The sequence below is a fragment of the Ixodes scapularis genome, unplaced genomic scaffold, assembly GCF_016920785.2.
Source record: "Ixodes scapularis isolate PalLabHiFi unplaced genomic scaffold, ASM1692078v2 PGA_scaffold3__209_contigs__length_174095766, whole genome shotgun sequence".
Lineage (NCBI taxonomy): Eukaryota > Metazoa > Arthropoda > Arachnida > Ixodida > Ixodidae > Ixodes > Ixodes scapularis.
The window spans coordinates 9,448,652-9,592,830 of record NW_024609868.1 but is presented as its reverse complement, the minus strand read 5'-3'; the positions used below and the strand labels follow the sequence as shown (position 1 = coordinate 9,592,830).

The 144,179-nt window shown below is 46.4% G+C and overlaps 2 protein-coding genes across 3 annotated transcripts; one reads left to right on the top strand and one right to left on the bottom strand.

Moving 5' to 3' along the window:
- Positions 1–11,106: 11,106 nt before the first annotated feature.
- LOC115309499 (innexin unc-9) lies at positions 11,107–12,516 on the top strand. The gene has a single exon (XM_029967750.2). The coding sequence runs from the start codon at positions 11,107–11,109 to the stop codon at positions 12,514–12,516; it is 1,410 nt and encodes a 469-aa protein (XP_029823610.2).
- Positions 12,517–50,817: 38,301 nt separating this feature from the next.
- LOC8053511 (sulfhydryl oxidase 1) lies at positions 50,818–123,759 on the bottom strand. Of its 2 annotated transcripts, XM_042292240.1 has the most exons (11): positions 123,396–123,759; positions 111,971–112,071; positions 110,981–111,147; positions 109,155–109,251; positions 108,414–108,589; positions 88,143–88,274; positions 82,297–82,420; positions 81,068–81,196; positions 76,735–76,885; positions 75,543–75,938; positions 50,818–51,226 (listed from the first exon to the last, which is right to left on the bottom strand). In XM_042292240.1, the coding sequence occupies exons 1-11, from the start codon at positions 123,667–123,669 to the stop codon at positions 51,123–51,125; spliced, it is 1,851 nt and encodes a 616-aa protein (XP_042148174.1). In that variant the 5' UTR covers positions 123,670–123,759; the 3' UTR covers positions 50,818–51,122. The 2 variants fall into 2 exon arrangements, with proteins under 2 accessions (XP_042148174.1, XP_029823622.2); XM_029967762.4 differs by lacking the exon at positions 50,818–51,226 and having other exon boundaries at positions 74,667–75,938.
- Positions 123,760–144,179: the final 20,420 nt, after the last annotated feature.

Here is a 144,179-nt window from a genome sequence, read left to right as displayed (position 1 = left end):
AGGTTAGGAGGTCCTGGACGAAGTTGTCGGTGACTTGTTTAAGGTAGTCAGGGTTGCTGTGTGCAAAAAGGAGGTTGTCGATATGGGACCACGCCCAAAGTCCCCTGGCCCGGGCTTCCTGAGTTAACGCCGTAGCGAGGTGCTGCATCAAAAACGGGGCGATGCGAATCCCGAAAGGCAAAACCGTATAGCGGTAGTAAACGCCATCGAACCTGAAGCAGGTGATGGGTCTGGTGCGTTCGTGTAGGGTGAAATGGTAGAACGCATCTTTAAGGTCTACCTTGGTAAAGTAGGGCCACTGAGCGCAGTCGTTATTGTTTTGCCATTCGCCGTATTCAGAACACCGACTGAGCTGTTGCGGTGTCAATCACTGTATGTACCCAAACAAAGCAGTATAGGATCACAGGAAAAGCTACTTATAGATAACGTGAATCGAATTAGCGCAGTCGCTACGGCCAAAGCTCGACGCGAGAGATACTGGTGTCAGACCCGTACGACTTAAGACACCCGCTGGGTCATGGTAAATACCGTTATAACGGTGGATGCATCGGCAAAGTATGCGGGATTAGTGCTCACGCTTGTGATTATTTTTTGTAAAACGTCCAATGATCTTCACCCGTGTGTCATTAAATGCCTTTAAAAAAGTTTAGAATGTCGCGTAAATCTCACGCTAAAGCATCAAAGTATTTCTGTTATCACAGTGAAATTTTAATTTGGGAATTGAACAGCGAGGGTGCATAGAAAATTTTCATTTTGCGAGAGTATATATAAAAGTTTTCTCAAAGGCGCGCACTTTACTTTTGTGAAAATAGTACGAAGTCAAAATATTTCTGAATCCAGTTATAGGAACTTAGCAAGTGTACAAAGCTGTTTTGCAGTTTTTAATTTACAGCTCATAAAAACAACAAAAAAAAATGACATCCCGCGCATTTTTCGCCACTTTCTATCGAGTAATACAGATTCCAGTAGACGTCAACTCGAGCCAATCCCGAAATGTGCCCAAACAAAGAATCACGGCATCTTCCATCTCAGCACGAAGGTGTGGTTCAGCTGGCTTTTCCTTTCTTGTCTTCCGCATTTCTTGAGTGCCGTGACTACTTCTTAGGATAATTTTGTTTTATGGCTGCGCCTTCCAGATACTTCACACGAAGCAAAACAACAAAACAACAGCAACAACACAAATGACGTCATTCCCCAAAAAGTCCTTCCCTGTGTTTCGTGGTGTTTTAATGGTAAACATTAGCGTACGCTTTGCTGCATCCCGGTAGATCAGCCAGCCTTCTCCGTGCTTTATAACGTCAACGGGGCCATACAAAGCTTGAATGAAAAAAAAAAAATGTAAAATTTAAGAAAAAAAAGAAGGAAAATGGACCACGTCGTTCAAGTCGAGAGTGCGTTTGCATTTGCTCCTCCGTTCACCACGACGCCTTTGGTGGCTGGCCGCGAAGACAGCGAGCGCAGAGGCCCCCTTCTTTTGGGGGGGGGGGGGGGAGGGGGCGCGTATGCATGTGCTTATACAATCCCCGACGGCCGTAATGGCGCGCCTCAAAGCAAGAGGAAGCAAAGTGCCGCCAGCAAGAAGGGACGTATCGCGCTTCGAAGAAGCGGAAACCGCCCAAAAACGCTTCCCTCGTCAAAGCCGAGCTTTCTCGCCGCTGCCTTTTAGGTTTCTTCCTTCGCGCAGCAACAAAGAACCGTCATTACAGCCGCGCAAATAACTTTCTCGCTTTTCTTTTCTTTTTGAATTTTTTTGTAATATAAACGAGAAAAGTAAAGATATAGAATAGAATAGATGTAAAGAAACACGACGAACGTGTCCGGAAAAGGGAAAAAGAAAAAAGTTCATTCGCTTCGCCATTGTCATCTATAGCCGTGTGGTGCAGGGAGGGGGAAGTTTCGTGGCCGCGCGCAATTTTGGAGCGAGGAACAAAAAAAAAGAGAAGAAAATGGCGATGACGCACAAACAACCAAATTTCTTTTCAACGTAATTAAACGCAATGGAAAGTGATCTTGGCAGGTGATTAGTGTTGTTGCGATTATTATAACGCTATTATTATTAATATTATTATAGTATCTGCCCTCAAATCGGTCGCATCTTTAAAAAAAATTAATCTAGTTTTCCGCTTTTGTTTTGTCTTCTTTTGTTTGTAATAAAGCACAATAAAGTTCGCCGTGAAATACGCTTTCGGGAACAGACAGAACTGCAAAATGTGATCACCAACCTAATACCATGTAAAAGAAAAAAAAATTCTACATTGAGTCTACGAAAACTGATTTTCATTCCATTCGCGTCCAGCTCAGTGTATGTCTTAAATTAGATTGTGCCCTGTTCTGGGCGGTATTATATTATGTAAAAACAAACGCTTGACGCTGCCAAGCTTTAAAGCACGAATTGTTTATTCTCCACGATCACTTCTTTCTCTGGCTCTCTATTTCTCTCTGTCTCTCCCTTAATATTTTATTACAAAACACAAACAAACATCGTCTCGCTCTGTAGTTGCTATAGCTTAGAGAACCACTCAATTTTTCACAAAGCAGCGCATTCTATTTTTTTTTTTTTCTCCAGCTTTGGTTTCGGATCCTCACAGTTCAGTTTCGTATTTGTAAACGCTTAATGGCGTCCGTTTCGCCCAATGGAAATGAGGAAATAAATAATAGTTATACTTTATTTGTCGGTGCAATGAATCTTGGCACCTGATAAACGGCCTGCTGACTACATCTTGGGCGTTTAAAAATAAATTTCTGCTTCTCATATGCAAATGTATACGCAGGGCTTTCACGAGAAAAGCGCACTGTTGTTTTTTGTTACGGTTTAGGTTTTGTTGTTGTATTCTTTCGCACAACGGCACAGACGCCGCCAAAAAGCAACGCTGATGGTTTAGAGAAGATGTTGAGATTTTCGGTACTTGACGTAATCTATAGTTTTGAACCCTAGATGTATCCGTATAACATATTTTTCTACAAGAAAGCGACAATCAGTGAAATATGCAAATATACGGTGTCAAATAGCGTCTTCTACAAAGAAAGGTGTCATTTTCTCAGTAGGATTTCACAAAAATTACGGCAAATGAGGATGTTTTGCTGATCGTCAGACCCTCGAAATGCATTGCAAAGGTAGGCGTCTAGATCTTTAATTAAAAAGCGTGAACTTAGCCGGCAACAGTATCAGACAATACTTGTCTCAATGATGTGGCCAGTTGGGTGAGTGCGACAGGACTGATAATCTGGGGCATATACGTGGACTGCGCGACACTGTTGACGAGAACACGACGGCGGCGCACCGATTTGCATTTTACTTAAACAAGCTATTGGTTCGTATTACACTTTATCACTTACGTTAGATTCCCGAATGAGCATGATGCTACCATGCAGGTAGTTTTGATGATAAACTTTAAATTCTGGAAGAAAATAAAAATAAATCGCGTCTTCGTGTTAACTGTGTTACGCGTTTTACGAACGCAGCGGGGATTACGCAACCAGCACAACTCCGTCCATATCAAAACCGGAGCGATGCACTACAACATCGGCCACCGATCCCCGTTTTACAAAAGTTAAGACTTCTAGAACAAATTGAGCTGATTCAATATTTAAACAGCTGCAATGTTATACTCGATATTCAAAGTTGCAAATTCTCCCTTTTTTTATGGGTTTTGTGATCTTTAAAATGGTCCAGTCCGGGGTACAAGGGCTTTGGTTGGAGCTCAAATATTCCGAACAAGACTCCTCAGCGGTAATCCGTATATTTACAGAATCGGGAAGCCAATTGCCAGCGCTCTTTCTTCCCAAAGCCGGGTCGCAGCCCTCCGAAGGAGCTTTCAGTCCATCGGTTCGCGGACAAATCGAGAACATAATAGCGCGCTCTGCACCGCGAGGCGGTCTCAAGTTCTCAAATCGTCCAGAATGAACCGCTCGAGGAGATTCGAGAGCGCAGCTACGAAACGAGCACATTTCTTGGGTTCACTCGGGCGGCATCGCAAATGAAGGGGCCTTGCACGAATCCGTCGCTGAGATAGCAAGTCCATTGCGGCAGAGCCAAACTCTCTTGCGTCTCTTGTTCGGGGTATGCACGACTCGCCTAAGCGCCCCCTGACCCAGCCGCTCGTCCCTAGATCCCTCGATCGATGAGTACTAGAAAAACAAAACGCGTCTTGTTTTTGTGGTTTGCCGTGGTAGTTGCCAGACCCAAATACAACGCGTGGAAGAGTTGTTTAAGTACTCGTTGAGAATAGCGTTTTGAGGTTATGGAGTCAAAGGTACGGGGGCGCGTGCATGAACTTCGACTAAAGCTGTGCACCCGCACTTTTCTCGCCGAAAAAGGCCCAGAAAGCTGTCCACGGGTATACAGTGACAGTAATTTGAAGGTAATGACAGTCTGGCAAATGGGCCAGGGTAATTGCGTGTTCACCATGTTAGGCAATTATTGCTCAAATATGTCTGTGTCTGTTAGCTTTACTTACGCGTTTTAAATATCTCAACGTGATAAAACTTTTTCGCTTGAGTGATCCGCCATGCAACACATTTTGCGTGTAACTCATTAAAGTTTAGTAATAAGAAATGCGTAGAAGTTTTTTGTTTTTTTATGATTTGCTCTAACAGCTTTCTCTGTGTCATCTGACAGTCCGAACTGACAAAACATTAATCGACATTCTCAGGTGTTTCGAAAACATCTTCTAATATTTTTTTTTTCTAGCGAACAAAAAAATAATTCTTACTTAAAACTAGTTGAACAGTCGGCATCTCTCGTTGAAAGTGTCGTCGTGCGTTAAGCAGAGCTGGCGCATTGAACATGACGATGCTGTAAACACTTTTTTTTTATTTATTCATATCTCTTTTTTTAGTGATCTCCCCTTAGTAAAGCAGTCGATCCACACAATGAATGTCTTCCTGGGGAAATTTTGCGGGTGCGCGCACTGCTCTCTCCTATAAACTGATTACCACACCTTTTTTTTTTTACGTCAACAAGGCCGGATGTTTTTTTGTGTCGCTCACCCTTGTCGAGAGTAATCCCACCACTTCGTGATGATTTTACAAATTCAAAATACGGCCATAACTTGTAAATATGACCCCCTCCCCCCCTTTTTTTTCTTCCAAAATGTCCACAATGTGAGTTGCCCATAATAACGACACAATAATTCAAGCATTGACACAGTTAGTTTCCGAAAATGCTGTTAATATAGCGGAATATTCATATTAACGGGATCCATATTGACGAGGCATAACTGTAATCCTATTGTAGACTGCGGTAGGCTGTTCCGAAAACATAACTCCAGTCACCGAAAGAGCGCCACGCCTTTGTCGCTGAGTGCGGAAAAGCTACATTGAGATCGATACTTTTAGGTGTATTCAAAGCACTTGAATACAATGCCCTCCCTTAAAAAGTTTTTTTTTCTTTTTTTATGTAGACGTTACGGTGTTTTTATCCTAACGTGAGAGCTTTGTGGTTTATAGTCGGTCTTGTCGCCGCTAGTTTCAAGAAAGTGGCGTCCCATTGAAACGCGGAAAGGCCAGCAATAAAAATTATAATCTGAATCTTACTGAAACGCGTTTATAACACAAAGCGAAATCTGCTGCCTGCGAGATTCGGCCATCGTGCGAGACCGAGAACGGAACTATGTGCTGCTTTAGCTTAGTGCAAAGCCCTGCAGAAGCTAGACGCGCGAAGTCATACCTTTAAAACCTTTCGATGATGCGAGGGGATTCACGCTGTAGAAGCTCTTCCCAACGATAGTGGCTTGAGGTCCTCGACTTCTGTGTGTTGTACTTGAACAGTCTGAAACGCTTGGCTTCCCTCTTCGTCAGAAGCAAAAAAGAATCGCTCCATGCTTCATAGGTAGACTTCCGCAAGTGTCCAGAATAGGGTGCCGTCATGAGCGCTTTGCTTAGGGTGATGACTTAAGCCTGGTTCGGACAGTTGCGTTTGACTGCGTTCAACTGCGTTTGACTGCGTTGCGGCTGTGTTGCGGGTGCGACAAATCAGGACATCCGTTCTGCTTCTATCGCGTGCCAAGATAATTCCTTGAATTGGATTCTACGCTTCATACGAAGCACAGATGTGCCGGTGACTCGCTTTTGGTTCTCGACGCAACGCAGTCAAACGCAAGTGTCTGAACCGGCCTTCAGTATTTGTAGTACCCAATGACGACAGCACGGGCTCATGAGAAAAATACAAAAAAATAGTCGGTAATAAAATGCCGTCGTAGCACTGTCTATGCACCTTTTTCGCAAGGGTGCAGCCATCTTGAATATCGTCACTTCTGGCGTGCGGCAAAACATCGTTTTAATAGACCGATCTCGCTAAGCGTTCCACGCATGCGTGACGCTGCCATAACTCTAGTTTATAGGATGCACACGCTAGTTCACGAGACAGCTCATGCCGCCTCGTGCTCTGCTCGTGCAGACCTCCAGCGGGGTTGGCGCACGTGCAGAAAGACCACAGCTCCCACGATGCATGGCGGCAGCGGTGGCGTACTCAAACTAGGTGCTGAGATCGGTCTATTTCTCCACGCCGCTGGAACGTGTTCACGAAAAATCTGAGATTGTCACACATCCTTGTTTTGCCTCACCTCGCATATTCCAGGTTCGAATGTTTTTTTGTGGTTTTTTTTTTAATTTTTTTGTCCTGCATACCAGATACACGTGAGTGAGAACGACAGCACACAGCGATGTTTAGAGCACATGCTCAGAACGAGCTCACATTACTAGGCTCCTGAGACCGGTAATCTTGATGGTGCGGAATGCAAAATAACTGGGGAACCTCGCCATCTGCACGCGCTCAGCAGTCGCACACACAGCTATGGCCGCCACTGAATACTCCCTATTACACAAAGCCACAGTCAGCGCACAATACTTGCGGACAACATTCAAATCAAATGTGTTTATTTCCAGCTTGTAAAAATACAGATGGAGGGGCTGTGGAAAAAAAAGCTGCGCTTAGCAGCTTGGCGAGCCCACAGTTCCTGTATTAATGGCAACTAAGCAGCACTACGGTGGGAAGAACGAACATGCATAAAAAGGATAATGACAACGAAAATGCAAAGGTATGTAGGCATATAAAACAAAAATCATACTCCCATGGTTACAGACATTGCACGGAGTTCACTGTACTTACAGGCGAATAAATCAAAATGCATAAGCTGATAAGCGTTTATTAATGACGGAAGTGTATAACACAGGCATTCTTTTTTGTAGTTTAAACGAGGTGTAGGTACTACCCAATTCTCTCCATGTCTTGTAGTATAGTTCAATTCTCTTATTTCTAGTTCTTCCAGATTACGTATACTATTTATATTCCTCTGTGTTTCCAACTTACACCGTACACTCAATCGATATTTATATAGGATGTATGCTGGGATCACGTGGGAACGATAAAAAAAAAGTTTGCACATGATGCTCTGTAGGGCGCGTTGTAAATATGTCGAAGACATTTTTTTTTTTTTTTTACGAAATGAACACGTTCCAAGTTTGAAAATGTGGTTGCCCCCCCCCCCCCCCCCCACACACACACACACACTAGTTGACAGTAATTCAAATGGGAATAAAAGAGTGAATTATACACAAGTAACTTGATTCTTGTGTGAAGAAGGTATCTAACACGACCTATTATTCCCGTTATCTGCGCTATTTTGCCTACTAAATAGTGTTTGCGGAAAACACGACACCGAGACATTTAAAGTGCTCCACAATTTCTATTAGACGGGAATTAAGGAAAATATTTCTACGCACTGGAATTGACTTATTTTTTGGTCTGAATATTACTGCTTTTGTTTTTAATTCATTTATTTGCATGGAATTAGATTTTGACCAGTTCTCCAGTGCTTTCATTGTGTGATTACATGTATCTACCAGTTCATGGATATCAGTGCCGGCAAAGAAAATACTAGTGTCATCAGCGTAGGTAGTGAATTTGTCACTAGGGTTAACTTTTACAATATCAGTAAGATAAATATTAAATAGCAGTTTCCCTAATGCACTACCTTGTGGTGCACCACGAGTCACGGATAGAGCCTTAGAACACATGTTGTTTATCTGAACAACCTGTTTTCGGTTTGATAAATAGGATTTCGAAAGTAATAAAACCTGTCCACAAATACCATAGTAACTAAGTTTCCCCAACAGGATATCATGACTCACTAAATCAAAGGCCTTGGAAAAATCCACAAATACACCAGCTACAATCGCTTTGTTTTAAATTGTGTAAGAATATATTCTTTTTGTTCGAGTAACGGCAATTCCGTTGATTGACGTTACTCGTTAGTTAGTTAGCCTGCTATGCAATCAAAGCTATCTGCGAACGTGTGCTTCAGCATCTTCAGCACCCATCAAAGCAGTGCACGCGCTCTCCAGCTCTTCTGAAATAGCTGTCCGAGAGTAAAGTGCAGTAACTGTGGTGCCGCGTGACAGCAGTTAAAGCTGAGTGAACCGCGGTTAAGAGCGCCCGTGTAACAAGAGTTCAGACTTTTAGCAAATCGTTGCCGTGTTCCGCGTAACGCTCTAGCGGAGCCTTTGAAGCATGCTTTTATACGCGCGCCTCGTTGTCACAGTTTCAACCTAGCGCGCGCTTAAAGGCATGCTTCATAATAGTGCGGTACGCGGAACACGGTAACGGTTTGCTAAAAGTCCCTAATGCCAAGAGCTCGTGCCGGGAGACGACCTTGCTCGCTTTCAGGAACAAAGCCGAAACAAAATCGTCGGACACAGAATGGTCAAATGTCATCATCCTAAGCAAAGCGCACATAAAAATACCCTAGTTCACAATATTGACTCTAAAACTTGACATTTAAAAAGGATTTCCTGTACGATTCCCGTTCAAATTGGAGCATACAACAAAGGCCTTTCACGCAAATACTTTGCTACGATCGAGTTAAAACAATGGAGTTTGTAGAAGACTCAGCTGTTTGCAAAATTCACAGTTCTAAAGTTTGAAAGAGTTGAAAGTTCGAAAGCGGAAGGGTGATAAAAAATGTGCGTGAAAAATGCACGAACAGTGCAATTAGCATAGATAAAGAAGCTCGGGAAACATTCGTACACGGTTCCGTTAAAGGACGTCGGGCAGCCATAGCCACAAGCGGGAGCTATAGCCCGCACGGTACAGATTCATCTGGCGTCGCACTATAGCTCGGGTGCGACACCAGATGAATCTGTGCCACCCGCACTCCTAGCTTTGAGACGTGCATTTCTAGCGCTGGCGCTCGTTCTGTGGAGGAACGTTTCAAAACAGCGATTCGTGCTCTCGTGCTTGTAGCATTGGCTGCAGCATAACCTCCTCTATACTCGAAAAGCCTGGCAGTTCAACGACGGAGCCATAGAGTGCCCGGTCGCCGTTTCGGAGCGCGAGTATCTGGTAGCACAAAGAATCAAAGAGCCAAAGAGCCTGGACGTCAGCGCACAGATTCTGCAGCGGCGAGGACCACAACACACACGTGTTCGCTCAAAGAAGTGTTTCGGCGTCTCGCCGCAGCAGGGCGCCAGTCACGTGACTCTCCTCTCATCCCTTGTCTGCCGCTCTACCTTTTCCATTTCGGCGGACGCTTCTCGTGGCGATGCGCCAGACTGTGTCAGTATATAGGAGGCTATGGCTGCAGTCTCAGCTTAACGGGGAACGAAGTATAGATGGCGGGTTCGGCGCATGCATCCTGAATCATTTTATAGTTATTATTTCGCTATTAAGGCAAGCACGCGCCAGCGGATGAACATTTTGCAAACGCTTGAACCACTTCGAACAATCATGCACGATTTAGAGGCCTTGGAATTCGCGCATGTGCTCATCCAGCGAAAGCGTCAGCTGCGTGATTGCGTGGCCTTACCTGCTTTTGTCACGCACAAAGATTCCAGCAAGGAATGCGTTTAGTAAGCCACGGATGCATATTATTCTTGATTCTTCCTTTCCGCTCGGTATTGTCAAGTTCTCGAGGCATGCTCTTCTGCAACCCTTTTGCACTTTTGCACTTCAGAATCCAGGTCAAATATACGAAGCATTGGTAAAGTTATGCCATACTGGGAGACAAATGTATGTGGCAGTTCAGACGCAAAGATTGCGCATGCACAATTTTAGTCATCGTTTAGGAATAGCGCCAGTGCAGGAGCGCCCTTGTGGTTATAACTACGTTTCTGCAGAAAACTGTCATCGTAGGTCGTAGTACTATATTAGAGTCAGCATAAAACACCGCATCTGCAATCATCACTACAAGATGTTGCTACTCACACCTAATTGGGGCTGTGCGGATATTTATACAGCGTGCAGTCGGTCAGCCATTTCAAAGTTGCGACGAGTCAGTCGCTGTAGGTGAGCAATTTAGCCAGTGCAGTGCAACCACTAGTCTGGGGTCTTTAACGTGCACCACGCAGTAGTGATACACGACCGTACGCGGGTACTATATTACAGTCAGCATAAAAGACCGCATCTGTACTAATCACTACAAGATGTTGCTCCTCACACTTGTTAGGTCTAACCTGGCGTTCTTCAGCACGCTTCTCCTTTGAGCGAACGCATTTGCGTGACTAGTAATAGTGGTACGCTATTTATAACTAGCTCCTCGCGGGACCTTTTCGAAAGTGCAGCCGATACACATTACACAGTGAGGAATTCATGTGTTAGATCGCTCATAGTCATGTGTCAACCACAAGTTCTCAAAGTCCTAAAGGAATGACCAGGGGCCCGCACTAGTGATGTACTTAGACCGCGATCCAGCCTTTGAACTCAGTGCCCCTTGGGCGAAGATGCGTGCATGGGACTAATGGCGTGTCCCCCCCTTCCCCCTCCACCCCCAATCGCGAACCCGCAGGTGAGTGGAGAGTTGCCGGCGCCCTTGCGGCAGTGAGCGTCGCCGGAGCTGCCATGTGGGGCCCGTGGCGCCCCGTGGCTCGCAGGTGGCATGCTAGCCCGGGCTGCCATGCGCCAGCGGCCCGGCGGCAGCAGCAGCGTGAGAGCAGCGGCAGCGGCAGCGGGGCGGGCGGCGGCTGGGCGGCAGGCATCGGCAGCTGAGTGCCAGCGGACGAAGCAGAGCAGAGCACCGCGGCGTTCGTGCAGCGCCCCGAAGCGTCACCAACACGGATCACGCTCAGCAGGCGCCGCACGACAACCACCACCATCCGCAAGACGGCAAGAGCATGTCCTTCCTGTTTCGCTTCCACGACCTGATCGGAGGCATCCACGTGCCCATCGACGACGGCGTGGACAAGCTCAACCGCAAATACACGCTGGTGGTGTTCCTGTTCCTGGCGCTGCCCATCTTCACGCGCCAGTACATCGGGGACCCCATCGAGTGCTTCACGCCCACCTACTTCACGGACGCCCAAGCGCGCTTCGTCAACAGCTACTGCTGGACGGCGTCCACCTACTACCTGGTGAGCGAGGTGGAGGCCGGCGCCGAGGAGGGGGGCGCCGACCAAGCGCCGGCAAGGGAGCCTCCGGACCCGCGTGTCCAGCCTGAAGAGCTCGACTACGCTGGCTTCGAGACGCCGCCCGCGGGAGGCGCGGAGCGTCTGCGTCGCGTCCACGTGTCCTACTATCAATGGGCCCCACTGATCCTGCTGGTGCAGGGCTGCTGCTTCCATCTGCCCTTTGTGCTGTGGGGCGCGTGCGCGCACAGCGCTGGCGTCAAGCTGCGACGGCTGCTCAAGCGAGCCTCGGACATCGCGAGTCTGCCTCCGGGTTGCCAGCAACGAGAGGCCCTGCTTTCGGAGTTCGTGGACCAGTTCCACACGCTGGTGGCCGGCAGCGCGGGCTGCTGCACGGACCCTGCCTGCGGCCTGCCACTGGCGTGCCGCTGCGTGGGAGGGCCCACGCGCTACCTCTGCCTCCTCTACCTGCTTGTCAAGTCCATGTACGTGCTCAACGTGGGCCTCCAGTTCCTGCTGCTCACGGCCTTCCTGGGCCGCGGCTTCCTGCGCCACGGGCTCGAGCTGGCGCGCCGGATCATGGCCGACGGAGACTGGTGGAACTCGCCGCGGTTCCCGCTGCAGACCCTCTGCCAGGTGCGCGCCGCACTCCAGGGCGGACTGCGCACCTACCTGTGCCGCTGCGTGCTGCCCATCAACGTGTTCAACGAGAAGATCTTCTCGGTGGTCTGGTTCTACCTGGCGCTGCTGCTGCCGCTGAACCTGGCCTCCCTGCTGCTCTGGCTGTGGCGCTGCTTCCGCTGCAACCGGTTCGCCTTCGTACGGCTCTGTCTCTGGAGGACCCGCATGGTGAGCCTGGGCGAACTGTCGCGCGTCTCGCGCAAGATCGCCGTCAACTACCTGGGCTGGGACGGCGTGTTCGTGCTGCGCCTGATCGAGAACAACCACGGCAGCGCCATGGCCACCATCATCCTGGGACGCATGTACGACTTCTACGCCAACCAGATGAAGGCGCAGGACGACGGCTCCGACGTGGAGCTCGGCCCGATGCCGCCCTCGGTAGCCGCCCAACAGCAGGCCGCCATGCACCCGTGCCACCCGGGAGCGTGCCACGGGGCTCCGCCGCCCTGCGCCCACCAGTTCGGTACCAGGCGGCCAGGCGGCTACTGGGGCAAGTGAGCCGCCGCGCAAGCAGCAGGGCCCCGTAGCCGTAGCACGGCCTAGCCCGAGCCCTAGGCTCTCGTAGAGCGCATGTAACCCCAGCCGCAGCATGTAGCGGCCTCGCTATGCAAGCCCCGGAAGGCTTCCGCCGGGGGGGCACAATAAATACCTACTTCCCTGCTGCTGTACCACTGCGCGTGCCGCTGCTGGCTCCAATGGCTGCCGGACCCCTTGGTACCGTCTGGGGGCGCCACAGGCCCATGGGCGCCTCCCCGGACTTCACCCGCCCGGCTCGCGGTCGAACGAAGCCGTCCAAGGAAGCGCTTCCTTTGTCGCGAGGGCAAAGGCCTCTATGCACACGTGCCAAGGGACAAACCGGCGGGAAGAGGAGCTCCGCCGTCGCCGCTTTGTTCGTCGGGCCGAGTGGGTGACTCGCGGCGGCCAACACTCGCGCGCGCCCCGAATGTGCGCAGGACCCACCTCATCCACGCCCCCCTGCACTCTCGGGACGCCGTGCGCCGCCCGCGGGACGAGAGAAGGGCCTCAGCTGTTTGTCGTTGCGAGAGGAGGCTAGTGTTGTTTTTGCGTAGGCCTGTTGAGAGTCTTTTTTCTTTGCCGAGTAGCTGCGAGCGGCAGGCCTTGAGCACGAGGCCGGCCGAGCGAGCGGGACACCCCAGCGGACGTGTCCCAGACCACTGCCGCACCAGATCACTCCCGGGGGCCCCCAGGTGCTTGATCCACCGTCGTCGCCCAAGATAGCAAAGGTGAGTGCCGCTCGAAGGCCCCCAGGGGGTCGCAGCCTCGCTCAGGGGGGCGGCCGGCTGGCGGACAACTGCCCCTCGCAGGTTCCGCCAGGATGGAGCGGAGGGACCGGCGGTTCGTTCAGGGTCGGCGGTCCCTGGTCCCAAAGGCGTGCCCGATAGGTGAGACTCCCCGCTGACTAAAGGTCTTCGGGCATCCATTCACAAGGCGCCCTTGCGCCGACTTTTCCGCGCAGCACTCGGGAGGTGAAATTGAACATTGCGAATGCATACACACAGGGAAATATTGGTTTTTGGTTTACCCTTGAACTTCTGCGATGCATGGTTCCACTTGGCGCACGAGCGATTCAGCAAGGACTGTACGCCTGCTGCTTTTATAATGGACCGCAGAGTACTGCACGCCAGTGTGATGTTCATCATACCGAAACTGGCAGGGGCGATGATTGAGCCCAGTACTCCGATATGCAGCGCAAACTTTCGCTTCGCGTGCCTGGAGCTATTGTAAGCCAACGCATTGCACACTAATAAAAGGGACTCGGAAAATCATGATGCAGAAAACCCCACACTGTGGCTTTTACTCGAAAAATGGCAAAATAAATATCTTCTTTTATACTTCGTTTGAGCTTAAGTCCAGATGCAGTCGATGCTACAAGCGCGAGATCCGGCCTTTCAGCGTCCCTGCCAAGCGCGCGCGCGCTCGTGCAGCACAAGCACTGTTCAGAGCCACATGCTCGCGCTTGTAGCATCGGTTGCGTCTGGACTTAAGTTGAAACGACGTATACCTAAGTATGAAGTGTGCAGTTAGACACTAACAGTGATGCGAGTCTGTGACCTGATCCTCAGGCCGAGTTTCCTCCACAGACAATTTTCATTGGCCCTCCGAGTATTCTGCGGAAATAGGCGCACGGTCTAGAGTTTCAAATCAACGACGCCGTGCTACTCGAAAGAATAGCACTGAAGTCTATGAAAACAAATTGCTTACTTTGGATTGCCGTGCGGATTCGAAAACATCACCTAATTCGTTGAACTCGTGCTTACAGCCTCCGCAACGCTCACATAATATGGAAATTACAGCCGCATTAGGCTACTCACTCTCTGGAATCTCACCGAGATTCCAAGCCACCCAAACGTGATTACATGCCCGCACAACAACTGAGCCGATGCAAAAAAAAGTGGTGTCTAGGCAATAGCTTGTAAAGAGACTACGGTGAAGGATAAAAAAAACGAATAAACAGAAACATGAAGCCGTTGTTTGATTCTTCATCTGCCACGCTTACGACATGCACAAATAGAAAGGAAATGCGACAACTGTCCATAGCCGTTGCTAGCTGTGGTACTACGACAGCTGAACTCAGACTAATTTAGATGGGGTGAGCACTCAGAAGAATGTTTACACCCGTGGAAACCTTTCTGTGACCTTTCGACAAAAAGAAAAGAGCGCGTGCACGGTTTCATGCACGCGCCCCCATACCCTTGACTGCATAGCCACAAAAAGTTGTCCATGGTATAGATTCAAGACCTCGAGCCAGATGCAATCAGGAGAGAAAATATTAGCGCTGTTCAAGTGACTACATAAGAGCCAAGAACTCCACACCCATGTCCCTTGTTGAGGCAACTGACCTGTGGTTATTATTTCTTCCAGTGATCTTAGGGCCCATACTTAAGGCCGGTTCACACAGCACTGTTTTCTTACGTTGTTTTTTTTTTTTTTTTTTTTTTTTGCGTTTGGCATAAGTCACCGCAACATTCGTGTCTCGAATGTGGCGTGCTATCTGCTTGAACCGGTAGCCACGTTTAACATAAATCACAGATGTCCCAGTAACTTGTGGCGTAAACATATGTACGCTTTCGTAAGATAAGGTAGCGTTAGAAATCATGGCTGTGTGAACCGTCCATTAGCTTCATGTCTAACAAATATAGAAACGTAGGTTCAGGGTAGGCAGAAAGAATAAACAACGACATCGTCGACACGAGCATATCCTTCACCTTTTGAAAATATTATTCGTGTCGTCCTTTTCATTGTTCGTTTAATAAGGCCCTGTCACATTGAGGAAACTCGTCGGCGACATCAGCACAACATGTTGATCAACAGTCAGAAAACATGTTGTTCGTTGGATCTGTTGCCCAAAAGACCTGTCACATTGCGGAAACGTCAGCACAATATGGACGACAGCGACCATATTGTATCGGTGAGACAGTTTCGGTAACATAAACAGCAGCAACTTGTGTCGGACAACGCGTGTTGCCCGGTTCGGTGGATGAGCAAATATTGTTTTGACAACACAACAAAGCTTTGAGGGTAAAGCGCTCGATTAGTGGCATGTTTCTTTCGAAGAATTTACTCAGATAAATACCTGGAAATTCCTTTTAACAATATTCAACTCAAGCCTCATGTGCAGCTGCAACAATTCGATAAATGAATATACAATTACTAAAAGCAAATGTTGAAAGTGTCACAGCGACTGTCTTGAATATTCAAACAGTCAGTTGAAATTATAATTACCGAAAATGGTCAGGATTTTATACATGTTGAATAACCAAAATAACTTTAATATATATATAAAAAAATCATCTACGGAAGCGAGTTATACAAAAGCCGAAGCGTGAAAACGACAACTGATGATCATGATTGCTGATGCTTGAAAATTGAAAACGGCTGCTGGAGGTACGTAAAATTGTTTTAACAACTTTGGACGCTTTGCCGAATGATGCGATCAGAAAACAAACAGAAAAGGCGAAAAGACACATTGAAAGAAATGTATTGTAGTGAGTGTTGCGACGGCCGAACCGCCGGTCGAACTTCCGAAAGGGTAGCAGCTGAGTGCCACGCTACAGAAAACGCTTTTTGAGATACAGTCGGCCACAAAAGTTTACGGACCACGCGAGCCTTGGCCGAGTTGCATTATTGCGCTACCTTCCTGCGTGGCGCATGTGGTCGAGACGCGTAGATCGCGCATCCGCGTCGTTTGGTACTTGCAGGCCTGTCAACTCTCCCGCTTCCGGCCGACACCTTCCTAATCTCACGAATATGACGCCGGGCGCCGTTTTGATAGTCACCGTTGGCAGCCGTGCCGCAGCTGTATTTTGGTGGCGCAACGAGTGGCAGAAGCCCAGATCTTAACTTCACCTTCCGCCATCCGGCATTGGTATTGTTTTTCCCAGCCCAGCGGCCAGAAAAACAGCCATCTTGCCTTTTCCTTTTTTTGTTTTGTTTTAGAAGCATATTATTTTTTTTCCGCCGCTTGCTGCCTGGTCAACCAGTCAGTGACAGCAATTAATCCAGAAATCGTAATTTATTGTATTTTGCACGCGTTATTAAATAAAGTATTTAAAAATCTAAAGGGCGTTAAAAAAGAAAAGAAAGTGGAAACAAAGAAAGAATGGCCGTCTTCCTGGCCGCGGAGCTGGGAAAAAAATCATGAGTCATCCCCATCTGTGAAGGTACGTGACCGGCGAAGCTGTTCAGCACACGACGCAGACGTGACGCAGAATTTTCAACAAAGATACGAACACATTTATGTACGACCTTCATCGGTGGTGTTTGCCACCCGCCGCCGCCGCTTCTCGTTGCCCCATTACGGCGGGAGAAGAGAAGTGAAATTGCAAATGGAGAACGGTAACTTGTCTTTATGGTTTCTCATGTACATGCGCGTGGGCGACTGTCGCCGCCCCGAGGAGCGGAGGAAACTGGACAGGCGGGGCGGGACCGCCACCCGGTGGAAAGTAGACAGGCGCGACGTAACCGCCACCCCCGCGAGATAGCGGAAAGAAACTAGGCACGCAAGCGCTTGAACGACGTCAAATAGAGTGCGCGAGACGTTTTGTTGACGCTCATGAAAATCCATAGAACCCTAGCCATAAACAGCTTCGCTGGAAAACAATTCCATGCCGGACGGCGCAAGATACAGTTAATAGAGAGTTTTCGTAGACCGCGTTTCCCCCCCGCTAAACACTCTGCAACCCGCTACGATAGCCGTAACTCTACAGTCAAGGCCATGGGCGCGTAGGCGCAGTAGCGGCTTCTTCGTTACGGAGGGCTTAGCGGAGGGGGAAACGCGGTCTACGAAAACTCCCTGATATCGCAACTCTGCCAGGCATCGCGCCACCGTGATACAGCTGCTGCACGGCGAACACCAGCGGCAACCGAAGCGCCACCCAGCGTCGTATGCCTGCAAGTACCAAAGGACGCGCATGCGCACATTACGAGTCTCGGCAACAGGCGCCGCGCCGCAAGGTAGCGCAGTGAGGAAGCTCGATCACGGCTCGCATGGTCTGTACACCTTTGTGGCAGACTGTACATTTGACAACAGCGTCTCTTACACTAGAAACGGAAATTTCATAAAAACACAGAACGGTTTCATAGGTAGGCGTAACTCGTGAAATTTGCAGTGGTCTCGTCTTCCTCGGTTAGGGCTATCTGCTTCGTCAACGAAAGAAAAGCATTTCGATCAAATGAAGATAAGAAAATACCTTTCGTGTTAATTTTTACTATCAGTGTCATTGGTGGATGTCGTCTAGTGGTTATCTTTTGATTTTCGAAAGCGCTGGAATTTCGTAGAGGAACATTTCCAGCGATGCCGCACCGCAGACGAAAAAAGGTAAAAAAACAAGATGGCGGAATATCCCATCTGTTAACCGCGCCGTCAGCTCACGCTCTCCGACTATCGGAGAACAAATCGAACAACGTGGTTGTCGTGTGACAAAAGCATTTTTCCAACAATTGATGTTGTCTCAATGTGATAGGTTTGCCGTAAACATATTTTCCTAGTGTTGACGGTCAAAGTTGGCCAACTGCTTCCTCAATGTGGCAGCACCTGTAGGCTTTCATGTACTCAGGCCACTACCAACACACCCCTCAGTGTATTTAATATACCTGTGGTTAGCTACAATCATGGAACTGTGTCTGCTTGTTTACACGAGCACAAACACGGAAATGGCCGAAACAACCTGACTGCAATCGCGCATATAATCCACGTTTTTGTTGATGATCAGAACGTCTCGCATCATGGCAGAACAACCGACACCGTGCAACAAGCAAAAGAAAGTTGCAGAATTTGTCATCCAGACAATTTTTTCTGGGGCTGTCATTTTTCTGGAGTACAGGATACTTCGATAGAGGGCGGACCTACGGAAGTTTAGCTATTGTTGATGTATATTGAACTGCCTAACACACAAAATTGCTGTGGCGAGAATTATTGTAAAATCTCGCCCCACGGTACTCATCACAATCGAAGGCAAGACCTCTCCGAATCACGTGTGTGTTCCTTTGGGAGATTTACCCAGTATCAGAACACCGACCTAGACCCTTCGTCTGAGTCTTCTGTCTTGTCATCAAACATAAGATCGCCGGCTGCCCCAACGAATTCCGGCAGTGTGGGAAGTGCGGTAATAACTACGAAACCATCGAGGACTGCATTCCCCCACCGAGGTGCAACATTTGCCACTAGTAACAAGTGCCCGAAACGGCAATTACCTCCTCGACGCTCGTCTCAGGGACAGCGCAGATTAACACGCTCTTCATTCGTAGAAAATCAACAATCTCATCATCCGAAAAAGCTACCCTCCCCCCCCCCCCCCTCCTATAGATTCGCTTAACAAAAATACAGTCTGTGCACAGGCGAGTTGGTGGAAGTTTTCATGAAAACTCCCCCCCCCCCCCCCCCCAAAGAAAAAAAAAAGGAAGAAAAAAGGCGGAAGAAGGGAAACAAATGCTTTTCTCCATCTGTTCCAGTTTTGGGTTAAAGTCAGCATTGTAATATTTTCGCTGTCCGGCAGCCCGCTGAGCAACAATGCGTGGAACTCTACACGTATTAAGACATTTTACATCCTTACTTATGGGCTTCAGAAAAGCATTTACGGCCGCGAAGTCATTCACGTCTATGTGGCTCTCAAACTGCGATTATGCCTGGCAGGACACCCTGAAAGCCTGGAAAGCCTTCCCAGAGGCTCGAGAAAACTCCATAGAAGCAGTCACAGCTATTAAAGCACATTGCAAGCAAACGCAAGCATCGGTCAACGAAATTAAGCAATTATTAGTTAGCATAAATACCACCTTAAATAAATAGAAGTTTTCTTACCTCTACTTCAAAGCCTTTATCCCATGAGATTTGTGTGCGTGTGTCGGCTTATTTTGAAACTCCACAACAATAAACATTCCCCCCCCCCCCCTTTTCCGAATCTTACAATAGAATTGTAGAGGCTTGCAATCTAAGGCCGCTGAAATAAAACTGACTGGAAAAGGTTAAGAACACTACACCTGTAGTCATGCTACTTTAGGAGACCAAATGCACTAGAGATACCATTACCGGATATAATAAATTTACTTCACCCACAATTCTACGGTAATCCAAGTATCCGGATGACACAAGTAACATTCCAGGCATGGTCAGCATCCTAATCAAGAAGTAGATATACAAACTTATCTGGACACCTCGCATGTGGGAAACGAGGAACTAAAATTTGTGGGGTCAGTCAGTATCAGGCTTGGTGCCTAGAAACTCCAAATGTACAACCTCTACCTTCGCTCCAACAAATGAGATTTTACTGATCGCGCGAGGGTGGACAAAATCACTTAAGGCGCAATTACTCCCACATCCCGGTGGAACACCGAAGATGCCGACTACTGGCCTTGCAAAGCAAGAAACATCAACTCCTCTTGCTCAATGACATTGAATCCCGCACAGTTTGCAGAGCCGTTCAACCAGAGCAAAAACCTCGCTGGACCTAACGTGGGCCTCCAAGAGTCCCAAAACAAGCTGACACACCCACACAGATCTCATGGCCAGTGACCAAGTCGCCATTTACATTATCCTGTATATTTAATGCACACCACGCAAGGAAGGCCGTTTAATTAAATAGGAGAGTTTCCGCGATGCTGTGAACAATCTCATCACTCTCGACCTGACTCAGCACATCCAAAAGGTCACGCATCGGGCCCAAACCCCCTACCAAATCGAAGAGGACGCACCTCCACCTGATTTCCACCTTCAGAACTATGGGCTAGTTGACTGAAAGCTTTACAGAGATACCTAAAGCCAAAAGCAACCGAGAACTCAAAATCAGTCTCAACATGACCAGTGCCACTGCCAAGGCCAAATGCTACACACTTTACCTTAGCCAATCCGAATGGAGGGACTACTGCGATTTTTTTTTTTTAACGAGAAAACCGGATTTCGAAAGGTATGACATACCTACAGGGGCAGAGGAAGAGCTGGTGAAGTTAACGGCTCGAAATTTCTTCCCACGACCATCCGCTCTTGCAACTAATAGAAGTTATCAACTGCAACCTGTGGAGGTAAAGCTCCCGGAAGATTCGCCTTTCGCCATTACGGAGTTCTTATTTGCGCTACAAACAGCTTGGAGCAACAAGACTCCCGGTCCCGTCCGCATCGCCGTCGCTGCGCTGCGTGAACTCCCGGAGGAGGGACTGCACAAACTCCTGGATTCGTAGGAAGTACGGCAAGAGGGTACTGTCCCCAGGGACTAGAAAAACTCCACGGTGACTCCTATACCAAAGCATGGAAAGTCACTCACTAGCATCAGCAATATATGTCTCATCTCACTTGTACCTAACCACTGCTAAATCATGGAGGGCACGATATTTGCGCGCATAACTTGCATTTCTGGGACAAGTTCCTGAAGTCTCGGAACAAGTTCTACTCCATGCAAACAGGCTTTCGACCCAGCATGTCCACCCAAAACAGTAAAGCCCTCATTTACCATGATCTCATAGCACAAACACTCACTACCGACTCCCAGAACATAGTGACGGCGGATATCAAAAAGGCTTTTGACACTATTTTACACCGCACAGCCATTCAATCAGCAGAAGTTATGGGTTTTAGAGGCAGGGTTTTAAACTTTATTGTATCATTCCTCTACGACCGGCAGTTCGAGGTGATGGTGGGTGGCACTGCTGGGGCTCTCACTCCAAATTAGACAGGGGTCCCCCAAAGCGCTCTCTTTTCTCCTCCCCCCAATCGCCGACTTTCCGTTCCAGCTTCAGGAAGTAGATGGGCTCGGGTATATTTTTTGTGCGGACCGTGTGACCTTCTGTGCTGCTGCAGGCCCCCTAGCCGACAAGCAGGCCACGTTGCAAAAGGCCATTGACATTACAACTAATATTATAGATGAGGCGGGTATGCAGCTATCTGTCGACTAAACAACATACATGACAATCGCAAACCGTGCGCAATGACGCCAGCTCATTTTACTACCGGGGTGATTCTCGAGCGACAGAAAAGCATAAAAATTCTATGGGTCACAATTGATCAGGACGGTGGGGTTTACAGCTAGCCAGCCGTTCGCTTACAACTTAATGGAAACACGGCCTGCATAATATCCAACGTATCGTCCCCAAAACTTGGGGGGCACAGAAGAAACTTCTAAGACAACTGGACCAGACCCTCTTCGTATTGAAAGCTCACACCTTCCCAAGAAGGCAAAATTGAAGTCCTTAATCGGTCGGCCGTTAGAAGTATCATCTGCTTCACGGTTATTACCACGATTGAATGGTTTCATCAAGCCACTCAAATTAACACACTACGCGAAATCGCTGAGGAAACCCGTTTAAGTCAGAGGCAGCGACTCTGCGGAAGCATGACCGGACGGATCCTTTTACACCAGATGGAGGAGCATGTTTTCCAAGTCCGCAGTAATGCCTTTCCACCTCCATCGTGAGAGGATACTTCCGTTACAATTTCCAAACGCACCCTTAACGCCAGGGCCATGATCACCCTTGATTTCGACCATACGCAGCAAAGAAACGCCTTCAGGATCTGGCTCCGTTGGAGGAGGGTCAACAAAATCTCATACCGTACACGGGTGCCGCGCGTGAGCTCTCAGGGGTCAGCGCCATTGCATTTTATTAACTTACAGACGACCAAAGGAAGAATCTCGCAGCCACAAGACGGCGGTGCTCTTGGCCATCCGCGGTGCGTTACATTTTAATATATATAATCAAGGCAAACGAGTCCGCGTTCTTACCGACTCCAAGGAGTACGGGAATATGAACGCTTGGCCAGCCGCAATCGCATCGTTCAAGAAATCAAGACCATCACTAAGTCCCTACGAGCTTTTAAAAAACAGGTCAAGCTCACATGAATATCCGGCCATACCGATACCCCGAGAAAGGAGATGCTGACGCGGCCGCGAGAGATTTGCTATGCGCTTCCCAATCCTCACTAGGCCCTCAGCCCCAACTGACAATTCCATCCCGCCGGACCCAGAAGAGCTCAGTCAGGAAGCCAGGAAGGCCCGACAGACTCACCTGGCTGCCCCGCTGCCCTGCGACGGCTCTACTCCCCTCCGGGTACTCCAGATGGGGGCGGGTCTGCCTTCGCAGGTTGCAAACACAATTAGCTGTCACTCCTGTTTGGCTAGCTAAATTCCCCAAAGCCACCTCTCGAGGGGACATGGGCCCTGTTCCACTGTGCACACAATGTCGAGCGCCGACCACATGCACCCACTTGATCTGGAACTGCTGAAAATTCCTTTTGATTAGAAATCTCCACCTTGGTACCAAGCTTCCTGAGTACTGCCCTCGAAGTTACACCAAGTGCACAAGCCTCGACCCCGCTAAACCTCCCGACCACCAAAGCAGACCTTGGACTCTGTTTTCGTACGTGCGAGAGGCCAATGTCACTCAGTACATCTAGTCACCCAAAAATTTCGCCCCCCCCCCCCCTTTCCCCTCCGGCATGGATGACTATAATCGAGATCCCTTTTTATGTAAATAAACGTTTCCATCGTTTCGTTTTCATTTCACCAGGTCGTGACTTCAGCCAAATATTTAGATCCCATATTTCCCTTTATGCCATGATGTGGCCAAGAGCTGGCGGTACTCGGTCCAGTGGTAGGAGCTTGATCATCGTATCCTGAGACCAAGCTCCTACGTAATGTCTGCAAAGAACGCCGAACTTGATGGTGTGGAATGCACGTTGCGGAGGCCGATGACGTGGCGGCATTCAAAAAAAGCTTGACATACCGCCTCGAGGCGCAATCTTGAAATCTGTTCATTTCCTCTTAAAATTAGTTTTCTCGCCTTTTCTGCCGGCAGTCCAGAAACAATAGTCTAGACTGGTGTTTCTGGGCTGCCGCCATAACATAGACCATATCTAAACAAAGAAATAAGAGCAAAATTTTCGTTTCCGTACCCATTCAAAACGGCATCATTGCTCTGAAGGTGACTTACGGCTTGATTGTCTCACCGGCTCATGCTTCCTCGAGGAAGAAAGTGGTGCGCCCCGAATCAATTAAAACTGAAAAGTTGTAAACGGAAAATGTGTCGTTCCTGACACCGCGAGACGCCACAAAAACGGCTGCTGTAAACATGCGCGGTTTGCATGCAGCTTTAACCCAACAAATCTCGTAGTGTTGGTGTGAAAAAATAGATAAATAAATGCGCCGAATATGGTAAGAAATCAAGGAGAACCGTACAGAAAACGTAAAAGTATCGTTTTAATCAGTGTTCGAGGTAAAGCGTTACAAGTAAAGGCGTTAACGGCAACGCGTCCCTTTTTTCTGTAACGTAGTAACATAAATCGTTAAATTTTCTTTAAACAGTAACGAGTAACGTACTTACGTTATTTATTTCAAGTAACGGGTAACGTAGTTACGTTACTCGTTACAAATTCGTCCCAATGCCCGAAAAAAGTACACTTACAATTTGTTGGTGTTTTTCTAATCGTTTTACCTTAGCTATAGAGCTGATGGTACCAATCAGACAGCATCAAAAGGGCACCATCATGCTGTTCGTCATGTTTCTGTACGTGTTCTATCATAGCTGTACCAATCATAAACAGGAAAGGCCCAGTGACTTGCACTTTTGGAGCTGCTTGATGGGTCCTATTAGCTTTTAGCGTCTGGAGTCAAGCTGAAAGGAAGTATAGGTGCCAAGCCATTTATTAGTGCCCTCATTTCACATACTTTCATAAGTTTGCCTGTCTTGTCCCCATAAAAATAGTTACACTTTAGAAAAACCGCAACGCCCACGCCCCTTGTCCCAGTGTCTAAAAACGCTGTCGCAAAACAAACAAACATATATAAAATGTTGCAACCGTTAATTTATAAATAAAAAGCAACGCAAATGTCGGTTACTTTTAATCGGTAACGGTAACGCGTTCCCTTTCTTTCGAGGTAACGTAGGTCGGTATTATTTATATAACAGGTAACGTATTTCGTTACCTTTTTTTTCGGTAACACCTACAATTATGATTATAATGCAATTAAATGCAAAGGTGCAAGCGAGCTGGACAAGAATGACGAAATGAATCCCAGGAAAAGGGGAACAAGAGGAACAAAGGACAAACACAAATCTCCAAACACAGCTAAATGACTGGTGCGCGACCGAAAAAATTCGCCTGGTCCGGTTATCGAACCCGGGACCTCTCCATTACAGGTGGAGCTGTAATGGAGAGCTGTGTTTGGAGATTTGTGTTTGTCTTTTGTTCCTCTTGTTCCCATTCTCCAGGGATCATTTTCGACACCTACAACAATGGTTTTGACATAGGTTCTCTCGTGTTGGCACCATAGCGATTGCATTTTGTCAGTGGTTTCGGGCGCTTGCGGCGGTGCATGAAGATTTGGGGAAGCTTTACGCGGCGTCGCTTCTGATAGCATATATCGGTGCAGTTGTGCAGGTATTGAAAGCAGAGAGCAAAACAGCTTTTTCTTGCGCCACGCACAAGCTAGTGATTTTTAAGACTTCATTAAACAAACACGATGACCGTGTATCTGCTAAGGGCATACGGCCAATTTGCGAAAACAAAGATGGGTGGTGTTAATTTCTGGCGCCTGTTTCGAGCCTTTACGCTTGAAGTCGCAATCGATGTCTGCGGTGACACCAAGTGCCATGAAGCGCTTTGCGCGGCTACTGCTCGCCTTAGTGGAATGAGTTCTTTGGGGAAGCATTCTGCTCTGAAGTGTCTGTACTTGGGTTAGTTGGTGATTTATTGTATGGCATAAAAGCGCTAAAATGTGACGGACAAATTAAAGGACGGCGAACACCACAAAGTGCTATACTTGCAATTGAACTTCTAGATATGTTCTTGAAATGAAGTGTTCGCGTGGAAAGGAATAGATAATTGGATTTAATATGGTAAGAAATCGCGAGAACCGTGTAGCAAATGTAAAAGTACAAATTTTAAAGCAGGTTCCATAGAATAATATGGTCCTACAGTCCGTTCTGTTGGAAATTTTCCTGTCAGTGGTTTTGTGCGAGACAAGATGGAAATTGACGTATTTGGCTTAGGTCGCATGTATTTTTGATATCACGGTGTATATTTTTTTTTCAGTATTAAACCTCAGTTTGAAGTAGCGCTCTAAGGTGTTTGTCACCCTTTAAGTTGTCCGCCATTTTTATCGTTTTTGTCCTATACATTCTGCATACTTTTGAAGTTGTCTCTGCGTTTGATAACGTCAGCTTTATGCTGTGTGCTTTCTGGTACCACAATGTATCTGTCCAGATCCAAGAACGTTTAGTAGAGGAACGGAATGGTAGAGTTCAGCCATTCCAGGAGTGTGAATGGGCCCAGTGTTTCCATTCCTAGGAGTTGAAAGGAATGGAGTTGTCGCAAACTCCCGATTCCCCCGAATGGAGTGTGAATGGAATGGGTATACCCCTTCCGCAACACTGCATAAAACATGGTGCCACCCTGGATTGAAAATACGTGTCAATGTACCAGCCGCCTTTGAAAGGACTCGGCCCCTTTAGGCTGTCTTACACGTTTGCGTTCGTGTCTGACCCAATGCACACTCCTTGCCCGTAACCGCTTGCGACGGGAGATCACACTGTCACAGTGGCGCCATCTAGCAGGCGGCCCTGGAACGCTTCCGACCCACGTATATTAGGCTGAATGTTTGGCAATATTTGCAAGACCAAATATGCGCACTATTTATGAGAAATCGTCACTTATAACTTTATCAAAATTATTTCAAGCCCACAATTAAAAATAACGGATGAGAAAAAAATAGATATGCAGATCGGAAGCGTTTCAGTGCTGGTTGATAGATGGCGTCAGTGAACCAGTGTGTTCGCTCTCTGGCCGTAAGCAGTTAAAGGCGGTCATGACGCGCACGATCACACTCGAATGTAAATGTTTTACCCAACCTTCAGCGGCCAGAAAATGGTGCTTCTTGGCTAAATGTCGGGCGTCGCTCTATAAGGCTTCGAAGAGATTCGTTTCAAGTTATTCTTACCAGTATGGTGTCTAAAGCGACAGGCGTGTTTACCACGCCCCAAAAAGGGGTTCCTCGTTGTTTCGCCTGATGGCAACATACGAGTGTCCCGTTGACGGTCGCCCGCCGCGTTCCTGGCGGCGTCACATCAGCGGTGGTGGATGTGACAGACACCTGTACTACCGCGGCTTTCTCTGCAGTTTCTCTGCGGAAGCTTCGGCAGCAAGGAGTTGGTACGCCGCGACGACAGCGACCATGCACTCCGCCGTTCGCTCATATACTTTTTGCCGAGACTTCTAGCACCGACCGTGAGGGTCGCGACATTCGACAACACGACAGCGTGGCTAACGTGTGACGTCATTAGTTGCCCCTTCGGGAACACTTTTGATGCTTGGCCAGGATAGGACGCTACACCAATACAACATAAAAGACAAGGCCTGACGCATTACGTCATCGCTAGTGGATCCCGGACCAAGAGACAAACACGCTGACGCTATAGAGACGAGAGCACGACGCAAAGCGGCAGGCGCGTGCGTCTTGGCGTCGCCACATGCTATGCGGAGCGCAAGTTCGTCTGCTTCTTTTGCGGTGGTTGTGGTGACGTCAGAACGCCGAGCTCTGATTGGTTCTGATTGAAGGATAGTGGGTAGACCTCAAGGCAGCTTGCTATGAGGTCTACCCATTGTCCTTCAGTTAGAGCCAATCAGAGCTCGGCTGTTTTCTGACGTCACCGCAGCACCCTGCGCAAGTAGCAGACGACTTGCTCTCCGCATGGCGTCCTGCTCGTTGTGAGACGCTGCAAGACGCGCTGGTGACGATGCTGACGCAAGCTAAGCGGCGCTGCGTGGGGGCCACTAGCGATGACGTCTGGGGGGGGGAGTAGAGAGGTGCACAGGCCTTATGTTTAATAAGAGGTATTGTCTAAACGCACTAGTCGAGGATGCGTTCCGGGTGCTTTGATTGTATACCAGAGTATACGAGCGGCGAGTGATTGCCTCATGGAGCTCTGGTGGTCCCTCCAGGTTCCTGGCCCTCGGCACACTGCCAGGCGGGGCAAACCCTCCCGGATGCTGCGACCCGATCCCGGGCGGCCAGCGCGGGAGCGGCCGGGAAGGAGCCCCACCACCACGACGCAACGGCCACGGGAACCGCCACAAGAGGCTCCCGTGCCGCCAGGCCCCGTTCATAGACCATTTAAGAAAGCGCGTTTAGCCGAGCGGACCTGCCCGACACCTAGTTGTATACGCCGGACGCCTCAGACGCGGGGCACGCATGACACACGCGGCCAGCGGACCGCTAGCGGCGCGCCCCGCCCTGACTCGCCGGTCATTGTTACTAACATTATTACGATTATTATTACTATTATTATTACTATTACGCGAGCCCGAAATAGTTGTCTATAGACTCCTCGCGAGGAGGATACCAGAAAGGGGGCAACGGTAGAGAGGTCGTTTCTAAGAGAAGAATATATCTCCTATGCTTACCCACATTGAAGCAGCAGCAAGCAGCTTTCTTCCTAGAGGGTTTCTCGAGCAAGAAGCAATCTTGTTTTTTGTTTGTTTTTTCTTCATTGAAAAAATCCCGTTCTCTGGGAACGGAGAGAATAAAGCCCAGTGCCAAAAGCTGTCGCTGTGTCACTCGTCGCACGATGTCGTCTCCGTTCCACGGTGAGCCGTCGAGTGATTGGCTGCAGGCTCTTCTCTACGCAGTGAGAACGCAGAAACACGCACGGAAACGTCAGCGAAAACGAGCAAAAAATTAAAAAGGTGTTCAAACCTTAAAGAAGATATTAAACGTAGATAATGTTATAGTGTGCCCAGCAAGAAATTGTGAAGGTGTTCAAAATTAAAAGAAGATGTTAAACATAGATAATGTTATAGTGTGTCCAGCAAGAAATTATGAAGGTGTCGAAAACTTAAAGATGTTAAACATAGATAATGTTATATTGTGTCCAGCAAGAAATTATGAAGGTGTTGAAAACTTAAAGATGTTAAACATAGATAATGTTATAGTCTGTCCACAATGGATCTTAGCCCTGAAAGACTAGCCGGAGAAATCGGCGCCGCGAGCAGACGAGCCACTCTTTCGTTTACTCGCTGCGTTTATTGAAAGATGGCCCCACAAGTTACAGCCATCGATAGATCGGTCGTCTGCGAAAGCGTCCACCATTGACCCTAAAAGTTCCTTGGTCTGACTTTGTTTTTCTTCTTTTTTTTTAAGAAGGTATCTACGCCTCGTGACTTGAATAGGCGCACTTCACCACCTAAATGCGCATTTGGTGAAAGTTCGAGCTTTTTATGTGGAGGTGCCTACTTTTCCGGGCCGTTTTACGGCACTAAGATCCAGTGTAGACACCTTATAGAACCAGCGGTTCTTCCGCATCACTTAAAGAGTAGTGGTGTCCAGTGGCCACCTATCAAATGGCTCGGTAACACGAGCTTCTCACTTGCGTAACCATCAGTGTTCGTCCAACGAAAGGGCGGTTGAGAGATACATCGCAGCGCTAAATCGACACTATAGGAACAGCGCTGACGCCGTGCTGACTTGAACGTAACTAAACATTGATGCAGCGGTGTATCAGCGCGTTAGTGTAGCACAAGATCAGTGCTTCATCACCAAGGTCACCATAATTTCCAGCGTTAATTAAGGGCGCTGGAGTAGCGATGTGGTGTATGTACGAATAGGCCTGCGCAAAGAAGCGTACGAACCCTACACCCTCGTACTACGCGAGAAACAGCTTTTATTTAACTCCACGCACTATTTTTCTGTTCATTTGTGAAAAAAAAAATTCTGGGAAAATAAATAAAAACAGGAACCATACAGGGGTTCCATACAATTCCAGGCGTATCGGAAAGTATGTGTATGTATATACAAGTGTCACAAGAAAAAGAAAAAAGGTACAGTATAAAAAAATGGTTGCTCCTTGGTAAAGAAAAGGCAAAAAAATGGCGTTCCCATAAAAAAAAAAAAAAAAAGACGGACGGAAAAAAAATAGGAATGGAGAGTGATGTCTAGTTAGAGACAGTCAATTTGCGAACAAAATTGACTGTCTCATAAAAAAAGAAAAAAACTTCGTAGTTGAAAAAATAACGCACGAATAAATTGACTTCCACTTGAAATCGAGCGTAACTGATGCCTTCTATTCTACGGCATGACCACCGAAAAAAATTGTGGGTCCCGGGATCGATTCTCGGACCACGCGAATTTTTTGTTTCAGCGGCCATTAGTCAGACTGAGAGAACGCGATTTACGCTCCATTTCAGGTGGAAGTCAATTTATTTTTGCGCGTATCTTCTCTACATTTGGGACTTCTCCTAAATCAATATATTCAATCAAAATAAGTAACGAAAACATTTGCATCCAACTCTCAGCTTTTTTGTTTTGTTTTGTTAGTGGCGAGTTGTAAGAAGCCATCAAAGCCCCAGGATTAAAAAAAAAAAACACAGCTCAGAATGGGTTGGGGTGTTTTCCCATGACGTCAATCCGCCATCTGATTGTAACATGTCAGTGCGATGAATCATACAAAATTGTACACTGCCCGTTTTAGAGTGTGACGTTGGTCTTCGAAATGCTCGCTCTTTGCACAGGCCAGACTGCACATAACGACAGAATGGTAGACGATACTACGTCAGTCAAAACGCCACATACTGCTCAAGTTCGTCGAAGGTCAACTACATTATTAGTAAATCAATCTGATACGCAGTAATTAATGCACACGAAAGTTTTCCATATAGCCGCTGGTCTAGCAGGGTTATAATTCCCGTAACAATCAAACAGGAAGATATATTGGATAAACAAAAACATTCGTGAAAAAATCTGGAACGGAATCGGTGAGGTGAATTGTGGCAGCTAATTTCATAAAACAAAAACTGCGTTGCTTTTCGAAATGTCTTTATGCGTACCATGTCATGTAACAACCCCCGCAAAATTTAATTTAAAACACACACACGCACACGCACACACACACACGCACACACACTGGATGGCAAACTAGTATGAATCAACCTTCTTTAATTGCACCACATGAGAGTTGTGAAGACAAGTGATGACATCTGGTACACCACGGCGAAGAACTAAGAAGAAATCCACGCCACTTCGAGATGTTCAACATGTAACCGCAATCTAAGTTACTTGGTACCCCCGCCTCACTAAGTCCACGTAACGTGGCGGGGCACCGCGGCCGGGATTTGAAACTTCACCAAGGTAAGAATAGACCACAATGTCGCCTTTGTATAAGCAAGGCGGCTCTGGACGTCCTACAACACCAATACATAGCTAATTCATGCTTTGATGGTCACCATCCACAAGCGCGATACAGCCAAAATGATGCGTCATCCGTGGTATCGGTGTTAGAACGTTATTTATATACTGTAAAACCCTTAATGTTCGCGAGCCCTCAATTTTCGCGAATTTCCCGAATTGAAGAATCCGCGAAATTTAAGGGCGCGCGAAAATTTTGGTCCTTAAGATTTTCAAAGCAGGCGTCTGGAATTCGCGAAATTTAGTGGTCGCGATTATGTCACCTGTGACCGATTTGCGAAATATACGGGCCGCGAAAATAAAGGGTTTTACAGTATACGTCAGGTATTGCGAAGAACCGAAACCTTGGGTTCGTATCGCAATCAGACCCGGCGGGGTCCGCGACGAGGTACGCCGAAGTGGAGTGACTTCTGCATGGGCAGAGTTTTGAGCACCGAACCACCGTTGATTGGTTAAAAGGTTTCGTAACGCGCGGTACAAGTTTAAATACCAAACGGCAAGTTACCGAACACCGATGATAATCAGAACTTCGTAATTAAAAGATCAAAGTAGTTCATCACCACTCGAAATGACAAGGAAACGCTAGTCGTCACCGCTGAAATGGCGCCCATCCAATGGTAATAAAGATCCTGACGTCATAATAACAAAAGTCCAATCTTTCTCTTGTAATATGTCTGACATAATCTGAGCTCCCAATAAGAAAACGAGAAGCACCTAGCCATATCCCATCCGCGGAACAGCAAGAAAAGCATCCCCTACATGGCCAGGCGAACCGCTGCAGGCGCATTCGCTCAACTGATTACTTTAATTCAAACACAGATTCACGACGTAGCGTCCTAACTAAACAGAGGTATTCAGAGGAAGTAGTTAATGATGCGATTCATCAGGCCAAACATCTAAATCGAGAAGATATCTTCACCCCACAAGATAGAAACAATATTAAACCTCGCGAAACTAACCTGGTCCTTAGCTTTTCAGCGAACCTCCTGAGCCTCAACAAAATACTGCGCAGGCACTAAAATATACCCGAGCAAAGCGATCGCATGATAAAGGCAGTGCCAAAAATACCGCGAGCCGTATACCTAAGAAAGACAAAAAAAAAAACAAAGAAAAAAAAACATTGGCGTTATTGTAGTCTTATCAAAATTAGCAACTCCTAAAAATAACAGCTCCGGACCCTGTAAAAAATGCAGGGGCAAGGTACATTCTCCTATGGTTTTCGCCAGCATGGTGGCAAGCTCGAAATCAAAATTCGCTTAGCCTATAAATAGTAGCTTGGACCGGGACTCGAAAAAAGTTTGGCATACCACTTGTACAATCTTTGCGAGCAATACATCGGCCAGACGGAGACCCCATCCCGGCTGCGCTTCAACAACCACGAGACACATATCACATCCATCCCCAACGTCCCTTTTTCAAAATACATGCAGCTTCCAGAACACGCAGTGGAGCATACAGAATGGCCGTAATCCTGCATTCAGGTTGTCAGTCTACCTATAACGTATAACTAATTTACAAGTTCAAAACTCAATCCGACGAAATAAATCAGAACCGAGGAATATTTTCTGTGACAGGGCTCACCACGTAGTAGTCAGAGAGATCCACTATATGCTTTAATAGACACTCACATTTTTATTTTTATTTTTTTTGCAGCAACCTTTTCCGGTGCCCGGCCTCTACTTTCTGCAAACCGGGTCAATTAGGGCTAATAACTTCTTGTTGCCGGCTCTGCCGTTCGGACAAAGGGGATCAAATTTTAAACATCTTAGTACAAGCTTCAGCAACTCCTTGTCGACACCGCCTACCGATCCCCTTTGTCGTGTCTTCCCCCCCCCCCCCCCTTCCCAACCTTTCCCATTTTAAGGAAAGCGTTAAAAACACACACTTGCATTTATGTTTTGTACATTTTTATTTCTTTTAGCATTACTCGCATGGGGCATTGGAGTAAGTACATTCGTTTTCAGTTTATAACAAAGTTGTTTTTTTTTTTTCCTTTTTTTTGTTTTACTTGTAATACTGTTCGAACCACATCGTTCTTATTGGCTGCCTTTTTGGTGTGTTTATTTGTGTTTTCTTATCAGTGTGTATGTGTGTGTGTGTCCTATGCTATGCCGTTGCCTTCTTTCCTTTTTCTTCCCTGTGCGGCCACTGAATTTTTACTGTATTTCAAACCCCCGAAGAAGCCTGGTCCCCTTCGGCGGAACCGTCAGGTATAAATGTTTAAATGTTGTTTTAAGGCGACCTTTTCATTTACATCAGTTTTCTGCATTCGAGAATTTACTTATCCGTCCTATATATACGTACACACATATAAATACCTTGAGACTAAAGAAAAACGCAATAAAAATAATAGAAGGACGAACAACGGTAATGTTTCGGAGACGGCTACACAATGGAAGTTCGAAAGGCTCTATATACGTTGACAGTAGAATCCACGACGAACGCGGGTTCACAGTTTATTGACTCAAACCTGGGTTGTCCCCAATTAAGGTATGCACCTTGACGTCACTCTCTTTCAAAATGCGAGGGTAGCGTAAAATTAGAGAATGCAACGTGCGCTATACATCGAACCCTTTCTGAGAGGTCACATCTTATTGGAAAAGGCGCGAGACAAAGTGGAAACCGCTCAATGTACAATGAGGAAGGGCGCGCAGCCGAAAGTATAAAAAATCGGTCCGTGTGCGTAATGGACTCCAATGCCTTTTTTCAAAGAATCCATCAAGCAATACTCGCGGCCGCCGTATCTTGGACGTCACTTCCATGTGCAAAGCGAGTGACTGGATCCGACGTGACGCCGAGCGCTGACGCACCACTCGTGACGAATACATTTGGACCCGAGAAGGCACCGAACGCTGACGCGGCATTCGTGTTCAACGCAAGTTAAAAGTACGTTTCCAAAATAAGACCGCTTGAGATAATCGACGCTGCAGCCACTGGAGAGTGCACACCTTTGAAAAAGGTCTGTTGTGTCCCTGTCAGGGACTCAAACCCAGGGTTTCTGGGATACATTTCTTTCCCCCATGGCGGACTGAATAGCGTTATCTATCGAATAGTATACTCTGCTTTTTATGTCCTTGCAACGTCCTTCATCGTGACGCATAAAAGAAAAACTGTAAACTTTTACAATCGTTGGAAGAATGTACGATGGATTAATGGTTGCTGATTTGTAGACAGAAGCAAACTACACGAGCGTTAATGAACACAATGTAACTAACACCATGCTATCGTCGTGTAACTAACCCCGAGATATTTAATGTTCGTCTTGCAAAATATGTTGCAATAGTAAAGACGAAAAAAAAGTAAAAAGACTGCCGCAGGTATTTCTAGGAATGTAGCGGTATTATTCATAAATTCCATAGCGTACTTGCGCTACCCGACTACGAACAAAAACAAAGTTGAGGCCGTAAACACACCGTTGCCGTTGAAAATGAAATCTTGCAGAAAAATGACCAGTCGAAAACGCAGTCAGATGCATTCTTTTCACTCGAGGTATGCAGCGCGACTCTCGCTGTTGGGTGAAATGCTGTTTCGGAACATAAACTCTGTCATATGTAAAAAAAAAAAAAAAAAATACTTCCGTAAAAATATTTATTTTTTTTTTTCAATTTTGCGCGGTGAAGCTTTGCAGCGGTTGTACAAAATTTCGAAGCTTGTAATATCTACAAACAAGCACAAACAATATCCTTCCCAAACATCAAAAAAAAAAAGAATGTGTAGAGTATATCGAGGAGAGGTAGGAAAGCTATTACCATCGCGGAAAGCTGTAAAAATAAAGCTGGGAAGTTGGCATTTTATGCGCGAAAATGTCACTGTTGTATAGTGTTGTATTAATGAGTGTAAAAAAAAAAAAGTAAGATAAGTTAAGATAAGAAGGTGCATAGAGTGGGAGAGTAGCATACCCAACATGGCGTCGGGTGTTCCCACTATACAAAGGCAACGAACAATTAAAAAAAAAAAAAAAGAGTTCTGCGTTTGTGCGCGCTCTCCTCAAACAGCGGTGAAGGCTCGAATTGAGGATATGGTCGTTGCGGACTAAAGCGGAGGTGCCTGACGCGTCGTGGGTAGATCCGCTACCGCTCCTACCGTACCTCAAGTATTGCCGACATTTTTAACTTTCAGTTGAGGGTTTTCTCTAATAGGAAGTTTTTCTCTGACTGGAACGCTCGTCCCGTTCGATCCTACATCACTTTAGGGATATAACCCTGATACTATCAGGTCAGCACCCATATTAATGACAAACGATGTGCCTATACAGCCCATACTTGCTTCCGTCGCTTCGTTCGCAAAAATTACCATTCTGCTTGGAGAGAAAGCGCGAAGAAGTTGTAAATTAGGCTGAAATTATTTGCGAAAATCATTTCACCCTAATTGAAATGATCAGAGAGAATAATTTCACGCTAATGTTTTCTCATGAAAAATTAGGGTGAAATAAGGACGGACTGCCGGCACGTAGTTTGAGATTGTCCCCCACGCATGAGCCAATCGGGGGTGCAAGCAGTCGGCCGGTTTGAAGGGATCAGTCGATCTGATTAATAATATATAATCTATTCATTCATCCGACCCTGTTAAGTGTAGTGTGTGCGCCGGCCGTTTAGCGCCGTCTTTATGTGGAAAAGATACATAAGTCTCTCTTTTTACCAAAGAAGATAATAAACAATAGATGAAACGTCATCTCGCTGTAAATACATCGTCATAAAAAAAATATAACAAACGCAGTTAGAATATGCTCGCAAGAACAAACTAGGACTACATTTTATTTTAGGAGTCACACTGAGCCCACTTTTATGCGCGAAAGCGGTAGGACGAGGCAATCTTCGCTTACCTGACTATGCCATCCGACTGATCGAAACTACGAGACTCGGTAAGAGTGCCACCTGTCACAAATTGGTCTATAGGCTCACTCGAGCATCTCACGCAGCGTATCGCGTCGATGGTGGTGAACGCAGCATTTCCACGCCACCCCAGAGAAACCACCGTGAACGCTCAAAACGCCAAGATTTTGCGACGTATACCTTGTGTCGGGGACGAAGAGCAAACGAAGAGAAGCCATCGGCGCTGAAGAAGCTTCCTCCAATCTTTTGCGGGGGCTAGGCCTACTCGGTCGACCAAGCGGGGACATCGAACACAACAACGGCAACACGACCGTTGAATTCTCGCGTCGTCAAACGGAAACTATCGCGCCCAAAATCGGATACTGTCACGACTTTACGACACAAACCTGGATTGACGAAAAGCAGCAAATTCACTGGCAAGAAGTCGGCACCCATCTGTCCCTCGGTCTCGCAGACTTCGCTCGTTGCCACATTGAAAAAATGTTCGTTCGTAAAGCACTAACGTCAGTGACGTCAAAAAAACGGTTGGAAGTTATTGACTAACGCAGTGATATGAATCTTTTCGAGGGGCATTTTTCGACAAGTTGTTATTCTGACACCACCTAGATAGAAAGCCGTATACAGGGCTAAATATTTTACGCCACTATAGTGGAGGCCAGTGCGGGGCACATACACTCTAAAAAAATGTCTGCAAGTCTACTTTCACGCACAACAACACTCGGAGAGCCAATCAGGGCAACTTACGGAGGCAGCTCAGCGAATGACAATGCCGAAACATATGTTTAGACCAAAAAACGCAGTCTGACTTGTGACATTAAGCAATGCAAGCGTGACATTTTACATTGCTTAATGTCACAACTCAGACTGCGTTTTTTGGTCTAAACATATGTTTCGGCATCGTCATTTGCTGAGCTGCCTCCGTAAGTTGCGGTGATTGGCTCTCCGAGTGGTGTGCGTGAAAGTAGATGCACAGGCTTTTTTTTTAGAGTGTAAAACACGAGTGGTGTGTCAGCATTTGACTCAAACTCGCGCTCAGTCAGTCAGAACCCGAGTCCCAGTCGAACGCCGACAAAGCACTGCAGCCGTGTTCAATATGGCCGCCAGTAGGCGACTTACAAGATTCAGCAGTGCGGCTTTCTATCTAGGTGGCGTTCATGCAGCGCGGTGTGCAGTTGCGGCTCTTCCGCCAGCTTCGAGACGATACTCCTAATGATAGTAGGGGCATTTAGCAAACCGTAACCGTACTATACCGTTACCGTGGGCCCAACCGCGCATGCGCGACCCGTACGGAGTCACGTGCCGGCGTCACGTGCCAGAAACGCTGCCGTGGTCGCCTTACCGTGATACCGCAGCCCTGTGTTCAACATGGCGGCATCCCGCTACGCCACAGCAAGCGTCGACGACACACTTACTGCATCAGAATATGCATTCGAGCTACTTCCTCCTCCATGACAGGGAGCCCAGGACACTTTCGGTTTGGGTTTTGTTCGCATGTTTTAAAGGGCAACGCCATCGCCATGTTTCGTGTGTTCCGCAATTAAATCGTTTTTTTTTTTTTGTTACGTTTTCCGCTTTTACTGGCTTCTAGGAGTGCTGTAATGCTTTGCAACTGACTGGGCAACTTTTATATGGCAGATCTCCGCGGAATAAAAGATGCAGTGAGCCGCGCTGTCAAGCGCGAAGTCTGTCCCGCGAGACGATTTCGCGCTCAACACTAGGATCGCTTACTAATTTTGAAATCAAAGATGCACAGATTCGACTCTTCCAGACAGCGAAGATACTTGATCGAACGAATGTCACTTGAGTTCTTTTACAAATGAAGGTTGATTGAAACATTGATTCATGGTCTCCCAAATGTAACTTTTTATTTTAGCCTAAACGCAGGTTTTCATAACACAGACCAATTTGGTACTGTATAAAATATTTAATACATAAAATAATAGTTATTTTTAGTTTATTTGTAATCTTAGAGCAGAATTACTTGCTCACATTAATTTTCGTGTGCACGCAAGCTTGTGAAAACATACGGTTTATCTGAGAATCCTGAACAAACTCCAGTAAACCCCCCCAAACGAACTAAAAAAAAAAGAACGTAAATTTTAGGAGTTTGTGTAAGCGAAGGACTTCAAAATGGGAGGCATGTTTCTGCATATAACCGAACCTGGGATTCGGTTCCACTTCAATTTCAAGCACGTCGATTTTCGAAGTTTGAGAGACAGATTTTTCTTTTCAGCATGCAATACAGCGTCTGCTCGTGACACGATTAAAGCAAGACGTAAAACAGCATAGGTACCTTTTTTTCGATCCTATTACTCACCCACGTCGTCAAACACAAAAGTGCTTGCGTGTCTGCCCAAACAGAACAGCTCGAACAAATACGATATGTCGTGGCGGGATCGTAACAAGTCGGACGCGAAACTAGTTTTCTTACCTTATTGCCTGGATTCTAAAATCTAAAAAAGCCTTTTAACGTCCGCGTCTGCAACTGTATCCACGTGATTATCGTTCACGGGGTCGCCACGGTACGTCAACGTTGTCAGAATCACGATATCTTCACTCGTCGTCAAAAACACGCCGCTTGATTTTTTTTTTTTTTTTTTTTTTTTGCAGGGAACGAGCGGCGCAATCGTACTACACACTACGACGGCTTTGTCCCAATAACGATATCTCTACTTTTACCCGGCACGATCGAGCACGAGTGGCACAATCCCTCAAACCCTCCTTTAACTGCGCCCGACAGACGTAGCGTAGTTTCGCTTTGGCTAGCTCGAACACTCACGGCGAGGCTACGCATTTGATGAAGCGATGTTCTTCTCACACCCGCTCTCCCGTGCACGAAAACCACGAAACAGTTACATGCCTCCGTTGATTCCTGGGCGTCCAACTGGTCTAGCTTCGTCGAATGTCTCGCGTGTTCACAAGTTTCCACTGGGCCGTGAGATAGGGCCACGTAAACTTTCGCCACGGAGGCCAAATAACGCGAGATGCGGGGCTTTTTTCTTGGCGACGAATGGTCCAGAAACACAGTCCGATCTTTCTTACGCTCGGTTTTTGACACACCTTTTCCGATTTTCTGCTGGGAAAAACTTAAAAGGCGCGCTGCTCATTGTTGCTCATTAAAACATGCATAAGAAACCAGTCAACCGGAAGTTACCTCGGCCAGAGGAAGTTTGGCCATCTCTTGTTTATGTTTCCCTTGGATCGTACCATGTACACTCGAGGAGCCACTTATAAACACTCGTAGCAACAAATATTGCTGTAAAAGTCAGATTTAGTGGTGACAGCTATTTTTACAACGATCCCGGCACGTCGCAAAACGGGCTAGTTTTAATTTTCTTTCCACAAAAACAAACAAACAAAGGAACAGTCTTACAATGCCATTGCGGTTTTCTCGGTCGCCTGACCATTCTTCCGCCTTCAAGACGAGAAAGCTCGCGCTAGAGGCAGAGCTTCGGTGCGCTCTACGCCTGCCACCGAAGCTGTGGTGTTTGTTTTGTGCGCCATAAAGAGACCAAGTCGCGGTATTATAACGGCTATTAAACGCATATAAACTAGATAAAATTCCTTTATGTTTAATCTGCTTCAATACTTAGAGTGATTACATAACACAACACTTGCTTTTATTTTGACAACAAGGATCAAGACACTCGTGTTGGGTAGAGTTGGGTCTAACCGCGATTAGTGGCCGCAAACTATATACGTAAAACAAGTCCAGAAGCCTGTTTGGATAGGCGAGACGTCGCACAGTCGTGCAGAGAGCCTCGGAGCCCGGCACCTTCACTTTCTGCGCGCTGATTACCTCGGCTGGCATCCTCAAACGATGCACACGTTCGTCCAGGTCGTACTTCTCGATATATTTACAACGTTTCGCAAAGACAACACAGGCAGGAAACAGGGATAGGAAAGAACGCGCTACATTATAAATATGCAAAACCAAATCGCCCAACAGCTCATTTTGATAACTTCTCGAGGCGGAAAAGTCTTTTGAACGTTTCAACTTGCGTTTTGGTGATGCTCAATAGACAACTGTCACTGACGGGAGGCACTCACTTTATCGAATGACGTTTCAGCGAACGCCGACGTTTTCAGCGAAGAGTCGGCCGCCGCGAAGCGGCGTTTGCGGTTGGGCCAAGTGGGTTCACATTTTTGTAATGAGCCGCCGCAGACTGTCGCCGCGAAGCGGCGTAAGCGCAGCGCGAGGGGGGGGGGGGGCTTAACACGGCCCACGTTATTCGCTAAAACGTCGATTTGCTCAAATGTCGCTATTCGCTAAAATGTCATTCGCTCATTTGATATGGACCCGTCACTGACCGACCGTCTTGCCTCCACTTATCCGTGTGAGAAATGCAGTTCCTCAAATTCTTGCCGACAGTAAGTCGAGCAGTAGCGGGTCGTATAACACGCTGTAAGCCATCGCCGATTTCCAACACCTGAGGTGGGCAATTCGAAGTCCGAGCGCGAAAAAAGGCAAAACAAAAAGACGCGGCTGTTGTGTTGGCCTTTGTGAGCACGATACCGGTGCTCCCCACACGGATGCAATTTTTCATGACATATCAGAAGAAATAAAGAGGGCCCGCGCACAGTTTTATCATTATTCCAGGTTATTGCGCTACTAATTTTAGAGATTATCTATTGCCGTTAAACCTTTGTTACCAGGGCATGCTCCAGTGGAGCTCCGGTTCCACGGTACGAGTCCCCGGTAGGCTCAAATCTAAATTTTTCTGAACGATAGGCGGTCGCGCATGCGCAGTTGGGCCCACGGTAACGGTAGTACGGTAACGGGGGTACGGTAACGGCTTGCTAAAAGTCCCTAGTGACACTTGGGCATAAAGCGTGGGACCGCTCTCGGCCGATGGGAGAACCGTGAGCGATCGCCCATTAGAGTCTCATTTTGAGGGCCGGGTTAGAGTTTTTTTGTTAGTAAGAGCGTTTTTGCGTCGCACTGAAGTCTTAAGGTGTCTTAAAAGCCGGACTCTATGGAGCAAACAAAAGCGTTGAATTTCGTCCGGCGGTGTTTGCTCCGTGCGTAGCGCCAGAACAGCGGCCTTCGCGGCTCGCGCAAAGCGAACGTGCTGCCGGGCGAAAATAGTCTGTTGCTTGCCGCATGTTCGCTCCATGGAGTTCAGCCTTTACTCGCCCCCCTCTGCTCTTTTAGGCGACTCATTGTCTACATGGTTGACATCTCCATAGAAATCCGAGTTCCCAACGGGCATATGCAACTGAGTTCGAGATATTTCTTCTGTCCTGTGTCACTTTTTACCTGCGCGTCTTTACCCGAACTACCGGCCAAACCACTTTCAAAGCAAACGAGGCATGCGACGATCTATTGATATTTATTTGCCTTATATTTGACACTATTTTTGTCCAAATACCTGCAAAACGTCTAATAGGGACTGGCGGTATTTTGAAATAAATAAATAAAAAAGGCCGCGGAGGTGAACATCTATAGCGCACATAGGTATCCGCGCTAAAGCCCCGATCTCTCCTTCGAGGCAATCCGCATATGAAAACACTTTCCTACCCAGTCTCGAAAAGGTAATGGGAACCGTCTCGATCCCGGAGCCGCCCCACAACCGCCCCCTAGCTCCGGGGTCCGCCTTCGAGAGCTTGTAGAAGCCATTCCAGGATCATCCCGAAGCGAGCAAAGCAGAAACCACCTATACTTAAAAAAAAGGCTGGTTTTAGTGATAAAAAATAAAACAAAGAACAGTAGCTCCTGAAGTCCCCCTGGAACGTCCTCGCAGTAGCTCCCTGGGGAAGAGCGGCAAGCGAGCCCTGTCTTGAGTGCCGGCGCTGACCCCTTTCGGTTTCGGAGACCCACTAATGGTGGTCCCTTAGTGCGCACATTTTGCAAAATTATTTGACTGCTACGCAGGGCCGGCAAACCGCACCCTCCACTCCTTTTTTTCCCCCCATACTTCAAACGAGAAAAAAGAAGCGAAAGGGAGAGCCGAATTTAGCTATCCTGCCTCGGGGGTATACATACGCTCGGACGTCGTGCTTCTCGAGTTGAGGTGGATGGTTTCGATCCCGCGGATCGAAAATAAGGAGCTGCTCCTCGTCTGTTCTTTGATGGATTAAATTTCGGTAAAGGCTATTCGTACCGGAGACTGCCGCAGATTAGCGATGACAATAAGAACGAAATTAATACCCTTTTACAATCGCTGCTACTCGAAAGCTTCGTCTAGGCTCAAAAGTATTTTTAAAATGCTAACTGCCAGACACAGTTCCGTTCAGACGCGGTTTCACTGTTAATGCCTTCTACAAAAGACAGCCTGCCAACATCGTCTGAGCCGCGCCTCTTCCTTGTATGCATCTCCTGTCACATTGGTCATACAAAGACTGTGTGCAGACATGTTCAAAGCACACATGTATAATGCAAACATGCTTGGAACATGCTTGAACGGGTACGGAAACGAAATTGTTTGCTCTTATTTCTTTGCTCAGATGTGGTCTATGTTGCGGCGGCAGTCCAGAGACACTAGTTTAGATTAGTGTTTCCGGGCTGCCGGCAGAAGAGTTAAGAAAACTAATTTTAAAAGGAATGAACAGATTTCAAAATTCCCCCTGGTGGCCGTCTGTGAAGCTCCGTTGGAATGCCGCAACGTCATCGGCCTCTAAGAAGCTGCAGTGCCTGTTTGCTGCAGTATGAATCTCTGGTGGAGTTACTTAGACCTGAATGTGACTGGGCGGAGAACGCTAAAGCGTTTAGCACGTTGTATACGTTAAAGCTTCCACAGTGCTTCCGCAACGTCCATCCCACACCATCAAGACCGGCGGTCTTTGCAAACTTTAGGTAGGAGCTGGATTTGAGATTGAGAGTGCGGGGACCTCTGCCAAGCCAACCATAAACACCCCCCCCCCCCCCCCCCGCCCCCCCTCCCGGAATGCGCAGTGAATATCGGCACTGCTTGAAACTGATGGTTCTTTGAGCAAGCGGCAATACTTTGCCGCGGTGATAGCGTTGTAGATCGGCTCGCTGATTACCGGCTTTTGCCGCCGACACTGCCAGCCAGTGCCCCGTCAAAGTGCACAGTCTTTTTGCATGCCGATATTGGAGCAAGGCCATATTGTATCGAGGATTTCAAGGAACCGTTGAGGCAACTCGGCTTCCCGAAAAAAGTGGCTGGAAGGGCGGGAGGGTTCCAAATGGGACACGTATAGACCGTTCGTGTGAAGACGACTGCGGCTAATGACCAGCTGTAGAAGCCCGCGGGCTTTCACCGGCTCATCATTGTACTTTTTGAAAACGTATGTTTTGGAAATAAAACTATTCTATTCTATTCTACTCTATATTTTAGAGACCACTGCCGGGTGACTTTTGAGCTGGGTGCTAAAAAGAAAGAGCGTCCCCAATTTAACTGAGACATCTGGAAGATTAACACCAAGCTTCTTGAGGACACAAAAGTTTAGTGAGAACGAAAAGTGGTCGTATATTCAATGAATGGGAAGCGTTTAAAGGGGCCCTGCAATCATACTTAAGCGTCTACCTTTTTTTGCGGTCTCCACGTCTCCTAGGGGTTCGGTAAAGCCAGCGGGCACGGAGAGAGTAACTAAATATCAGTGCGTCATATTTTAACCGGACGACGCGGAAACCTCCTACACCTACGAGGGCGACCCGCGTTGCCGAAAGCGCGCGATATGTGACGTCTTTGGTCCTGGGCTTACTACTGGTCACAACCGCTAAAATCCTTTTTTTTTTTTAGTCGAGACACAAAATATAAGTGTCGCGTACCATTTCAACTATGTATGAAAGTAGTTTTTGTTCAGTATTTTAGATCAGAAAAGAAACAAATGCAGTTTATAAAGTACGGAAACAAGAAATGACCCGTCGACATACCCGCCACCAAGCGGCAGAAAACACGGCGCATACTAGAAAGGGCTAGTGGGACGAGGCGCCGACGAACGGCGAGCGTAGAAAGGTCCCGGATGTACGCGGCGGCGCTGCGGTCGTATACCGGCTCGAGGATCCGACCGGTTCCAAGCGTTCCGATGGCTTTCGGCACAGGCTTGGCTGGCGATTTTGCCATTTGGCGGTATGGCAGTACGAAGTGGCTCCCGTTCTGAACTGATATTTACCCCGTGTTTGCTGTCGTTTATGGCCAATGAAGTGTTATACCGAATGAATCTTTAATCGTTCAGCAAATGCAATGCGAGCCGCCCTAGCCGCCCGCTTCATACAGCCTATCCAACACGTGCTTTAGTGGCGCCCTCTCGAGCCGTCGACACGGAGTGCGGCGGCCGTGAGCGCTCGATGAGCTCCCTACCCCTCCTCTAGTTCACGGCCACTCAAGCCAGGACCTACGACGTCATGAAGGAAGTTATTTTTTGCTTGTTTCTGTAATTCTAATTTGCCTATAACTTTTAAAATAAAGCGAAATTTGAGAAAAGAAAAGTTTTATTAAGTTACTACGTTCAGTGCTCTCAGGATCGATGCCAACTAAAAACCAGTCAAAAAGTTGTTGCAGGGTCCCTTTTAAGGCAGAAAAAAAAAAAAAAAAAAACACAATCGGTCGGGTGTTCTAAAGCACAAAGACGCCCAAAAAAGAAAAAAGTTTGCCAGCTACTTTGAGGATGATGGCTCAAGAAGAGTGCAAATACCCGGGGTTGTTCACGATTACATAAATAATATAACGCCCAAACTACAGAGTATAGAGACCGAACGGTATAAATGTGCAGTAGTACGTGCGCGTGCTCAAAGATTTCTCGCCGACTAGACACCAACTAAGCGAGCACAGACTTTGGAAGTAATCCGTTACTTTTTAGAGTAATTTTGTAATTGCCACGTTGCTTCTTTCGGAAGAAATTTGTAATGTAATTTCGTTACGGATTACTTGCCTAGCTGAGAGATATTTTAACGGCTTTCCGCCAGCTGAAAGAAAGGAAAGAGGCACTTTTGAGACCCTTCAAAGGTGCCAGCATTTAACTTTTTCTTAGAGTGCCAGAAGTGTCCGTACCGTCCATGTAAAACTCTGCAATAAATAAATTAAAAAAAAAAAAAGTGCATGGCTTTCGCGTTGCGGTTCCAGGTTTGGTTCCTGGGAGCGGGCGCTTCTTTTATTTATTCTTTCAATTTAGCGTCCTCGTGAGTTCGAAAACCTTGTCGTCTGATCGAGGTACGAACGTTCTATGCGCCGAACGTTCTACGTCGAACGTTCCAGAAACCCACGCGGGTACTAAAGGTTCTTCGCGGGGCGGTCCCAGGCCGGTCACGCCCCAGCGCTCGATCCTGCTGTTTCGCCGACATCGACGCTAACCTCCTCCTATTTTGTTTTGGGCACAAGTTCGCGCCCCTTAAACGTTTAGTTTCTCCAGTTATTAGCCGCCTCATCATCTGTCATTCGTGACCATAGAGGGCGTACAGACCTCGGATGTTACAACTATAGGCGAGATTGCCAATTATTGACGCCACCAAGCGGCAACGCTCGCAGCTACAGTACCTTTGGCCGCGCAGAGGCCCTTGCCGTCACGAGTGCGATACAGATTGCACTTCTCGCTGGCCGATTTTGAAGCGAGAGGTCACGATAGTTTTGTCGTCATGTCTGCTGCGAACATTCTGTCCTTAGTATGACGTATGAGCAGTGTGAATAGGGCTTAAAGGCGGGGTCGTCTACTCGTACACCATACAAAGGACAGTCTGCAAACACGAGTCACCGCAATGTCCGTGGTTCGAATGCCGCGTGCCCAAGTTTCTCCTTGAACTCAGTGCCATGCGGCGGATCTCTTGGAGGGACTCGCGTTCGAATCTGTATGCAGACTGTCTTCTGTGTGATGTATAAGCAGTGTGGCCCCGGCTTTAGGGAAACACAAAATGAATCGTAATAAAAACATGATTTGTTGTTTGTCTTTTTGCGGAGTTTCCTGCTTTTTACGAATGCGCATCTTTACCGACGGATCAGACCCCGGAAAGTACACGCATAGAAACATGCCTAGAATAGAAAGAAAAGTCACGCAACGCCTACTACAGGCGTCTTGATTTTGTCGAAACTAACTTTTTTGTGAATAATCACTATTATACTTTTTTTTTTTTTTTTTGCATTTGCGAATTTGGGTTTCCATCGCCAGTTTTCTTTCTGCTGTCCCATTAACACGGGTTTGGTGACCTGGACAATTTCAAGAAATTCTAAATCAACTTTTCAGTGTCCCTCACTTCTCGTTAAAGCAAAATAAGTGTACTGGTCTTCCACCAAATGCATCAAATAAATCACGCCGCAATTCGCAGCTGTTGTACCATACCACTACTATTCTCCAATGGACAAGAAAGCTAAAAACTGCCGTTCCCAGGATGCGGTACTAAACATTCCCTGTTGAAAACCAGATACCGAACGGTTAGTCAACTACGTTCAGGGAGTGCTGAAAGCACAATCTTACTGAGGCCCAACGTATCGCTTAAAAAAAAGGAAATACAGCATAATTAAAAGACCCTTACATACCTTTTTACATACCGAGAAGATTTAGGTTCCCAATTCATGGACTGCGACTCAATTACACCCAGTGCTTCATTCAGCCCATGAGAAAGTTACCATCACCTGAGTGCCGTAAACTTTAAAACACGCATGTAAGCATACAGAATTGTTTAAAAAAAAAAAGTACTTGAAATTAGAAAAAACAAACCAACAAAAAACATATATATCTCCCCTCCCCTTTTCCGGGATAAGGTTATCGATCGTGTTGGACGTCAGGAAACGAGCGTGTCGAGATAATTAGCAAATCGATTACCCAAAACGTATATTTTACAATATTACTTTTCGGTGGCACATTACCATCAGAGATTTATAGTCCGTTGTCAAAATAGGTCACAGCAGTTATTAGACTTCGAAAAGCACATTATGCCCGGCGCTACTCGGTGGCGAATTCAGACTTTTTAGAGCCTACATTACACCAACTCTGTTACGTTACGCAGCGGTGGTGGCGCTTAGGGCCCACTTCCGGTCTGGGAGCGTGGGCGGAAGTCGCTATACGGGACGGGCACTCGCGTGTTGTTTTGGAATAAACCAGACCAAAACCTGCCTCCTCGTCAAAACGCCGCGACTGGGGCTGTACCACAAGAGCCGGAAAGGTGTGAAAATCAGTTTTCGTGTTTTACCTGTCTACTCGGTCCGGTCGAGAAAGTGGATAGGGGCCGTGAAAAGGACCGTCGAACCACGATTGCTTGTGCGGAAAGCACATTGGGTTGAATTTACCGATACTTGAGGTCGTCAGATTTATTTGTTTTGTTCTAGCATGAACGCGAAAAACCCGTAAAACTGTACGGACCATCCGCGGACCACGTTCAGTGTGTTTTCACGTTCAAACGGCCGTCTTCCTTTTTAAATTCGTCTGCTTGTTCACTGTCGTCTGCTCGTTCAAACAGTGGCCCATAGACCAAATGTTGATACGGTAATTGTGATAAAAAGTAAGTGCGGGCCTCAAAAGACTTATATTGGAATGCTTTTTACTGTAACTGGGCTCTGTGTAAATAGTCGATACAAGGAGATAATGATGATTGTTACCAGTGGCCATCAGCGACTCGTTATGCCTGATTCCCTTGGTCCTACCCTGCTTGCGATTTTCAGTATCGACGTCGAGCATAGCAGCTACCGTCCACGCGCTTGTAGCCTGAGCGACGTCGCGAATGAAAATAGCAAGGAGAAGCGCATCATGAGAATCAGGCTTTAGCGCTTGTAGCCTGAGCGACGTCGCGAATGAAAATAGCAAGGAGAAGCGTCATCATGAGAATCAGGCGGAATGAAGCGACGCAAGTCACATTATTTACACGAAGTTTTTTTTGCTGTGTAACGAGCCTCGATAATTTTGCTCATTCTACTAAAGTAGTAAGATATTGCTAGGAAGATGTAGAATCAACAATTCTAACACTAAAAAGAGCACGGTGGCTCACAGCGGCGCCAACATAAGATAACATCCCGATGGTTTGTTGATGCGAGATGCGGCGGGCGGGCCGGGGGGGGGGGGGGGGGGGGGGGGGGGGGGGGTGAGAGGCTTTATTGCTGCGAACACGCGACCCAGAAATATATCGCTCGCAGGCGGTTCGCCTCGCGAATATTCGCCACCCGCTCGCGCAACGACCACTGACGTCACTTCAGGGCGAGATTTGCGTCGTTTCTGTGCGCGTTACCGCTCATTCACACTGGAAGCGGATCCGCGTTCGCAAAGCGGTTGCGAACGCGGTTGTATAAAGATCCAGTGCAATTGCACGCGCGCTCGATGCCATCGATTGCGCGTGCAATTGTACTGGATCTTTATACAACCGCGTTCGCAACCGCTTTGCGAACGCGGATCCGCTTCCAGTGTGAATGAGCGGTTAGAGTCGGTACCTCAGACCCTGCACAGCCTAAAATTGCCACTGAACAGCGTGAAGCGTAATGAAGTTCTCTGAAATCCTACTTTTACGTCTTATTTTGACGACGGACTACATATTTTTGACTAAATTGTTACAGCCAAAACGAGAAGTTAAAAAAATTAGTGAATTTTAGGATATATGTACACTAATGATCACGCCATAACGCTCCTGTAGTATCGCCCTCTACTGTCAATAAGGTTATATCTAAGGAATCATTTCCTTATTCCGAGAACCTTTATTTGAAGTACATTCACTCTAAATTAAAAAAAAAAAAAGTTTACAAATTTTTGCAATGCGAAATTAGAGCGCAGCTTTTGGGGTATTGCGATATACAGTGCTTTGATTTTGCGATATTTCGTGCTAAAGAATTCGAGAAAGAAATATTGCCGCGGGCGCAGTTGGCCAAGTGGGCAGCGCGCCCGTGGCCTAGAGGTTATACCGTATTTACTCGAGTAATAGCCGCACTGTTTATGACGGAAAGCCTGAGGGTTTGCTTTTCCGCGGAGCACGCAGATTGCCAATCACCGCGTTCAACAGCATGATTCCAGCTGTTTACAGGACTGCGATAACGTCTTCGTGCCAAGATCCCATCTTTGAAGATTGCATTTGTATGAAGAATCGTGTTCTTGATCTGGCTACTCGCTATGTTATTTATGCGCAACGCAATGATTGGCTGTATATATGTTCTGTGGGAAAGTAGACGCAAGGGCCTTGTTCATAAATAGTGCGGCTATTACTCGAGTTAATACGGTAGTGCTTGGCTCCCACGCAAAGAGCCGAAGTTCGATTCCTGGCTGCGAAGGTACCTTTTTGTTTGGGTAAATGTTACGTTCTGGCAAATTCGAGAACCCTAGCTGTTGCCTATTCCAGGTTAGAATGTTCTAAGCGCCGAAGCTTCTACGCCGAGTGTTCCAGAAGCCTACGCGTGTAAATAAGGGGCTCCGCGTGGCGAGCCGAAGTCAGCTTTCGCCCCAGCGCTCGATCCTGCTATTCCGCCGACATCGACGGCTGCGACGCTAGCCTTTTTATAATTCGTTTTGGGCACGACTTCGCCGCATTAAACGTTCAGTTTCTTCAGTTATTCACCGCCTCGTCATCTGTCATTCGTGACATTTTAGTGGAGGTGCGAGGCACCGCATTCTATGCCACTGAAACGTCCCCCTCAGAAGACCTGTCGGGCTGATCCCCGTCGACAAGCCCGAAACCCGAGCCAGCCGCCGCACCCAAGGACATCCCCCAGAGTTTGGACCTTTACCGGAGAGGTCGAAGACCCAGACGACGACGATGTCCCAGCGGAATCCGGTCACCCCTGCCATCGTCTACCTGCCCGTCGCTCCTTGTACGCCGACTCCCTTCCACGGCGAGATCGCACGAAGACCGTCGAGGACTGGATCCAACATTACGAGCGGGTGGCGCGCCATAACGGATGGACCGCAGAGCAGTGCCTGCAGAACCTCTACTTTTCGCAGGAGGGTACTGCGAGGCACTGGTTCGAGAACCACGAGACTTCGTTTACGTCGTGGGACATCTGTGAGGCCGAGTTGCAGCGGACTTTCGCCACCCAACACCGACGGGAGAGGGCAGAGGATCTTTTCAGTATTCGAACCCAAGGCCCTAACGAAAGCGTACGTCACAAGCTTTGCGGAAGATGTTCTGTGCCTGAGCGCCCGTGCCGACCCACAAGCCACAAACGACAAGAAGCTGCGGGTCCTCATGCGCGGGGTGAGGGACGAAATTTTTGGAGGCCTCGTCCGCAACCCGCCGGCAACCTGTGAAGCCTTCGTCACGAGGCTACTAACATCGAGCGCGCCCTTCAAGCACGCGCTTCCCACCATCAGCGACATTCAGGCGTCGCTGCGTCCACGCTGTTTTTAAGGCAAAAGTGCCCCTGTTACCCCGGACATCCGCAAAATTATCCGGGACGTCGTCAGGGAGGAACTCAGAAAGTTACTGCCAGCCGCTAGTCGTCCAGCCACCCTCTTCATCGCCGAGGTTGTGCGCGAGAAAGTCCCATCAACACGACGACACCGGAGGAACGGACGTTGAGCTATGCCGCCATGGCCCGACGACTGCCGCGAAGAAACAGCCAGGCCACGGCGCCAGCACGCCGTCTCTGGTCACTAACAATATGGCGGAGGACGGGAATGAAAACGTTCTGCAGAACCGACTCTTTACAAATATTGATCGTGCAACACATGTCCCTGAAGTTTGGAAATCATTTCTCCGTGAAATGACTACAAGACATTACAATAGCACAAATTTTTCTTCACGATGGATGCCAAAGATGCTGTCTTCAGATATGCGACACACTCCTATGGGGAGGGGTGTGAAAAATACCTTAACATCAAAAATACTTAAAACTAAAGAAGGCATTAAACATGCAGAACACGGATGTGCTGTGTGTTTTGTCCTTCCCTTTTTCGTTCTTTCTTAGATTTCCACACTTTACCGACGCGCTCACTTCAAAAAGAAAAGGATTGCATCAAAAGATAGATCAAGGCATGCACGATTCACTGAAAATAAAGCATTTCACGAACAATGTTCCTTTATTTTATTTCAAAACGGAACTTCCTGGACGCGCCGTATGCATATAGTACACTTGTGTGTACATTTTAACGCTTGTACATCTGTCTACGTACATGCCTTCTTTACCTTTCAGTGCACTTGCATGCATCTGTTTGTTACCTCTACCGTTCCTTTTGTCTCCTCTTCCCTTGTTCCTCTGAGATGTAGCAACCAGTCCGGACATGCACGGTTAATCCCTGCGTCCTACGGTAAATAACACTTTCGCTATCCTTCCTCCTACAGTATTAAGCATGAGCAAGTATTTAATTCTGCAAAGACAACTATACCTCTAATTTTCCGACGGGGTAACGCAGACTCAATACGGTTTTGGTCAACGACCTCGAAATCGATATCTCCGTTTCCGCGCACCGAACAAGCGACAGCATGAAAGTGAACAATTTACTACAAAAAATCGGCGGTATAAAAAATACAAAGAACGCGCTTTCACAACAGCAGCGCGGGAACAATATACGTCGGCAGAGTTCAAAATCGTACAAAAAAATATAGCGCGTATGCACCGTCCGCTCGAGTTCTTCGTCACGAAGTACCGAGAGTCACCGAGTGCACAAGCGAAAGGTATACAACGATGGCAAACAGCGAGCTGCGAAGCATGAAGCGTATTGTGACCGTGTCTTCTTCCCGGGCAAGACCACGAGTGGATCATCGGTGCTTCCGTGGAGCCGCTGGGCTTTACCCGAAGACCAGGCAAACCGCATGCAGCAGTGTTGGCAGCATCCAGCGACCGAACGCTTGCAAGGACGCTCCTCCGCTTCCATCGGTCTGTGTAGGGGCACCTGCAGTAACCCCCCATGGAGCTCAGTGGCTCGGCCTCGCGCCGGTACCTCATTTCTAAATCTGCTACGTTTAAATCTGTCCCTTAACTGAACCCGCTCGACACCCAATGCCGGAAGGCCTGCCCATTAGAAATGCATTAACATGTTTCAGCAGTTTAGATGAACTAAAAGTTCATATACATGCAGATGCGCAAGCGATTTGTTTCGGAAGATATTGTTTTATTATATTTGTTTCCCTGTCATTTGTATTTAAATTGCGACAGATTTCAATTCGACAAATTCAAAATTAGCGAGGACTAATACTTTGAATTTAGAAACAAATGAATGCTCGATAATAAATCCGAAGTCTCTGCAAGGCAAAGGTACGGAGACAGTGCATTCAGAAACGCCACGTTATGAGGAATTTTAATTGAATCTAATGTAAATTAATTTAGTTCAAAGGCATCTCAGCGATGCATTACACGAGGGTGACATCAAGAAAGTGGAAGTAGTCGTGATCTAGTACATGCATATATATATATATATATATATATATATATATATATAAAAAATATATCAACAGCTCAGCAGGCAGTATGCCATTTGTAAGCAACTTACAGAATTCCCGGTGTTCGGGCATTTGACCAAATATTTGTTGAGATAAATCGAGGTATATCTGCCATTGTTTTTCTTCTTTTTTTTTTTCCTTTTATGCCATTTCAGTCCTATGCTCAAAATCGTTGAATACAATATTAGGAAGAGGCAGATATCTATGTGTCCGTGTGGAAGGAAAAACAACTAAGATGCCCCCCCCCCCCCCCCAACCCCTCTTTTTTGACTAACACAAAATACGAGCTTTCTCCTTAGTTTCTAGATATTTTTTTTTTTCACATCGAAATTCCGGCGGCGTCGGCGTATATATGAATGTGCCGAAAACCGGATGACCTGGTCCCACGTCTACAGTACGGCTTTACACCTCTTTTTTCACCGCAGTACGCCAGGGTTCTTCCCCACTGTCACATCTCACTGCACAGGGGGGCAGCTTCAAATATGCATGGAAGACGTGTGCTGGAGAGATAAAGTCCTTAAGAACTGAGAGGTTAAAAGGTACGTCGCAGATGACCGCGCAGTTCTTCAGCTAGACAGGTTAAGATTTTGGAAATGCTAAGCCATTCAAAATTAGCGAGCAAACAAAATGCAGTCACGGAAGGACAAGAACCTACGCAAATATCGGAAGCGATAAAGGTAGTGACTGCTGTTTTTATCTCTTCTTATTTGTGCGGTTTCTCGTCCTTCTGTGGCTACATTATTTTTTTTCTTTCGCTCACTAATTCGTTTTGTTTTAGCTTAAGTCCAGACGTAGCCCCGACGCTACGAGCTAATAAGACCGATCAAGCAGATTCAAAAGCGCAAGTCACTAGGCCTGTTCAGCTCATGACTGGTTCAGCGATTATAGAGCACGTACACAAACACAACGAACGCCACGATGGCGCGCTTTTAAGGCTGTCCCCTGATTTGTCCCACACTCTAAAAAAAAAAAAAAAAGCCCGTGCGCCTGCTTTCCCGCACAACACCTCGGAGAGCCAATCACCGCAACTAACGGAGCCAGTTCAGCGGATGCCAATGCCGACACATGTTTGGACCAAACAACGCAGTCTGAGTTGTGACATTAAGCAATGCAAGCGTGACGTTTTGCATTGCTTAATGTCACAACTCAGCCTGCGTTTTTTGGTCTAAACATATATGTTTCGGCATCGTCATTCGCTGAGCTGCGCTGATTGGCTCTCCGAGTGTTGTGCGGGAAAGTACACGCACAAACTTTTTTTAGAGTGCATCAGCTCGTAGCATCGGCTGCGTCTGAACTTCAAAGGCGAAGGATGGATGGATAGATAGATGTTAATGGATATACCCTTTGTAACGGACGGTAGCTTGCGCCACCTAGCCTAAGTCTAAAATGACAAACTGAAGCAAGCTGTTGATTATCCATGGTGGCACAGCTTCAGTCAGAACGCAGGGCGTGACTGGTCCCGAGCATCTCATTACCATTCCGTAGCCAATCCGGTCGAGGCATGAGCTAATAAGAACGCCGTAGTACCAATCACGAAGCAAGAAGCGCGATTATAATAATAAACAAAACTCTGCGTCTCTTTTTTGTTGTTGTTTTTTTTTTTTTTTTGTTAGCGATTATGGTTATGGCAAGACAGCCAACAGATTATAAATCTGTTGGCTGTCTTGAAGAGGACACTGCAGTGGAACCTGGAACGTATTGTTTTAACAGAGGTACTCTTTTTTTCTTCTTTTCCCCAAATCGAGACGTGATCTTTTAGTTGCTTCCTGACCGAACTATATTTACTTGTTTTTTCTCCTCCATTTCTCAATCCTTCGGCCTCCCAAGTGGTCTATGTGTTGTCCTCGTCTGAGCTGCGGCGACTCGATAAACGTGATGACCACCTTTGGTTGTAGTTGATTGGCGAACTTGTCTCGGGTTGCGACGCAACGGTAGCAATGAAAGGTCAGACGTGATGTCCCGAAGAACGAAGTTGCGTATGACGGATTATTTACTGCTGGACATCGTGTCACGATCACCGTGCGCTGGCCCGATGGACGGGGTGGACATGGTACGTCGGATTCGTTGGTTACAGGCACATTAGAAACGGATCATATTTCAGAGGGGCCCGATGGGCTTCGGGATGTCGTATCGAGCGTATGCCTTCAACAACAAACGCAAAATACAAGGTCTCTATAGTATTCCTTTGGTAACACTACTTCATTGGACCAATAAAGTGACGGGCATGCTGGAGCAACAACGCCTAGAATAATCGAAGCTCGTGCTTTGATGCGAGATCGAGCGCAGACACGGATTGGACACGAATGCTGCGCAAACGTTCGGCTGGGCCATCATGTCCAATCAGTGCGTCGAAAGATGCTCGGCTTCAGGATCGGGCCCAATCACCGAGTTGACGCAACCCGACTGTGATGGAGTTACTTGGAGGTATAGAAGGATGCTCACAAGCTTTGATTCTGCACTTCAAAAAGCAGACGCAGCCGACGCTTCGAGCCGATGGTGCCAAGCAAACAGTATCAAAAGCGGACCATCATGGTGTTCTATCATCACCGAAGCAATCATAAACGGACCAGGCCTAGTGTCTTCTGACGTTTTTCGATTGATCCCGTTACATCGTAGCGTCGGCTGAACTATTAACTGGAGCAGCTGGAACACTTTGTTCTAAGATAACAACCGCGCAAAAATTATCAGGAATCTCGTTCGAGGCGCTATTTCTGCTATTCCAGCGCATGATTACCTCCGTTCAGGTGACTTGGGCTGTAGTTATAGCAGTAACTGGTCAAGGCGAGGCTCACAGGGTGATAAGGCTGCGGTATCCAGGCGGCTACTGCAACACCGTCTAAACATAGAGAGCCCCAGAAAGTTGCCAAGCAGGACACCTAAAGGGGGCCCGCCCATCCAACTGATGTACACACCAAACGACTCTTTTGGGAGCCGCACCGCGGCGCCACTGTCGTGTCGCATACTTCCCATTGCCACTCCGCAGCCAATCAGGTTGCGGCGTTACTCACTATGAAGGGCGAAGAAGGGCATGAAGATAATAAGCCCTGCCGTTCTTACTTTGTCAGGGCTTATTATCGTCATGCGCTGCCCGATTCCTTCATCGGCCTTCATAATGTAACGCCGCAGTCTCATTGGGTGTGGAGTGATGATTGGATGCGCGCGACGAGACAGTGGCGCCGCGGCGCGGCCTCTGGCAGTCAACTTGGCGTGCACATCAGTGGAACCAAGCTCCCTTATAGAGTGTGGGACGTTTGTTACGCTAAGGTTTAATGCATATTTCAACGTGTGTCGCACGAGTTTACCTGGCCATGTTCTCCGCGTTGTAAAGTTACTTGTTCGCGCCTCGAACTAACACGAAGTAATTGTCGAATTAAGTTTTCCCTCATAGCAATAATCGCTTGTTCCCCTTAATTACAAGCCCTATCAATGCAGTCATCCATGCTTCGCAAAGTTTCGCTGTATCTTTTTTTTTTTTTTTAAAACACAGTGTTGATAAAGGCTACAAATTATTGTTTTAAATATGTTCAAGCCATCGGGACTTACGGCAACAATTGTACGAGTACTGCTACTTTTAAAACGCAGCTCTTAGGTGCCTGCTTCCGGGTTGAGCGGCGTCGGAGTCGGTGTCGGCGTAAAGCGCGCGCGCGTTGCAGTATGGGACGTTTTCCCGCTAAATTTAGCGGGTTAAGTTTTCCCGCAAAATTTAGCGGGGGAATTTAGTGGAGGAGGAGGAGGGGAGGGTACGGAGGAGGAGGAGGGGCATATCCTCCCCTCCCTCTCCTCAAGAGCTGCGCTCTAGTTTCGCATTACAAAAATTTGTAAACGTCTTTCATTTTTTTATATTTTTTTAGAGAGCAGCTCTTAGGCGCCCGTTTCCGGGTTGAGCAGGGTCGCCGTAACCGCGCGCGTTGCATTATGGGACGCTTCCCCGCTAAATTTAGCGGGGAAACTGATGTCACGTGACCTCAACACCAATTAAGTTTCCCCGCTGATTTTAGCGGGGAAAATGACATCACGACTTCCTGTCACGTCACCCATGAAAAAATTCAGCGGCAGGAGCGAAGGAGGAGGGAAGGAAGGAGGAAGGAGGAGGAGGGAAGAGGAGCGTACGGAGGAGTAGGAGGGACACACCCTCCGCTCTGTAACCTCCTACTCTTCCTCAAGAGCAGGGCTCTACTTTCGCATTACAGAGATTTGTAAATGTCTTACTTTTTTTTTTCTTTTTTGCCCTACTTGCTTGCATTACTTGCATGGTCCGCGGTATATAAAAAAGAAATCTAAACGTATCTGAAGTAGCTGCTCGTTGCATACTAAGCGGCGACTGTGCTAGCCCGGGCTCTCCTAATTCAGCCCGACTGGTCGAGAGTATCGATTCCTACCCTCACAAAGGCCAACAGGAGAAGTCGTATTCTTTTTCAGTTGCTTTCTTATTTAGCCGTCTAGGAGCTTTCTTGATAGCGGCCCATTATATCTCGGACAGGTAACTTCCACCGACCACCGAATCGACGTCGAGAAGCGAGCAATCACTCGGAAAGAGGCCGCAACGAGTTTCTTTAGCCGAACGTAATATGATTGACGACCACGTCAATGAGATGCTCCAGGAAGAAGTGAAATGCCCACCGGCTAGCTCCTGTGCATCTCCGTCCTTCTGGCGAAGAAAAAAAGATGGGAGTATTCGATTGTGTCTGAATTATTGCCGCTAAAATTAAAAAAAAAAAAAAAACGTTTTTTACACCTGGAAGTTGAATACTTAAACCGGCTGACGGTGTTTTGTACAGCCTAATTTTGATGGACATTGTAGTTCGCAGGGCGATGGACATTGTAGTTAGCGGTCTTGAATGAAAAATTTATCTGCATTATTTGGACAATGAGGCTACGTTTTCACACAAAAACTTGAAGAGCAGGAATTCTAAATAAATTGCACACCATGTTAAATTGAATATGAATGCAAGCTTTACAGCTAAATTCGAAACAAAAAAAAAAAAAAATCGTGTGGCTGTACTTAAATTATAATCCTCGGTCACTTCGAAGGAAACTCGAGCAATATACAATTTCCCCACTACACCAAAATAAAAATTTAAAAAAAAAAAAATTGCATTTTAAGCTTTTTACGTTTTTGCGTCATCTTTAGATGCTTCGTTCGCGGATTTGCAGTCATCGTAACACAACTTTGAAACCTACACCAAAAAAAAAAAAAAAAAAAAAAAAAAACTAGATTTTTTTGTTTTTTGAGGAAACGCTCAGTCAGAGCCTCACATTTACGCTAGTAAAGTTTCCGGTTGAGAGCAGACCTGGCCCAGAGAAAGCCTATAACATGACTGAAAAAATTCCCAGAGGTCAGGACTATCAGGAAATGTGTTCGCGTACTTCGACCTGCGATTGACCCTCAAGTACTTTTCTAAGGATCCATCCGGTCGTCTTACAAGTAGGGTCCCGTGCTTCCAAGGAAATCTTTAAAAAAAAAAAGAAAAAAAGGAACACCCGCCAATAGAATTTTTGTCAATTCGGATTGAACCAATAAACTCCAAATTTCAAAGCACCAAGAAAAAAAAAATGGTATTTTACAATTAAGTTTGTTCAGCGCACGGGTTCAAGGGCCTGAGAAAATGACACTTGTTTTCTTTCACATCTCGGGCCGTTGGCAAAAGTGATCTTGCCGCTTATCTTGTCAGTCAAGACACCACGTCATTGCACTTTCGGGTCGGATCACGACAAGAGCCACTGTTCCGGCTTCCAGTCCAGATAGCTTTCCAACATTGTTTCCATCTAAAAGAAGGCTCAAGAAGATTCCGGGCAGGAAAAGTACGCTGTCTTCCCGTTCTTTCATCGAATATCTTATGGCCTCAAACCAGGGGCGGATTTAGAGGGGGGGTCCGGATGTCCTGACCCCCCTCTTGATTTTTACATATGTAAAATTTAGGGCGTAAAACAAGGGAGAGGGGGAGGAGGTTCCTAAACATATGGTACGCTGACAAACACCTGACACCCCCCCCTCAGGAAATTCCTGCATCCGCCCCTGCCTCAAACCTATAGTGAACACGTTTGGTACGGCATTTAGTAGAGACCAAAGCTTGAAAAGGTTGACTCCCTTCACTTAACTCAAAATAATTGCCTTAAAAAAAAAAAAAAAAAAAAAAAAAGTGTCCCGTGTGTTTTAGGGATTGCTTATAAAATCCTCTTTGACTGTGGTTTGTGCTATATTGGTCAAACCAAGCGCCGTGTCAATGACCGTTTTACCGAACATAGACGCTGTGTCCAAAATAAGGATATGTATGCAGAGGTTGGGGCAAAGCACATCCAAGAATGTAACAATTGTGTCCCTTTGTGGAATTTGACGTCTGTAATTTCAACAGAAATAAATGACCACAAACGTCCGTTAAAAAAGTCAATGTTGATAGGAAACCTTGGAAACACAGTAAATAAGCCCTCCTTGTTTGGAAACCAAGTGGAAAATATTTCTTGACTTCTAACTTTTGTGTGGGAGGAGGATATCTGTAGCAAAACTTGTTTTTTTTTTTTGTTTGTTTGTGAATTGGTTTATTTTTGAGAATATTACGTCCTTGCGTACATGTATGTAAAAATGGGGAGGCATTCAGAACGCCGAATTATCGGGATGCCGAAATTTAAAACACCGAAAATTCAAATAGCCGATAAGTCAAAGCACCGGAACATCAAAATGCTGGCATTTCGCTGGTTCACCTAGCTATACCAGGGGATAATTTTTTTCTTGGCAATCTAATCAAAGTTATGGAAAAGGTTGCGCCCGCCGATGTGCACGCGCTTTCGTCCAATTTCCTAATAGCCATGAAAAGTTATACCCGAATATAGCTTTCCTTCGCATACATCAAGTTTAAAAGTGTGCAATTCTTCGAAGATAGCTTAGAAAAAAACGTCGACGTTGTCCCGGTTGCCCAGAGCAGCTGCCAAACGATTTTCGCGCACATTTTGCTTCTTGCTTCGTGGAAGGCGGTGTCTTTTGATCGCTCCCTCGATGTCGTCTTCGCCTGTAGTTTGCTCCCTTTTCATGGTGCTGATGACCCCGAAGACGCTATACGTGGTGTCCGCCAACCAACGTCTCCCTTCGTGGGTACCATGCCTCAACGGAGCTATTGCTTCTTGGAAACCCGTTCTCAGCGAGGGAGAGCACATTCCAGAAGGATGGCGGGAATATCGGTGGACCTCGTATTTAATGCTGGAGTTACGTTGGCGACACGGCCAACACGGCGCCGTAATTTACTAAGCAGGTAGTTGTCCCCCACCATCGCAGCAGAACAGACGCTTCTGGCGGGAAGAATGGTTTCAAGGACGCATAGGCAACTCGTAATTCTTTGGTGGGCAAGAATGAAAGGGCTGCAAGCTGCTTCACCTTGATGGCGAAGCCATCTACTTATCTAGATCATTTTTTTTTAAAGAACTGACACTCCTAGGTTCTGCACTCTCCTCCATACTGATTGGCACAAGTGGAACAGAGAACTATGCACATCCGACGACAGGAACAACGGCCGAATAGCGTTGATTGCTGCCAATTCAAAGTCTGTACTAACGCAAACTTGGAAACAATGTCGCCTACAAAGCTTCTAAATTTTATGATTCTTGACGTCACGAATCAAAAGAAGCAAGGAGGCGAAAAGCGGGAGAAGAGAACGCCAAAAATGCAACGGCGCACGCGCGCGTTGGAATTTTTTTTTTTTTTTCGCGATGCATTTTTTTTTTGGCGTGTCTATGACTACAACGTGCATCGTTTTAGATAATAAAAAAAAAATACGACCTTTGGGGTGTCAGTGCCCCCTTAATTTACTTTGAATTAAAAAATTCATGATGCATATCCGTACTTTACGCACCATTCTATATTCAAGCGAATATTCGTTATTCTAAGATGAATAGTGTATTCGCGTATTTTATACGCCTTTCAATGCACCTCGATGTTTGGCTCGGTGGTTGCAGAGTTGTCATTTTAGCGCGATCTTCATGAACAGTAACCAGCCATCTGGCCTACACGAATGCGGTTCATTCCATTCCATACATTTCATTGTTTACGAGAATCACAGTGTAGACGCGTTAGTTCAGAGCCCAGCGCGCACATGTTCGCCACTTTGGAACGTGAGCAAAGCACGCGCCACACGCGCGAACGCTGCAAATGGCGCCGACCAGAAGCGCTCTTCTGGAATGGTCTATAAATATTTTGCTAAATTAATTTATCACGAAGGCGCGTATGCACGTTACAAGAGTAGTTACCCGTGCTGGCGTCTGCAACAGCAACTTTTTTTAAAGAAAATCTAAAACAAATGGCACGTTCCTTCAGGTAACACGAGCGTGTGGGCCATCTGTACCCGCATTGAGGGCATTCTCCGAGGTGCTTGGCTAATTTGTGAAAAGAATGAATTGCGTGACTCTTCGGCCTTTCTTCGCCAGCGTAACTGCCAGCTTCTGATAAAAGAATAACGGATTTGCTAGCGATTTCACGAAACTAGAGAGCCGTGGCTTCAGCGTACCGAGTGGCAAAAATGATTCACTCAAAATCTTAGTTGCCTCAGATTTTTTACTTTCTCACAGTTCAGCACGTAGGCCGAGGTCATACTTTCTGCAACTAGAGGTTATTATAGCAGGAACGCCTGTTTTCTCGCTATTTGACGCGAGGCGGGAGCGAGCGTACCAGATCACCGTGTACCAGATTGCCCGCCGGTGACGTCACGATGCTTTTGGATTCAGTAGCTCAAAAATCGGCGGAGTTTTCCTTTAACGCATGTATGAATATTTTATTTCAATTTTCCGCAATATACACGCCGTTCTATTTTGGCTACTGAAAAGAGGACACTCCGGGCTAGTCCCCTCTGCACTATTTCCTTCAACGACGTCGTCTGCATGCAACTGGAAAAGGGCAGTTAGGAGAGATCGTATGCACGGCGTCTTCGTGGTTTAAATCATTTGTCGAACAACAGTAAGAGGCGTTTGACTTTTGCAGCGACAAAATAAACCTTACGATGTCTGCTACAACGGCCTATCGCTCTACCCAGGCACGTAGCCAGGATTCTGTTTCGGGGGGGGGGGGGGGGGGGGGGGGGGGGCATGACAAACTGCAGTATGAGGAGGTGGGGGGGAGGGAAGGCCCAGCAAAATATAAGATTTCAGGGGGGGGGGGGGGGGGCGGACCGATGCCCCCCACCCCCTGGCTACGTGCCTGGCTCTACCCCACATGTTGATAAGGATAAGAAATATGATTCTAAGTTACGCAACAAACTAAACGTCACACGAGTTCTCTATTTTATTAACACTAAACATCCGCGCGAGCTCACAGCATTCGAAGCAACTGACGGGTGACTTTTGGAGAAGTCTGCCATGTAATCTGAAGTGAAAGCTACGCGTTAAATAGCTCGAACCTAGACAGTTCACAGCGATAACGCGACATCGATGAGCTCGAAGTTGCTAACCGCCCTTCTCAACAGAACTCGACAACGAAACCCGAGCGAAGAATACTGCCCCCCCCCCCCCCCCCCCCTTTTCCCATTGCACACTACTCTACAAAAGGGTTCCTGGCAGCTGGCTGGGCAGCGCGCTATGCAAAAAAGTATTGATACTTCTGCACGGCAAATAGGGCAAAATAAGTATCCCAGAATACAGATATAGATACATACCGAAATATCTTTCACCGAACGGCGGTAGGTGCGGTGCGAAGTGTGCAGTTCGTGGCAGATGCAAAGAGTAGCGTGTCAGTCTATAGGCATCACCCCTTCACTTCGAACTCTTTATCTACTCCTGCACGACGACCGATTGCATCTAATACGTTGCATAGCACATCATAAGGAGTTTGCTAAATTCTCCAACATCGCTGTTTATCAGCGTCCCTGAACATTGATTGTGGCATAAACATGCTCGGGTGGCTTGTCTCAAGATCCGGGTTGTGATTCTAAACACGAAAACATACTTTCACTGTCAGAGACGTTACGTTGTGCAAACCATTTTGGAGTTTCACTATAAAAAAAAGGGGGTGTGGTATTACACCCTTTGCCAGATATACTACACCCCAACATTTCAGTTCGACGTACAGCGCACTGACGTTGACCTTACGGTGCCAACTTTCACGGGCGACTTGATAACCGAGTGGTACAACTTATTAAAAAAAACGAACGCACGTGTTACTGACTACAAAAAAATAACCGGGATTTTCTTAGCCCTACTGCAAAACCTCAGTGTTTTTCTCTCTAGTCTTTGCTACATACTTTGGCTGTTTAATAAGTTATATATCGCACCGGTATCAAGCCCATCGCAAATTTTGGGGCCGTCCGTTCGACGTCAGGGCGTTGTATGTCGAATTGAAATTTTGGGGTGCATTATATGGGACAAAAAGGTGTAAGACGGCATCCTTCTTTTTGAGATGTAATTTTGAAGGGCGTGGGTCACAGTATCACATTCCTATAGAACTCAACTTAAGCAGTTCCGATCTCCTTGGTTTGTGTGCAAGCGAAGCGTGAAATCCACAGCAGAAGATGAATGTAAGCATTTTAGAAACATGGAGACCACAAAGAAGAGGGGAAGGTCGGAAGACAAAGGAAAGGGAAAGGTAAGATGGAATGCTCAAGTAACTCCCAAGAAATCTTGGGGGCGTGTGCCTCAAGCCCCAATGCCTCAACTTGATCTGGTAGAATCTATTACACGATAGTCTAGAAAGCAAGCAGTTATGCTTCCTTAATAGGATGCGTCTAGTGTATCCGCTTTAGAGGGCCTAGCGTGAAGGTTTCGGCACTCATTCTGTTTTCGTATCTTTTTCCCTTTTTATCACCCAATTCCGCGAATGTTTCCTGCCAGACAATACTTACCGGAAAGTAAACGAAGAAACTTTTTGGGTAGCAGAAAAGTGAAAACTTCAAAGACTTAGTACAATCGTCCATTTGCAGCATTGGGTGCATGTTCTAGAGTGGTTCAGAGAACGGAAGAGTGGAAGATATGAGCACTATATGCAAGACTGATGGTAAGACAATAAAATGTTTTCCTTTAATGCGAGGAGACCACTCCTATCTTTCTTACAAAAGCAACAGCTGTAGCTGGAGCTGTTAGATGGGCTGGTGAGAAGGTGGATTTTCAAAAGATTGGGTGACAAAAAAAAAAAAGGACAGAGTATTGGTAGATAAAGGCAAGGGCAGGGTAAGACACCACACAAAAGAAACTAGCAGACCTGGAAGTTCCAGGCTTTCTTTCTTTTCAACACTTCTCTCTCTCTCCCTAGCAGACCTGGAGGACAGGGCAGAACAGAAACTATCGCCTGGAGGCATGAATTCGGCTCATTTCGTACCTCAGCGTTTAGAGAGAGTGTTATTTGTTTTGTTCTTGCTCTCACAATTGCAACAAGCGCATTCATTGGGGAATTGTGAACTCCCTCACTTAGAAAGGGTACTGACACAATATCTTATTTTTCTTCTCATACTTTTTTTTTTTAAACCTTCCAAAGGTCGTCTCAGAGCTTACAACATGTGCCAACTGTTATATCAGCATGCTAAGGAGGGAAAACATGAGGTCGAACCACCAAAAGCAGTCCGAAACTTCTGTAGATTAGGTGACACTCATTTCAAAGGCTCCATTCATCTTATCTAAAACTTCTCAAGTTAAAAGCACCTCCCAAAACCTCGGTTTTGACGTTAACAGTAGCAATTGCGTGTCCTTGCTGCTGAAAGCAAAAGACGCTGCACATGTGGATGTTTGTTCTCCTTCTGTTTGTACTAACCTATTTATGCACATTATGGAACTCTAGCTTGTACCAGACATGATCAAACTTCAGCTCTTCATTGGGACTCATCCAGTATGAACCCTGAGAATTACCTACCCACCCCACCCCCAAAGTAATGGTAACACTGAATTAAAAAAAAAATTGTGGAAGGACTAGCATAAAAATGAAAGCAAACAAAACATCAAAGTGCACACAGAAATTTAGGAATATTATAAACAAGACAACCATCAGCTTCAATCATTTCTAAAACTTTGTGGTTGTGTGTATTGCGAAAAAAATTAACGCTGCGTAAACTGCACCATCTGATGCTTGCTCCTTTTGAGCATACATCCTCTTTCCTCAAATCAAGAATCTCATCGTCAGCACAAATAAAAACGCTGTAACTGTTTTTATTGTGAGTCAAGACCGCTTCACTCACAATGAACATGACTTTTGAGCAAAGGCCACTTCACACACAAGCCGTTATTCCAGACAGGAGATGCCTAACAACAGGGAAAGCCTAGAGTTGTCAGGTAATTTAGTGAGCCTGTAAAAGTCACAGAAATGTAGGAAAATGTGGGTAAAACATTAAAACTTAAAAGTATTGTCCTGCTTGTGTTCACAAGATATCACCATCTAGAATGGCACACTAACCTGTCCATTATCGATGGCTATAGGCATTTTTTTTCTTCTTCCAATTGGTCGAAAAATTTCACAGAAAATTTACAAACATATAGTATAGCAGACAATGTGGAAGGACAAACTGCAATGATTTAGGGTTGTTTCACATGAAACTTTTCACATGTGATGGCACACAGGCATGCCCATTGACACTGGTAAAGGAAGGAGACGATGGTGACTGTGATGGGGTATCATTGCCCTAATCCTATCATTTCAAACCATGGAAACACCCCCTAGTCTGCATGTTTCAATAGTTTTGTTCCAAGCTCTGGCCAAACTTGAACAAGATGAGTAACATTTACCAACACAAGTTCCACAGTTTGAAACACTCCCAGTTAATTTGTTTAACTGATAAAATTTAAACCATTTTATTCAGATGGCAGAGTAAAAGAAAGAGATCAAAGTTGCTTCACTCTATTGCTCCAATCTACTCTGCAGATATTTACCCTCACGCTTCAAAATGGCATAATGTGGCCCCAATGAAGAAACATGCCTGTCAACTTTGAGCAATATCTGTCGGCAGCAAATGCATCAAGAGTAGGGAGTTTTAGTAGATTGTTCCAATAACTTCGATAACAATCCTAATAAAAATATGACGCATGCGCAAAGGCGCCGGTTGAGTACAAGGTGTTGTTATTGGAATTATCTACTAGAACTTCTTAGTGATAGAAATGGTTTAAGTATCGGCATCAGCTGAAAGGAAGCACGTAAGGCCAGTCGGGTTTCCGATGCACCACTCTCGCTACAGAAACATTTCTGCGAGTGTCACCGTTCCATCACAATGTCGCGAGCGAAAAGATAAACAACTTCTCTTCATCATTTTAGATTACAATGATTATATCATTCAGCATATATTAAAACCATTATTTACATAAAGGTAATCGCTTCATATAAAATTTCTTGTAAACGTGACTGCTTTAAAAAAAAGATGTCTTGTTTAAACTGGCATTGGTGCACAAAGAGTTGAATCACTTGTAGATAAAAGTGGGACAGCATTGGATGCAGACCCTGCTAAGGGTCATGTTGCTCATGTGGCCCAATGATATGTTAAGAGAAACAAACAAATGCACACTTTGGCTCTTGCTTAACCCACTTGGAAGATCAAACAAAAGCAGACGTACCAGAGGAATGCGCAGCAATGGGCAAACGCGTGCTCATGTACGATGGTGGCATATCAGCAAACAGCGCTTCCAAGGGACCCCTTTATGCATGCCTTAGTTCAAGGTCATGTAGGTTAGTACTTGTAAAATCCCACGACGCAGACGGTAGTCGGAAGACACACACAGGTAACATGCTTCCTTCATCGGAACCATGGGCACTTAATTGTGCAGCCTAACAAGTCACCAACTCTTACAGGCAAGGCGATTCGGAAGACAAACATTTTTATACTGCCCAACTTTTGAACTTGACACACCTTTTTGGCTCAGATTCCTGAGGATTAAGATTATGAGAATAACATCCCAGTTTCCTATCCTTCAAGGCTTTAGGAAAAAGGAACTTTCAGCACTTTCTTGCTCAAAAGTCCTGCATCTGCCTTTCCAATCTGCTCACTTACCAAATTATAAAGAAAGGTTAATGAGAATCAGACTTAAATCATGTACAGTGAATCTGACTCGCAGTACCCGACAAGTCTGACATTGTTCGAGAAAAATGCCAGAAAGAATGCGAGAAAGAGCATTTTCTGCCGACAACGTGCTCAAGATGACCGTTCCTGGTAGGCCTGGTGAGCAGGGAGCTGAATATCCTCTCCGGGGTATTGAACATCCAAGTGGATCAAGTGTGTAAAGTTTAAAGGAGGTTACCTTGAAAAGTCCAGTTATCTTTTCCCTCAGAACTGCAGTTCCCAGCCTGATTGGGAACTCATTAAGTGCTCTACATATTGAACTAAAAAAAATTAATTTGTGCTTGTCTGCTATAGATAGGGGTCTCAGCCTTGCATTCCTATTTCTTTGGAATCATTGCATAAAAACATTATTGGTATGACTGGCATTCCAACCCAAGCATGTCATTTCAAGCACTTTGCATGCTTGCGAATTGCGGTGCAATGCGTGACTCGCGGCCAAAATTGCAATAAGCGTGCAGAGATTGAGCATATGTGTAACCATTAAATACTCAGCTTGTTGCAGTGGCGTAGCCAGGCATAGGTCGGCATTTCCGAACCCACTCACTCACCATCACATCACTAATTACAGCAACATCCAAAAGTCACAGCCCTTCACATCACAAAGTACATTGACGTCCAAAAGTCACAGCCTTTCATATCACAGAGTACACCGACGTCTAAAAGTCACGGCCTTTCACATCACAAAGTACACCTACGTCCAAAAGTCACAGCCCTTCACATCACAGAGTACACCGATGTCTAATATTCACGGCCCTTCACATCACAAAGTACACCGACGTCCAAAAGTCACGGCCATTCACATCACGGAGTTCAACCGGACAACAAACTCATCCCCATCACGTCACCGCGATCTCTGAACTCACAAAGTCATTCACCGTCACTTCACGAATCCGTCAAGTTCACGAAGTACTTCACCGTCACATCACGAATCCTATAGAGTTCATGAAGCCTTCCCCATCCCATCACCGCCAACTCTGAATTCACGAAGTCGCTCACCGTCCCATCACGAGCTCATCGAGTTCAGCAAGTCGTTCCCCTCACGTCCGTGAACTGATCCCGTTCATGAAGTCGTTCGACCGGTTCGACTTCATGGCCCTTCACCGAGTCACAGTCATTCACCGAGTCACAGCCATTCACCGAGTCACCGAGGTCACGGAAAGCGGCGTCGGCCCCTGCAGCCGCGGCCACCGCCACTGCCTCCGGCTCTCAGCCATCGTCGAAGTTCTTTCGCAGCGGCGCTGACGGCTCCAGATGTGTGTGTCAGTGTGTGTCTGTGTGTGTGTGTGTGGGGGGGGGGGGGGGGTTATTGGGCTGTGCCGGGCGACGCACCCTGCACTTGTCATTTTCTTGGTTTAGCTTGTTCCCTCTGGCTTTTAGTTTTGTTGTCCCGTTTCTTTTATTTTCGTTTTGTTTCGCGCTTTCTTCATCGTGTGCGCATGCTGTGGAGAGCGAGCGGCTTCTTGACTTCCCTGCTTCGAACTTGTGAGATAAGGTGCTTGTTTCCGGGAGAGTTATAAGCCCCACGAATGCCCAGAACCAAAATGACTGCTGGTTTGTGGGCGAGCGGTATTACAAAGGGTGGCATCATCCTAGCAAAGCGCACATGAAGGCTCCCTAGACTTCGCCTGGTTGTCGGCATTGTGATTGTGGAGGCGACCCCACCTCAAAACCTTCTGGTCTGTCTTCTTTTTTTTTAAACTTTCGTTGCACACAATTTTTTCCACAAAAAAAAAAAAAAAAGAAGGCGCTTATATTTTTGCCCACGACCGCTCGCCGAGGGGGCAAAAAGGAGAGACAGACACGAACCTGCGTGCACGATTTTTGTGAAACATCTTACAAACATTAATACGAGTTCATATTATATGAACGAAGACGTTTTAGCGAATTATATTTTAGCGAATAGAGATCACATACGCGAGTCGACGTTTAGGCATTTGTAGGGGCGGCAAACTGGGCATCCAAACAGACCGCGCCAGGCGGTCTGTTCGGAACGATAGCAAGGGATATGAACTCAAGTTCGAGCGTCAATCGCCAAAGGTTCGGCAAGCTCGAAAACAGGACAGCGGCGGCATCCATTTCATCTATTCGGTCAAATGAACGCCGCCATTCGCTAAAGTGGCATTCAATGAAACGTCGTGGGCCAGGTTTCGCTCGCTAAACCGTCGTTCGATCAGTACAAAATTGTTCTGTGTATTTTATCTTAATAATTATGATCCATGGAAACCAGCCTATCGTTGCCTACCTCACTTTACGTCGTAAAATAGCGCGTTAATGCCACTTTCATAAGAGATACCATGATAACGCAATACTTCACAACCAACCGCTGAATCACCCGTCTAATATTTTGTCACGGATTTCATCATATATATATAAAGAAGACATTCCAAAACAAGAGTCATCCATTCCCGAAAATTTCAGTGGACTGGAACTATCTTCCCACATCTGTTGCCACAATTGCCACTTACTATATGTTTAAAATTGCCGCAAATAATCTATACAGCTCAGGCTAAGCTCCAAAATGTACAGCTTTGTTCTGTTTTCTTCTAACTCCCGCTCACCTCTGTAATGCTGATGGCCCTGAGGGTATGTCAGTTAAACAAATAAATAAAAAAAAGTAAGTGCCTCCCCTGAAAAACCTCTTAAAGAGGCGACCTGCACCTTGCCGAAGCAATGAAATCTCTGTTTTATTCGAACCCGTTGGTCAGGGTACACCTCATCATTAATTAAACCACTCATTGGATCATTCACCTTAAAAGCAATATGTTTACTTCTGAGCGTGTTCGTGTCGCTCAACCTACAGGGTGTCACAAAAGAAAATTTACACGGTCTTTTTCACCGTAAAAATAAACTAGGCATCGCCGATCGCTCATTCTCCGCCCAAAGGTAGAGCTAGAGGTCACAACCAGATGCCGAAGTTTCAGCCCGATCCGATAACTCAATCAAAAGTTAAAAGTGATTTTCTGAAAAGTTCAATGGGAAAATGGAGCCCATTTTCGCCCGTTTTCGGTTTCTGGTGCCATAGAGCCCCATGTGTTTGAAAACGCCGTCGGCCGCCATTTTCCCATTGAAAATTTCAGAAAATCACTTATAACTTTTGACTCGGTTATTGCATTGGGCTGAAACTTTGGCATCTGATTGTGACCTCTAGCTCTACCTTTGGGCGGAGAATGAGCGTTCGGCGACGCCTAGTTTATTTTTGTGGTAAAAAAGACCGCGTAAATTTTCATTTGTGACACCCTGTACTTTGAGCGAAATGCAGTCGAGGTAACTAATGATGGCGGTCGACTGCACTTTTCTCAGCTTTGAACCAAGGCACGCGCGCCTCACGCTCGCGCGCCTCACGCTCGTTGTTTTACGCCGGGGTTTGGCTGCGCATAGACTCGTATTATAGGTAGCGTACTGTGTTTTCGGAGTTCATTTTTGAATAGAATCGGAGCGTGTTTTTCGGAGTTTATTTTGTAGCGTAGTTTACACTGGCCGAGGTTGAGAAGTTTCGCGTGGCTTCTCGCGAGCCGTGCTGCGTATGCGCGAGAAGCAGTGACGTCACACGTGTCAGCACCGACTGGCCCACCTTCAAACTTTACCACAGTTCGACTAAACATCTGTTGGACAAAGATTCAATCATTTGCTAAAGTCCGACGGGGCGGTGTTCGCGAATATAATAGACTCTGAAGCTTGATGGGAGGCAAGTTCTTGAAGCGGGAATCTCTACGAAGCGTTTTATTAGAGGACCGGGTCTTCCAGTTTCACCCCTTGGCATTGCTTTCAGTCAGAATGGCACGCTGTGCGATTGATTGGGAGCTAGTGCGCCACTTTCCGCGAGAACACCAGTAATGCAGGCGGCTGCTACCTACGGAGAAAACTGCGAATGACAAGGTCTAAAGTATCTAGACTTAAAAATGAATTTTTTAACGTTATACTCACATGACGTGACGTGAGCATGTAAAACGCGGTGCTCAGTGGCACCTCATTTCACATCATTTTTCCACTGTATTTTATACACCAACTCATGTTTACAAACAAACTGGAGCGCTCCTAGCCGACGCCACCGGCGCCGCGCATGCGCGATGGGGTGTGGGCAAGAAGCTCGCCGCGTCGCCGATAAACAAACCATTGAATTGCGTTGTTGTCGGCGGTGGTGTGAGTCCCCGTGCACTTTTCTGCGTTGGAATTGTTGATTCTACGTCTTCCTGGGCATTGCCTGACTACTTGAGCAGCCTCAGCGAAATTACTGAGGCTCGCTACACCACAAAACTTCGCGTGAATAATGTGACATGCAGCGATTCATTCCGCGTGGACGCCGCAGAGGGTACGCTAAAGCCTGATTCGCATGATGAAATTTCGGTCGCAATTTTAAGTCATGACGTCGCTCGGGTTACAACAGCGCGAACCGTAGCTGAGATGTTCAACATCGATACTGAAAATCGCAAGCAGAATCGGACCAAGTCGTTGATTGTCACTGGTAACAACGATCAACATCTCCCTGTATCCACTGTTTACATCGAGCCTGCTTACAAATTTTCAAACTTAAGCATTTTGAGGCCTGCACTCACTTCTTATCGCAAGTACCGGGCCAACATTTGGTCCACGGGCCGGTGTCGTCTAAAAGAGCAGACGACGAGCAGAAGCGTTTGAAAGAGCAGACGACAGTTCGAGCGATCAGGCGGCCGTTCGATCTTGAAGACGCACTGAACGTCCGCATGCAGGCGGTCCCAACAACTTGGCGGTATTCCCGCTTTCATGACGGAACAAAACAAATAAATCTGATGACAACAAGTATCCGTGAATTTAACCCAAACTGCCTCCCGCCCAAGCAATCGTGGTCCGACGGCGACTGGTTTTCCATTTTCACGGCACATATCCACGTTCTCGGACGAACCGAGCACATGAAAACTGATCTTCAAACCTTTCTCGACTCTTTTGGTGCAGCCCCAGTCGCGGCGTTTTGACGAGAAGGCAAGTTTTTGTCAGGTTTTTTTTAATACAACGCTAGAATACACGTCTCACATAGGGACTTCCGCCTTCAGCCCCAGACCGGAAGTACGCCTGACGCGCGACCACCGCGCCGTGACGTAACAGAGATGAGTTCGTTGGTTCGTGTATAGCCAGAACATAATTTCGGCGACCTGTTTGCCTATACATGAACTCATCTCTGTTACGTCACGGCGCGGTGGTGGCGCGTCGGGCGTAACAGAGATGCTCCTTAAAACAAACACCAAAAGGCTCCTTAAAACCAAAACCGACAGACTCCACACGTAACTCGTAACAAAGAAGAACAGGTCACAACGAGTCGACAAAGGACTTAAAAGGAAAAACCCGAACAGCGAACTTTTCCTTACACCTGGCAAGGTCAAACTTTGTACCTACAGGTTACCTCAAGCTTGAAACACAAAAGCTTGCCCCAAGCTTGAAACACAAAAGCACCAATCACAAACGAGCGTGTTGGGGACGAATTAAGTAAGTGCTTATACTTCCTGTTTACACGTCTAAGAAACTAGGGAGTTTTGTGTATTGTTCCCATAATTCCTGTAAGGATACCCGATACTCCTTTGTCGTCTTTGTGCATGCATAGTATCGTTATTGGGTATCGTTACCGAGCACAAAAACCGTCTACAAGAACTCCCTACCGTTTATCGTTTTTCTAGTGAAATTAAAGACGACGTTGGCAAGGAGAAGAAAGCTAACTAATCTCGAAGGGAAGAGGTCGTCTTCGCTCCTTCAGCTCCCCTTGATAACCGGGGATTTCTTCAAGCAGACAGAGCCAGTGAGGACGCCTTCAGCGAACATCAAACATAGTCTTTGAGATGAATAGAGGCAGGTTCTTAATTTTGTTTTTGTTACAAAAGAAGGGTCATTTTGAAACAAGGTCTGGTGGGAAATGCAAGATGGGAGGACGGGTAAACAGCTCGTCCACACTTCTAGACGGGGAACACAGCCTGTCAGAAAAACTGGACATCGCCAGCTCATCTGACAAAAAGGTGAAATGTCAGGCTCTAAAGAGCGTGGGAAAGTAAAAGCTCTTTGAGTGAACCGACGATACGTGCCCCAGAACAGCACGGCGATGTGCATGAAAAAAGTTTAAAAAAACGCGGCAAGCCCGGTTCAATAGTTTTCCATGTTTTAAAAATAACAGGCTTATTCAGCTTTTTGCACACCTTGTGTGTTTGTTTACCCCTCAGACGCTCTGACGTACCGCTATTTACACCTCGTTTTGACCAATGACGGCGCGCGCTTTTCTGTCTCGTCTTCGCGCGTTCTGTGCGCGCCCTTTATGTTTCCCGCTGATTGTTGTGCCATTCTTCGTATTTACTTATTTTCAATGGGTCACGATAACGTTCGCAAGCGCGGAAGACACGTTTTGGTACCCCTACTTGCACGTCGTATAAACACTTACTTCGAATTTGACTTTGACCTCGACCGCGCACCTTGTTTTTCATTGGTAGCCTGCTTGCAACAGAAAGATGACGGTGATGACAACGTAATCGCGGTTTGCTTGTGGTCCTGTGTGATGGGCTCTCACTTCCGATCGAAGTGAGAGCCATTCGTATCGCTCCGACGCTGTTGAAAAAACTCAGCATACCTTTGAATGAGTCACTTGCTCACGAAAATAACGAGGAGACGAATGTCTAAGCGCTTATGTAAGAAGAGTGGTCTCGATTGCAAATAAAAATCACTCCAGCAAAATGTGGCCGATATGGTTTGTATGCAAAACTAGCTAGCATAAAAAAAGAGATAAATCCAGAAATGGGGACGGTCTATCGTCTCCCCCCTTGGAAAAGATTTATGTCATTTTATCAAGAATCTTTGAACACTCGTACCCCGCCTTCGCGTTCGAAGCGCTGTTCACGGAGTAAGGCTAGGCTGCTTAGTGGATTGAGTTTCGCCACGTGTTCGTCGCATATTTTCTGATGGGGTCCGGCTTTTACACACAAGTATCGTGCCAGTAGCTGACTTTTGCTCAAATAAACAGAAACAAAAACCTCTTTAGTCAATATTCACGTTCAACGGAGATCGAAGAACTCTGTTCGTATTCCTGGAATTCAAGAACTCAGGCATATGCACGGCTGTGATGAAAACTATTATCGGCAACAGCCAAGCGAAGCCCCCACCTAAACGCCTGAGAGCACGTAAAATCCTCTCCGCCTGTTATTGCAACGGACACGTCCGCGCGCTTTTTAGGAAACGTGGGCGACGAACCGTGATGCCAATCGGCTGCTTCCTCACATTTTTAAAATTATCATAATTCTCTGGCATATGAATAAAGCCCGTAAACTTCCGTGATTTTTCTAGAATAGCGTCAAGCCTTCCCGAGATCTTAGATGCTAAATAGCGTTTGAAAAAATCCGGAAGCGGCCGAAACAGATCAAATCCGGCGCACACTTTTTCGTGTGGACGAATAAAAACGAGCGTGTGCCGCATATTACCAGCATCAGAATATTCGTAAGCATTATTAAGCGAGAGCGAGAAAACAAACATTGTATAGTCCAGTTAGGGTCACACCAGTACTCGCGTAAAAGCTCCGGGAAGGCGGTTTTATTTGTGTTTCCTTGAGGGGTGCGCGCACGCACGCACTTGCAAAAGACAAAAACATGGGCGCACGGACGCACGCAGATGCAATCAACGCGAAGAGAAACCCTCCCGTGGCAGAATAGCACAGTGGCAAAACGACACCTCCGGCCCCCCCACACACAATGACACACACACACCGAAAGGAGGAGCCGCCAAGCCGCGCCGCGCAAAGGGAACCCCACGGCCATGCAGGAGGCTCAAACGTCTGCCGCGCACAGACAAAGCCCCCTAACGTTCGCCAAGCTGCACGTGTACTACGCGACGCGGGTACGCACGCCCGCAGTATCGGGGCAGAGGAGCGGAGGCCCGCCAAACTCGTTGGAGCCGCCGCTGAGTCTGTGCCGGTCCAAACATCCCCCCCCCCCCTCCCCCCCAATCCCCATCTGGGAAGCGCTGGTGCCGCTTCCTCTGCAATACACAGTCCCCTCCCCATTTCCGATTTCGCGCTTAAGCCGCGCACAGTCGCACACGCAAAATGCCACACCCTCTCTCAAAGTCCTCCAAAGCAAACGCCCCCTGCAGTTGCTTCCCCCAAACGTTACCAGACCGCCCCTACGAATCTCGTTCTGGCCTCTAACAAAAGTTCCTTCCAAGTTTCTGCTCCGTCTGCACTCTATACTAACCACCACAGCATGTTTGTGCGTTTAAGGGCACCAACATGCTGCAGACACTACCAAATGTCAAGTTGGCTATCAGTCGCGAAGAGTACGCACACGCAAGCAAATCCATACCAACATCTCCTGAGTCCTGACTCCTAGTTCACGAACTCAGTCCCCATCACATCACAAATTCAGTTCACGAACTCATTCACCATCACATCACGTATACACCAGAGTCACGAAGTCCTTCACCACTGCATCACGGGTACGTCAGAGTTCACGAAATCACTCCCCGTCACATCACGGCTCCTTCCGAGTTCATGAAGTCACTCCCCTTCGCATCACGACTCGTTCCGCGTTCACGAAGTCACATCCACTTCACATCACGGCTTCTTTCGCGTTCACGGAGTCACGCCTGTTCACATCACGACTCCTTCCGCGTTCACGAAGTCACATCCCCTTCACATCACGGGTTCTTTCGCGTTCACGGAGTCACGCCTGTTCACATCACGACTCCTTCCGTATTCACGAAGTCACATCCCCTTCACATCACGACTTGGTCCGAGTTCACGAAGTCATTCACAGCCCTTCACCATGACGCGGTGAGCGTGAGTGAGTGTGAGTGAGCGAGTTCGTGAGTGACTTCGCCGAGGTATGTAGCCAGGTATATATATCGGGGGCGGGGTGGGGAGGGAGAAGGGAAGGGGGGTTGAGATGGGGTGCAGAGGGGGGGGAGAGAGGTAAAAATGCACGTGTATATTATAGAGTTATAGGGTCGGCTGGATTTCGAGGGGTGGTGAAACCCCATGAGCCCCACTCCCTCTCTCTCTCCCCTCTCCCCCTCCCCTCCCCTTCCCCTGGCTATGCCACTGGCTCCTCGAGGTACGGTGGTAAGTGTGCTGCAAACACGCCGACAGCAAAGACACCCCAAGATTGTGCCTGGATGAAATGCAGACAGACAAGCACAGGGGCACCACCAACCTACCACAATTACCAGACAAATGCAGCCGGTGGCAATTGATCTCAACTGTTCTAAAGCTGTAAGAGGCTGTCTACTTTGTAGATACTTGAAGAGCTACTAGTACAGAGAGAAAACAAGAAAACAAGAATGACAACCACAAAACAACTTGCGGGTGTCTCCTCTTTTCTCTGTTTCTCCCTGGTATGAGTAGTTCCCATAACTATGCTTAAAAACAAGCTACCCGGTAACCGTTTGGAATAAAAAAAAAGTGTGAGTCTGAGGGTAGACCTCCCTCACTCTCAGGCTTTCATCATTATGAGCAGTTCCTGTGCTTGCCGCATCGTCTGCAATTCACCCCTGCACGGCTACACACGCACTGTGCAGTATAGACGGCGCAGATGCAACCCGTGCCTCGGCGCATGCTCTGTACAGGTCGGCCCACTTCAGAAGGCCTTCATGGAAGATCCGTGTCGAACTCAGGGCGGCGACGCAAAACCCCGACGTGTGCATAGCTTTCGACAGGGCCTTAGTTTTCGCCGACCGCAGCCGAAGGGCCCCAGCAACGCCACGAGCAGCAGCACTAGCAAGACTGCGGTTAGTGCCAGCGGTAGCATGATGCTCGGCCCCCGCCACGTACCGGCCGGTTCGTTCGGAAGAGCAACGACGGCGATGACCGAGTCTCCGGAGTAATAGTGGAGCAGGAACTGGAGAGTCCTGTCGACGTTCCAGCGCACGTTCCAGTCGACCGTGTCCTGGCGGCCCCGGGACGTGCGGCACTCGGAGCACAGGGACTCCGGCGGAAAGGGAACCTTGGGCGCGGCGGGGTCCTCGGTTTGGTCCCCGGAGAGGCGCCGGTTCACCGCATTGTGCGTCCGCCAGAGCCACAGCACCGCGTCGCGGGGTTCCCGCAGCTTGGACTCCAGGCCCACTGCCAGGGACGCGAAGTGAGCCGCGCAATCGCTGCACGTGAAGAAGTGCGAAACGTAGTCGCGGATCGTCAGCAGCGTCGTCCTCGCTGACGTTGGGTGGTCTCCTGCGAGGAAGAATAAAGGGATTGTATCGGTTTTGCTATATACCGTATCTATGTAACCTACTACATCCATAATACGTAAAGGTGCAAGTTTGTTTATACGCTTTTCCAGTGCTTAATACCTAGGCAAAAAATGCCGCGTCACTGGGCTGCGGGCATGTGCGTAGCGTTTGATAATCTGCAGAAGGGAGCTACTGCATGTGCTCAGAACCCACTCCACAGACCGGCAGACAAGGACGGCAGTGCAGGGAAGGCGATTATTAGAATGGTGCAGAAGCTCCACGTGCGAACCCGTTACGAAAAAACGCAAGAGTGAGCCGAATAGCATGGACCCCCTAAATTCGTTGCAAACAGGATCTGTCGGGTGTTCTTTCGTTCATTCCAGTGGCCAATGTTCATCATGGCCAAGCACGTGGTTCGGAAATGCTCAGAGAAGCCACTACTGCACTCCGGCGATTGTTAAAAATTTTGCAATTTCCGCGACCCCACCAATTGGCAATGAATTTAAACCCGGATGTTTGCCGACAAAGAGTCAACCGGTGATGCGGTGCTCACATCCAATTCTTGAGATGCTTCTTACCACCGCACGCACACGGAAGCGTTCGGACCCACGCATATCCCGACAAAGTTGGGTAGCTTTTCGTAGGAGAGAAACCAAGATATATACAGCTCTTAGTTCCATAAAGTCGTACTGGAAATTGCTTCAAAATCTAGGAAGCCCACACTAAAAGGCCACATCGTCGGTGCCTGCAATGGCGTCGGCTCAAAATAAAAAAATCCTCCGACGAGCGGTCCTCACCTGAGGCAGGTCCGTGCTCCGCAGAGGCACGGTACGAATTCACCGTGAGGCTGTGGAACAGCATCCATAGGCTGCACGGGTAGCCGCGCAGCCCCGGCCTGCTTCCGAGGCAGCCGACGTAGGGGCCCATCCTTGGCAGCTGGGAGTCCGGCTGCAAGGACCCGACAGGCATTCTCGGTTGGTACCATCGGCAGCTTAAAGGGGCACTGACAGGGTGTTTATCCTCGCCAAGGTTTTTTGTTTGTACATGACACATGAAAGCCCAACTACCCAAAACACCATTTGTTTTCTTTCCGCCCAAAAACCGCCGATCGAGAGCTGGCCGGTTATAATCGCACCCATCCTCTTCTCCGTGGTCATGTGCCGTTAACTATGGTTTAGACCAGTTCTGGCCAAACTACGGCTCACGAGCCGTATGCGGCTCTTCGCAGCTCCAGGTGAGGCTTGCGACTCCCTGGTAAGCGTGCCTTCCTTCCCCTCCTGTGTCCCCAAGACAAAAAGGGTTCTAGAATTTAAACGTCTCTATGCATCTCTACGGAAGGAAACTCCCGGTAATTAAAATTTTGCTTTATTCAAACAAATTTTCGGTCCCCCTCGAGTTTGAATTAACGAGATTCGACTGTACATGCGTAGGGTGACCCTCTTCCCTTTATTGTTCTAGAAATAATTTCAAACCGTATACAGTCGAACCCTGATATATCGAATTCAAACGGGATTGTATAATAGTTCAATATGTCAATAATTTGATATACAAAAATATGTTCACTTAAGCTCCAGTTAAAATTTCCGCGCGTCTCTGCTAATACCGAAGGCCGCGACAAACGGGACCTTACCAAATAGAGCCTTTAAGAGCTGCTAAAGACGGTAGAGCTTAGTTCGTGAAGATCGCAAACACTGCCCCCGTTAGGCGACCGTGTTACCGTGTTTGCAGTTGTTTGCGATCGTTCACGTGCGCGCCTGGCCACGACCTCCACATAGCATCGTGACAAAACACAAAAATAATTAAAAAAAATAAAAAAAAACAATGAAAAAGCGAGTTGCATAAAAAATTCCCCCAAAAAAACCTCTTGATCTATAGAATAAAGTTAAGAAAGCTACAAAGAAGAAATCTCACTAAATTCTGGCAGCAAAAAAATAAAAAAAAAAACGGGCACAGCAATAACGGCAAAAGGAAAAGGTAAACAAAGATAAGGCGTTCAAAGTGCGATTGCTCAACGCTCAATGGTTGTTGTCAACACACCTAACTTGACGAAAACATTTTTTTTTTTTTTTTTTTTTATTTTATTTTGGGGCTAAGGAGTTGCACAGCGACAGCAGTGTTCAAGGAAAAAGTGCACGCTACCGTTCCAACGATCTGCCAGTCCCGCAACGGGAGCTACGTGCTCGCCAAGGGCGCAATCCGAATCAGCGATCCGTTTGCATAGTTCTTCCTGTCCGTGTCTTTTGGCGCTGTTTTACCCTTTTAAAATGCATCACCAACTCGCCCAACTCACCCACGTACAGCAATCCAAAATCCGACTGCGGGAGAAGCGACAGGTGGGTGGTGGCCTATACTATTACATATGATTTTCAATGGGATGTTTGGACTGTTCAATATAAACAATAATACGAAATACCCGGGGGTGATATTATCGTGCTCGACTGTACGCTTAACGGGTGTCGGGGGCAGTGGCTGGCTAGCGAACCATGCATTTTGCAGTTAAGGAAATGTTCTGCTGCCTGGTGTTATTTGTTGTAGTCGACAATTATACTTGTCCACTTTGGAGAGGACTGTTCCCTCCATATCGTTTCAGACACCCCCCCTCCCCCCCCCCTTTTTTTTCCTTTTTTAACCTGCTCTCTGAACTTCTGTTGTTTTATCTGTGGCTCTAACCCTGTGTCACTCAGGCCACCCCTGGTTTAGACACACCCACCAAATATAATCAAAGACATTGGTCATCGAAGGCACACACTCAATATTAAAAATTTTTAAAAAATACCATACAGATTTTTTGTGGCTTCAAGAAACCTACAAATACGTTGATTGAAAAGAAAAACCAAGTTGCACAGAGAATAGGCCATATGCGAAATTTAGAGCGCCATCTAGTAGCGCACCGAGAACTACGTCCGCCATCTTGTTAGTGGCGAGAAAACGAAACCAGAGACCCGACCGGCAAAGACCCCATGTAAACAAGCGACCGCGCTTTGTGCGAGAGATGCGATGACAATGATTGCTGCGTTCCGCTGCGGATGCAGCAATAAACCTTCGATTCGTGCGTGACACGAACGCGAACGTGAGCAGGGCTCACAGTTTTTTTTTTTCTTATTTTTATTTGCAACTTGAGAAGCAGCTTTTGACAAAAACAATCGGTGACAACGCGAAGAAACATGCAGACGTTATCGCACGGCGTGAAGCCATTTACAACTATTGAACCGGGCCCTTATCTTTTCACGAAGTTGTACCAAACTTGCCTATAACCTTTTTCTTTTATGTGCGTTGTAGTGTCGGCCTGGCCTTTTTCTAGATGCGCAAGCAGCTCAATGCATGCGGACGAGACCAAGGCTGTTAAGCGAGGCAAAACGATGGCAGTTTTAATAATCTAGGCCACCAACCATAATTGGAGATGCGTATGGTTAAGGTCATCGCAGTGGCTAAAACTTCGATGTCGGTGGCCGCAAAAATATTTACGTTGCGGACGTCGAATGAAGCAACACGGGCGGTGCCAACTTTATTTTACAACCTCCTTTTATTTTATTTTTTTATTTTTGTCGCAGCTGAGGTTGAAGTTTTGTTTTGTGCAAAGAAGCTGGGGGTAGTTCGGGAAAGTCACCGCAGTTATTTTGTCAGGGTTGAACAAATTTTCATTAATAGCGCAACGTCCGTCAACTGTGCTTGAGGTCAATGCTATCTGAAACCAATTTTAGCCCTTTGCAACGCTTGAAAAATATTGCCCAGGGCACAGTTTCTTTTAGAAGAACAAAGAGTGTCCCAACAAAAAACCCTAAACCAATATTAAAAAAAAAAAAAAAAAAAAATGAGTGTTGAGTCATTATATTTGCGTAGAACAGTATACGATTTCAAGCGTATTCGCACCGAAAAAAGAATTAAAAGTGTTCTCAAAGATGAAAGGCGCATAACGGCTTAGATCTTTCGGAGGCCCGTGCACACGCTGGCGACACCCACAGCGAAGGCGTAGGACTTGGTCCGCTGCTTCGACGAGGTTGTCGCCAGCGTGCACAAACCTCCCATAGTTTTGTCACACAGTTGCGGTAGGTCGTTTGAACTGTTCGTCCACATAATATGGTCAGAAGGCGGAAAGCAGTTGCTGCTCCATCGCACATTGCCCGTACGGCTGTCTCCGATGCCTCCACCGTGCTTCGGTACCCACAACGCTTGCCAACATTAAAATGGCGACGCTCTCAGTGTTGTCAGACCACAAAGCAATTTCGCATAAGGTCTATTGGAACAAAACTGTGCATTTATGCTTAATTCTCAACATGGCGTCGTATCGTGGGAGTTGCAGGCTGCACGGCTGAAGGAAGGGGACTGAGTGCGGGTGTGGGTCCTCTACTTCAGAAATGTCGTTCGCTGTAGTACCGACAAATCTGTCTAGCTTCGAAAGAAAAATCATTTACAGATCAAAACAATTAGGATTTATTTAGTACGACACAGCCGACCACCAAGAAGACGTCGCCAAGTCGTCGCCCCTTCTCATCTTGCTCATCTTACGAACATGAATTGGTAAGAGCTCGAAAAATGCACAAACGTCAAGCACGAAGTGCTTGCTTTTGTGTTTTTTGTGTGTCGTGCAAGTTTTCCATCTGCTTCGCACAGCCGGAAAAATGAAGGGAAAAAAGAAAGCGAAAAAGCAAACGCAGTTGGGTATAGCCATGTGACTTCCGGCAACTCTCTCCTCGTCTACGTTTTTTCTTCCTCCCTGGTCCAGTTTTGGTTCCTGTTTTGAGCAGTTGCGTTTTTTTACTTTATTAAAATTATACGTGACAATGTAGCAAGATTTTGATTGGGCAGTCTTCCAACACCATATTAAATTGCCTGGCAAAAATGTTTTAAAATTTTTGGGGGGTGTCAGTGTTTTTTTAAAGACTGCGACACAATACTAGTGTTTGGAGCGCATCCCGACTGGCGCATTTTTACCGCATCCTCAAAACTGGTCCCTCAGTTTCCGCCCGACGACGCCATAAAAGTGTCGCAGCATGATACGCCGGCTTTTGTTACGCATTTCTTGGTGCTTCCGGACCGCGTTCGGTGCCCGGGGGGGGGGGGGGGTGGGGGGGGGGGGGGACAATAAACGGGCAAGTCAGGCACATCCCGCGCAATGGGTACGGTACTCACAGAGCCTGCGGCACGGAGGAATGTGGACAGGGCCTCTCCGCGGAGGACGTGACCCCGCTCCCGGAAGGAGGCCACATACTTCTGTAGGCGTCCCAGGAAGTGCATCGTGGAAGGATCCCCCGGGAAAAACTGCAAGACGGGAGCCAACCCTTTTTTTTTTTCTTTTTTCAACCGAAAACTTTTTGCTGACAAGTGGCAGTAGCGACTGGAGTTTGCGGATTGCAATTAACGATTTCCGAAGATCTCGAGTGTCAAAGTTGTCACGTGCTTTGGAACGACATACATACGCACGCAGTGCCAAAATTTTCGAGAGCAACTATGATGTGGTAGCCTCACAGAGTGTGAGCATAGTTTATGACGTAGTGTTCAGTGTTTCCAGTAGTATACACCGACAAATCAAAATGAATCCAAAAACTATGTTAATAAAATAAGAAAAAATAAAAAAAACTGGAAAAGTTTTATTAAAGCTGTTCTTGAATAAAAAAAAAAGCCCACAAGCTTCATGAGAAATATTCTTACGATGTAATCGGCTGGTTGAATGCACTGGGAATGAAGCCTGTACCGAACTCTCCGTGAGGCTGTTTCTTTCTTCTGGAACCCACACTCCTTATTCCGTTACCTTTCCTTACAGGGTACCAGGACGTTTTACAAAATATTTCGGTCACTCGCATGTTTCCTGGAGGTCGTGGGCACCCTGGTGGGTCCCCAGCCCAGCTGCCCGACTACAATGCCAGGCGGCAGACTTTCCTACGTGGCAGCATAGCCAAGCCGGCCACGCATGCATCGCACGCGCCACTTTGATAAGGCGGATTAGAGGCGGCACACAGGCAGTCACTGCCTGGACTCAAGCGGCGCTGGTAACAATGTTAGTGCATTGATCGTCTTATCCATGTCCAATTAAATGTAGTTTCTTTTTCTTGAAACCGCTGGCTCTGTGTTATTCCTCCGGGTCGAGTATGCACCGAGGCAAACCGACCACAAGGTGGAAGAACTTCATGCCCGTGTCCAGTTTTCTTCCACGATACCCCGAAACATACAGATTTTCCATTAAATCACCTAGAAGCACGGTACCTGCTAAAAAAATAAACACCGCAAAAAAAAAAAAAAGAGGTGAAGTTTATAAGGTGACTACTTGCAAGCTTCAGTAGTCTAACAAATGCATCAAGCTCTTCCAGCTTCCCCTTAAACATTTCTTGCATAATGATCCTGCACTTTCTGCTGCTCGTTACCTGTCTGAGGACGTCGACAAAGTGCTCCAGGACTTCGAGCTGGCTCCGGTTGAATGTGTCCCAAAGTGCAACCTCCTGGCTCAGGGCGTACACCATGGCATTGTTGAGGTCTGCCCGGTACACCCTGCATCATGAGTGCACAACCCTGCTTCCAACAACCGCAATCTGAGAAGTTCGCACTAGTTTCTGAAAGCTGGGTGGTGGAGTAACCGAGGCTTAGTAGTTTTCAAACCCTTTAAACGAACTACACTCACTTTGTGTATGCCGCATAGACATCCTTGTGTCATAGCTATTCGCCTCGAGATCGAACCGTGTCGCCACCGTGCGACCGAAATTGGACACATGCGAAAGCGGGGATACCGCCTTGCGTCGTCTGCTATGGGCGCACGTTCAAAAGCATGGATCTGGACGACGCAAGTCCATTTCCGGCTGAGCTGGACCCTCCTTATTAACTCCTTAAGTGCCAAATTTTGTTTTCCAAAAGTAACCTAAAAGTGCCAGATTTGTTTTTATTTTGAATCGTTACTCCTCTAGTATTACATATAAAATTTGAAGTTTATTACGCACAAATCAGCAGAAGCGAAAAAGATATTTGCCATCTAATACGAGTGCTGCCATCTATGATCAGTGCCGCAAAACTACTCGGACGAGCCGAGCTCGTCCGTCGAATTGAGGGCAACCGAAAAAACCACTGGACGAGCTGAGCTTGTCCGTGGCATTTTTAGCCAGAAAGTGGCCGACGAGCTCAGCTCGTCCAAGGCACTTAAGGGGTTAAATGTTTGATGTCCGTGTTCTTGTTTCTGTGTTGTATTGTTTCACACGCGTGGAAATCCAGCAAAGAAATAAATATAAAGTGGGATACTTCCATAATTGTAATGATGTGGTTAGTAGAATTTTTGGTCCCACATATCTTCATCTTGCACACTCCATAGCTTTCATAAAACTTTGAATTTTGATTGGAGCTGGGGGCTTATTAACAATTTAACCCGACTGATTGCCAACCTGTAATAGACTAATCAATTTATAAGTCCCTTAATTGATTATTCCCCAGTCACATTACATTCGAGACATTCAAACTACACATTGTTTTTACTATTTTTACTAAGTCATAAATGGTATATTGCATTTGCATTTTAAACTTCACGTTGTGACGCCTAAAGAAATATGAATACGGGACTCCTTCTAAAGTAAATTAATTTTTAAGTTATTATTTAAAGAGTATAATCACCCTCGATGACAACCACAAGTATGGTGAAATGGTTTACCGTGCAAGCCCTTGTCCCAAAAGAAATAAATACGTCAGAAATATAAAAACAGACATTTTGTTTTACTTACTTGGAATCAGAAGTGTGCTGGTAAGGGTAATATAAATAAATAAAAGGGAAAAACATTTGCTGCCAGTTGAAAAGTTCTTGTCTGTTCTTGTCTTTTATGTTCTTCCCTTCATTTATATCTTTTTTTCTTACTTTCTCCAGCACAAGATTCCGATTAAATGGCAAAAAGAAAATTGCAATTAAAGCATCACTCGAATAATCTAAAGGGTAATCGATGAACTGCCCAGTCCCGATATGCGGCGAGGGCGGTGTGTGATTGGAAAGTCTCGTGAAAGTCGCTAACCGTCATCAGTAAAAGAAAGTCGCTGCGGCCAATGCTGTCTGTGTCGTGTTGCGAGTCGTTTGTCCGAGTTGATGAGTCTATTACGTTTGCATAGAAGATTATTTAGCAATATATTTATAATATTCGCTTTTTGACCATCCCCAGCCCTCACCGAGAAAATTTAAGTGGGTGAACCCACACTACCGAGAAAAGCACCTAATTACACGCACGATTGGTTACACTCATTTGTTCCACTCACGGCAGATATATTAGAAGAGTTTGTTTCACTTGTTTTAGTTGTCCTGCCAACGTGCAGTTTGTGGATCGTAACTAGAAGGGCTCTCTCCTAATCGCAACGTAGTGGAATTTTTTCAACTCCGAAAAACATACCCAGAACATGGCACAGTAAAGGGAAACCTTGGCTGCAGCCGAACTCAATAGCATGGTAATTTACAATACAGAACTAAGTTCTCTTCAAGCGAAATATTTTTATTACTGCAAAGACTAAAAAAAAAAATATGCGTAGATCCGGCAATTGCACAGCCCACAGTACCAGTATTATGTTATCCGGATTGGAATTCATTGTTTTGTTGAATTCCCATGCTGCTGAACGAATACATCTATTTTAAAAGAAATAAATATTTAACATAAATAGTGCAGTTCAACCAGAGACAGGGATTCATCGTGGTCCATGCTTCCCAACGTCTGCCTAGAGCAGACGACGCATTCACACGAGCGTTTTGTTTTTAAAATTTAGGTCGTACTCTTGTAACACAATTCGATCTTCACTGAAGCACCGAGCGGTATCGCACCATTTTCTGCTAAAATTGTTTTCCCACCGATAACATACGACAAAATAAACGCAAGAATCTACACCGCCTCGCGCACGAACGTGGAGAGCCTATGGGGCGCCAATGCTTCTATCCCCGCTTTGATGATAATGATAGGGCGACAGTAGCACCACCTCTAGGTCGATCTCGAGGCCAATTGGGCAGGAGATCGAACTATAGGGGGCGCTCTGGACCGTTTGCTTCCCCACAGCTTGGTGTTTACTCAACACAAAGCCTGTGCACATACCAACAGGCCTTATGGGCATGTCCATGTCATCTTCTACAATAGAGCGCGGGGCACAGTTTAATGTAAGGAATACTAACAATCGACGAAGCGACGTTAAGTGCCGGATCTATCCTCAGAGAATGCGAGCTTGACCAACTTTGGCTTTTGTGCTGAGCTGGGACGGTGCATGCTGCATTGTTCATGCAGGCCCTAGTGGAAACAAAAGAGCCCCTCGTCTTCCTCGCCGGAGAACACGAACTCCAGCCGAACGCTGACGCCGCGTTCGGTTATGTCGGCCGAGTGTTGAGTCATTGTATTTGTCGTCCCCATCCGTGTAGTTTGTAGGGTTCGGTGCTACTGCTCACCCGCAAGAAGGACCAACGAGGCAGATATCATAGAACACACCTTTACTGTCTGGCGGCAGCCAACCGACTGCCGAGCCCCCCGAGCCTCGAGCGTGGCTCGCGCGCACGTTGCTGGCCGGGCGCGGAGCGCGAGTTCTTTTGCGCGGTGACGGGCCGCAAAGCCCACAAGTTCTAAAGTTAACCACTTGGGGCGTCGCGGTTGCTCCTCCTCCCCAATAGCTATGACATAAGGCAAGTTTCTATGGCAAATAAGTCGCCATGGCAACTTGCACTTGTTTCACTAATCTGATCAATGAGAGCAGAGAATGATTGTTTCTGGTTGCTTTTGCTTGTTTTCTTTTCTGTCAGTAAAGCAAATTAACAGTACAAACAGTCGCGCAGGATATATACAGCTTTTCCACTCTCTGTGCAAGCAAAGCCATAGTCACCAGCACAAGTGTGTTGCCCCGAACGACACTTGCGCCGCATGAGAGTGCACTTGCCAGGGATGCCGAAAGTCGGGAGCTTGCTCTTGTGGTTTGTGCTACACTCATACTGAAAGTGAGACGAAGCATAGTAAATGGTGCATACACTAGAACCTTGCCGGCACAATTTCAGCCTATATCTTTTCCTGACTGCTATAAACACCACGCTAAAAGCACCAGGCGACGATGAGAGGAACAGCACGAAGCCCGGCCAGAGCCACCCTCTTCCTTTTGCCCTTGCTAATCTTCTTTTTCAAATCTTTACCTCTCTGCACCGTGCTTCTTGTCTGGGCAGGCACGGCCCTGGACTTTGCTTCAAAGGGATGAAGGCTTGTGGAACAGCCCATTGCTCTTTCCATTTCGTTTTCCGCGACACACTTGCACGCTTCTCACGCGCTTGCCTTCACTGGTTGCGCTAGTTTAATCTCGCACAAGTTCACGGTATTTCATTGTGGGCTATGCTTGAGGAGTGCATGTTAGGTTATAGTGTTCTGCGTCGATGAGTGTCGAGCTTAGCCGCTTGGCACCGGTGTGGTAGAAGCGGCGGCTAACGCAGGCAGCTTCTGGGTTAGCTGAATGGGCCCCGAAACCTTGCTCTCTGTTATAGGTCAACATTAATTTGTTGACAACTTTAAAACAACCCCAAATTAAAAAAAAAGATAAAACAGTTTGTGAGAAAATAATATGGTTAGTATCAACATTTCAATAAATATGGGAGCTCTTACTGCTGTGACACATGTTTTACATGAAATAAATTGCTGCCTGGAAGTTCCCATTTTGTCCTTAGGCCCCTACAAGCATTATCGGTAATCTTTTCCTAGGTTGTACATTGTTTGTATTTTTACCACAACCCCCCCCCCCCCCCCCCCCCCCTGAGGAATATATCAATGAGGTTCCACAACATATCATTTTTCAGTGAAAAGTCGATAGCATTTGATTAGCCACTGCAAAGTGGCTAATCAAAGACACTCCTTGCTTATTCCCGTTATGCCACAACATACCACACCCCATATTAACCAAGAAATAATTTCTCCCTAAGCATATGATTGTTTAAGGGAGAGTGAAATGCAAAAGAAACGATTAACCAGGCATTTTTTGTGCACTTGGTTGCAAATAATTTATCACACATTATTGTATAGAAGAACTCCTAGATACTGTATCTAGGAGTTCATACTACATCTAACCTATCATGGAAGACTCACACTGACTACCTACATCATTAACGATGCTAATCGCATGCTAGGTTAAAAGAAATTTTTCTTTAGCACCCCAATCCTTGAAACTAATTCTACATAAAACCCTCGTATAATCAAAGCTTCAATGTGAACCTCCCGTCTGAAACCCTGGTCAGTGTATACAGTCTAAGCTCATTATAACAGACCTCGTTTTTGACCAAGATTTCGGTCTGTTGTAGAAGGAGTATGTTGTATGCAGATATGAAGTTGAGTCATTGGTGCATAGCATATACAGTAAAACCTCTTTATAACAAAATGGGATATAACAAACTAATGGATATAACAAAGCAATCATAATTCCCCTTGCTTGCTAATAGTGGGAGGAAATGGACATTGGCTGTAACAAACTAATGGTTATAACGAAATAATTACGACCGCTCCTTCAACTTTGTTATAACGAGGTTTTACTGTATAACATACCGAACCTCACAAATCGGTATGTTATATCCAAATGTCTGTTGTAACCAGGTCTGTTGTAATGAGCTTAGACTGTACAAACTGATTTGATTGAAGCTGTCCAAAATTTATCCATTAGATTTATATTTTATAATTAACATAGAACAGTCAGCGTAAGCACACTAAAATCTAATCTTTCTCTCCCTCAATTATCAACCCGTAGAAGAATAGCCCGTCTAAGTTTGTTTCATAAAATTTGTTTCACTAACGACACGCTGATCATACCTTTATGTTTCACCTAGGCTCGACCATCAACACAAAGTTGGCGTCCCATATGGTCGCACCAATGCCGTTCACCCAATTCTTTCATACCATCTACATCCTGTGACTTGAACCACCATGCCGAGCCTGTAGTCTCTTTCACAAATTATGACCTTTTTAAAAAAAGCCCTGGAATTTTTTTTTTTTTTTTCTAATCTACACTGATTGTACTTTCCTGGGTGTGTGTCTGTGTTTTCAATAATTCATGAAACCACTTCCCTCTCTGTAATGCTCATGCCCCGAGGATAAAATAAATAAATAAATGATGGACTTGCAATATAACCTCAATTGAACGAAATTTAAAAAAATGTTTTGAAAGGAAGCATCTAAAAAAAAATAAAAAAAAAGTAAAAAAAAAAAAAAAAAAAAAAAGTTATCTGTAGTAAAAGAAAAACAACGGCGGCTTCTCTGACCTGGAGGAGTCTGCAAGTGATCCGTTTTCACTGGCATTTTCTTTTGCACCACGCTCGATCATATCTTCGCTTGTGCGGAGAGGCAACAAGGCATCCACTACCAGTTTTCGTGAACCTTCGCTGTAAGGTACCCTGAAAAAAACAAATATATGTCACATTACTTTCATCATACCTGACAATATTGTCATATGCACAATACGGTTTTGCGTTGGTTTCACCCCTTGAACAAATTTGTGACAATACATTGTCATACCTGACAAAATCGTCAGGCAGAACATGTTTTTGAGTCGGTTTATGTTGGCGCGATAGGCTGTATACCGAGACTCATACCCAAACTTCCAATCAGAACATCATTAGTTTTCGCTATCACCACATGATCGCTTACACAGGCCAATGAGAGTGAGGCATAAGAGCTCGCGTTGACTGCGTCAACCGTTCTGACGGGTGGGAATGGGCTTGTATCTAGATGAGTCGCACCAGCGCTTCTCTGTTAATAGGATGTTTGCCACATTGTCTCCCTCCACAATGCTGGAAATGGGCCCTTTTCCAAGGTCAGTCTAGCCACCTTCTCTAGGACTGAGCTGGCCACACTGATGGCAGCATAGACAAGTTGATGTGCATCCCCAAGTTTGAGTCCATAAAAGCATAGAGCATCTCGCCAGAAATGCATTTCTGCAAAAATATAGATGAACACCACCTTTTATTTATGGAGTGACGGGTGCACAATTCTGAACAAAGTGTTTCTATGCTTTCATTAGTACAAAAATATTCAAGGACATCTGCTGGTGTCTTGTAAAGTTGAGCATGTCTTCAAATGTGAAACTTCTAGGGCTAGCACTGCAGTCATGTAAATATCCATGTCACCGTAAGACCTGTTATGGGCTACACTAACCCCGATGCTTCACTGCAGTGCTCTGCACATATAGTACGAGATGGCAAGGCACAATTTTGGCCAAGACAAGAAAATGCTGGTCTCCTGCTTTGCACAATGAGACAGAAAAGCGACGCTGTAGTGCTCATACCATCAAATAGGGCATTATCTCACTCAAAATTAAATTAATAAAAGGTGTTTGTGAGGTCAAGGCTTCCCTACCTTAGTAGATAGTTGTTGGGTAAACAGTGATGTAAAGCGTGAAAATACTCTACTGTATGGCAAGCATGCTCACCTGCTCTTCATGCAAAAGGTTACAGTGACATCATAGTGCCGAACTCCGATTTTAGGATTACTTTAGATGGGTACTAGCAGGCTGTGGTGAGAAAAGAAAAAGAGGTGGCATCTGCAAGCCATAAAAATGGCTGCCTTGCCTTTCCTGAGGTTGGCGCAAATCCACCGGTTCTTTATGAGCGAGGACCTGGCCTTCAAGGAAGGAGAGGGGAAAGATCTCAAAGGGTACCTTAGTTTGATCGATGTGAAGGAATTTACCCTGAGAGCCCATGCACAAGCCTTTCAAGCTGCAACGCTGGATAGGCAGCCCTTTTCAACTGGGACATTTTCTTATTCTCAACGTTGCAATTCGCTAAATGCTTCGAGCACATCACGTGGGAATCAGATGCACTTTAGTCAACCTCGTTGTTTTGCCGAATCATATTTTAAAATATGAAAAGTGAGAACTCTCATACACGGCACGGCAATTTAAGCACAAACATGACATTGGTACTTTTTCGAATTCCACTTTAAAGTGGTACTATTGGCGGGTATAAAAGTTGAGCCCCAAATGAGCATTTTCTACCATACTATCAGTTTTAATGCGAAAGCATTAACTGTCCCATGGAACGAACCGGCGTTATCGACTTTTGAAGTGGCGCCAAACGGCACCTGCATTCCCCCGTCCCATGGAGTGAAGCCTGCAGTCTGTAGCGCGGCATAGTTCCAAGGAATGCCACCCCACAGAGAAGCCCTCTCCATGGTGCAGCGGCCTGGCCGTCGGCAAGAGTGAGAGGGTGGCAGGGCTCTGCAGAGCGGCCGGCCGCAGAGCTTGTCCGGGCAGCCTCCACAGAGGTCGCCTGGCCAGGCTCAGTGCAGCTGGTAGGAATATGCTACGTATACAAATGCTTTCGCATTCCCACACATTAGCAGTCTTAAGTGTCTTCCTGTCATTTTTTTTGTGCCAGCACTTCAATTTTAAGAGACTCTCAAAAAATGACGATCCCTTGTTTGTACTAACAGTGTTGCGATATGTAGTTATATGCACGCACTTCATCCAAAGACGCAGCAACTTTTCGTATCCCCCAGTAAGAACTGCCCTTAAAGTAGTAGTGCCTGGTCATCATAGACCTCTAAAAATAAACACAAGCTACTCATTGTTTTTGTTAACTGTGAACTACCAGAGAGGCCATAAGAATTAATAAGTAGTCAATCAACAAAGGATTCATAGACACTGCTATGCTCAATGGGAGATGCTGTTCACCCACTAAAGAAGATTCCGTCAAATAGGACGGAGCTTGATCACACTCATTTCAGTCAACTTGCTTGAAGTTGCCACACACGGTAAAGCCTCTAATAGTTAAGGTTAGTCATGGCCAGTAATAATTGTTGGCTTTTCCTTTGATTAACAAAACATTTAGGAAAATTAAAAGACTTTAATACAGGAAAGTAAAACTAAAAGTTACACGTGCGGCGAACGCACACAATGCTTGCCGCCATGTTCCACCCGCATCCCTGGCTCTCTCTGCCCAATGTTGCCTCCCATCGTTTTCGGATTTAGCTAACACTCAGCCCTTCCTGGCAGCGAACTGTCCCCAGTTCATGTGGCGTAGTCCCTAAGGTACGAAGGTCTTTTGGGCAAATGTGTGCTATGTCTCGGCACGCTGGCTTCTTCGTCGGTGCTTCATTGGTCGGACAGTTCTTGGCATCTTCCATCCCATCTCTTCAGTTGGCCGATGTGGGTGGTTATTGAGTAGACCCTCTTCTCTACATTCATCTTGGTAACTGTCATGTATTGATAAACACGCTACCCTGACGTCAGCAACATGACGTCATCGCCCTGATAGCGGCGACTATATAAAGAGAGTACGTAACAAATAAACCTTTTTCTTGTTCGATTCGCTCCGACATGAGTCTGGTCTCTGTATCTCGGCCACAATAGAACAACTGGCGATGAAGATGGGATTTCACGGCGGCATCGGCGGCAGCTCGGCACAACGGCCAGTCAAGTAACAACGCAGCATCGCGGAAGCCAGGAGCAAGCGTCACAGAAACGACAGAGGACGGAGAGGGCAAGATCAACGGAACATATAAGTGCACTGTTTCGACCGACATAATGTCAACGCCTCATCCTCAGCAACGCCTAGGAGGCATGTCTGAGTTCAACCCAAAGAGCGACAACATTAGGTCATACTACGAGAGGTTTGAAAATTTTGTTGACATTAACGAAGTACCTGCGGTGAAAAAGCTGAAGTTGTTCTTGAACGTGGTGGGTGGTCAGGCTTACGAGGAGCTCAAGAAAATTCTAGTTCCACAGAGGCCCGCCGACAAAACTTTCGAGCAAGTGCGGGAGTTGCTAGAAGACCACTTCAGTCCGGAGTATTCCGTAATTGCCAAATGCTGCAAATTCAACAGGCGAATGCAACAAGAAGGTGAAAGCGTGAAGGATTTTATGACAGAATTGAAGCACCTAGCACGCAACTGTGAATACAAGGCATTTCTGAATGAAGCTTTGAGAGACCGCCTGGTAGCAGGCTTACGCGACGAAGAGACTCAGAGAATATTGTTTGCTACAAAGGGTCTGACTTTTGAAGGCGCATGTAAAATAGCTCTTGAAAAGGAACTCGCATCGCGGCAAACCAGCGAGCTGCGTACAGTAGAAGCGAGACCGACAGAAGTTCACGCTATCAGCGGCAGCACATGAGGGAAAACGCACGCGTCAAGATCAAAAAACAAAGAAAAAAAAAACAAGCGGGAAACGCATGCGTCACGATTAAAGAAGGAAGGCGCATCAAAGACGAATCGCGGTTGTTATCGCTGTGGAAAAGGACATGCGCCTGACCGATGCTGGTATCGAAATACGAAATGCCGGGCGTGCACAAAGACAGGACATTTGGAAGCAATGTGCCAAGAAAAGAACCGGCGTCCGATAAACTATGTTGATACGTCAGACGATGACTCCGAAACATTGCAAGTTTATCACGTCATGCTCTGTGCAGCAAGCGACAAGCGTGGGTACAAGGTTTCCGTAAATATTGAAGGGAAGCCAATCTCTATGTTGCTGGACACGGGCGCAGCAGTTACGCTGATTCCTGAAAGCGTCTACGAGGCGAACTTCGCGGAAGTCGCATGCAAACCAACAAAGGTTTCCTTGAGAGCATACGCTGGAGAACCTTTGAAGATAAAAGGAAAGACAGCTGTCAACGTAGAGCACAACGGACGCAGCGCAACGCTTCCTCTTTTCGTGGTGGAAGATAACCAAAGAACTCTACCCGCACCACTAGGTCGCGACTGGTTAGAAGAGTTGCAACTTGATTGGAAGGCCGTCTGTGCAGTAACAGAGGAAGACAAAGTCAAGTCTCTAAAGGAGAAGTTTTCAGAAGTCTTCCATAGCACACCTGGAGTTGTGTCCAACTACGAGGCAAAGGTCGTCCTAAAAGCGAACAGCACACCAGTGTACTGCAAAGCGAGGCCTATACCATTCGCAACCAAAGAAGCTGTTGCGGCAGAGTTACGCAGGTTAGAAAACGATGGCATCGTGAGACGACTGACCCGCAGTGACTGGGCAACTCCTGTAGTCGTCGTTCCCAAGTGCGGCGGAGGAATAAGGCTCTGCGGAGACTATAAGGTGACCATAAACCAAGTACTAAAGACTGACTGCTACCCGCTACCACTGCCGGAAGACCTCTACTCCATGCTTGCTGGTGGAAAGGTCTTTTGCGTCTTGGACTTGTCCTCCGCTTTCCAGCAGGTGCCACTAAGTGCAGAAGCCAAGCCCCTGCTTACGATTAACACGCACTTGGGACTCTTTGAATATCAGAGACTTCCGTTTGGAATCTCCAGTGCACCCGCAATCTTCCAGGCACTGATAGACAAGGTCCTGGAAGGCATCCCTAACGTATGATGCTACATAGACGACGTTATCATCATGGGCAGTAGCAAGCAAGACTGCTACAACACAGTCACAAAAGTTTTGCGACGGCTAAAAGACTATAACATCACGCTCAAGGAAGAAAAATGTGAATTCTTTCGCGACTCAGTTGTTTACTTGGGTCACAAGGTTTCGGCCGAAGGCATCTATTCGACATCGACAAAAATCAAGGCAATCCGACACGCACCCAAGCCAACAAACATCACAGAACTGAGAGCCTATCTGGGACTTTTGAACTTACACGCCAAGTTCTTAAGAAATTTTGCAACGGTGGTCGAGCCCCTCTACTCACTGTTGAAGGAAAAGCAAAAATGGCACTGGTCAAAACAGTGCAGGAAAGCTTTCGAAGCCACGAAAGACATGATCATCAACAGCGATGCGCTCACATTCTTTGACGCAACCAAGCCCATCCGTCTCAGCTGTGATTCATCTGCGTATGGTCTGGGAGCTGTGATTTTTCATGAAATGCAGGACGAAAGTGAAAGGCCGATAGCATTTGCCTCGCGCACTCTCACAAGCAGTGAACGTAACTATGCGCAAGGAGAGAAGGAAGCGCTTGCTATTATTTTTGGTATGAAAAGATTTCACCGGTATTCATTTGGACGTAGCTTCAGTCTGTACACTGATCACCAACCTCAGGATGGCATTCTAGGACAGGACAAACCATTTCCAACACTAGCAGCCGCAAGAATCCAAAGATGGGCTGTAACACTTTCCGCATATCAGTACAAGCTCAAGTTCCGGAACGGCCACAACATGCAAATTGCGGATGCATTATCACGGCTGCCACTAGCAGCGAAAGACAAGGATGACGATCCAGAATGTCAAACTGTTTTCGACGCAATGCCGCTCACCGCCCAACAAGTGGCGAGGGTCCTCACGGCAGTTATCAACTACACGCTCTCGGGGTGGCCAAGAAAGTATCCTGAAGAAATGCAAGCCTTCTTTGTGCGTAGGGACGAGCTGTCAGTGGAAGGAGGATGTTTGACTTGGGAACATCGGGTCATCATCCCCAAGACCTTGCAAGCACACGTGCTCACTCTACTACATGAAGCCCACCCAGGTATGACTCGGATGAAAATGTTAGCTCGGTCTTACGTTTGGTGGCCTCTTCTCGACAAGGAAGTGGAAGACACGGTTCGCCTTTGTCGTATTTGCCAAAGCGTCCTCCCAGCGAAAACTCCCGGTCCACTGCAGCCGTGGCCCTATCCGACCAGAGTGTGGCAACGCGTTCACGCGGACTACACAGTCAAAGATGGAGTTAACCTGCTCGTGCTGGTCGACGCTTACTCAAGGTGTATCGAAGTTTTTTGCATGAGTAAGACGACAAGTGCACAGACAGCCCAGAAATTAGACACACTCTTCGCAGCCAACGGCTATCCGGAGGAACTTGTAACTGACAAGGGCCCACAGTTTACGTCGGACGAGTTTCAAGAGTCCCTACAACACCGTAATATCAGGCATACGAGGACACCTCCCTACCACGCTGCATCGAACGGGGCCGCTGAAAGACTGGTGCGAACCACGAAGACAGCGCTGCTCAAGCAAGTTCTTTGCGACAACTCAGCAGGAGTGAAGCGCACAACACAAGAGCGCCTTAACAATTTCTTGTAGTCGTACAGGTGCACGCCAAACTCAGTGATGGCAAAAACTCCAGTGGAGCTCTTCCTAAAGCGAGTGCCTCGCATAAAGTTGTCTCTGCTCAAGCCATGCTTTGCAGGTGACATGGCAGACCGTCAACAAAGGAGCGCCGACCAACTCAACCAGCAAAGAGGGCCAGCGGAGTTCTTCGGCGTCAATGAGAAGGTTTACGTCAAAACAACGCGAGGCGAAGCCGAATCATGGCAGGAGGGAATCGTTGAACAAGTTGTCAGCCCCGCTACGTACCTCGTCAGAGTAAAAGACAATGTGCGATTCACCCATGCTGACCACTTGCGGAAACGATGGTGTATTGCACCGAGACCACCTTTTACACCAGGTCAACACGTTACAGCGATCTCGGACAGCCGACCCGAGGATCAACGCAACCCTTGGAAGAACAGCCAGCCAACAGAGGCCAGTTCTGCAGTTGAAGAGCTGCACGACTGTGCCCTATCATCAGCACAAGAACCCCAACTTCTCAACAAGGGATCACCATACTCCGATGGCCAAGCTGAAAGCAACAGGAGGTCACCACCAGCAACCTCATTTCAAGGCGTTGCAGACTTCGATGGGGCTCAGGAAACCACTCCAGGAAACGCCGGAGAAGCGACGTCCACCGCCGGAAGGGTTCAAGGAGAAGCACTGGCACCGCGGTGAAGCAACCGCACCCGGCGACTTCCCGACAAGTACAAAGCCGATGATTACAGAGCGAAGGCCAAGTAGCCTAGATTAATTTGCAAAAACCTTTGTTTTGTTAAGGAGGAAAGAGTGTTATGTATTGATAAACACGCTACCCTGACGTCAGCAACATGACGTCATCGCCCTGATAGCAGCGACTATATAAAGAGAGTATGTAACGAATAAACCTTCTTCTTGTTTGATTCGCTCCGACATGAGTCTAGTCTCTGCATCTCGGCCACGATAGAACAGTAACTCTGTAGGCGTCCGCTGGGAGTACTTCCGTCACAGTCAATGGGCCTCTAACTTCTTCTGGGTTTTTGTTGGGACGCTGGTGTGCTTTGGAATGCAGCGCATAACCACTACGTCTCCAACGCTCAGTACTTCCGCTGCGAAGTGAGGCTTGTCGAAGTACTGCTTCCACTTTCCTTGCTGGCTCATTATGTCATTTTGAGCCATCTCTCGAACTTGCTCCGGACGCACCCACTAATCGTTCTCTGCGTTTAGCCATCTGAGGACACTGTTTTGCATCCCTTTTTGGTATCCATGCAGAAGCCTGAAGGGGCTAGTGCACGTTGAGGCATTCTATGCTGTGTTCAGGTAGCCCTCTACCTCATTTGATGTTCTGATCCCAGTCCTATGAGTTGGGTCCTCGATTGTAGCCATAATCCACGGTACCAGGGTTCGGCTTACTCACTCTACCTGGCCGTTAGCCCTTGGATGGTGTGATGAGTTGAGTGTGTGAGCCACACCATTTTCCTGGCAGAAGGCTTCGAAGCTGTGCGATGTGAAACAGGAACCACGGTCCGAAATGATGCGTTTCGGCAGTCCAAACTCTGCGATAAAACTTTGCATGCACCACAGTATACATTCCTTGCCAAAGTATCTCGCACAGGGTAGAGGAGTACAAACTTGGTCAGATAGTCCACCAGCACATAAATCTATGTGCTGGTGTACATGTGGACCAGCATGGTCCACATGTACAACTTGGAATAGCCTCTTCTCAGGCAGTATCAAGAGCAGAAGTTCAGGCTTCTTCCCCCGTTGTACCTTCGTGATCAGACACTGGAGACACCTACAGATGTGTTGGTGTACTTAGCGCTTCATCCGAAAAAAACAATAGAGTTCCTTGATTTTCGTCACAGTTCGGTCTGTACTGAAATGTCCCTGCAAGTCGTGAAACTTGACACACAGTGTTTTAAGCATGCTCTTAGGCATCACGAAAAGGAGTCGTCTGTCTTCTTCCACATAAAACAGCTTTCCATCCTTCAGTCGTAGGTTGTTGCAGGGCCATACCCAGGGGGAGGGTTTCGGGGTTCGGACCACCCCCCCCCCCCCCCCCCCCCCCAAATATATTCAAGCCCCCCCCCCTCCCTGTTGGCTGGGGAAGGGAGAAGCGATGGGGGGGAAGGGAGGAGCGATGGGGCGCATTTCGAAAGAGGCCCGGGGTGGCCTCGATTTCGCTAAAGTCACTGGATCGGGAAACCCAGTGGGGGACCCAGTGAAGTTCCAGCGATGCTGTTAGGGGTGCACGTGTGCCTGTATATACAACCAACACTCCTTACTATTATTGCTAACCAGAAGCACGTGAATTCCAGCGCGTCTTCGCCGCACCCCGAAAACCACAACGCACCCGGCCCACGACCGGTCTTTTCGGAACCACTCCGATAGCGCCCTCCTGTTTTCCTCTCTCATCCAAGTGCCTGGGTGCCATCCCCCTCGGCAGAAGATCCCCGAGCGCCTCGCTTCCCCATCTTCATACCACACTCCGTTCCACCGCACAGTGAAGTATAGCGGATGCTAGAGATTGTCTTCGCCAATGGAGGGCTGAGAGAGAATCATATGACCTTAAGCTTCGCATAGCACACCAAAGAGGGTAAGGTGACACTCGGAGCTGGATTGGCTGGGATGGCTCGTAGCGCCCTCTGCAGTCCATTATAAGGTGACTCAGAGGAAATGTTCGCTCGAGCAATAAACAGGTACGTTTGAGGGAAGCTCGTATCGGTTCTCTGTTCGTTAGTCCAACTTCCCAGAATACTGCGAGCGTGCAACGCCTCAGGGGCTTTGGGGGGCCCGCCAAGGGTATGGTCCGTATGAGGTGTTTCGTGCGGTGAAAAGAGGATGGAAAAAGAATGACTAAAATTCGTTCCGAGCTGTGTCTGTAGTCGCAGGGGTTCCGAGTGACACCGGACCCTGCGGAGGATGCCCGGGGCTGTGGTTAGAGAGCTGGGTCAAGTATGGCTGTATATATTTTTCTTGTTCTCTTACCCTCGGTTTCCTCTCACCCAAGTCATCTTACTGGGGCGGAGTTTGGGCCAATAAATAAATTTTGTCATAAGCTGGAAGTAAGCTTTGAAACAATTCACTTCCGCTGTGATGGTGCATGTGAAACATTTTGTCACTTGCCATTGTTAATTATAGGTCGATTACATGCTTGTTTTTAAAAAAGGAAATACAAAAAAAAGCCATTTAAGATTGGCCACCGTGTTCCAGAAAACTCCCTCCAAAGAAATTTTCTGTGTACGGCCCTGGGTTGTTGACCTTAACATGTTTCTCTTTGGTCCTTTTCTTGATTGGCTTCTCGAGAACCTATGCGAGATTAGCCAAGCCTGCATTAGATCGCTGGATGACCAACTTGGTCTTCTAAACCTAAGGCGAGGCACACTTCAACCCTGGTTTCAACGACCTCATCAAGGGTGCCCTCCAACGCCCCTACGGGTTCACGACTCCGGTAGTCCAAATGAGCCATTTTCTCACCTGCTCGGTGCTTTGCCTCGAACCCATACTCCTGTACGTAGTAATTCAAACCACTTTGCTTTTTGTGGTTTAAATCTTGTGTGCATTTTTAGGTACACGATTGCTTGACAATCTGTTACCAGAGGGAACGGAATGCCTAGAAGCAATGGACAAAGTCTTTCCATACTCCAGACCAGGGATGGGCAGTATTTCAAATACTTTGTGTATTTTGCATTGGTATTTAATTACAAATTGAGTAATGTATTTGCGTGTGTATTTAAATACTAAAACGTCGGTATTTCAAATACAATTGTAATTAAATACAATTTTGTGGGCGAAAATACATCTCTCAAAATCATTGTCACTGTCCAGAGCAGGAAGAAAACTACGTTCTGCACCAAATGCAGTGTCTCTCAATCAAGCACAAGCGTTTAGTGACTTTGTGATTACGCTACTAGTCCAGGGCAAAAATAGTGACAAAATCGACATTCACAGGCAGACTGGCTAAATAAGTGAATGTGACAACTTGTGATGCTTTCCAGCCTGATTTCCATCCACAGTTTCGCCTGGAACATTCTAAATGCGCGGGTCGTCCAGATTTTCGTAACTGGTGCAAGTTGCAACAATAAAAAATTCTCTAAAAAAGCTGCATGAAGCTCTGTACTTTTTTCACCTATTACGTCCAAGCTTATTACATTTTTTTGTAATTATATTTCTATTACGTTACTAGAGCCTCGCACACTAACTCCTGAGTGTGCAATGCAAAATTAAAATGAGATTCCCAGAAACCCGTAGCAGGTGCCCTGAAGTCGCTGACGCAAATTTTGAGGAATGTATTTGGAAAAGTATTTAGAGAAGACCAAATATATTTGGTTGTATTTGTATCTTGTAATTAAATGCTTTTTTAGAAAGGTAATTAGATTTGTAATTAAATACATTTTTGACGAAGTATTTTGTACATATTTGTATTTCGATACATATTTGCATGTATTTTGCCCATCCCTGCTCCAGACTATTGCCATCAGCTCTAGTTTTCCTGCATGGAAGTTCTTCTTGGCATCAGTGGTGTGCTTACATACACAAAACACCAGAGCCAGCATCCTGACTCGTCTTGCTGAAGAATCATTCCTGCAAGTCCATGCATGCTTACGTCCGTGTGGAGTTCATTTGGGGCCGAAGGGTCGTACAACTTCAGTATCAAGAGTTCTGTTAGCTCTTTTCGGAGCTGGTAGAAAGCCTCCTGTTGCCCTACTCCCCATGTAAGCTTTGCGTCTTTCCTGGTCAGACAAGTAAGGGGTTCTGCCTTCAGGGCATAGTGGGGAATGAACCGTCTGAAAAATCCTGTCAGGCCAAGAAATCTCCTGACCCCGTGAACGTCGGTCGGCGGGCTAATTTCCAGTATGGCTCGTTGCTTCACTTCTCCTGGCTGCAGGTAGCCCTTCACGATCTTGAAGCCTAATTAATCAAGTTCGTCACTTCCAAACACACACTTGGATAGTTTCAGAGTTAGTCCAGCAGCCCGCAGAGCATCCAGGACTTGTTTGAGCTGAACCAGTAAGTCCTCCCAGTCCTTGGCTGGAATCAAGTCGTCCATGTAGCACAATGCTAGTGTGTTGCGCAAAGTCCCAAAGACTTTGTTCATTAGACGTTGAAATACAGTCGGATTGTTTCTGAGCCCAAACATCTTACATTCAAACTGCCCAGTTTCATCAAGCGTGGTGACTGCAGTTTTGGCCTTTGATTCCTCACTGAGTGGAAGCTGGAGGTATCCGTTTGCACAGTCTAACACGCAGTACATTCGTGCTCCGGACAGTCGTTGCAGCTGGTAGTCAATATTTGGTAATGGGAAGTGCTCTGGCAGTCTGGCTTAATGAGCCATCGATATTTTATGACAACATGATTTTTTCAATTTTTCTTTTTCAGGAGTAGCACTGGACTAGCATATGGCGACGTTGTTTTGGTGACGATACCAGTCAGCTTCCACTCTTTGACAATTTTCTGGATCGTTTCCCTTTCTGCTGCATTAGTCTTGTACGGTTTTGCAGCTGACTGGGGTACCTCCAGGTTTCTCCGTCATGGTCACTCCAGTTGGTTGCAACACCCCAACTCAGAGAGATTCAGTGTGAAGCAGTCCCTATACTCATTCAGCATTTTCAGCAGTGCATCCACTTGCTGTTCATTGATGTCCTTTCCAACATCCAGCAAGCCACAATCGATGGGCTCTCGCTGAGGCACAGTCCTCACTGGGGTTAACACTTCGCTCCCACAGAGTAATTCAGCATAACCGAACACTTCCCTTGAGCAGCTGTTGGTCTTCATCCTTGTCGTTCAACACGGGTATCTTAACCTTTCCGTGTTCGATGTGAAGCAGCATTCCCTTGTCAGTACCACTAGGTACAATGAGACTTCCTTCACTCTTACCAGTTTCCACTGTTACCCAACACACAGTTCTTTTGGGTAGAACCATGGTTTCCTTGACAAGCAGTGGTTCTTTGGAAGGCTTCACCTGGGAAAGATCTATGATACAAAACGGAAGATCATCTCGGTAGCCAATCCTGAGCTCATCTCCCATGCGCAGGTATACAATGTGGTCTTGCTCCGTCCAGGTCCTACTGACCAGCATGTCCACAGGCAAGGCACTGTCGTTGAAAATTATCACCTTGACCTTGTGGCGTACCTTGTCATCGATTTCTATGTCGACCTCCAAAGTTCTGATTAACCGCACTGTAGACGTGTCAGTGTTCCCAAATCCATACAAGTCTTGGGCCTTGCACACAACTTGTAGGTTCTAGCTTGGCACAGTATGGCCATAGTAGCTTTGCGCCATAAAGCCCGTAATCAATCAACAACTTGTAGGTTGCACTTTTCAGGCGCTCGATGGCGCAATATACAGTCTGAACTTCCAGGGTCGATCATCACCGAAAGCTGGTGAGTTCCATTGATAAGAGCAGCCTTCAGGTATTTCGCTGGACCACTGTCACTTGTTGAACTCTGATTCCTCACAAAGTTGCCAACAGGGTTTGTTGCTGGGCAGTTTCTTGCCATGCGTCCCTGCTTTCCGCAACTGTAGCATTTTCGCTCGGCTTGAACTCGCGTGGAGGATTCTGGTGTTTTCCTGCGTGGTCCACCAGCACCTGCCTGATCCGTCGGTTGGACCATGTTGCTTCCTTGACTCAATGAGCCTCTGGCCACACTCCTTTGATCTGCGAGGCATATGCCAGTAGTTGTTTGCTTGGTTGGACGAGCAGTAGCCCATGATCTTGAGGTTGATGGCCAGACGCGAAGTGTCGTTGCACCTGGATCACCGCTGTGTGGCTTGCCCCTTGGAGTCGTCTGGATCCTTGCTCTCCAGCCTTTGCAAATCTGCCAACATTTCATCCTCGTCCCTGTGCTCCTTTGCCATCATGGAGATGCACGTGTCTCTAGACCGCAGCCCTACCAAAACTTGCTCCTTGGTATCTTGCATACCAAGGTCCAATTCCTTGCACAAGGTCTTTTCGAGGAAATAAGCCGTGGTGGACTCTCCCCTCATCTAGATTCTCTCCTGCATCTGCTTCCATTTTTCGGCTCTGCTTGTTTGGTTCACAAAGGTTTTTTTAAAGGCAACCCTGAAGCCCTCCCACGTGGTAAGGTCTTCGACACGGTCCTGAAGCCAAAATCAAGCAGGTCCCTTCATGTGGAGGCTGGTGTTCTCCAGCCTGAAGCTGTCCGGTCAGCCGTGCAGAACCAACATGAAGTCTATACTTTTCAGCCACGCCCCGGCCTCGGGTGAAAAGCCTTCACCATCGAAGTCGTGAATAGCCTCACTGAGGTCCGGCATAACATGGAACGTTTCTGGTTTCCTCTCAACGAGGTTGAGTAACCTTCGGTTTTGTTCCAGCAGTGCTTGCATTATTTCATGGTTTCCGTCGCCATCTGCCATCTTTGGGGGCTGTCTAGGCGTCTTCCTAAACATAAGAGTTTTCTTCTTCGGCTAAGCGTCTAGGCTTACAGGCGTTACACAGAGCGTCCGCACGCACGGTCTTCCCCATGAGGCAGCACGAAGACTCACGTTTCCGCCGTCGGTACTGCACGAAGGCGGTACACGTTCACAGAGCGTCCACATGCACGCAGTCTCCAGGCAACACGAAGAGCCATCTTTCCACGGTCACTACCTCACGACAACGGCATGCGCTCAGCACAACCCATTGCATCAATTGAAAAGTCAGCAAGCATCACCGTTGACGCAATCCAAAGACGTCGGCTACTAGGATCGCTTCACCACGAAGGTTTCGGTCAATCCCACTTCTGAGATGTTGGCTTTTCCTCCGATTAACGAAACTTTTAGGAAAATTAAAAGACTTTAATACAGGAAAGTAAAATTAAAAGTTACACATGCGGCAATGCACACTCGCTTGCCGCCATGTTCACCCGCATCTCTGGCTCTCTCTGCGCAATGTTGCCTCTCTTCGTTTTTGGATATATGTAGCTAAGATGATTATAGCATAGCTACTAACAAAAAAGGCATTGCTGCAGTAAATACGGTCAGACATTTTTATAACAACGTCGGCAGGGACAGCAAAATTTTTCGTAGTACACGTAACTTCGTTGTAGTAATTGGGCGATTACGAAACCGATTACGCAAAACTGAATTTGTGCTATTAAATATTGACATATCTGTGCGACATCCGAGGTGAATTAAGAAACAGTACAGGACCAAATAGAGCATGAGCGACATCAAAAAAAGCTCAAGGTGCACCTAAGCACTTCTTATGAGTTGTGAATGCGAAAGCATGTATGCCGTTCTTTTGCTCCCTTATTTCGTCTGCAGCGTATTTGCGTCGACGGCAGAGCAGCGCGCTCTGCCAGCGCGGAGAGGGTGCCTCTCCTCGCCGCTCTGACGTTAGACGTTCCAAGCAAGCTGCGCGCTGACGGACACGCAGCACCATGGGGTGGCCGTTGCTGCAACTGACGCGCAGCGGCCAATGCGAGTCTCGTCCACGCGTGCCAGCCAATGGGACCGAAGCCAAAAATCCATCAGCTTAACTCCGCTCCTTTGAGATTGGCAATGATGTGATTAGCCTAAGCCGTTTTAGAGCACCTTTCGGAGCAGCCAAAACAGTGTTTTGGAGCAGCAAAAGTGGCTTTTGGAGCAGATATTCTTAGAAAAATTAAATTATTTGTTTTAAGTGCTGGACAAAGGAAGGGCACTTTGCTCGCCACAATAAACAAATTATGGTCAAGTTAAACGACCTGGGAGTCTTTCAAGATGTTAGCTGAAATGCCAATGACACGACATATTTGGCAATGCTTCAGTTAAAGGATACATATATATGTACCCGCTATAGATAAATAAGAACCAAACTACACATATTAAATTTATTTGAAAATGACACAGCTTAGCAGTAAATATGAAAGCATAAAGTTCACTAGTTATATAATATTATAAATTGAAGCAGTATCCTGCTGATGAAACACGTAACCACTGCGGTGCAATACGAAAGTGTACATATGAAAAAGGTGCAGTGCGACTGGTGGGTGCTTTTCCTTTTGCATGTTGAAAATTTCTGCAAGGTCGCTGCAAGCGTCGCTTAGCTTTCGGCAAGTAATGAATGTCCACTTTCAATGTCTCCAAAGAGACGTTGAGACATCCCACAAGTGTACAGTGCCGTAGGCATTGCCGAGCAATTCCAAAACATCTCCCACCGTTTTACTGTTTCCCGACATGCCAGATTTTCGTCAAAAGCAAGCAAATGTAAAGCAATGGATTGCAAGCGTCCCGGCTGGTGCCTCTGTCGTGCAATAATGTTCGCATGCACGCGAGGGCAACTTTGGCAGCTTGCAGTTTCACGCGCTTTGTTGTGCGAGCGGAGATGGCTGTTCGATCAAAACCGAAACTCTGCCACTCCACTCCGTCGCCCTCTGGTCCCCAAAATTGTATGCAAAATGTAATGGTCCAGCGTACGACAAAAAAACAAAACACAGTCCAGCCGCATGTGCTTGCCAGGCCAGTAGGCGAGGCACAAGCTAATTTAAAAGGTTAAAAAGCACAAACAAAACAAAAACAATAAAGCTAATCACAAAAAAAAAAAAAAAAAGAACCTGAGCGCATTAAGCACTAATGCAAGACATCGCGAGTCAGGGTCAAAACGTTATTGGAGCGCTTTGTGCAACAACTGAACTCGAGATAAACAAGCGCGCTGTGCGGGTTCAGCGTGCAGACATTGCCTTTTTTGCTTTAGCTAACTTGTCTTAAACTTTTCCTTTGCAACAGACTTTTCACGTACCAGGGTCCCTCTTAAAAGAAAGCCCACCGAGAGAAACCTAGGTAATTAATACTTCGACACAGCAGTCTTTGAGTTAAAGAGGAGATTTTGTAGTAGCGTATAATTTAAACAAGGACAGTATTGCTGATTACCTTGCAGCGGTCCTTACGTTTCAGTTTAGAAAGCGCCATATCTGCACCAATGTGTGGACGGGAACAACCGACGTCATGCAACCACGGTGACTGGTGGGCAGGGACCAAAAATAGCTTTGCCACGGCCGTTTCTTTCAGAAGCGAGTGCTTCAGATCACAAAGTAACTCCCACCGCCCAAAAATGTGCTTTTGTTTTACAACACGACGGCATGGCTGGTACCCAACAAGCTAGTGTCGGGGCGTCCGCACACGTTTGCATCTATTGTTAAATTTTTTTTTTAAAGGATGTGAGACGAGACTTACGTGAGTGCGAAATGAGAAACGGCGAGAAAAACCACGCAAGACCGGATGAACGATTGGTGCAGCATACTTTCTTCGGGCGGCCGCTTGCGCCACCTAGCTCGCGCATGGTCAATTACGGTACAGTATAGACCACTTACAACGTAACCGCTTATAGTGCAGGACCGGGTATAACGAGGTTTTTTTAAACCACCGGTTCGCCTCCCATAGAACTCCATGTAATTACATACCGCTTAAAACGCAGGCGCGCGACGGGAAATACCGGTTATAGTGCGGTTTCTGGCACAGCCCGCCGACCGTGCCGACGACCGGAGCAGCAAGCACGCTTGCCTGTGCGACACTAGATAACGGCGCTGACGGCGCGAGCCGCAAGCGTTGCGCAAGCGGCACTCGCGGGGCAAGGAGGGTGCTCGAAGAAGCGGGAGAAGCGTAGAGAGAGGCTTAGTTGCCCTAGCGACGGAGGGACGCACGCACGTGTCGTTCACGTGCGTGCGTCCCTCCACTGCGTTGGAAACCAACAACCGCAACGACAGGAGAAGTGTTCGCGCGCGTTGCATGCCCGTCGCGGGCCGGCTGCTTCTATCCGCGAACAAGGCGTCGGTTGTGATCAACGTTGTGATCGTCGTCGTAGACGGCGTTCATCTCATCGTTCCGCGTAAAAGCGCTATCCTTGACTGTGAATTTTCGTCGTGTGTCGCTATGATAACCCGGCACGTATTAGAAGAGAATTAAGATCCACCTACTCGAGCGGCGATGTCGTGGCGGCGCTCTCAAGTCGGCAGAAACGCCCGTGTCGTCGTGTTTGTTTACTTCGACTACAGTGGTGATTTCTAAGCATTTGTGTCCTCGAACATCGCCCGGATTTCTTTTTTGGCGCATTTCATGCGTGTGCTCAAGTGCAAGGTATTACTGGCGCGTACCGTATGAAGGATGCGAATTTTCACGCGTTTTCATCTCCGGAGAAAAGTGATTAGGGTTAGCAATCCTGAACGCTCGCAACATCCGTCCGCAACCCGCGACGCCGCTAACAGGCTGCGCCAGGCAAAAGCCGCTCATTTGTTTCAAAATGTGTGACACACTTGAGAGAGAAGTGTACTAGTCTGGTGAAATAAAGACTTTCCTCAAACTAAGCTTTATTTTTCATCTAACATAAAATAAATTCTTTTACAAAGGTAAGTTGTCTGATGGCATGTATTTTGACCTGAAAAATTGATGTTTTGGTTATAGTGCGGTACCGCTTATAGTGCGGATTTTCGCGACTCCCGCGACATACGTTATATGCGGTCTACACTGTACTCAGTTTAGTTTCGGTTTTGAAAGGCGACCGAAATTGGTCCTTTGGCGCAGGCTTGGCACGATGACCCATATTTTGGCGAAATGTAGCAGGATGTAGCAGGGTTAGCCCCTTGGCGCAGTTTGGCGCAATTGGCGCAGCAATCACATCACTGGATTGGGGAATTTAGGTGCCGTTGGCTAGCTTTTCGCGTGGTTTCATAGCTGGGAGCTGGCTTCCCTTGGAGAAAGGATTTAAGGTGCCGTTTGGCGAGGTTTCAAAGCTGATGACGTCAGCTCACTTCATAAGACCAGTTAATGCTTTCGCATTAAAACTAGGTTTTGTACATTGACGACTGACTTATCAAAAGGGGGAATGGTGACCAAGTCCACAAGCAAATCGCAGCCCGGAGCATGTGGGGCGAAAGCTTGCACTGCATTACCTAGGCATCTTAGGCCCGATTACCTCTTATTTTTTTCTAAATAAAAAATTGCATTGTTAGGCGTTTGTGCGCACACCGCTGCATGACGCAATTTAAAGACACCAGGCTAGCAGTGGTACCGCCAGTACCTCCAGTGGCAAAGTATGTCATCTACAGCCGAGACACCGGGTGCTCCTTGCTGCAGTCTAATTTCCTGCTGTCCAAACTTCCACACAACGAACTTAACTGACTTATCAGAATATGGATCACTACAATCACTAAACCACCGACATCGACCCTCAATCACGCAGCGAAGACGTTTGCTGGCAGTGTAAGCGTGGCCTTTCCTGGGCGGTGGCTTGCGCCGCCACGTGTCATTCGAATGAGGCTCTCAAAGCAGCTGTGCTGCTCTCAATCGTGTGTAGTCACTACATGGCATAGGAGCGAGCACGGAAGCACACGGCAGCATGCCAGAATCGGCCACGCACTCGGCACGCGACAGCTGCAGTGAGCGGCGCAGCAAGGATGGGGAGAGGCGCAAAGCCAAGCCGACTGGGCTCTTTTTCAGATCTGTCTGGCACACAAAGGGGCGTGCGCGTTTCTTTTTGAGCGGCACGACTGATTTTGCTTAGATTTCAGTGTTACGGGTAAAGTCACGAATCATGTCTCCTCGACTGCATATTATCGCTCCAAGGCGGAACAATTTGGGACTCTGATCGAGCAAGGTTGGGAATCTCGGATCCTGACGAAGGTCGGTGCGACGGTCGAACGAATGCCAAGACAGCATAAAGAAGTTGCGACTGCTGATGAAAAGACGTTTAAGTTTTTTTTTATATATATACTCTCGTTTGTTAGGGGGTCCTTTCAGATGTGTTGACATACATGCAAATAAGAGAATGAATGCCTGCGTTGCCCGGACAGAGCATTGAAAAATATCTCATCTTGGAGTGGCGGTGGTAGCACATGGCAAAGGCGCGGCACTGCCTCTGTAGCGCTGGTTCCATCGCTGCCACGCTGGTCGCGTGCTCTTGGTTTTGGGTCTAAATAATTTGCTAGTACGCAACCTTGTGTTTAGATGGTACTATCTGACTATGTTGCAGCGCATATTATGTGACTATGTTGCTGTGCACAGGCTTTCTATGCAGCACCATAGTCATGTAGCACCATCTAGATACAGGATTGCACTAACAAATTATTTAAACCCAAATCTGAGAACGCGCCACGCGGCGCAGCGGAAGCGGTTTCAATCGTCACCACCGCCACAATATTTTTCTCATCTGTGCCCAAAACTTCAGCACGACAATTTACATGAAATCAATTATTTTTCACATAGAAAGTTTCGTAATACCTGTCATTTTGCTTCGTGAAGCCGAAAAATTGCTTCGTTAAACAGAAATATTTGTTAAACTAAAATTCATTGTAATTGGAGAAACATACTGAACGCATACGAGATTGGCCGGGAACTTATTTTTGCTTCGTTAAACGGGCGTTTTCGTAGTAGAGCCATTTGTTATAAAGGCGTTTGACTGTATCTAAATTCATATGGTGAATACTATTCCCTTTGGCAAGGCTGACCACACCAGAAAGAGTCTCCACCAAGTCTGAAGTTGACAATGAAGTATGAAAGCTTCAGAAAGACTGCCTTACTTTTGATCTAAGGCATGGCTCCTGGAGCATAAAAAAACACTTTCCTACGAAGCTTAAAATGGCAAAGAGCTAAGAATTTTTTTTTTCAGGAGAGGAAGCCAACCTCAGGAGAAACTTAGCCTTGCTGTCCCGCAGTACAGTGTAGATGATGGCCTGGGTGGTGGAATTGTCTGGCTGACTTCCAGCTTCAGACAGCTCCCAAAGGAGGGGGCTGCTCGGTGACGGATTCACCAGGTGCCACACTCGACAGTGGGGGTTGCCCGACAGGTCCAAGGTCACCTGTGAACACCAGATGGTGACACAATCAACAATCATGTTCAGGCCTGTCACACCCCCTAGCACTGCCTCGCGATGACACTGAGTAGTGAAATGTGCAAAGGGTCCATGAAGAATGTGCTTGCAATGAGGTTCGTAAGGATGGAAGCTTGGGTGAGTTAGTGATTCAACTTTTCAGCGCATGAGACGAGGACCAAACGAGGGACACACAAAGTGACAAACACAACCTCTCCTTATTCTCTTTTACGCACTCAGTGAGCCCAACTGAGCAGTTGGGCTCGCCAGATGATAATTCTAACTAATCCGAATGTTTTCTCGACTGACACTCACTGCACCGCATAGATGGGACCATTCATTTGCACAAGGAAGAGCTAGCGAGCTTAAATAAAAACAAATGTGTGTTTCATTCTTGAGAAGCACCAATTAGTTGAAGTGGAAAACTCGTTTCATGGTCTCTCTAACTTCAGGAAGAGTGCAGGGTAACAGCCAGAGGTGAAAGCAGGGTTGTGACCTCATCAACGACCTTGCACTGTCATGCTGCAAGCTGTAGGTGCCAAGGGAGCCATACCTCTTGCCCGACGAGGGATGCTTGAGATTCGAATACGATCACCATTGTATGAACCTGCTGCGGCACCCTGTTCCAGAGTTGGGCCAGGCTCACCTCACTGAAAGCACCACCACAGCAGTGTGAGAAAATTTAGGCACGGCCTCTACATAAAAAAAAAATAAAAGAAAAACAATTCTGAACAACAACAAAAAAAAACATCCAGAGCCTATGAATGATTTGATAAGCGACTACGTCCATAATAAAAACACAATACTACAAAATACAATAAAACCAAAAGACACATTGCATAAGGTTTCACACATACCACTCTGCATTCTATACTGTACCCTTTCTAATCTAGGAAAAGCAGTAAGGACCAAAAATAGTAATCTCGGTTTCCAATAACGCCGGCAGAGTGACACTCTGCAATTGTGCTAGTTTTCTTTCTAAAAAAAATTCAGGAACCAAAATATGCATTTCAAGTAACCGCTATGAACTTGCATGCTTAAAAAGCTCAACTTGCGTCCAATAGGTCCAAAGGTTTTCTTACCTTCAAAAAGTCTTTCTGCCCTTTAAAAAGTTAGGACATGCCAAAAAATAAAATAGAAGACAACTCTACTGCAAGGACCCATTGCATGTTCCTATAATCCTGCTAAAGTTGTTTTGATAATGGCGCTATAGTTTCGTGGATAAATCGATTTATATACGGGACCCTCGCATCTACCCGATTCGAAAATGCTTTCGTGTCTGTTGGGTCGGTGATGTCATCTGCGGACGGCGTCCCCTGGCACGCACTCGCAGACTTGGCTCTCTCGGCACCCTGCGCTTCAGCTTCAACGTTTACCTTCCGCATTACAAGCGTGCGGTTTCGAGTTGGCGACGCCTACGGCATCACTCGCTCTGTCGGAGTTTTTGACACTTATCACAGCGGCGATGAGAGTTATAATATCAAAAGATGCTGGAAGCTGGTCGTTTCGACTTCAACCGGCTCGTGACTAGCTCCAGCGATAACGATGAGACAGTCACCGACAATCACGGACAAACTCGCCGTCGCCCGCGAGAATCGCGCCTGTGCATGCAGAGTGGAAGGTCAAAGGACAAGGGGACGAGAGCGAGAGTACTCTTTGGAGTAGCCGAGTAGCTTGAGAGTGTGCGATTGTACCAGGGTGCGACAAGCTTGGGCAAGCACGGAGGAGCCTAAAATAAGAGTGTTCAACTAAATATGATAATCACGCAGTTTATAAACACCATGGTGTGACTAACTTGAGCAGCAGGGCCGTAACCAGGGGGGGGGGTAGGGGGTCCTGACCCCCCCCGAAATTTTTTTCTGGGTACGGCCCTGGTCGGTGCACTTGCAGCCAGCCGATTTTAATCTCCACCTATGCGCACGCGCAGTGGCACCGGTCGGCTACCGGGTACCAAACCGGGACCGGTTCTTCGGTTTGCTATAACTCTCCATTATATGCCACCGATGCACATGATTCATAGGCGAAAATAAGACAAAATGGCTGCCGTTGTCCCCGAAAAACCCCCCCCGAAATTTTTTTCTGGGTACGGCCCTGTTGAGCAGTGTTGACTGGTCAGCAGTCGAAACTTATCAGCATTCGCAAATTGATTATTGCAATTACTAGAGCTCTAAAACTCGCGAAACTTAGTGTGTATACAAAGAAACCTATGAGCATTCCATTTCAAGAGTAATCTACCTCTTAAATTTTCGTATTCTAACCCCTTTAGGTCTTCCTGGAAAAAGGTGAAAGACGAGCAACAATGCAAGCTGCAAAGCCATAAGCTCGCTTTCCTGAGGACCCAGGTAATAAATCTACACATAATTTATCTGGCAGCAGTACCTGTCGGGTAAAGGGTCCAGGGAAGGCCAGGAAGGGGGCCTGGGGTGAGGACCCGTTGAATGGTTTCCTTGCAACAAAGACAGTGCCTGATGCCGCAGGTTCGTAATGGAACGGTGAGCTTCAATCACCTCGCCCCGGTCCGTACGTGTGGCCTTCGTCCCCAGGAACTGTTGAAAAGAAGGTTGCAACTTTGTACTAACATTCCCACTGTGAACCGCACCACAGCCCAGTACTACGGTATCTTCGTATCTGCGAGCTATTCTTCTTAGCCGCACAGTCAAAGGAACCACGAGTGTGCTCTAGGACGTGCATGCACACCTCTTGTTAAGAAAAAGGGCTCCTTAGACTAGAAAAAAGGACTCCAAGTCATGAGATAAAAAAATATTTGTAGTAGTTTAACGGTAATGTTTAAGAGCAATGAAGTAGATCTCGCTTTGGATGCAGTCACTTGGTTACACTACTTGGAAGTGTCAATCTGACAAATATAGTTGGATAAGACTATGTACCACAGCTTGCAGACTATAGTTAAGGAAGTTCACTTATCTAATTAATTTCCCACCATGAAAACAGCACAATCAAACACACAGGGAAGTATTTTTATCATTTCGTGACATAGTTCTTCCTTTTCTTTGTACTTCATCTCATGAAAAAGTGCCTCCTTGCTTGAGCCCTTAGCTTTGACCAATGTTTTATTGCCATTTTGTGTACTGCTATTTCCTTATTTTTTTTCTTGTTATCACATCCTGTTTACATTGAGTATGATATTACAAAGAGTGGCAGTGCCCTAATAAGAAGATCATTGAGGCATCCAAGAAAATGTGTGGTTCAAATGCACCAGCACACTGTAAATATTGGACAAGGGCCAATTTCTGGAATGATTTACAGGGAAGCACAAAAAAGAAACAGAAGACCTAATGAGACTCAAAAGAAATCATGAGACAGCCATTGTTACATTCCTTAAATCTTTGAAATTAGTAAGGCAGCCCTTACCACGAGAGTTGGAAAAGAGGTGACTTCAAAGAGCCGGCAGAACTTGATGTTTGTCACTTCAGTACAGTCCATAACTGCTAATCCCAGTACTTGCCTCCATCCTGAAATCAAACAATTCCAATCATCACTCATCCTCAAGGCATTTAACACAGCCTTAGATAATCAATGAAGAAACATGCATATTCTAGCGCAAGTGTGGATATCATTGATGGGAAGGCAAATAAGCCCTTAAGATTAGTATTGTGACTAAACGATTTGCTAATTATGAAACAAGTATCCGTTTGTAAATTATACTCATTAGTTTTCCACAGAAAGAAAAAATAAACCATTCAGGAGGCTCCCATGTTTATTTGTCTTCAGATATCTAGTATTTTACCTTTTGAGTGAAGAGTCGCAAATATAATACATCTCTATGGTGGGATCCGACCAACTCGTTGATGGCCAACTTGTCGATCGCCGGTTCGCCGAATAGGCCAATTTGTAATAGGTAATTCGTTGAATGGCAACTTGTTTAAAGGGGGCAATCATCCCAATGTGCGTAGGTTTGGAAATGGCCCGCTCAGCGATGACGGAATATCTTTTAGCGATATACTAAAACTAGGGACAGCACCCTTGTTAGGTTACAAGGCAGAAAGAAAAATCACAAGAGGGCAAAGACAGAAAAGTACCTTGAGACAAGTTGAGAAATGTTCATTTCGGGATCGTCCTTTTGTTTGTTTTTATTTACTACTTTTTTGTAATGAGCTGCCGCAGATTGTCGCCGCCAAGCGGCGTGAACGAGTGGGCCGGGTAGGTTAACACGTGCCTTAGTGATACACATGCGACGTAGGGATCATCCCCCACTGCACCGTAAAAGCGGCGAAAGCTGCAAATTGTTATCTTCAAGAAGAAAGTGCACACTGGAGGTCAATTGCCGTGCGGCGATTTTACGACTTATTATAGGGCAGGATTTGCTTTAAAATTTCAGGACAAAAATGATATATTATGGCTTTGAAACAGTGGCAACCAGTTGGCCTCTCCAACGAGTTTTCCTTCGACGAGTTGCCCTATGACAAATCGGCCTATTCAACGAATGGGCCTCCGACGAGTTGGCTGTCGATGAGTTTGCTTTTGACGGGTTGGCCTGGACCCCTCTAAAGTTGGTGATAAAAGCAGCCTAGTGAATCAAACAAAACAAAAAGTACCACTGTAAACGACTTAATTTTTACAAAGACCTAATTTCCATGAATTTCGCAAATCGCCTACAATTTGCGAAAAATATGCCCCGCAAGCAATTCTGGTAAAATGTAAACAAATTGGAATATGTATTAAAATCCCACCGCGTCACGGAAATTAGAACCCGCGGATTATTCCAAAACTTTAGCTTTGACCTGAACCGCAAAATTTTGAGCCCGCCAAAAATAAGTCGTTTACAGTATGTCTTTCACACCATATATTCACTTTGTAGCTTTCTTCTTAATATTCTTGCTCAACTTATGCCATAGGAACAATACATATATAACAAGAGTGCTAGGGGTATAAGGAGGGTTCTTAGATTTTTGCGGCAGCAACTCAATCTCCATACCCTAAAAATCTAAATTTACAATCATGTGTGGTCCTTTCCTCATTAAATATGCAACCAAACAATGTGACCGCCCCTTTTTCTGAGATACATCTCAGGAAAGAGGTGTGCCCCAATGTTTTGTCGCATCTTTATCAAGAAGAAAGGCCACACATGATTATAATTTTTTGTTTATTTTTTAGGACTGCTTAGGGTGTACAAAACAAGTTATAGTCATAAAAAAGAAATCTATGCACAAGCTTACACCATAAATAGTCATCCTCAAAATCAGCTGTAGTTTACCTTTAAATGTAAGATCTTGCAATAAAAATAGGAAAGTCTCACTTCTCAGTAGCTTTCTGATTTCTGCATTATTTTTATAGTGTATATACTGCTTTATTAAGCAAACTTTTTAATATAGCTGAGAGTATGAATAGTTTCCTTTACATTGCTCTTGTGTTCACAAAGAAACCCCTTTTTTTGAACATCATTTAGATGTGCCATCAAAACACTAGTATTTTGACCCAGAGTTTTTACAGCAGCTTCGACTGTATGCTCTAGCTCTGGAAAAAGCAAATTGCTGCGGCAGAGCCACATCTCACCATACAAATATAAGGGAGGAGGGGCAATACTTGAATAGATTGCTTTAGAAATAAAATTCAATTTGAATACTTTTGCTCCAAAATTAGTTAGCCCTAGTAATTAGAATTACTCGTGCATAAAAGTAATTTGTAACAATTATGCATCACTTTCAGGAAGGAGTGCAATTGCTACCTAAAATTTTTGTTCTCAGACCTGCCTAGTTTCAAGGATGCTAATTTGATCACAATCGTGGGCAATGTAATATACCTGCTCATACCTATAGTCTGTTGCCACTCAAGAAGGCACAGCAAGGGAAAGCCGGGCCGGGGAGGAGGAAGCAGACGAAACGCTGGAGAAGAGGGGGAGAAACCTCCTCCTCTCTTTAGCATTCTGTGTGCTTCCTCCTCCCCAGCCTGCCTTTCCCTCGCCCTACCTTCTTGAGTTGCAACGGACGATAGTTGAACGCCTGTTTAACCATGATTATTTTAAGCTTCTTTCTTTCAAGCTCTACAAGCTTTAAGCAATATGTCTTCTCATACCTGGAGGCTTTTTACTGCTCACACACACAAACATGGAAGAAATGAGCTAATGCCTTCAAGAAGCAGCTGCCCATTGTTGCAAACACCAGGTGTAATGATCTACAGACTTGATGTGGGATAGTTTCTCGACTAAGAATAAGATTTCTCTAATGTTACCTCACAAGGACCGGCAGATGTTGGTGTCTCTATAATGCTGCTAAATTTATCCCTCACGCATGCAAAAGGCGTAAAACTACAGTAAATTTGTTTGGATGTTTTGAACATGTTGTCACAAAGATGTGCAATAAAGGACAAGAGTTGTGTAAACATATGTAGCACTGCATTCATATTGTACATTGTATTGGAACAGTTCACATGTACAACAAGTGTGTAAACAGGTACTGTTTACTCAGCTAAACACACTTGCTTGTGCATGTGGATTTTCTACGGTGTTGTCTTTATATGCATATGCTGTGCTCCAAGGTGACGAATCTTGCTTAGTTTGAGAGCCTGGGGCACCAAAGCCTGTGAAAGGCAACCAAGCTATCCAAGATAAGAAGTTTAAAAGCTAAAAAACACAAAAAATGTCCAAGACAAGGAAAAAAAAAGAGGGCAAAAGGGCAAATAGCACGTAAAAACAGGGACAAAGTAGAAGAAGTTCACACAGGACAAGCGCTGACTCTCAACTAAACTTTAATAAAAAACAAAATCAGCAACACCGAACACATCACGGGGTGGCCGATCGTTACGTGGCTAAAAATGCAATCTCTTTGATGTGTAAATTCAGCGATGTCTGGCAGACGCATTTCGTGCCTTCTTTCTTAATCGCAAAGGCTTTTGAAATTTCTTTAGTTCTTCGACCCCTGCCATTGCAAATAATCTCTCCCTTCCGACTAGGGAAATTTTAGAAGCCTATGCTATTAAAAAAGAAGGTAATGAGTCAGCCAGACGTCGCTGAATTTACACAGCAAAGAGATCGCATTTTTAGCTACGTATTGATTGGTCACCCCACGACGTGTTCAGTGTTGCTGATTTTGTTTATTTATGAAAGTTTAGTTGAGAGTCAGCGCTCGTTCTGTGTGCACATCTTCTACCTTGTCTCTTTTTTGTGCGTTGTTTGCCTTTTTGTCAGCATGAATCAAATACCCTACATTGCCCCCTTAATTCAGCCAATTCGTTCTGGATGAGAAACATTGAGAGATATCACTAAAATCAGCTTCAAGCAGAGATTAACTCTACCCTGACCGCGCCAATAGGCCATCGATCACCGGTGGCCAATGGTCTCCGAGCGCCATCAAGAAATTAACTTTAGTGCGGAGAATCATGTTCCACAATCTCGTGGATAACCAAAGGACTCCAGTTTCAATTTCGACGTGGGCTTGAGCTTTATCACAAGCTGATGGGCTGTCAAAAAAAGTCCTGGGAATGGAGGTGGCACTTATCTAACATGGCTAACTGCTTGCATCAGCTTTCGTAACAAAGATGACATTATTGACATAATTCAACTGTATTGTGGCATATTCTTTTTAGGCCTCAAGAGCTCTGGGGACACTTTGAATGGTGTTATAGGCGTCGCTTAACAGACGTTTGTCGGTAAGCATCACTATAATGTCCAATGCTGTCCGGAGCCGGCATGCACGTTTTATGTTCCCAACAAGGCGGATAAAAATGCTAAATATGAAGAAAGTGCAATCAAGGCTATGACAAAACTAAGGTAGAACATAAAGAAAGCCTTCTGCTGGGGACGGGAGGTGTACTGTCTGTGTGTCCCAATATAAGCACTTCTTCGTTAAAAAGCTAACGTGTTACAGAGATTAACTCTCCGACGAACCAAAAATGACGTCAATACACTAAGTTTCAGAAGTAATAGCCGTCGGTATGGGGCACATTTACTGTATTCATAATCTTTCCTATTTGTTGTTTAATTCGACATAGCTCTAGAAGGTTCGGCGTTTACACGTCTTCCAGACATACATTGTACTTTCAAGAAATAAATTTTTTAAATCTTTTTCCTGTTTTATAACAACCCCTGCTTCTTTTGAGAGCAACTAATTGGTCACATTTTGATATGTCACATTGCTCCATATGCAAGTTAGTTAGGAAAGTAAAAGCGTTTCCACGGAACCTTTGAAAATTTATATTTTTCCCGTGGACAGGAGAGAGTAACGTTAAGAGAGTCAGCTCGGTGACTTAGAATATGGAACATCAAGAAAGCCTTTGAAAATGCCGAGCAACTCAGAGAAATATAAGGCAGAGGCCATCCAGCTTAAGAGAATCAAGGTTGGGCAATATCCAGATACAAAAGTATTGTGATAGTATATTAGGAATACATTTTCTGTTTGTATTTCTCTATCGTGATAGAATCTTTCAACTGAATTTTGTATTTCTGTGTTGAAATACATTTTTAGGTGTACTCCTGGCATCGCTATGCTATCAGGGGCTGATGTATCTTGCTACAATTTTCAAGGAATAGGTCCTCCAAGCAAAAACTCAAAGTGACCTTTGTTCCTTTTTTTTCTTTGATTGAGGGGTGTAAGGTATTGTGAAGGGGATATGTAGGCTTGGCTATCGTGCAGAAAAAGGTTTATTCATTCGGAGCCTCTTGTCTCCGACCATATTTGATCCCCTCATCTATTATGTAAAGATAACAAATGTTTGATGGAACTGCAGGTAGTTGACCATTGTTGTATATTTCGAAAATTGGGGGCACTTCAGGCAAGCACGTCAACCAACACAAAAGAGAATGACGATTCATTTCACTGTGATGTCATGAGACCACTGCTGAAAGAGGCAACCGGACTGGAAAAAGGCATGGCAACGTCTCAACATTATTTGCGATTACATGGAACTGATATAGGTCCATGCGATTTTGCCCTAGAAAGATGAGAGATGCCAAAAACGAAACCATGCTCCAGCCCTGATGGAAACAGTTTTTCAAAAGGTTGAATATTTCTTGCTTCCCTTACAATGCAAAATGTACCTTCTGTGGGAAAGTTATTTCAGGCAGCATCACTTTGCTCGTTGCTAGCTTCAAAAAATATCTCGTGCAATTGTTTACAGTAATGTAGATCAAGCTTCTTTTTAGTTCTTCGTATACACTAGCAGATGCACCAAACCAGTTCTATGAAAAATGAGATTTTGAAGGTTTTTGAGAAAAATGTTTTCCAGTGTCTGATTTTCTGCCTCAGCAAATTGTGTGCGTGTATTTTGCATTTCAAAATATACTTTTTGCAAATTTGAAATGCATTTCTGACACATATGGCAATACTTTACTATAAATGCATTTCAGTATCTGCATTTCAGCTGTCGTTGCATGTATTTATATTTCCAAATAGTAGTAGTTTATAGGGTATTGCTTCCCAATACTGAAAAATGATGCACACTTATGAACATGTGAATACTACGGAAATGCACATCCTCCCTCCCATTAAATTGCTTTAGTGTACTGTGCGCATCACGGTTCTAACATCATTACGAGACAAGAAAAAAATCCCGAAACCACCTCCATCGTCAAACATCAGCAAGGGCCACAAAAAAATTAATAACATTATAAGAGGGAAGGAAAGGCTTTAACAGCAGCCGAGCTTAACGTCTCGGGAATGGTGTACATTGAACGGGAGCGCCACTGCCCCAAATTACCTTTATCTCCCTCACTCTATAGAACAGGGGTGGCCAAGCTGCGGCCTGCGAGCCGCATGCGGCTCTTCGCGTGTTAAAGTGCGGCTCGCGGCTCCCTCCCCTAGCCCTCCCGCCCCCCCCCCCCCCTCCCTCCCCCCGCCACCCCTCCAGTCACACGTGTACTTCCCCAAAAAGAGAAATGGAACGCGTATTACATCGAAAGACAGGTTGCGGTTTGGTAGTCTTGTGCTACTGCTACCTTACGTACAGATAGACTGCTTTTGACTCGGATAGATTGAAAGTAGTTTGAGTTTCGTTTATTGCTCTATAGAAAAGTTTGCCCCTCCCCCCCCCCCCTTCCACGGCTCTTGGAAGTTTCGTGGTTTTTGTTTGCAGCTCTTAGGTTGGCTCAGCTTGGTTGCCCCTGCTATAGAAGATGAAACAGTGACACAAACAGCAATGTACAAGCTTGGAGACAAATACTTCTAAAGACTATGAATCCGCATTTAATGCAAGCCAGAACTTCACCATTCTGGCAAGAATTAGACTAAAAGAGATAAAAGGGCTTGCATTCACGTTCAAGAAAATTATGCGTTTAGCACTGGATAAAGCAATGTTTGGTTTTGCAGACCAGATTTTATCATTTTAAAATAATAATGAAGTGGCAGTGGGTATGCCACTGCCATTTGATATGCTATTCAGTATCATATATGTGTGTGTTAAATGAAAGAACCGACCGCATAAAAATTCCCACTGCCTGCTGTATTGCTTCTGACTGTCATGGCCCATCACACCTGTGTTATCTTGAAAGCCCTTACTCAGCCTTAGAATGAACTTGTTGTGGCAGCTGTCAAATGGGTGTGTCAAATATAAGATGAATGAGGGAAAAAAACAAAACACAAGTCTTTTTTCTATTTTTTTCTTCTCCATTCATCACCTAGTATGATGTCTGGCAGTCATTCAGAGAAGATCTGCAATGCATGTGTGGTGCTTTTGTCTGCAAACCCAATTCTTCTAAATATTTATTTATTGCATACTGCCAACCAAATGAATGGCTCAGGCAGAGAAGGCAAAAAGGGCAAGTACAGCAATTTCATATAAATTCATAGAAAAAGCACATTCAATGAGACCATCAATCAGAATAATAAACTCTACAGGCAACAAATGATTTTGATGCACCTTAACAACTGAGCATGACAAAGTTTAGTAGACAAAGTGCTATTCCAAGGTGATGTTTACCAGCCAAGATTGACAGCAGATCTTGTGGAGTCTGCTGGAGAGGAAATGTGAATCATCTCCAGAAACAGAGGCGGCATTGTGGGGTGTGTGTGTGGCAGCATTCTATAGGTTTACAAATGTCCCGCAATATCTACCAAATCAACAAAGGGAGCTTATGAACCCATCAAGTTCCCTTAAAGGCCCTTGTTGAGGGCATTACATAAGGGGGGGTGTGTACATGACACGAGAGCATAAAACAGTAACAACAACATATGCGAATACATGGGGTGCTGCAAAACAACGTGGCCATCGCCACAAGCACGGGGTAATGGCAATACACAAATTAGTCTGGGTACATGGGTAACATAATAAAAGGATGAAAACATTACGATACATGGCAACCAGTAAGCACAAGACGAACAAATAGAATGGCACAGCGGGGATCAGCAGAAATGAGAACAAAGAGTGTTGCGAAATGCGGTGGGATCCGTCTGAGTTATATAAGTGAGGGGAGGTCTTTCCAGTCTACAATGGTACAGAGGAAGGAGGAGTTAAAACAGGTCGTGCTGCCTGAGATGCGGGAAACGTGACACGGGTGATTTAGCCGCGATGAAGATCGTCTGGATTGTAGGAAGAGAGGGTCTCGGAGCGTAGGGAGGTAGTAGTAAATTTTGTGAAAGAGACAGAGCCACACTATCTTACGACGGACGTTTAGTAAAGGAAGGTTCAGTTCGTCTTTAGGGCGGATACCCTTATTGACCAATCGTATTTCTTCAAAATAAACCTGGCAGCGCGGTTCTAAACCACCTCGAGATGATTTAATAAGTATATTTGGTGAGGGTTCCAAATGGCTGCAGCATACTCTAATTTGGGTCGAATGTATGTCTCGTAAGCCATTTTTTGCACGGATGGGGAAACCGATTTTAGGTTTCGTCTTATGTAACCGAGGCAGCGAGACGCCTCAGTGCATATAAGCTCGATGTGAGCGTTCCAGGTGAGATCACACCAAGGTATTTATAGGACGGGACGTCTTCGACTAAGTTATTTTCTAATTTGTACGAGAACTGAGACCCTTGCCGTTTTCGTGAAAACTGGACCAACTTGCATTTTGATTTGTTTAGTGTAATTAACCACCTGGTGCACCATGCCTGGATTTCGTCGAGGTTACTTTGAAGTAGAAGATGGTCCTCAAAACAAACTATCCTTCGATATAGAACACAGTCGTCAGCGAAGAGGCGGATGTTAGAGGAAATTCTGCCTGGAAGGTCATTATTAAATCATTCTTAAAGATAAGAAAAAGTAGGGGACCAAGAACCAACCCCTGGGGAACTCCTGAGGTAACCTTAGTGCAGGTGGATGAGGAACTATTAATTGTGTGACTTGAGAGCGAGAGGAGAGGAAATCCCGGACCCAGGACGGAATGAGAGGCTCGATTCAGAGGCATGGAAGTTTGGCAAGCAGGCGACAGTGGGCAACACAGTCGAAAGCCTTTGAAAAGTCCAAAAATAGGGCATCAGTTTGGTCGTTGGATTCAAAATTAGTGCATAACTCGTGGATGAATTCTACGAGCTGCGTCTCACAAGACAGTCCCTTATAAAAGCCGTGTTGCTTGTTGTAAAAGAAGTTATTTCTCTCAAGATGAGATACAACGTTTGAGTAGATAATATGCTCTAGAAGTTTTGAGGCTAGCATGTTAGAGATATTGGGTGGTAATTCGAAGCTGAAGAGCGATCCCCATTTTTTAAAGACCGAACGACCTTACCCAGTTTCCAGTCGCATTGTAGGCATCCCTGAGATAGTGACTGTGAGAATATTAACCAGAGAAATTTGCTAGATATTGCTTTGGTGTAGTGAAGAATTTGGGGGTGATGTCGTCAGGTCCTCCAGGGGGAAGTCAATTTCAAGTTGTCAAAGAGTTTCGCTATTCCAGCTCATGAGACGACAATAGATTCCCTAGACTCGTACAGTAGTGCTCGTAATATAGGACCCTCTCATATATTTCTTCTTTCCAGGACTCTCGCTTACTTACATTGTATGTTATGTTATTTAAGCATAATTGACACTCATAATATAAACCTTCTCTGGAACAACCATTTTCCACAAAAAAATATCTCCACCTCCACCTGCACTTCCACATCTTGGTTTGGCATTATGCTGGGATATTATTACGAATGTGCTATTAGTGGCACATAATTCTCAGTGGGATGTGCAGCAGCACTATCTTTCAGACTCCATCTCTTTCCTTGAGCTAAACCAATGCATGTGTGTGAGTACCCTGGCAATGAGCTCCACCAGGAACAATGTGGCCATTGGAAGAAAACTGTTAATTAGATGCTTCTTGTCTTCTCATTGATGGTTTCTGATCCATCACATATATTGGAAGAGCAAAACAGTGCTTCACTTTCTCCTCTCAGCACAGCAAAGTTCATGTCATACTGGGTCATCTTTTTACTCCCCCCCTGATGTGCACAACTGCGTGTGCGCATGGTACAGCTCTACACGGGCCGCCCACGGGCCGGGCACAGCCTGCGGGCCGGGTCAGGAAGCATGCAGTGATCTCAGGCCTGGGCCGGGTGCGTGCTTGAGACGTAAACACAGTGAGGGGGCAGGCAAGCTGGTGGTTGTTTACCATTATGTTAAAACCCCTGAGACTGGGTGTGAAAAAACCTTGGATCAAACAAAAGTAGAAGAGGCAGGGAAAGAAGTCAGCCAGACCGTTGGGTGACGGCCTTGGTTTCAAAGGTGTATATAAGAGGTTTACTGAATAAACTTATGAGCCGAGTTTGAGACGTCGTCTGGCTGACTTCTTTCCCTGCCTCTTCTACTTTTGGTTGTTTCTTGAGATGTGCTTTATCTGCCACTGTTGAGGCACTCCTGGACAGGCCGGGCTTGGGCCGGGCAGTATCAGGTAGGCATACCATTGGGCCAGGCCCAGTTTGGGGAACGACTGAGAGACAATGGGCTTGGGCCGGGTCGGGCTTCCCAAGGTAGGTCCGTACACTGTTTTAGTGCATAGTTGTGTCAATCCAGCCTGCTCAGAGAACTTCTGCTAATATTTTTCGAGGGGGGGTTATGTACATTAGTATGAAACTTGGCATATTTTTTTCCAGGAAGGTCATGCCCTGTAAGATTGCTAGCCAACCCCTTAACCGTTTTGGACGAGCCTTGCACGTCAACGTAAAGGTGTCCCCAAACCGCTCAGGACGAGCATAGCTCGTCTGCTTTCCCCGGCTCATGCAATGAACATTTTTGGACGAACCAGGCTCGCTCATTGATTCATTTGCAGCTCTGCCAACAAACGGAAGCACTGAATATTTTAAAATTTTGCTCATATTTTGTTTGTGGCTAAAAGTTTATTTGAAGGCAACAAATGTAATTTTTAATACAATTAAGCAGTTGGGGGTGAGAACTTCCCCAAAACTAAAAACGGTTAAGGGGTTAAAGCTCTTAGGAGCGAAAGGTACTGAGCGGTGACTGTTGAAACAGCAAAGTTTAAATGTTCATGCATGCATTGCTGTGGAGAAAGAAAAAACGAGAAAAATAAAACGGGAAAGAACAACGTTTGACCACATGCACCAAGCAGGAAGTAACTTCACTCTGTACAGCAGCTAAAATCTTGCTTTCTTTTTCTTTCTTCTTTTTTGTTATTTTTTAAGTTGTCATGGGAATCTTTACTTTTACAATGAGCTAACTTGTTACCAAACTAGCCACAATGCCTACACCTTTTAATTTCTTTTTGTTTGTATAGATGCTACAAAAGACATCAGCTCCCGGCCATATGAACAGCGGATGTGCTACGTAATCTTTAGCAGGCGACACGAAGTGTAATCCTATATGCCAAAAGGGCAGCAAGATCGGATGTCATCTTCGAAAGCACCGATCAGAACGCGAAAGTTATGGGCACTTCCATTCAAACGAACATTGAGAACATCTGCAAGCCGACCCATACCTGAGATGTCGTGGGCGAACGCTTTGAACATCGGCGCAAAGTGAATGCAGTGACCGCACCAGCTGCTGTAGAACTGGATGATCCACGCGTTTTCTTTGCCAAGTAACACATCATAGAAGTTGCTAGCATTAAGATTAACTAACGGAAGATTACCGTCGTAGAGACCGGCGCGAACGGGGGTGCTATGAAACAAAAGGACGCAGAAGGTGATCAAACCGGTTAGAACACGGGTCCGTAACCGCGAGCCGGCGAAAAGTCGTCCACTTTCATCCATGCCTGAGCGCCAGTCCACATATTCACGCGCAGAGATGCTTAAATACGTCAGGACCCGAAATCTGACATCACACAAGTGATAGAGACGCCGGAAGTCGGAAATCGCAGGCTATCCCAAGCTGCCTTGCGCGCTCGCGTTGCGTCGTCTGCTCGTTGGTCGTCTGCTAGCTTGTTAGCTTGCGCGCTGGCTGGCCATGGCGACGGCAATCACTTTGTGTTGTGTTTTTTTTTTTTTTTTTATCCTCCCAAGTCTCGGGGTCTTGGCAAAAATCACGGACTACTCGACTCGGACCGCGCCACGCCCGCGCTAGATACAAAAGGTGTAGAAACAATTTTACATAAATGATTATACTGTTTTTGTGAAAAATTTTCAATCATTGCACTCTGTCAGTGTGGGTTCAGAAAAGGTCGTTCTACTGAACTCGCTCTGTTAAAACAAAAATAATGAATTTTAAATAATATTGAAAATAAACTGATCACGCTCTGAGTGCTTATAGATTTTTCTAAAGCATCCTATCACCTCAATCACGAAACGTTAATTCAGAAGTTATACATGTTAGGTGTTCGCGGTGTCGCTCTAGTGATGATTAAAAGTTACCTTCAAACCCGCTATCAGTGCGTGGAGATCAATAAAAATCTATCAGATCTCAGAAAATAACCAGCAGGCGTGCCTCAAGGCAGTATTCGCAACTTTTAGCGACGGTGGTACCGCGGTGTGAGAATCGCTCTCCCTAGCTCCTGGATGATCGGCTTCGAAATAAAGGTGCTTCCCTACACCTTCCTGGCATAAAAAAATTAAGTAAGGCTGTAATACTGCTCGTATCTAGCAAAACTATAATTACTTACGCGTCGCAGACCCCGCCTCGTACTGCTGTACTGCTTGAATCGCGGCGCGGGAAAGCTCTCGTCAGTGCGGTCGTCAAACTTCCATCTGTAGATACTGCAGCTATAGCCCAGATATAACGAAGAGGCAGACGACTTTGAGAAAATATGTCTCACACAAAAGGCATTATTTATGTTTTTGCCTGCCTCGTGCGCTCTTCAGAAACTTACCTTGAAAGACCATTTTACTTATGGCGCCCATAAATGCGCCATTCAGTCGATATATTATTCAATTAAAAAATTAATTAATTATTTCATTCATTCGTTTTATTTGCTCATGAACAGCCGAAGACCCGGTAGTGATGCACATCAGGTGGGTTATAAATAATGAATGTCAAAAATATAAAACGGGCTAATTTGAATAACTTGACGCAAATCAAACGTCGGACAAGTTCACAAAGCTTGCCTCGGGACATAAATGTTGATAAACGATGTCAAATAAGAAAAAGCAAATATCACATACAAACATTTATTAAAAAAAAAAAAAAACTCGGTCATTGCGTTTAGAGATTAAATTAGAGTAATTACATCTGTCCAAGAGTCTTTGATATTCACAGCAGACTTGGACGTAGTTCAACTACTCTAACCAAACTACTATAGTTTAACTACTTTTCCGAGTAACTTGGTAACTTTCAATTACAACTTTGTTTGGGTAATTAGTACTTTAATTTAACTACGTTTTTCAGGTAACTTCTACTCAAATTACTACTTTCGAAATTTAATCCTATTTTTTTTTTTTCATCACAAAAGTTTGAGTGCAAAAATAAATAAGACGCTGGCAGACTAAGTGGTATTCACGAACAAGGGGCCCCCTCACATTCCGTTCCCACGCACTTACACTCGGCAGCCCTAAAAACTGCATCACAGGCGTCCTTGGGCCAAGGTGGCGACGAGCAGCCGAAACATAACACCGGCGCGCGCGAATGTAGGCAGAGGTAGTGCACGCAAGCGCCGCGCCTCCAGCTCCAACCGTGAAACAACAACAACCACTCCGAGGGTTGTTGTTGTTTTCATGTTGTGTGCCTTTAGTGAGTTCTGACTCAAGTGGTAGGATCCACGGTTTGCGCCACTGGAATGACCTCGCAGCTGGGCGCCTGTTCCCATGGTCGCCTCGTCGTCAGCGCATACTCCCTTGCAAAGCCGGACTCCCCCGCGCACAAACGCAGACACGGATAATCCGTTCATGGGAGCACGTTGCCGCTTCCAGCTGCAACTGTACGAGCGCCGATGCTTGTTCACGTAATCCTTCGCGTCCTTCCGACCTTCCACGCCAGGGAGACCTCCTCCTCTTTGTTGAAAACGTTTTACTTGTCAGGCGTGTCAGCAACAAGGATTTCGAGTCACCCTTGGGAGATTCTTTTGTTAAACCCAACAACAAAAAACAGTTTTTTTTTTTTTTTTAGTGGCGTAGCTATAACATTGCAACGAGACGGGCAGTCGTCCGTGTGATCTCATCGTCGTGGCGCGAGACTTGATCCCTTGACGGTCAGGTGCACTCGCTCGGCGCAATCTCCGAACGTCGTGAGAGTGAAGACGGGCCAGGTCATAACAATCTCAACTTGCTGAAGAAAGAAGAAAAAAAGGGGAGAGTTTGTTATAAAAGACCCTCTAGCCGAGGCAAGCCTCACATGTTTCGCTATGGACACCAAAGATGCCGACACTCGCTTACCCGACCCTGCACAGCCTGCTTCTGAAATTGAATGCTGTCTTTGCATCCAGCGCCACGGTGGAACGTCTTCTTAGCTTGACCGAGGACGTCATTAGAAGGAAAAGAGGAAAACTCTCCGATAACAACTTTGAAAGACAACTGCTTCGGCGGGCGAATAAACTATTTTGGAAGTCATAAAATGAATACATTTATTTCCGGCTCGCAGGGTTTTTTACTGATCAAAACTTCTGTTCATTTTGCTGCCACAAAAACATAAAAAGTAACTTCGAAAGTAACTTTAAAGTAATTCGCTACTTTTTTACAGTAGTTAGTAGTGTACTCAATTACTATTACAAATGCGTAATTTCTACTCTACTCCAACTACTTTTGGCGTTGATACTCAGTAACTTAACTTAACTACCTTTTTTGACTAATTTGCACATGTCTGATTCCGCACAGTATAATGTATAACCAACATAACGATCGTAAAAAATACAAAAGAAGTGCCTCTGAACATTTTCTATATTCCAGACGACAGATGTGTGTTTTTTCGTGTATGTTCATACAGCCTGAAGTTAGTCTGCCTCAACGGACGACTTGTCTCTCAGCTGCAGATGAGAACTTTAACCAGTGCAGTACAGCCGCTAGCCTGGAGTCTTTAAAGTGACACTAATAGGGTATTTATGGTGGGCAAGGTTTTTACTTGGACATAACATATGAGAGCCCAACTACCAAGAACACAATTTGCGGCTCGAAATTCGTTTTCTTTCCATCCGAAAACCGCCGATGGAGAACAGGCCGGCTTGAGTCATGCTCACTCTCTTCTCCGTGGTCACGTGCCGTTTACTATGGTTTAGATAAAACCACTAAAGATAATCAAAATGATGAGTTATCGCAGGCACACACTCAATACTAAAAATCGACAAAAAATATCATACCCATTTTTTTTTTTTGTGGCTTCTAAACAACTGCAAATACCTTGATTAAAATACATAAAGTTGCACAATTACGTGATTTCTTGCAACTTTCTCTTCTATATTTCTTCTTCCTCCCCAGTCCAGTTTCGGTTTTGGTTTCGAGCAGTTGCGTTTCTTCAATTTATTAAACATATACGTGACAGTGTTGCAAAATATTGATTGGATAGTCTCCTGGCCAATTAAAAGCAGTTGTGAGCTACGGGAACGCATTCATATTTTATAGTCAAGTATCGTGCGCAAATGCGTTTTGAATAGTGCGCACATACGTCAAGCCTGCAAACACGGTTTCTTTCACTCTGGTGCGCACGCGTGTTTGCCCCTGTGAATTGTTTATGGTTTTGTCCGGTGTGATCTAAGATGGTGACGCGAGTTGGATCACCGAACTTGAAATACTGAGGCATGAGATCCTGAAAAAGATTACCGAGCAACCCAGGATGGTAATCACAGTAATTGGCAGTTGCATGCTGAATTCTGAGGACTATCACTGACTCATTTCGAGAATTTCAAACTTTAATTATTACATGTCTGGAAAACGAAGAGCCCTAGATCTCATTACTAACGAAAGTATTCACGAATCTTACAGAGCTAATCAATATTCTTACAGCTTGGGCCAGTTCTAGCTAAGAGCAAGCGAGACGCCAACAAAAACTAATTTCACTTGGAAGTTTTTCAAAATGTTGGTCGGAAGAATTTCAATAAAAAAACAAGTCAGCAAGAGAAGCTAAAACAAGTTTTATATCAAGTTATATACGCTCTGAAGCAAACAGCAGTTTCATTTAAAATTTTCGTCACTGTTGTTAGGAACACGTGCAATAAATAACAAGTAAGCAAGAAACCCCGAAATAACTTTTAATTAGGTGTTACTCTCTTCTGTAGACTGCAGTTTCATTTTGAAGTTTTGAAACGGTTGTTAGGAGACGAGGAATTAGAAGCAATTGTGTGCAACGGGAGCGCATTTTATATTCGGGTATCGCGCGCAAATGCTTTTCGATTGTTGGACATATGCCAAGTGTGACCTTTTTTTTTTTTACTCTGGTGGCGCACGCATGTTTGCCCCTATGAATTGCTTATGGTTTTGTCTGGTCTGATCTAAGTTGGCGACGCGAATTGGATTACCGAACTTGAGAGACTGAGTCATTTGTTCCTGAGAAAGGCAACCGAGCAATCCAGGATTAGAAAAAAAAACCAGAAAACTGGAAAATGCAAAAAAAAAAAAAAAAGTTAAAATATTATGTACTTGGGATGAGTAGCAGTGATATATATTATTAAAATAAGCTGAAAGCATAGATTGAGGTGATAAAGCGATCACAGAACTTGAATCATCGTGGTTTGAAGGAGGAACATTGAGAAAGATTTTGGATAAGCTGAGTAACAGCTGAGAATTAGTTAAAAGATCAGCTGAGATTTTTAGAAAGGGAGAAAAAGTGAGCTATAGAACAAAGGTAACCCAGTTTAAAAAAGTATACCTTCGAATATGTCGCAAATACTACGATATGGATGCCCGCCATTTTAATCATTTTATACTACACGACCCATCACGGTTCTCACATCACTAGATGTGAGACTCACAGAAAACGTAGGATGTCTTAAGCGTCAACGACGGCGAAAAGAGAAAGTAACATTAAAACAAAGATAAAATAAAAAAAAAAATTCCGAGGACGCCTAAGCACTTCTTATGAGTTGTGAATGCGAAAGCATTCTCGGCGCCGAGAGCATGCAGAAGCGGCCGCAGCGCCGCACAGACCACCCCGCCGTGTGTTCCGAGACTTGACAAAGATGGTGGACTTCGCCTGGCACAGGGGTTTCCCCAGGATTCTAATCAAGGAGGGGCGTCCCAAGGGCTCGGGGGGGGGGGGGGGGGGGGGGGGGGGGGGGGAGGTGATGCGAGGCGAGGCTAGATAAAATATAAAACTGTTTCTTTTTTAGTCCACTAGCTAAATTACAGACGTCTATTAACCAAATGCTCATACCCGTAATGTATGTTTCCCTTTCTCTATATATACACCTGACAGGTAATGTTTTCTACTTAATCTGAAAAAAAAAATTATTTTATTTTTTCCTTTTTTTTTAGATTCAAGGGGGGGTGTCCAGGAAAACTAGGGGGGGGGGGGGTCTCAACCCCCCCTAGGGGGGGTCTAGGGAAATCCCTGGCCTGGCCTACACGGAGCGCATCCCCACAAGCAGAGCGCCACGTCTTCCTTTTGCACACGGCGCTGCGGCGGTGACATCACCATAGAGATCATACATACTAACACTAGAGGAAAAGGTCCGCCATTTTCCTATGCATTCTGGCTGCCGCAAGCGGCGGAGTATGCTGGCAGACCCTCGGGGCCCCACATGGTTACCAACTGCCATCGATTTCACAAATATATCATCAGAGCAGTTTCATGAATTTCAACAATCCACGAACCTACCGGTGCAAAGATATTCGCGTTCCTTTCGAAGCTTTCTTTTTGCATAGCACGCAGATGTACGGCCTCCCGTCAACACTAAACTAAACCAGATAACCGGCTTCGGTTATCTGGTTTAGTTTCGTATTTCCGGGCGCGGCTGGCCGCGCTCGGAAATACGAAACCGCGCAACTACCAGATTTTCGAGATTTCGACAGAAGGGAAGTTAATGCAGCGTAATGAGTATGCTGCCTTTTATAAACCTTAGAATAGCTCAGAATTTAGTTTGCAACGTTAAATTATCACTGTTTATCCACGTTTGCAAGTCCGGCTTCAGGGCGCTGCCATTTGCTCGGCTGGGGTGCGCTTGGACGCATCATAAACCGATTACGAAGCCTTACTAAGGCGTTGTAATCGGATTATGGCTGCGCCCAAGAGCGCACCCCACCGAGCAAGATGGCGGCGCCCTGAGACCGGACTTGCAAACGTGTATACTGCTGAGAGTTTTCAGACTTCGCGATTACCATTGCGACTGTCGTTCTTCAGCTGGCAACATTGGTTTCTTTCTCTCGTGTTCTGTTGCTCTCTTTCGCGATCTTTCACTCGGGACTCAGGATGTCGGCGCGCGGGATTTGCCACCCCTCCTCACCCACCTTTACCCCCCTGGACATCACCCTCCCCCACTCCGCAGGCGCGGCGAACCTTGTCGGTATCACGACGGCTTCCGTGACGAGGCATCTGCTTTAATCTGCTTTTCTTTCTGCTCTTTTTTTTTGCTCTTTTTTTTTTTTTTTTTGTTATTTCCGATTCGCGTCCGCTTTTACCTCGAGCGACAGCGCCGGCTTCCGTGACAAAGCATCTGATATGACGCGTCGCAGCCTATTTAGGTGCCGTTTTTCGTGGTTACGGGTTTTCATGCCTCATTTTTACGTGGTTACAGACGCCGCCGGGCTCCGCTCCATGGGACAGTTAATGGTCTCGCGTTAATATATGGCAAAGCTGAATCTGTGAGGCTTGCCACGCAATGGATGGGGCTCGCGACTGTTGCCCGAGTGGTAACTTTGGTGCACCACCCCACTTCCCACCTGCGAATTCAAGTCATTCTAAAGTTGACTGATCTAGTGGTTTACGATGACGCTTTTCAAATTTTTAATTGGAACCATAAGTTTATTTTAACTAATGCAAAAGTTAATCAAGAGAGTTAGTTAGTTATCTTACTTATTATGAGGATTAGCCCCTCTTTTATGTCCCGCTGGTCGTACACTCACCTTTACAAACGTCATTACTGTACATTTTATGGATTTTGTTAATAACTTCGTTCGAATTAAAATTAAACACCCTGTATAAACAAGATATCATTAACCATTATTCAAAGCTTTTTATTCACGCAGATATCCAACTGAATACCTTTAAGGTGGCAAAATTGTACGTTATTGTTTAACAGAAAAAAACCAAAACGCTATCTTTATCTTTTTTTAACTTTCCTTAACCATTTCAAGTGACGTGAACTAACTTGTGATGGCAAAAACATTGAGTAACATATGACCTCCCAACGAGAAAAGCAACAACAAACCTTCACTCAAATTAAGCTAGCATATCTTCGTTATAGCGGCATCGCCGCACGACGTCGGCTCCAGAGATATATTTTCTAGAACCGACGAGGGATGTAGTATAGTGGTGCTGCACTATCGTTGAGTGTGAAAAGTCCTGCTAAGCCTCCCGCCCTAGTGTTTCCGAAACTGTGGGTCGCGACCCCGAAAGATTCAGCAGGAGGTCGCGAAGCGGCTCTTGAAGTTGAATGAATGTGAATTTGTCTTCTCTTCGGTGGCGTTGATGACAAAAAAGAACAGGTCGCAGCTCAACATTGAGCCGGAACCGAGAGATGCGGTGCCCGAACTCCTCCATTGTTTTAAAAAACAGTGCTCTAACAAACAAGCTCACTTTAGCCATTAGGAACGGTCATTTCTACTGGGCTGATTCAGTCTGACTATATTAACTGGAAAATAAAGTATAAGCGTCAATTTCGTGTATTCCTATTCATGGACTGAAATTGAAGGGCCTGTCGCATCGCGAAAAGCCAGAAAGGTTGGGGGGGGGGGGGGGGAGGGGAGGGGGCGCGACGCGTTATTTTATATTTTATATCGGTTGCAAGTAGCAAAGTTTGGCGAGCACCACAGAAGACATTATTTTACATACCCTGTTCATGACAAGCACTGTGGTTTTGGTTCAGTCTCATATACCCCTCGTGACAGGCTATTTGTTGAAGACATTGACAACATCCTGCATTTCTACAATGCAACACTTCGGTCAACATCTTCGATCAACATCACAGTGTTCACTGTTGCTACAAGATACAGCACTTTACTTTTCCGCTGGTGCCGAAAACTACCTTTGTGCGGGCCGGTCTTTTTTTTTTTTTTTCGTAATTGTTGGCAGGTGAAACGAACAATCCGGAAATTTGCTTGGTACTGTGTTATTCGCCAAGGATGCGCGTCGTGCAGTGCCAACCAGTACTTTTCCATTGTATTCAACCGTCCAGATTTTGATGCAAGACCTGCTTTGAAATGTCTCTCACAGACGTGGTCAGTCGCCTAAAGTTGGCGATCCTTCATTTTGTATTGCACGTCGACAGAGGTTGTGTTGCGCATATTTGGAAGCATAAAATATCAAGTTCTTCTGGCGACAACTCGCCCCTCCTGCATCGCGGAACAAAACACTTTTTGACCATCTTATATACTGAAACATGGCGAAATGACTAACCACAAACTATAAAAAAAACGTGGTAACGACGGATCTCGAGTGACTCTCATTGACCCCCAACGAATATATGAAGGTGTTTCTGTGGCGCAACCTCTTTAAATCGATCATCTATTAAATAGACACGCCCGAAAAAGTCAAAGAAAGAAAAACATCAGAAATGGAGCATATGTCTCATCCCTGGGCAACAATGGTGGATCATCCTTTAAGCCCCGAGCCGACCGTGCTCAAGCCTCTGTTTCAAGCCCTAGACGAGTAACGCCATCTCACGGCGCTTGTCAGAGCTGCGAGTGAATCAATCTTCGCCAGGCTTGTTCCACGGCGAAAGACGACGAAGTGCTTTGAGCAAGGAACACGAAATTTTGCTCTCTCGGTATCTTTTACGTTTAAAACCTATGTACTCGTATCCTGACCTGGCAGTTTTGTTTCGGCAAGTAGAACTGGGCTTGTCTCTTACTACCAAACGCCTCTGCACGTAAGGGACCATGTCTTCATCTGAGAAAGTAGCGAACATCGGTGACCATTCATCTTCTGATGTCACTCCTGGGCAACGCCCAACGGTAAACCCCATGGAAGACAGCCTTGCTGCCACTCCAAACGCCTCACCCGAATTTTCTAACTTAGAACATTCCGACATGGAGCAGGACAACGACTCTGGAGGACAATGGTGCATCTCTGGAAATCGGAAACGTGTTCGAAGTGATGACTCACTCTCCGATTCTGGCACAACACGTGTGCCAAACAACGTCTCCAACAGTCTCACCCTCGTATATGCCCCGACTGACTCAGAGAAGAAATTAACTTCCCTTAGCAGTCTCAAGGTCACACAGGCTCTCGAGAAAATAAGTCCAGAATGCATTCTTCAAGTGCGCTACAATCAACGACTCAACCTTATCGCAGTTGACGTCCGAAACGGACATGCAGCACAAGTGCTGATGAACAATACACTACTATGCGGTATCCAAGTTCAACCATACTCTCCGTTGTCAGGCAAAACAAGCGTCGGAGTAATTCACGACGTTGATGCGGATGTCACCGATGAAGAACTGGCACAACACCTACGATCAGAAGCCAAGATTGCCAATGTGCGACGACTTGGAAAATCTCGAGTCGTCAAAGTCGTCTTCAGCGGCAGCCACCTTCCGAGCCATGCTTACTATAGATATGTGCGACACTTTGTTGTCCCATTCAAAGAGAAGCCCATACAATGCCACAACTGCGGCGGTTTCGGACACAAAAAAATCGCCTGCAAACGCGCCCAAGCTTGCAATCGATGTGCCGAGAACCACGTTCTGACAGCTGAGGGATGCACGTCCAGTTCAGTGAAATGCATAAATTGCAGCGGCAATCATGAGGTTACATCGCACATATGCCCGAAGTGGAAGGAAGCACAGTCTGTAGCTACATATTCAAAAATGAATACCGTAGGGTTTCGTGAAGCAAGATCCGCCATCTTCCGTCAAAAAACGACCAGGGGCACCACCGAGGGCACTAGAAGAGCAGAGTCAAAGTCAGAAGAAACTGGTAAGGACACTTATGCTTCAGCGCTCAAAAGAACTGGCCAAAACGTCAAAGAAAAGATGAACACCAATCCCACAATCAGTCAGATCTTGACGCAAGGTTCGTCAGAAAAATCTATACATCAGCCATCACCTAACACGGGACCTTTGACACGCCCCTGTGCCACAAAAGACCAAGTTGAAAAAGAAGACAAAGCTAGCAACCAAGGGACACAGGAAAGCGAAGCTCCTGGATGGATATCAATAATAAAGGCAGGTGCTAGTATAGCACTTGCAGTTTTGGCGAAAACTGAAGCCTCCTGGGCGGGTACCCTTGCATCCATTATCCAGACAATGCTTCACCTTCTAGCAGGCTGTCAGTAGGATCACTTAACACAAGTGCGCATCGTTACCAACGAAGAGAAACCTCTAGGTGTGGAACTTCAAGCGAATTCCAACACTGCGGCACAGCACGGTACAGGTGTAGTCCATTGTTTCCTTCGCTGCTTCAATGGAATGTAAACGGACTGCGCACTCGACTTTCTGAACTGCGGCGATTCCTCACAGATAAGAAAATTGATGTCCTGGCCCTTCAGGAAACGAATGTCATGCACGGAGAGATACGCTTATCACCTTACGTGTTATATCATAGCGCGGCTATAAACCCTAATGGAAGATCAAGAGTCTCTATACTTGTGCGAGATGAAGTACATCACTCTGAGCTTGACCTTTCGGACCTCTGTTCACCATCTGAAGAGTATGTTGGAGTGACGATCAGAATGGGAAAGACTGAAACGACAATTGTGTCAGCGTACGTCACGCCACAAGGCCTCTGGGACACAAAGCCACTTGAAACAATAAGTAACAGAAGCCGAGGAAACTTAATTATTCGTGGAGACTTCAATGCTCACAATGAAATATGGGGTGGCACTCGCACGGATACGCGAGGACGTCAGATAGAGACAACGGCAGCAGCGTTTAATGTCCGAGCTCTCAACGACGGATCGGCTACATTCTGCCGACGGCACACAAAGGCGAGCACCCTGGACATAATGCTGGTCTCGGCAGAAATCGACGCTCTCTGGACTGTGGAGCCGGACACGGGCGGAAGTGACCATTTTCCAATCAACGTGATACATCCCAGAGCGGCTCCGAAGACCATCAAGGAGTGCAAGGTGGTTAACTGGGACCTTTTTCGTCAATACTTCACTTCCGCCGCAGATAGTAAAAGCTATACAGACATCACTACTTGCATTTCGGTGTGTTTGCAACGCGCAACCCGCATTGTTAAGATTCCAGCGACACGTCCTACACCTGACCTTGAGTGGCTTAATCTCCGAGCCGCTCGACGACAAGCCCAACGAAGGGCACTGCATACGGACGCCTTATGGGATTGGGCACGATACAACCGCATAGATGCTTGCTTCCGTCGCCACACAAAAAAGCTGCAAAAGTGGCAGTGGAGTAGTGACTGTGCATCGCTAAGTGGCCCTGGGGGAGGAAGACGGGCGTGGGGGCTCGTTCGAGCTCTTAAAGGGGCCAAAATTCCGCGACATCCCATTACAACACTTGCAATCAAGACAGGTCAAACCATGATTGAAGTGGCGGAGCATCTGGCGGACGAGTTTGCTCGGTCCTCTACTACACAGCCTGTACACCAGCAAACATTGAATGCCCCGCAGTTCACCAGTGTCCCTCCAGACAGCGAGAGCACATTGGCCAGCTACACCGACTTCACGTTGGCAGAGCTTACGCACGCACTTAATTACACTAGAAGGAAGAGCGCTCCAGGTCCTGACGGTATAACGTATCAGTCTCTCCGAAATATAGACCCAGATTATCACTCCGACATTCTTGAGAAACTCAACGCCATCTGGAAAGATGGGACGCTCCCAAATACATGGAAAGAATCAATAATCATCCCAATACCTAAACAAGGAAAACCATTGGACGAAATCTCATCCTACAGGCCTGTATCGTTAACAAGCTGCCTTGGAAAACTCCTAGAACGCATGGTTCTCCGGCGCCTCGCGTGGCTTCTAGATCGAGTGAATGCTTTCCCACCTTCGTTGGCAGGCTTTCGAGCAAGGAGGTGCACAGCCGATGCGATAGGAGACCTCGTGTCGACCCTAGAAGAAGCCAAATCCACTGGCCGAATGGTGCACTGTGTCTTTCTAGACATTAGTCGTGCGTTCGACACACTGCCTCATTCTATCATCATCCAGCGACTCAAGTACTTCGGTATCTGTGGCCGAATCCTCACATTCATAGAGTCGTTCCTCACTGGACGGAGCTTCACTGTCAAGATCCCTGGTGCAACTAGCACTTCACGTCCAATCACCAAAGGTGTTCCCCAAGGCAGCGTACTCAGCCCCTTACTCTTCAACGTGGTGATGGCATCGCTTCCTCAATGCCTTCCGACCAACAACGAGACCCTCCATGTCGGCATGGCAATATACGCCGAAGACATTGCCATGTGGTGCGAGGGTCCCTCCGAAAGTGCCGTAGCTATCCGAAATCGACTTCAAGTAGCTCTAGATGCTACGGCTCTGATGATTTCAAAACTCGGCCTCTCACTATCAGTGGAAAAAACCGCGTCGCTCCTTTACCGACCAGTAGGACGAGTACACGAGCACGCACTGCGGCTAATGATTGCTGGAACTCCTGTTAAGAAAGTTGGTAGTCACCTCTATCTTGGGGTGCAGGTGGATGACCGCGTGACCTGGAGACCTGAGGTTCGGAGGACTTTGGAGCGATGTCGCGAGCTACTACGAGTCATACGACATCTCGGAGGCCCTTCGTGGGGAGCGCCACAACGTACTCTCCTACAACTCTACAAAGGTCTTATAATGTCGAGGCTCCTGTACTCCCTGCCCCTCCTAAACATAGGAAGGGCCCAGATTCGGGACATTGACACATTTCACAGGAAGGCGCAGCGTTGCTGCCTCGGACTTCCACCGTCTTCAGCAAACACCCCGACCCTTGTTGCGGCAGAAGAATGGCCTCTATCGTTAAGACTTGAGGAGAGAGCTATGCGTCACATTGCTCGCATTAACAGCTTGTTCCTGCGGTGGACAATATTAATTCCCACCTGTTGGCCCGTAAAAATTCTTACCTCGGACAGCTGGCATCCAATTTTCAGCACGAGATTGGAGCACCAGGGGAATATTTATATCCACCTCCCCCACATTCAAAGAGAGCGCCCCTGTTGATACAGGAAACACTACCAATTTTCCAACGTAAGGCGAATGTCCCCACATTAGTTGCCCGATCGATCATGTTCGAACGCCTGGAGGAAGCTTACGGTGATTGGATCCACGTATACACGGACGCCTCAGTCAATGCGATCAAGAAAACAGCAACTGTTGCTATTACTATTCCCGAAATAGACTTCGAAGTGTCTGGCCGGCTTAACTTCGAGGCATCATCCACTACTGCAGAACTTGTTGCTATCTGGGCAGCGCTTGAGTCCATTAAAAACATCACCCTGCCAACCAAAGCTGTGGTGCTCACGGACTCTAGAGGCGCACTACAACAACTTCAACGCCTCGAGAGGGCCACCCCTCTTTTAAATAGAGTAGCATTAAGAGCTGCAACGGTGAAAGACCTTGGCTGGAGTTTGGCTCTGCAGTGGATTCCCTCCCATCTTGGAATTCCCGGCAACGAGAGAGCAGACGAGCTAGCTGCACGGGCTCATAATGACGGTGACCCTACATTCATTTTAGATCGCTTTAATGAAGCACACAGACTTATACGGGATACCATCCGCAAAAAACACCCCCCCCACAGGGGTTGCGACAGGAAGGCCACCTCCAAGCATCCCACGCAAACTCCCACGTTCAGAGGCATCACTCCTTCACAGACTTCGAACTGCCTGCCCGCATACCGCAAAGCGTCTCCATATGTACCGCCGCAAGACAGATCCCGGATGCCCAACTTGTGGTGATCCTGAAGACACAACCCAAGCACTACTTTTGTGTCCAACCATGAGGATCTTCGAAAAGTGCTATTGCGATCCTACGCTGCAGTTGGACTTCCCCACTCCACCGCCCAAAAACTTTTGAACCCCAGTGGAACGCGGGGAATAGTTGAAAAGGCCTTTCGTGCTCTCCTCCAATATCTCCGGGACAGTGAGCTCTCCGATCGACTCTGATGTTCGCGGACACATAACAAAACTTACACGACGGAGCTAGGACAAGTATTCAACGTTTAAATTCACGTATGCGAGTGAATAGGAAGCACAGAAAGTTAGCAACATTCTGGTCTGGTGCGGAGCCGAGATGGGAACCTCCGCGGTACATTGACGGACTTTGCCATCTCGGATCGGCACTGCGATGGGAGTGGATGCTGTCTTCCTGCTCGCTGTGGAGTCATTTTCTCACAAGCCCAATTCCGAACAAGCCGTTGAGTTTTGGACGACAATGCATCAGATGTTCGAACTTGTACATAACCATTTCTTCTTCCTCTTTCCTTTATTTACCCATCTCCCAAAAAGCCAGGTAGCGACTTGCCCCTGACTGGAGGCCCACATATCTCCTGGCTCCCCCCTTTCTCTTCACCCCAAAATAAACAAACAAACAACATGTTCCACGGCGAGGTGGTGCCGTTCAGAGACACATCTCCCTAGATGGATTGATAAATAGAGTATTGAAAATGATGAAAATGAGATAAGATTCTTTTAGCGCGGGGGCCAGCAGGTCCCTCTTATGTCGGGGGTGGGGGAGGGGAAGAAATCTTGACGTGCGGGAAAATAGAGGAAAAAATAGGGGGTTCACCACCATCGCCGTCGCAGCGCCACGCGGGAAGCGGGCAGTCCGCCCGGGAGATCAGGAATTGAGCACCACGCATACACGGGAGGAAGAAAAAAAAAAAAAGAGAAAAGAAGCAAGGCGTTACAACTTGCAGTGAGTGAAAAAATATAGAAGAGGCAAAAGAGGAATGACAGACGGTTCCGATTAAAACGCAAACTTCTCTCAGTGGTGTGGCGAGAGCAAAACGACGTTTTGCCCGCATACCGGAAGGTCCGCGATTCATCGTGTTTTTTGAAACTCGACTCAGATCGTTCCTATTAAATGTACGCATCGCACAGTAAAAAGGTTTACGTCGTATTTGTATCTGGCAATGAACCCATTGAAAAAATAACAGCGTTCGGTACAATCCTCAGTGTTTCCGTTCATCGGGTTGCAGCGTTGGAAACGGACTTGATCTACCTGGGATTTTGCATAGGAAGAAGGTTCTTCGACGAAAAAAAGTTCAAGTTTATGTTCTCGCAGAGTGGCCATTGGAACTGGAAGGAGAAAGTGCTCAAGATTTATCGGAACAGTCTCACAATGGAACTGCTGCAGCTCTGCGAGTCGTTTTAGAATGTGACTGCGGGGAGACATCTTCCGCAGTTCAAACGAGTACGAATTAGCAAAGTATGTGGTTCGAGTCGACGAGTGTCGGAGCAATTTGTCCCGCTGCGTGATTTGATTATAAAAGCTTTGAAGCTGCAGTCGAGAATTGCAAAGTTTGTTTCATGCAAGCCTACGAGAAGCACAAATGCCATGGGGCGACTATTTTTTTTGAAGCCACTAACGATCACTTTTGCGCCGAAGACGAGTCGACGACGGAAGTGATTAGTTTCTGACGTCTGTTGATCCAGACATGTTTTGATTACGATCGCATTGGTGACACGTTTCTACACTACCGAGTCTTGACGACTGGTCGTTTTGAAGCCGCGCGGAAAGAATGTTGGATTGACGCGGAGTTTTCAAGTTTTTCAGGCAAGTTTTATTCAACGTTTAGATTTGAATTAAATATTAAGCACATTTTTAAATTTGCATCTTAGATTTGTTGGTATGCAAGATGAAGGGACTATTTTCTAATGAACTTGTGCGACCTCGGCCGTGCCCAAACATTTGCGAGCAAACGCCAGCGTGGCGAATTCGCAATGACTGTGCCTGAAGGCATTTTCCTGGCGCATAGCCACAAGCAACCTGATGACTCTAGGGCACGCCTTCAAAAAGTCAGGCGGAAGGGTAAAAAAATAAACAAGCATGTGCTCTAGCCTAACTGACGATCAAGGTGTCAAGCAGCCGTCTTGATATTGAGTACTTTCATAGCGTGTCACCGACAGAACGTACCGTCACGATTAACTTGGCAGCTGATCAGATGACTAAACCTGCTTTCGCGTAGCAATGTCCATTGGGAATGCGCAGCGAGTTAAGTTTCTTCTCGTACGAGTGATTACAATTTTATATAGCTCTGTGCAAGGACTTCGCATCGGTCGCTAAGTTATAATTTTCAATCATAGAATACTTGTTGCAGTCAGAAAAAAGAAAAAAAGGCGACTTAACATTGATTGCATAAATGTCATTTATCTCGTGAAATGGAGACAACATACTAACGATCTTTACAATTCGGTTGCAAAGGAAATGGTTGGTTGCCTTCATGTGATGTACCAGAATGTGTACCGAAGGAACGCCGAAGAAATAGTATGTGTTTCATCGTCTCCTTCCTTTACTCAGTCACTCTACTTCTAATTTCTTCCCTTCAGACACATTTTCCTTCCTTTCTTTAAAGGAAATGCAAATATCACCTGAAGCAAAACAAAAAAGAAATATTAAATGAAATTAAACCAGTCAGCTGACAAAACTCCAGGGAAAGGTTTCCCCAGGAATTGAAAGTAGGGGGGGGGGGGGGGGGGGAGGGGTCTAAATTTTTAAAGGGGTAGGGGGTGAGGGCATTGAGAATAGAGGAGTCGTTGTGAATTAAGGAGGTGGCTTCAGAAAAATAAGGGCGTGTACACCCCCCCCCCCCCCTCTTTAGGGGGTGTGTAGGAAAATCACTGACCCCAGGTTCTAAATGGCCCAGCTTATGCCACTTAGCCTCCACAATTTGCCGGAGGTCTTCGCTCTCTGCAACTCCGACGAAAGGGTTGCGGCCCTTGTCGGTCGGTACCTGGAGCATTTGACTGCGATGTCAGTCGGTGTATCTCTCTCGACGGAGGAAAGTCGTGTGGCTGGAGTCCACTTTGTGATGGGCTTCACGGAAGCCCATCACAAAGTGGTAAGACCTCGCGGGGAACTTAGAAAAGCTTGCTTGCATTTACATATTAGCATCATACAGTAGAAATTCGTTGGGTACCAGACGACCCAGTATCTTTTAAGGTTTTGAATATCGCAGGTTCCGTTTTGCGTGATGTCCTGGCAGCTTCACGCGGACACATTTGCCTGGCTGAAAGGTCGGCATGCGTGCATCCCGCTTGTCGTTCACGCACTCTTGTGAGGCACGCTGTCGCTTAATTCGTTCTCTAAGCTGGCCCTTCGCGGCTGTTGGGTCTCTGACGAATTTTTATGGTGGCTCTCCGGCAGTGTTCAGCTTCGTACGGTGGCGCCGATTGTGCAACAGAAAAGTCGGTGACACACCAGTGGCTGACTGTGGCGTTTCGCGGCAGACACCAATGTACTCGGTGAGCGCCCAACGTTTCGCTGTTCAATAAGTTCCAACTGAACGAAACCTTTCAGAACTGTGTTGAATCTTTCGATCACGCCGTTCGGCTGTGGATAGTATACAGATAAATAATGGTGACGAATGCCACGGTCATGTAAAAAGTCTTCAAACTCTGCCGATGTAAATTGGCTTCCGTGATCAGAGACGATCTCAGTCAGATACCCTTCACGGTTAAAAAGAGTCAGCAGAAAGGTCGCCACTATGTCAGAGGTTATTGTAGTGGCAAAAACAAATTCAGTCCAGCAACTACAGTAGTCCATGATTGTGATAATACAACGATGTCGTCGTGATGCTTTTTCGATTTGTCCAACAATGTCAATAACCAGCTTCTCCCAAGGATGCGCAAGAAGCGGTATCGGATATAGAGGAGCATTCAAGTCTTTGCAGACTTGAATGCTGTTTCGCAAGTCAGGCAACCGCGGACAGCATGCTCCAGAGCATTAGTACTGGTGGCTATAGCTAGCCATGGAATGCAATATCCATGGCTAGCTAGCTACCAGTACCCCCCCCCCCCCCCTCCCCCAGTCATTGCTTGGCACAAACGATTCTCAAGTGTGAATCATGTGCCAGAGCAATGATCTTAGATGTCAAGGAGGAACCATAAACCATTCTCCACTTAAAAGTAATCCATCGGCCTTTGACAGCTCGGATTTCACTTGATGGTGTGGTAAGAAGTTGGTACCTATTTTGCCCTTTGAGGGCCACGTCGTAGCAACGAAGTGCTTCACTTTCTGAAGTGCTGCATCTGCGGAACTCGCAGTTGTCCGAAATGGGTTGTTTGTTTATAACAGAAACAACTTCTTCATACAACGTGTCAGGTGGCTCAGCAGATAACGGCAGTCGGAAAAACGCATCTGTGATGACGCCGCCTCACCTTTCTTGTAGCTCACAAGCAGGGGTGGATTTATAGGTTATAAGGCCTGGGCGGAGAGGAGGGGGTCGGGGTCTGCAAGGAGATGACATCACGGGTGAAACGTTGTCCAGATCTGTTTTGTTGAACTAATATTTGTTATGCAACCAAAAACTAATAATTTGTTCCTAAAGAAAGCTGCTGTATGTCACTTTTGCATTAAGAAAAAGTTGACCTTTTGGGTACCCCCTCCCCTCCCCTAAATCCGGTCATTCTCACGATGTAGTAGTTCAGTAGGCGCGGTGTCCATCGAGCGGCTCTGAGCGGGACCCATACCTTGTAAGCTCACCAAGGTCGTTACTGTTTGATGATCCGTTAAGAGAGTAAAAGGCCGTCCCCAGAGGCAGACATGCCAATGTTCTAGTGCGCAAATGCATGCAAGAGTTTCTCGTTCCCAGCAGAGTATTTCCGTACTGCTGGCGAAACTGTCCTTGAAGCAAGCGCAATGGTTTAAAGTTCGGAACCGTTCGCTTGTTGGAGGACTGCGCCAATACGTACCGCATCCAGATGCGTCCGTGGTAACAAGAATTAGCAATCCTGGGCTGAACATGGAGAGTGCTCTACAGTTGGAGAATAGCACATTAGTCCTTCCGAAGCACAGCTGAGCTCCATTTGTCCAAACGAACGACTTCTCACCACGCAGTAAGACTGTGGTTCAACTCCGTCTCAGTAGTTGCGGAGGGACCTAGCGTAGTACCCTGTGTGTCCTAAAAGGAACACAAGGAATGATCGTCCTTTGGTGTAGGGGGACCTCTTGCAGATTTGACGTTTGCTTGCGGAGTTACACCTGACGCAACCGTATTTCCAACGAACATAAATTCCGTCACTACGAAGACGCTTGCCATTTAGCTTCAGTACAGTGTCTGAGATGCGCTGCAGAACCTTCAGCAGGTGCTTTGGTTGGTCGTCTGCGTCAACTCCAAAGATCATGGTGATGTCGTCGAGATATCAAAGGACACCTGAGAATTCGACAAAGACATCAGACATCATGTTCTGGAGATTTGAGGGTGCAGATGCCAAGCCAAAGCACACTCTCTTTAATCGGTAGAGGCCATCATGTGTGATAAATGCAGCAAGGTCACGGCTCTCAGGAGAAAGAAGGATGATGGTAAGCTGAGGTTATGCCCTACTTGGAGAATACCTTTGCACTACTTAAGGTATTCAGCAGTTCTTACGTGTTTGGTAGGGGGAAGCAGTCGACGAGGATTGCTTTGTTTGGAGCACGGAGATGCACGCAGAGTCGTAATCTACGGTCTTTTTTTCTTGCAACGACAATGGGTGATACCCATTCAGATGCGCTGACTGGTTCGATGATTTCAATATCCAATAATCGTTGAAGTTCCTTAAACACTTCTTTTCAAATCATAAGCGGCAATCGACGGAGTTTTACCGCAACAGAAGGGACTGCTTTCTTTAACTTGAATTGATGCTCGTACCCTTTTGCAAGACATAGTCCCGGAGTGAACAAGTTAGCGTATCTAGAATTGGGACACTGGAGGCACGCTACGCAGTGCCTCCAGAGTCGCCAGAACCTCTTGGCACACGTCTGTTCTCGGAGCAAACCTTGACGTGAACCCTGCTGCGGCAGGGTGTGTAGTAGTGGTAGCAGTTGGGGCGTGAGGCAACGTGACGTCCTTCGGTTACCAAAGAATATAGCAGCACGCTTTCTTTCGCTTCGGTGTAAGGGAAATTTCATCGACAAAGTAATGTTAATCTTCGAACATGCTGTGCCATAGATCTCATGGAACTAAGGGTTTTCCACGCCATTCAGTGAAAGATGGAAGCGGTGGCATGGAGGCAGCGTTGCGTGGCTCATTTTGCGGTGTAAAGTCAATAAAGAGGAATCCCATCTTTGTCGCCAAATGTGGCGTATCAAAACGTATTTGGAAGGAACGCCAGATCAGTGGCGTACCAGCTTGTTTTTGAGTAAGGGGGCCAACCAGACCACCCTCTT

Coding starts and splice junctions, on each gene's coding strand:
- LOC115309499 (XM_029967750.2), top strand. CDS start 11,107: ATGTCCTTCCTGTTTCGCTTCCACGACCTGATCGGAGGCATCCACGTG.
- LOC8053511 (XM_029967762.4), bottom strand. CDS start 123,669: ATGGATGAAAGTGGACGACTTTTCGCCGGCTCGCGGTTACGGACCCGT. Junction 108,590..109,154: donor CATCCCTCGTCGGGCAAGAG/GTATGGCTCCCT, acceptor TGGTGTTCACAG/GTGACCTTGGACCTGTCGGG. Junction 88,275..108,413: donor AAGGCTAAGTTTCTCCTGAG/GTTGGCTTCCTC, acceptor TGTTTTTTTCAG/GGTACCTTACAGCGAAGGTT.